This window comes from Plecotus auritus, assembly GCF_963455305.1.
Source record: "Plecotus auritus genome assembly, chromosome: 8".
NCBI classification, from domain to species: domain Eukaryota; kingdom Metazoa; phylum Chordata; class Mammalia; order Chiroptera; family Vespertilionidae; genus Plecotus; species Plecotus auritus.
The window spans coordinates 97,996,412-98,130,559 of NC_137782.1; the positions used below are offsets into that span (position 1 = coordinate 97,996,412).

The 134,148-nt window shown below is 53.1% G+C and overlaps 4 protein-coding genes and 1 long non-coding RNA gene across 26 annotated transcripts; 3 read left to right on the forward strand and 2 right to left on the reverse strand.

Moving 5' to 3' along the window:
- Positions 1 to 3,270: 3,270 nt before the first annotated feature.
- Positions 3,271 to 13,852, reverse strand: YTHDF1 (YTH N6-methyladenosine RNA binding protein F1). 4 transcript variants are annotated; one of them, XM_080685382.1, is made up of 6 exons: positions 13,579 to 13,852; positions 13,325 to 13,349; positions 12,713 to 12,745; positions 12,227 to 12,306; positions 7,210 to 8,730; positions 3,271 to 4,550 (listed from the first exon to the last, which is right to left on the reverse strand). In XM_080685382.1, exons 5-6 carry the CDS (start codon positions 8,710 to 8,712, stop codon positions 4,524 to 4,526), a joined length of 1,530 nt encoding a protein of 509 aa, XP_080541508.1. In that variant the 5' UTR covers positions 8,713 to 8,730; positions 12,227 to 12,306; positions 12,713 to 12,745; positions 13,325 to 13,349; positions 13,579 to 13,852; the 3' UTR covers positions 3,271 to 4,523. The 4 variants fall into 4 exon arrangements, with proteins under 4 accessions (XP_080541508.1, XP_080541506.1, XP_080541507.1 ...); XM_080685380.1 differs by lacking the exon at positions 12,713 to 12,745; XM_080685381.1 differs by having other exon boundaries at positions 12,227 to 12,796.
- Positions 13,853 to 40,487: 26,635 nt separating this feature from the next.
- Positions 40,488 to 64,656, forward strand: ARFGAP1 (ARF GTPase activating protein 1). Of its 16 annotated transcripts, none has more exons than XM_080686830.1 (14): positions 40,488 to 40,636; positions 55,944 to 56,007; positions 56,223 to 56,332; positions 56,518 to 56,689; positions 57,129 to 57,229; positions 57,902 to 57,988; positions 58,255 to 58,351; positions 59,758 to 59,814; positions 60,404 to 60,436; positions 61,325 to 61,354; positions 62,185 to 62,241; positions 62,660 to 62,719; positions 63,238 to 63,317; positions 64,009 to 64,656. In XM_080686830.1, the coding sequence occupies exons 2-14, from the start codon at positions 55,948 to 55,950 to the stop codon at positions 64,349 to 64,351; spliced, it is 1,287 nt and encodes a 428-aa protein (XP_080542956.1). In that variant the 5' UTR covers positions 40,488 to 40,636; positions 55,944 to 55,947; the 3' UTR covers positions 64,352 to 64,656. The 16 variants fall into 16 exon arrangements, 15 of the variants coding, with proteins under 15 accessions (XP_080542956.1, XP_080542970.1, XP_080542963.1 ...); XM_080686844.1 differs by having other exon boundaries at positions 64,123 to 64,656; XM_080686837.1 differs by having other exon boundaries at positions 63,244 to 63,317.
- Positions 64,657 to 66,977: 2,321 nt separating this feature from the next.
- COL20A1 (collagen type XX alpha 1 chain) lies at positions 66,978 to 86,349 on the forward strand (the record flags this gene model as incomplete). Its single annotated transcript, XM_080684932.1, is given in 30 exon segments — positions 66,978 to 67,059; positions 68,916 to 69,026; positions 72,137 to 72,280; positions 72,566 to 72,709; positions 73,854 to 74,008; positions 74,666 to 74,798; positions 75,015 to 75,124; positions 75,128 to 75,157; positions 75,299 to 75,431; positions 75,875 to 76,017; positions 76,196 to 76,325; positions 77,265 to 77,300; positions 78,206 to 78,344; positions 78,644 to 78,782; positions 79,432 to 79,533; positions 80,228 to 80,317; positions 80,692 to 80,778; positions 81,340 to 81,393; positions 82,102 to 82,154; positions 82,156 to 82,186; positions 82,285 to 82,338; positions 82,424 to 82,477; positions 82,756 to 82,809; positions 83,427 to 83,498; positions 84,145 to 84,180; positions 84,290 to 84,356; positions 84,573 to 84,682; positions 84,791 to 84,915; positions 85,285 to 85,386; positions 85,687 to 86,349. Coding segments are annotated over 30 exon segments (2,976 nt in total). The 3' UTR covers positions 85,943 to 86,349.
- A 2,917-nt stretch (positions 86,350 to 89,266) lies between these two features.
- CHRNA4 (cholinergic receptor nicotinic alpha 4 subunit) lies at positions 89,267 to 102,808 on the reverse strand. 4 transcript variants are annotated; one of them, XM_080686847.1, is made up of 7 exons: positions 102,179 to 102,807; positions 100,794 to 100,945; positions 97,940 to 97,984; positions 97,752 to 97,861; positions 95,409 to 95,598; positions 94,224 to 95,171; positions 89,267 to 92,557 (listed from the first exon to the last, which is right to left on the reverse strand). In XM_080686847.1, exons 1-7 carry the CDS (start codon positions 102,255 to 102,257, stop codon positions 92,432 to 92,434), a joined length of 1,650 nt encoding a protein of 549 aa, XP_080542973.1. In that variant the 5' UTR covers positions 102,258 to 102,807; the 3' UTR covers positions 89,267 to 92,431. The 4 variants fall into 4 exon arrangements, with proteins under 4 accessions (XP_080542973.1, XP_080542971.1, XP_080542972.1 ...); XM_080686845.1 differs by having other exon boundaries at positions 94,224 to 95,598; XM_080686846.1 differs by lacking the exon at positions 97,940 to 97,984 and having other exon boundaries at positions 94,224 to 95,598; positions 102,179 to 102,808.
- A 6,649-nt stretch (positions 102,809 to 109,457) lies between these two features.
- Positions 109,458 to 118,131, forward strand: LOC308257365. The gene is made up of 2 exons (XR_013961571.1): positions 109,458 to 109,652; positions 115,660 to 118,131. It is a non-coding gene; the product is annotated as an uncharacterized lncRNA (long non-coding RNA).
- Positions 118,132 to 134,148: the final 16,017 nt, after the last annotated feature.

Sequence of the window (134,148 nt, forward strand, 5' to 3'; positions counted from 1 at the left end):
ACGCTCTATCCACTGAGCCAAACCAGTTAGGGTACTCTTTTTTTAATATATATATATATTTTTTATTGATTTCAGAGAAGAAGGGGGAGATAGAAACATCAACGATGAGAGAGAATCATGGATCGGCTGCCTCCTGCACACCCCCCACGGGATCAAGCCTGCAACCCACCTGGCTGTCCTCTTGTATGACAGCTCTGGAACCTCCTGAGAACCCCAGCCTGGGACCAAGCCCAGGAAGTAGGCCCTGTGAGCTGTTTGCACCCACAGGAATGGCTAGGACACTCCCTGCCCCAGGCTGTGTCCTGCCACGGTCACAATGTGCAAATGGTCAACAGTCTGCAGCAGGTATTGTCTGTGTGGGGTCAGGATGGGCTGCTCCACAAAGCACACACACCAAGCTCAGGTGGAGTCTGAGTACACCAGCCCACAGACCCCTCCATTCAGGCTCATCTGTGAAGACCTGACTGCACCCACCTCCTGCAGGTGCCAGTGCTCACCAGACGAGGGTGCCTCCAAGCCGTTGCAGGATTGTGCACCTGGACAGGACCAGTGGGGACCTGACCACTGCAGGGACAGCAAGAGGCCAGCCCCAAAGGTCATCTTTGTGAGAGTGACAGCAGAGGCAGACCCCCTCCTCCTGGGAGACTGCCCACTGCCCTGACTCCGAGGGAAGGAGGGACACCCAGGCCCACACAAAGTGAGGCCCCTGCATACCTGCATGCTCTTCATTCATTCAACAAATATTTCTGAGTCCCTCATAGGGACAAGCCACAAGTGCCACTGAGGTCAGGGCAAGCCTGCTGCGGGTGAGACCCTGATGGGCAGAGAGGGTAACATAGGTTCCTGCATTCTGCCCAGGAACCCAGCTGGAACTGAGTCTGGGACAGAGCAGCTGCCTCTTGATGACAGCAGGTAGAAGGTACCCTCCTCCCTCAAGCCATTGGGCCTCAGCTCCCTGCGCCTTGATTTCCTCATCTATGGCTGGAGAGTTAAGACATGTTCATTCAGTAAATGTGGGCAGTTATCACAATCTCTACCATCATCATCACCACCACCACCATCACTCTCACTGGATAGGGACCTATTTTCAGTTATTTGAAGCAGAATGGAGGATGCAGACCACTGGAACTGTGGCCATCCAGGGGTCATTCAGAAGACTCATGTGCTCCTAAGAAGGTGACTGCATGCTGAAGGCACAGGAAAGCCAAAGATGAGAGTTTATGAAGTGTGGGGTGCTCAGTAACAGCTAGTTGGGTGTGTGATATCAGGTCCCCAACCCCACATGAGGAAAGCACTCCCAAGCCATAAAGGCCCCTAGCCATCAGTATCCAAGAAGCCCCAGACCCAGCTGACACTTGGGTAGTCTCCAGTCTTACCCCACAATCCTCCAAAATGTCAGGGAGACCAGTCTTGGCACCTCAATCACATCACCCCAACCACTTCACACCAGAGCTGTGCAGAAACTCTAGGGGCAAGCTGTTCTGCTTCCTGTTTAGAAGGCAGTTTCCCTTCATCCAGACCCTCTTCTTGGGTCCTTCCCAGTAAATAAAGATGAACTCTGAGAAGAAACAGTCTACTGGGTGTTCTTTTAGTGCAAAAATTTCACCATGTGACTCTAATCCACAGAATTATTACAGTAAAACTGTGGTACAGGATAGCTGTTCAAATGCCTTTCCTAACATGTTGCTTTTGAAAAAATAATTCAACTCACAAATCGCAAAAGCAACTGCAGGCTGCAGAGAAGGGATTGTGTGGGGTAGGGGGCTCATGCATGGATGGCTAAGGGAGGGCGGGGGGCATAGGAAGGTGCAGGGAGGGGACAGGGGGCATAGGAGGGCTCGTGCAGAGGAGGTACAGGGAGCGCATGCAAGGGGGCAGTGCTGGGAGAGCAGGAGTAAGTCAGGGCACTTGCTGCTATAAATCCAAACTGCTGCTGGCCCCTGGCTTACTGACAGGCACAATGAGGACCAGACGAGAGCCAAAACACAAACGAGTGACCTGCCTCCATCCTATCAGAGTGAAAACTCAATCTTGGATGGCAAGAAACCTGAGGGACAGGATCCTGGCTGAAAAGCCAGCCGCTGAGCCAGTTCCTTCCATGGTTCCGTCACAGGCACAGGGGCCCATGACACACCAGACGGCCTGCGACGATGCTATCTGTGCACCTACCATCAGACCCTGCGAGGAAACTCCTGAGCCAGAGGGACCCGAACGCACTTATGGTAGAACTGGGAGTCCTTGCAGGGCGTGCTTTGGGTGGGACATGGGAAAGGCCGACCCAGTTGCTTTGGAGGGATATGCTACTAGCAGCATCTGGTGCACATGAACATTATGACACCACTCTGACCCTCCGGAGTGCCAGGAATGCAAGCGAGGCAGCTCCAAGGGTTTGGAGGAAGCCTTCAGAGCAGGTGACTTTTAAGGACTCGACACACAGTCAGTAACTGATTCTGTCAGACGGAGGTGTCAGCAAGGCCTGTGCTCCCTGGTCACCAGCCAGTCTCCTCCCATGCCCACCCCGGAAGCCCCCAACACACTGAGGGCCACATCATTGCAACTGCAGCACCCCCAGCACACCACTTCCCAAGTCAGAGACCACGTCACATTCATTGACCAAACACGAAAAACAGCAGGCGTGAGGGGACTGACACTCCAGGTCTAACACTCTTTCCAAAATAAAGCCAGAGAAGCAACTTTGAGCCAAGGCAAAGCTGCATGTCTCCTGGCAGATCAGTCCTCAGGCGGGGGACAGCCTCTCCGAGCTGCATGTCCTGGACATTCCGCATCCCCTTCCACCCAGGACTGTCACTGCCTGGGCAGGGAGGAGGGGTTCTGTGGGATGACGCTGATGCTCTGGCTTTGTCATGCTTGTCAAGGCTGTAACCAAGGGGAAACCTGGTGAACTCGACTGCACACCAAGTTCTGTAGAGGGCACACCTTCTGCGGTTGGACAGGAGGGACCAAGGGGGAGACAACCTTTCAGCAGCTAAGTGCTGGGAGCGGGCAGTGGGCCCAGGCCTCTCTCAGCATAATTCCTGCACTTCTGCTGCTGGTCTCAAAGGCTTCCAGCAAAATGTAGGCAACTATCCATTGAGTTAGAACTGGGAGTTTCAAGTTCCTCTACGTTCAGCAGACTAACAAGGGTGAGGAAGGAGTAGGGGGTCATCAGCTCCGTGACAGACCTGTGGGCTTTAGGGCAGTGGGTGACCCTTAACTGGCTTTGCAGCTAAAAGCCCGTAAAGCGGGTGAAGAATGAGAGGACACCAGACGTGCTAATAAGATTGTTTATTAAGGCTTGTACTTTCCTCAAGGTAACAGTGTCCCATGTTGTCATGACTCCATCCAGGTGCTAACAGTTCAGAGAAAGGGACACATTCTAAACACAAGTCTAAATAATACAGCCTACCTACACTTGAACTCAGAGGGCCATTTGGAGTAAATAGTTTTTAGGAGGATCTGCTCTCTACACGGCAAGTCCTCTAGGGGGCACGTGGAGATGCGTGTGCGAGCGAGCGTGGCGGGCACGAGCACCATTTCCATGCTTCAACTCCAGGTGACAGTGAGTGCAACAGCCCTCGTTCCATAAAACAGGAGCAAAAACTCAGTGTCTAAAGTTTTTTTGTTTTCTTTTTAAAAACCAACTGACAGGAAAAAGAAATGTAGACACGTGGTGAGATTTACAGTGGGCAGCACCATCCATGCCACTGTCTGCCACCAGAGCCGAGCAACTACAAGCTCAGCATTACTGGTATAAAAACGTAAAATGGCATCAGGATTCTCAAGAGAAGGTAAAGAGTTTAGAATGAGTTGCACACACTGAGGGTGCCTGAACCCTGGACCTAACCTCCACACACAGGTCCTGCCGTCACCCCGCCCAACAGTGCTATTCCGGTGCAGGGTTGCAGAGGGTGGGCGGCCCAAGGAAACACAGCCATTACCAAATCTGGAAAACTAAAATTTATCTTTCTCTAGTAAAAAAACAGATGGCAGAGTAGCATCTTAGGTAGCTGATCATAAAATGGCAAACCAGCCCAACCAAGTGACTGCTCACTTGCACTTTGAAGGGAGTATTTAACACATACGCTACATGACAAAACATCTCATGGTTTGATACGTTCACGACAAGGCAACAGGGGTGAGAAATAATCTCAAAGAAAGATGTTAGATGACTTTGAATATGAGAACAAACACATAATTTCAGCCAAAAAAAAAAAAAAAAATTCTTTGGGGTGCATTAGGTGTGTTTTTTTTAAAAGATATTTATATTTTGCATTAGGTCAATCTGATTGATAAGCTGATGAAAACATTCTTCTTTATTAGTGAGTTCTACAATACTATAATACACAGAAAAAATACACGAGTGAAGAGCCACCTGGGCAAAAACAAACGACAGAGAACGCAGAGAGGCAGCACAGGGCCTGCACAGGAAGACGGCTGGGCTGACCCAGGCACAGCACCAAGCACATGTTCTGAAACTCGGCTTTTCAATCCAACATTAGATCATAACACAAACTGGCTTATCCTTATTGTCTGTTCCGATTCTGCCGTTCCTACAAAAAAAAGAGGAAACAAGTTTAACACCTAGGGTGAACATGTGCACAAACTCCCTCAAAACTGAGTCCCAGGCTGCCCCAGGGACTGCAGCCACAGATCTGGACCCGAGCTCCACTGGGACCGGCCACAACAGGCCAGCACTGGATACTCCCCTCCACCAGCAGCTCCAGGCTTCAGGGTCCTGGCTGTGCAGACCAGGCCTGCCAACCACCTGTTCCAGGCAAAGCCCCTCTGGTTGGTGTGCCCTAGGGGGTGTGACAAGCTGTGATTCCCAGGGGAGCCTCCCCGCTCGCTGGGTCCCAGTAGCAGGGTTCCTCACAAGGCTGTGACTATGCTTAGCTCGAGATGTAGGGATGTGCCCAAGGAGGAGCACCTGTCCCCGCACCCCAGTGCAGCCCTGCTTGCCCACTTCATCCTGCCCCATCCAGTAGTTAGGACAAAGCTCCTGAAGGACACCTGATATGGTAGCTGGTCGTGACAGAGTCCCCAACAGACGGGGTTACTTGACACTGAAAGGGTTACGAAACAAGATGAACCCCTTTTGCTAAAAATGAACTGAAGGTGTCTTCAGGTTAACAACACACCTCAATTCTCTCCCCACATCCACCTCATCACCCAGGGCAGGGAGCTTGTTAGAGGCCCTGCGCTACTTTCCAATGAGCAACTGGCCCTGAAAGATGCACCGCTCTAGCACCAGCACCTCCTCCCTGTCCTGACTCGGAACCTGAGCGTCCCTGGTTCTCTTAAGAAGGACCAGCATCCTAAACCACTCCCGGCTTGCCTTGTGCTCTGAAAGCCCTTGGGTTTCTGAGGCTGGCTGGCTGTGATGGGAGGAGCCAGGCCCTGGAGGCTGTCCGCAGCAAAACGGAAAGGCAGGCTCTCCAGGGGACTGACACTCACCCACAGGACCAGGTCTGACACAGCTCATGAGTTAATGCTCCTTAAGGGATCAGTGAGTCTCTAAATTTTAGCTTAGATGGGACAGCACAGCAGTCCTGCCAAACGTCACCTGCAACTTACTGGCAAAAGGTACCTCTGTGCCTAGGTGTCTTGAGAGCCAGGCAGCCTAAGCACAAGTCTGGGTCTGAAGAACCCAAACACCTCTCAGTCTGTCTGTTCTTCAGAGCCCAGTGTCCAACTCCTGATGGCCAGGGAACCCAGAGTGCCCTGCGGGAGGTGCTGGGGAGCAGGCAAGAACTACCCAGTCTAAGGTACAGTGAGCACGAATGTTAACCAGTCAGCCCCCCTTCCCTCCCCCCGTGTAAGTTAAAGTGGCGCTGACACCGTGAGCCTGGTGAGCACCAGGTCTGGGAGGCACCTCCAGAGCATTCCAAGGATGCCCAGGGAAGCAAAAGAAGCCACATTTGTGTTCCAGTGGAATTTCAAAGGCCTGTTGGGCTGGCTGGGGGAAGGGCTCAAAGCTGAGAGCCCAGGTCTGACTGCAGGCTTCCACTTCCCAACACCCAACTCACTGACAGACATCTGAGGGTTTAGCAGCTACACTGCAAGTTGTAAGGGACTAGAACTTTCTAAACACCATCCCTCAGCTCATCCTCACCTTCAGAACCTCGTGAGCTTTAGGGAAATCATCATAGTATTTAAGATGAACTGCACACATAGCAAGAACCAGCTGCAAGCCATCTAAGGCCCTCAAATTGCATAACCAATAAGCTCTGTTCTATCCCTGTGAATTCAGCCATTTTATTTATTTAGTTATTTTATGCTATACCTAAAAGAACTAAAATACAGCATTTCAGTAACTGGAAATAAATGACAAGCCCTTCTATTTTCTGCACAAGAGACAACGAGGAACCAACTTGTTTTCCAAGCGTGCTCACCGAGCTGTCACCTGTAAGTATAAACTTTCACCACCGCGAACAATAGGCCCCGTTTGCTGCCTTTCTGCTAAATGCTTTGGGACATTTGAAGCTCACAGGTGGGTGATGCTTTAACATGGACAACCAAAAAAAGATTGAAAATGCACCGATTACCAACTGACATTTCATGAAAGAAAGGACATTTTAAAAACAAAGACATAGGAGAGAATTTCAGGACTAAGTCTGCCTCAGAATGTTCCACTGCCCTTGTGCTCCCACTTTGGAGCCAGCCTGTGGGCACCTGGCGTGTTCTCTCCAAAGTGGGCTCCACTGCGGCGGGCTCCAGGTGTCTCTGCATAATGGGAAGCTGGACCCTCAGAGACCCAACTCCAGGCCTGCTGGCTTGGGCTGTTCCAACTTGTCTGAACCCAGCCCCCTTCCCCGCCATTCTCTCATCATCCAGAGAGCTGGGTCAACTTTCCAAAACTGCAAGATACTGGGTTTTTGAGAAAAAATAAACAGCAACCTGCAGATCAGTGTCCTTCCCTCAGTGAGTAGGGCCTCGCAGCCCAGCAGCCTCGCTTTGGCCCCACTGCCCAAGAAGAGAGCATCCCTGAGTCAACAAAGACTAGGACACATCTAGAAAGACCATGACTCAGAGAGGAAAAGTGAGTCACCCTCAAGTCCTTCCCAGCAGAACTATGCACTGTGGTCCCAATCACTGTTTCTTAAAAACTGAAAAAGGATCATAAGTTATGTCTGGCCATTGTCCACTCTAACGTCACTAGGCTTTACACCCATGAGGTAAGGGCCCCAGATCCCAACTCACCCAACTCACCTTGCGCACCACCTCCTCTTCCTCCTGGCGCTTCTCATAGTGAGAAAAGTCATCGAAGATGGAAGTGGTGTGCTTGTAGGAGGCGATGATTTTCAGCACTTGCTTTGCTTTTTCTAAGGGCACCTCCTGGGTGTCACGGGAGTTTGTGACCGGCTTGTTGTCATTGTTCTCCAGTCGGATGTGCCGGAGCTGGTTGTTGGGCACGTCCTTGACAAAAATCCACTTCACGTCAAACTTGCCCTTCCACTTGTCCTGAGACCAGACCCCAGCGCTTGTGCCGTAGTCCACGGGCGACTTCATCTCCGCCACCCCACAGAAGTGGCCGCTGCCGTTGACACTAAAGAGCAGGTAGACGGGCCCCTTGCTGCTAACGGAGCGGAAGGCACCATCCAGGCGCTTGTTACCATGCTCGGTGCTGCACCAGATGGAGTACTTAATGGAGCGGTGCACGTCATCCTCCGAGTAGCTCTTTATTATGAACACACGGCCACTCCGCAGGTTCCAGTCAAACTCCTTAGGGTTGTAGCTGTGGGCAGCCTTCAGTTTCTCAAGGACTGGATGGGATTCTGCGCTCGGGGCAGAACTAGGCTGGGTGCTTCCAGGGGAGTGACTATTACCCCCGGTCCCCGAGCTCTGCCCAAACGCTGCATTCCTATTGCGGGGGGCGACCCAGCGGGTTTGGGGCAGCGGCTGAGGGCTCTGATACTGTGGTTGGGCCAAAGGGGGGGGCTGAACTGACAGAGGCTGCACAACCGGTTGAGGCTGGGGGGCAGATTGGGGAGCCGGCACCTGCTGGGGGGCCGGGGCCTTGGGCACAGGCCCCTTGTTATCCCAGGTGCCAATGTCCATGTTATGCTTTATAGGCGGAGGGGGCAGTGCGGCCCCGATGACAGGTCCACCCTTAGCTTTCATTTTTGGCTGTTGCTTTGCCGGCTTGCTGGCGATGGCAGCCCATGAAGTTGGCTTCGAAACCGGCATGTTTACATTTGTCCCACCATTGCCAGAAAGCATGCCAGTCATTGCCACACTGCTGACGACTGAGCCCACTGTCTTGACTGCAGAGGTGGTGACATCACCGATCTTTAGGCCCACCATGCCCTGCTCCAGGCTGTTCATCCCGGGGGCCTTGTTGAGGGTGTCACTGTGAAAGCCCGTCTGCCCGTCCACAATCGTGCCACCCAGGGAGCTTGGTGGGTAGGTGTAGCTGCTCCCATAAGCGGAACTCTGGGCCTGCTGCCCCTGAGACCCACTTGTACCCCAGGCTGAGAAGGCAGGGTTTTCAGGGAAAAAATTAAACCTGTGCTGATAGATGTTGTTCCCCAGGCCCCCAGGCTGTCCGAACACAGCGTCATGCATGAAGTGATGATCGCCATTGCTGAGCTGTCCATAGGTGGTGAGGTACGGGATGGGAGGGTCCCCTCCGGTTGACCACGGCGCCTCATTAAGGGAGTAAGGGAATCCAATGGACGGCGGGTAATAGCTGGACAGGTAGGGATCGGCCATGGAGGGGTAACTGTTACTCTGTGGAAACAACAGGGGATGATGAGTTAGACTATTCTCAGGGCTGGAGGAGACACAGAAAACGCCGACGGTGGGAATGAGACTTCAAAGCACTGGCCACCCCAATAGGACACAGCAGGTTCACTCAATAAGCTATTTGAAATAAGTCATCCTGAGAAGAAAGAAACCTGGAGATGTCAACCCCATGTGAAATTTGAATGGGCTGCAGGTTAGGCTGCCATCCACACCACAGCTTCCAGCCTTGCCCTGTGAGGGAGGTAGTTCCTAAACTTACAGAGAACTGACACTACCCTAAATGCCCCGTACTGCACATAAAGTGGACTACAATCCACCAAATGAAAACGCAGACATGGAGGGCTCATAGCTGACATCCTCCCTGTCCCCTGGGCATGAGCTCCGCACACAGGATGTGACAAGATGTGCTCCAGCCCAAACCCGCCTCAGCTTAGCCTCTGTACAGTCAACAAGCCGTCCCTTGGTCAACTGTACACCTGAGGTGGTGACCTGGAGTCCATTCACCACGGATATGGTGCATAAACCAAAGGAGAACAAATTCTCAGTGCACGACCCCTGTGAGCAGGCATCTTCTTCTAGGAAATAAAACCACCACCACACCTGGCACTTTCCCAGGAGGGACTGCCACTCAGGCCACACCCACTGACAGTGGTCAAGGCAAAACCAGCCTCCTGACATAGAGAAGGAGCCCCAGGCGCTGAACTCAGCAGGGCATCTGGTGACTAAGTCAATATTGTAAACAAATGGACATGCCAAAGAAACAAATTTCAAATAGTCAGTGACTATCCTCGGATCGTTTTCTTTGGGAAAAGAGTAAAACACAACAAAGCTTTAAATCTATTCTAGAATTAAAAGTTTTTCAGCCTGGCCTGCATGGCTCAGTGGCTGAGCATATACCTATGAACCAGGAGGTCACGGTTTGATTACCAGACAGGACACATGCCCTGCCTGGGTTGCCAGCTCGATCCCCAGTGAAGGGGTGCAGGAGGCAGTTGATCAATGATTCTCTCATCATTGATGTTTCTCTCTCTCTCTCTCCCTCTCCCTTCCTCTCTGAAATCAATAAAAATATTTTTTAAAAGTTTTTCATATTTACAAAAATTTAACCACATTAAAAAATAAAACCCTCTCATTCTGAACAACCAGGTAAGTTTAAAGTTGAAATATCTGCTTCCTATATCCTTTTTTCTGAGAAGGAAGGAATTCTGAAATTACTCAAATGCTTTACATGTCTCACATATGCTGAGAAGCATTTACTTTAAAATAAAACAAAAGAAACTTGAATAAATTATGTAAAAGAAAAGCATCAAGGGCAATTTTGTAAACAGTGACCAAGTGAGCTCTGCCCCTCCCTGAGCTCAGGGCTGTGACTTCAGCCTTCAGGTCATATGTGAGCTCATATGGAGGTGGCAGCTTGACAGCCACAGAGTTGCTTCCTGCCTGGAGGAGAAGGTTTGAGCAACTTGACAATGAGGGTTAATTCCTCTGGATCCTGCCAGCTGTGCTCAGGATGACCAGCTTCTGCTACAAGGCCCCACCCAGGCAGGATGACCAGCCTCTGCTACAATGGTCCCACTGCCAAGGCTCCTGACCACAGGCAGGCCTTGAAATGTTCTCCACCCAGTGTCAAGGCTTTACAAGATAAAAGAGCACAGTAGCCTCTGACTGGCTACAGCAAACATTTGGGTTAAAAGAAAAGCACCACAGGGGAAGGTATGCATGTGCATGTGCACAAGGGAAAGTCCTCATAAAACTGCGCCTGCGCAGCTTGTCACGCATCAACACTACCTCAGCTCACCGGGTGCTGCCACAGGGACTGAGCTTACTGTTTCCACCATATCAGCCACACCAATCTCTGTTCCTCCCTCACTAGCACCTGTGGCTGGACACCCAGCAGTTGCTCAGTGAGAATTGGGACGAAGATGCAAAGAACACTTTCCTAACAGGAGTCTGTCTGCCAAAGAAGTGACCAGATACAGGGACAGAGGAGAGGGGCCTGGCTCTGCACTGCCAAGCTCTACCACCTCTGCTCTTTGGTTTCTCCATCTGCAAGACCAAGAGTGCTCCTCTCCCTTGTCCCCGCTCCCCACCATCCACAACAGCTGGTGTTTCTCTAAAAACCAGAGCCTGGATTTACTGGTAAGCAAAGGCTGAGAAGTGCATCTCTTAACAATCAGGACAAAAGGGCCGTTTTCAGGCTGGAGCTCCAACTACGAGGGTCTTTCCACACGGCTTCCCCTGAGCGACAAAGACCTGTGACCCCTCCACTGACACCAGAAACCTAGTCCATTTTAAAACAAATCCTGAAGTAACATGAAAGCTCTGCTTCATAGAAATAAATTTCAAGTGTAGTGAGGCACCTCCTCCTTTTGGTTAAAATTACCACACAATATTTGCATAGTATTTAAATCACCTAAAAAAAAATAAGACAATCAGAAAATAAGCCCATTAACTTCTTGCTTTCACCACTGGAGGAACCGCCAAGGCTCTACTCTGCCACACCTGGTTCTCCCAGAGGCAGGGCAGATTCTCGGGCCCAGCTGCCCATCTGTAGTGCAGTAGGAGGAGGGTGGAGGGTGAGGAGTCCTGAGACACTTTAGAGAAGGGCAGACTGGCTCTAGTTCACCACAGGGAAGAGGCAAAGAGTGCTTTTATTCTAAAGCAAATGAGCACAGAGAGTTTTAAAAGTGGGAGATATTATATTTATATATTAAACCTTAACTCCAACTATCCCAAGTGGCTTTAACCAGGGCACTTTACCCACAGGAAGACACTTGGCTGTCACACTGGTGGTGGTGGTTGAGGCAGTTACTAATGGCATCTCATGGATGAATGCCGAGGAGGCTGCTAAACACCCTACAACACACAACACAAATTTCAGTCCAAAACGTCCACAGTGCCAAGGCCGGGAAACCTGAAAACCCTAAGCACACTGGGCCCTGCATCAGCCCCATCTCTGAGCTCTCTGCACCAGATCACGTCACCGCCGTCACTTCTGTGAAGCACTCAACACTGTCCACTTATAGAAAAGGAAACAGGGCAGGAGGCAAGCCACTTGAGGGAGCAGCAGTCAATAGTGGGGCTGAGATTCTAACCCAAGGAAAGAGTTGGGCCCCAGAGCGGGGCTCCTAGCTACTCTCCTGGACCACACTGTCCATCATCTGAGAATATCAGAGAACTTCTCACACCTCCAACTGGTCCAAGGCAGCATGTTGCTGACCACCAACGCCAAGGCCAACTAGATGTCAGCTCATGCCAGCCCGGCGGGACTGCATTTCCTTAGAGAAATCTAGCTTCAATGCACTCACCCATTTTCAACCCCAAACTCGTACTCACTAGCAGTCTTTCTATTATTTCTAGTACTCTACAGTCTGCTTCTTTGTCATTTAAAGTAATAAATTCAACAATATAGCAGTGAAGGCAGATCACATAACGCAGTCAAAACTAATGTAGAAATACATGCTAAAAAAGATAAACTCACCTGATTTGACTGTCCAGAAAGGTAGGGCTCAAAGTCATTGTCATGAACTGTATCCTTCTGATGCAAAGAACCATTTTGTACTAGAATAGCAGAAACAAATATGTTTGCATTTTTTAAAATTACTTTTAAGTATGGAAATTAAAGGTAGTAAAGTCTATGCACATCAATTTCTGGCAGAAATTGCTTTTATTTAGAAACGGGCATAAATAGCATGGAACTAATATTTATACAACTAATTAGAACTTTCAGTCACTGAGGTTATGCTTTCTGAATGAAGATTTCATCCTTATTTGATAGATGTGGACAAAACAGACGTGCAGACAAAATAGTGCAAGCACCCTAGAGCCATGTTTTAATAAAGATGAAGTGGTCTAAGACTTAAGTCAAGCCCAACGGCCTGCACAGAGGCGAGAGGACCAGGCCCTGGTTAGCATAGTTGCAGCTGGGAAACAGACTGTAACTGAAAGATGTTTCTCAGCTTATTACCTGGCTCTCTTCGTATTTCCCACAGTCACACGGCTCAACCAGAAAAGGAAAGAAAATGTAAATAAAGTGCTGGGCCTTTTCCAACTGAAAACACAATGAACCATATTTGGTTACACCTGAGTCACACACACACACACACACACACACACACACACACTGGTTAAAAACAGTCTTCCAAGTAAACATGAAGTGTCACTTACAGGGTTCTCACAGTTAATTCTGGTCTGATGTTCCAGACCAGACCATCACGAGAGGAGCAGGGACTTAGGAGACAAGGACTGTAAGTGCCCGGCGTGGAGCCCTTTGCCCAGTGTCAGCCCCTTACACATGGGCCAAGCTCAGTCATCCACCCCTCGGCCTCCTTCCGGCCCACCCCCATCCAAAACACCCTGCGGTTCCTCTCACCACCCATGAAAAGTCCCCGTTTCCAACCTGTCAAATCTCCCCCAATACCACAACCTAAATAAAGTTTTATCTCCCTGAAGCTGAGGAAGTTCCCGCCTCTCGATGCGACTTCCTAGCCCACTCTTCTCCCACATGGTTCTCACTCCGCGACTTCCTGCTCCCTCCAGCACTCCGGCGCCTGCCCAGGAGCCCCCCAACTCCGCTTACCTTTATTGTCTTGTCCTTTGCTTCTCTGCACCGCCGCAGGCCGGGACGTACCAGTGGACAAAACCCGAAGGAAAGGGAAACAAAAGTTATTTACCAGAACCGCTCGCGGGCGGCGGCGCGCTCCGCAGCGAAAGGAATCGGCGGTCACACGCGACTCTGCCAGGGGTCCCGACCCTAGACCCCGTTCCCGCGACCCCAGACCCTGCCCCCGAGACCCAAGCCCCCAACTCCGCGACCCCGGCCCGGCCCGCTACCTGGGGATCCACGCTGGTGGCCGACATGCTTCATGAACAGCCGGCGCGGCGCGGGGCGGGAGCGCCCGCCGCCTCGGCCTCCCGCGAGGCCGGGCCTGTCACCCGCACTCTCGCGGCCCCGGGCCCGCCGCCCCCTCCCCGGGCGCCGGCCGGGCGGCCGCGGCGGCGGCTAATGGGCGCGCGGGCCGCTCGCGGGACACGACGCAGCGCAGTAAGCAGGGACGGAACACAGACGCGGAGCCGATTCCAATGGCGGCGTCGGTGGCAGCGACGGCGACGGCGCGGACGAGGCTGCGCGACGTCAGTGCGCGCGAGGCAGGCCGGGACGCCGACGAGCCGCCACGCGCCGCGCCTGCGCATCGCAGCTCGGCGGGAGGGATCTTGTGCCTGGGTCCTAGCCTCGCGCTGCATCGGCAGGGCCTGGGGCGGGGCGACGCCAGGAAGTCACTTGGCCAGCGGTGGGGTAGTGCTGTTCCTCAGAGGCTCGTGCTGGTGCTCGTCGCGGCCCCGATGGCACCCCGGTCTTATCCCGGAGATGTGAAGAGTGCGGCCACCGACTTAAAGCCGCTTCCACAAGCTGGAGTCCAGTCTACCCTGCAACTCGCTCCAAAGGCTCCACCAACCTGCCTCAGAGACATGCCCAGGGTGTGAGCTTTGAGTTCTCGGGCTTTATTCCTGGGTTTCCTGAGGTTTGTTGGTGGCCTCGCCTTCCGGGGCAGCTGTCTCCCAGAAGTCCGGGGCTCCCGCGTCCCTGAGGTCGCTGCTTTCCGGGCTCCCCAGTTGATAGCCAGTTTGCATGTTAGGTTCTTGACCTGGAATTTGGCTCCAGGGGAGGATCCTTCCTGCCTCTTTCAGCTAATGGTGGCCCCAGGCGTCTTTGGTGTTTCTCTGCTCTGTCTCCTTGGTCACATGGCCTTTTTCCTTTACAGTAGGTCCTCGGGTTATGTAGGAGATCTGTTCCTATGGCGCGACATAACGCGATTTTCGATTTTTGCTGTAAGTCGGAACCCACCTGCATAAGCACCTACATCACTAAGATGGAGCACATACACAGTAATCAAGTGACACAGTAAAAAAAATTGAAAAGAAAGATAACAATTCCTGACCTTTACTTGTGGTAAATAAATAATAAAAAACATAAAGCACATATGTACATCCGTCGAAATGACAGAATTTTTTTTTTTTTTTGTATAAATAATGTAAATGGGAGATGGCGACGTAACCACAAAATGACGTACGTCGAGTCCAGTGTAACTCGAGGACTGCCTGTATTGGGTTTAGGGACCACCCTAATCCAATGTGACCTCTTTTTAACATCATTCTATCTGCAAAGACCCTAATTTCAAATAATGTCCTATTCACAGGTACACAATTTTGGGGACACTATTTAGCCCAGGACAAGGATCACAGGTGATGTCAAATGGAAAATTTGGAGAGCATCCAGGGGCTGAGCTGGGTTCCACCCACAATGTGGTAGGAGTGGCCCCTGAAAACCAGAGGGCTGAGGAGGCCTGGTCATGCAGGCTGCTGGTTAGGGATGTAGGCAGGATCTGATAGTTAGCCTTCAGGCCACCAGAGCAGGGGGCAGGGTGGGTCCCAGCCAGCAGCAAACCTATGGGTCACAAAGCAACTTGAATGCATGGACTGTGCATGGGCCCCATGAAAGGGATGGGAAAACCTGCCCCAGTCTTACCCTCCCAGGCCAGCTCCTCCAGGACTAGGAGGACTGGGCCCTGCAGGCTCGGAACAGAGCAGCTCTTGGCACAGAGAGGGTGTGTGGAGGCCTCAAGTGACCCTGACCAACTTAGGCTTTGGAAGACCACAGGAACCTGAGGGGAAGGGGTGACCCAGCCCAGAGTCTGTGCTGTGCTTGGACCAACAGCCTCTCACCACTACCTGGGACACTACTTCTGCCCTCTCCACCTGACCCCTGTTCATCATTTGGACTCAGGGGGAGCTGAGTCCATGCAGGTATGTAGCACATGGGTCTCCAGCTGTGCATGTCAAACAGAGAGAGCCCACCCCATCCTAGGCCTGCCACCCTCAGACAGGCACCCCTCCTCGCCATATCGCTGCTGTACCCAGCTGGAACGGGATTTTACTAAACATTGCCAGGATGAAAGGTTTGATTTTCTATTTATCTCAAGAAGTACAGGGGAGAAACCAAGATGGCGGCATAGGTAAACACCTAAACTGCTGCCTCGCACAACAATTTCAAAACTACAACTAAAAGACAGAACGGACACCATCCAGAACCACAGGAAAGCTGGCTGAGTGAAAATTCTGCAACTAGAAGGAAAGAGAAAAGCTCACAGAAAATTGGAGGTACGGTAAAGGGTCTTTGTGCACGCAGAGAGGAAGGGCGGCTGAGAGCCTGGCTGACTTTCTCTGGCGGAAGGGGGAAGGAAGCCCCCGACCGCACTGAACCCCAGTTCTGACTGCACTGAACCCCAGTTCCGGGCAAGCCCCTGGGGACCCACGCTCTTATGGGGGGAGTCTGGACTCTCGGGCGGAGACTCGGGAGCTGGGGAAGGCGGAGGACTGAAAGCGCGCGGGTGCCAGTGCGCACAAAGGCTGCGGAGGTTGCCACAGGCTTTCCCTAGTGGAAGGGAGTCGAGGGCTCCTGACTGCACTGGGCCCCAGTTCTGACTGCACTGAACCCCGGTTCCAGGCGAGCCCCTGAGGACCCACGCTCTTGTGGGGGGAGTCTGGACTCTCGGGTGGAGACTCGGGAGCCGGGAAGGCAGAGGTCTGAAGGCGCGCACCTGCGCGCAAGGGCAAGGCTGACAGGAAGCCAAGACTGAGGCTCCACCCCATCCAAGCTGAGCACAGAGGCTATTGCAATTTGGCAAGTCTAATCCTATAAGGCTGTCTCCAGCACCGAACTTCTCCCAGCATAGACACAGCTAATCCTTACAGCCAACTGGCCTGGAGGTCAATTCTTCCCAGTGATACCAACAACAATAAAGACTTAATTACAACAAGGCTGTACACACAGTCCACAAAGGGGTACACCAAGAGTGTCCACCTCAGGTTAACTGGGGAGGCAGACCCACTGGGCCATATTGGAAACCTAGCACACAAATCTACCTTACCAACTCAGGGAAGCAGTGAAAATGCGGCGTCAAAGAATCAGATCACAAATGAAAGAAATGGGGGAAAACAAACGACTGGATATAGAATTCAAAACCACGGTTATAAGGCTTTTTAAGAATATCCTAGAAAAGGCCGATAAATATAATGAGACCCTCGAAGATATGAAAAAGGACCAACTGGAAATTAAACATACACTGACTGAAATAAAAAATATTATACAGAGACCCCAAAACAGACAAGAGGAACACAAAAATCAAGTCAAAGAATTGAAATACAAAGAAGCAAAAAACACTCAACCGAAAAAGCAAAAAGCAAAAAAAAAAAAAATCCAAAACGTTGAAGATAGTGTAAGAAGCCTCTGGGACAACTTCAAGCGTACCAACATCAGAATTATGGGGGTGCCAGAAGAAGAGAGAGAGCAAGATACTGAAAACCTATTGGAAGAAATAATGACTGAAAACTTCCCCCACCTGGTGAAAGAAATAGACTTACAAGTCCAGGAAGCGCACAGAACCCCAAACAAAAGGAATCCAAAGAGGACCACACCAAGACACATCATAATTAAAATGCCAAGAGCAAAAGACAAAGAGAGAATATTAAAAGCAGCAAGAGAAAAACAGTTAGTTACCTACAAGGAGCACCCATACGACTGTCAGCTGACTTTTCAACAGAAACTATGCAGGCCAGACGGGAGTGGCAAGAAATTTTCAATGTGATGAATAGCAAGAACCTACAACCAAGATTACTCTACCCAGCAAAGCTATCATTCAGAATTGAAGGGCAGATAAAGAGCTTCACAGATAAGAAAAAGCTGAAGGAGTTCATCGCCACCAAACCAGTATTATATGAAATGCTGAAAGGTATTCTTAAAGAAGAGGAAGAAGAAAAAAGTAAAGATAAAAATTATGAACAACAAATACATATCTATCAACAAGTGAACCTAAAAATCAAGTGAATTAAAAATCTGAGGAACAGAATAATCTGGTGAATATAATAGAATCAGGGCCATAGAAAGGGAGTGGACTGATAATTCTCAGGGGGAAAGGGGTATGGGGGGTTCATGAAGAGACAAAAATCATACACCTATGGATGAGGACAGTGGGGGGGAGGTATGGGCAGAAGGTGGGGTGGGAACTGGGTGGAGGGGAGCTATGGGGGGAAAAGGAGAAATAATTGTAATAATCTGAATATTTATTTAAAAAATAAAATAAATAAAATAAAAGAAAAGAAAAGAAGTACAGGTACTTGGTTAAAAACCTCACCTTTGCCCTGGCTGGTGTGGACAAAAAAAGGGCCACATGCCAACCTCACTAGCTCAGGGAAGACCTGTGTAGCAGTTTTGCAAACTCAAAGACCTAAAGTAACCACAAAGCATGGTCTGAAATTAAACTTTAACTAAAAGCAGTCATGGTGGGTAGTCATGTCCCAGGCCAGTATCTTCACTGACAAAGGCCAATCGTTACCTTAACTGAGCCTATTGTCTTTTTGCATCTATGATAACATATCATTGGAGTGTCAAAGTAATTTCCCTTTTTTAGGACCCCTCAAAGCACAGGGATCACTCAGCAGAGACCATAAATCCCCTCATTGTTATTGTGTTAATTGTTGACTGTTAACTATCCTGCACCCACCTAAGTAAAAGAAGTATATGTCTATCATTTTACTTTTCATCCAATCCCAGAGGTTTCCCTGCTTTGCTTTCTCCCACCCCCACCCCCTAATCTATCACCAACGGATTTCTTTTCTCCTCCTTTAATTTTAATGTATAAAACAAGGTAGAAAACTGCCATTCTCCAGAGCATTATCCCAATATGTTGAGATTCTGCTTTCTGGCAATTGTCGACAGTTTGGCTCAGATAAACTCACAAAAACTCTTTACAGGTTTGAGTGCTTTTATGTTAACACCAGTGTGCCTCAGTGGTTGAGTGTCGACCCATGAACCAAGAGGTCACCATTTGATTCCCGGTCAGGGCACATGCCCAGGGTTGTGGGCTCGATCCCCAAAAGGAGCATGTAGGAGGCAGCCAATCAGTGATTCTCTCATAAATGTTTCTTTCTCTCCCTCTCCCTTCTTCTCTCTAAAATCAATTTTTTAAAAATTAAAAAAAAAATCAACACCCCACCTTTGAACTCAAAGGTACAAGGTGGGTGGCAGAAGGCACTACCCCCATCCATAGTCCCACTACTGAGGGAGCTAGGGTTCTCCGTACCCTCTGCCCCAACTGCACGTGTAAGCACGGAGTGTTCCCCATTCCATTGTCTGGCCAGCATGTGGTTCTAAGTCTCACTGAATGCCTACTGCCCACTCCCCATATCCCTCCCATGGTCAATCCCAGGCTATTCAGGTTCCAGCCTCACTGTAGTGAGTGTCCTGGGCCTGAGGAATGTGTATACCTGTGCAAGGACACTTGGTGGGAGGTTCCTGCAGGTGGGGCCACTGGGTCAAAGAGCACTCACATTGGCCACCAATGATAGATCTGGCAGATCACCACCAACAGAGGCTGGGCCCATGAGCCAGCAGGGAGACAGACCTTCATCTGAGCAGGGGTGGGGGGTGTCTCTGCGTTCAGGTGACCACCTGGCTGGAGCAAATCCCCCCTAGGTGTTGGACACAGCTCAGCCAACAGCTGGCCTCTGGGAGCCTGCAAATGAAAATACCCATCTACCCAATAGTGATGAAGATGCCCATTCAGCACTCGTTACTCCTGGTCACCTCGGCTAAACTCTGGCTCATGCCTAATCCAGAAGCCCCTCCCTGTGCATTCTGAGGAGCTGCTTGGTCCCCAACAAATCCTCATGTTCTCAGGGCTCCCACCAGAGAAACCCTGCCTTGCTTTTATGAGTCACAGCACTTTATAGCTGTGAAACTTCCTCTCTTTAAATATCTGATTGGGACAACTGAAATACACAACAACCATCATTCAGACCACCTGCAATCTGAATGGATATTCTACAACTAGAGAAGTAAAGAAGAAAGCACATCAAGACAGGTAGGAGGGGTAGAGGCGCAGAACAGGCTGGTCCGACATCCACATGTGGCCGGTTTTTTTTTAATCTTTATTGTTGAAAGTATTACAAATGTTCCCTTACCCCGCCCATTGACCCCTTCTAGCCCACCCCTGGCCTTCACCACCCTGTTGTCTGTGTCCATGGGTTATGCATATAAGCATACAAGTTCTTTGGCAGATCACTTCCCACTCACCTGTCTTCCCTCTGAGAATCCAGTCTGTTCTATGCTTCTATGTCTTTGGATCTATTTTGTTCATCAGTTTATTTTGTTCATTAGATTCCACATATGAGTGACATCATGTGATTCTTGTCTTTCTCTGACCCGCTTATTTCACTTAGCATAATACTCTCCAGGTCCCTCCATGCTGTCTCAAAGGGTAAGAGATCCTTCATATACATATCCTATATAATAAAAGCCTAATATGCTAAGTGTCTGGTTGGCCAGTCAGCCGTTCAACTAATCAAAGTGTAAAATGCTAATGTTATGCTAAGACCATTCAACCACTTGCTATGACATGCACTGACCACCAGGGGGCAGACAGTTGACTGGTTGACCAGTTGCTATTATGTGCACTGACCACCAGGGGGCAGGCGCTCTGACTGGTAGGTTAGCTGGCTGCTGGGGTCCAGACTATCGGGACTGAACGAGACAGGCCAGACATGCCCTGGAGCCCTCCCGTGTCCCTCCCCGGCTCCGATTGTGCACTGGTGGGGTCCCTCAGCCTAGCCTGCGCCCTCTCACATTTGGCCTGACTGCGGAACGACCAGTCACTATGACATGCACTGACCACCAGGGGGCAGATGCTCAATGCAGGAGCTCAGCCAGAAGCTGGGCTCACAGCTAGCAAGTGCAGTGGCAGTGGCAGGAGCCTCTCCTGCCTCTGTGGCAGTCAGACATCCCCCAAGGGCTCCCAGACTGCGATAGGGCGCAGGACCCCAAGTGCACGCATTTTGTGCACTGGACCTCTAGTACATATATATTATTATACTAGAGGCCTGGTGCATGAAATTCATGCACAGGTGTGTGTGTGTGTGTGTGTGTGTGTGTGTCCCTCAGACCAACCTGCAACCTCTTCAATCTGGGACCCCTCAAGGGATGTCCGACTGCCCATTTAGGCCCGATCCCAGTCGGACATCCCTCTCACAATCCAGGACTGCTGGCTCCCAACCACTCGCTTGCCTGCTTGCCTGATTGCCCCTAACCACTTCTGCCTGCCAGCCTGATCACCCCCTAACCCCTCCCCTGCTGGCCTGGTTGCCCCCAACTGCCCTCCCCTTCAGTCCTGGTCCCTCTCACCTGCCCTCCCCTTCTGGCCTGATCACCCACAACTGCCCTCCCCTGCTGGCCATCTTGTGGCGGCCATCTTGTGTGTTGGAGTGATGGTCAATTTGCATATTGCCTCTTTATTATGTAGGATATACATATTATTGATTTCCAGGAGGAAGGGAAAGGGAGAGAGGGATAGAAACGTTAATGATGAGAGAGAATCATTGATAATCTGCCTCCTGCATGCCCCATACTGGGGATTGAGCCTACAACATGGGCATTGCCCTCACTGGAAATTGAACTGTGACTCCTGTTTCATAGGTCCACGCTCAATAACTGAGCCATGCTGGCTGGCAAGATCCTTCTTTTATTTATTTATATATATATATATATATATATATATATATATATATATATATATATGTATGTATATATATATATATATATATATATATATATATATATATATGTTTTATTAAGGTATTATATGTGTACATATCTTACCATTGCCCACCCCCCACCCCACTCCTATACATGCCCTCACCCCCCAATGTTTTGCATCCGTTGGTTATTCTTATATGCATGCATACAAGTCCTTCAGTTGATCTCTTATTTCCCCCACCTCTCCCTAACCTTCCTGCTGTAATTTGACAGTCTGTTTGATGCTTTACTGCCTCTGTATCTATCTTTTTGTTCATCAGTTTTTAATGTTTTTTATTATCCACAAATGAGTGAGATCATGTGGTATTTTTCTTTCATTGACTGGCTTATTTCACTTAGCATAATGTTCTCTAATTCCATCCAGGTTCCCACAAATGGTAATAATTCCGTCTTTTTTATGGCAGCATAGTATTCCATTGTATAGATGTACCATAGTTTTCTGATCCAGTCATCTGCTGACGGGCACCTAGGCTGTTTCCAAATCTTAGCTATTGTAAATTGTGCTGTTATGAACATAGGGGTGCATATATCCTTTCTGATTGGTGTTTCTAGTTTCTTAGGATATATTCCTAGGAGTGGGATTACTGGGTCAAATGGGAGTTCAATTTTCAGTTTTTTGAGGAAACTCCATACTGTTCTCCACAGTGGCTGCACCAGTCTGCATTCCCACCAGCAGTGCACGAGGGTTCCTTTTTTTTTTTCCACATCTTCGCCAACACTTGTCGTCTGTTGATTTGTTGATGATAGCCATTCTGATAGGTGTGAGATGGTATCGCATTGTTGTTTTGATTTGCATCTCTCGGATAATTAGTGACTTTGAGCATGTTTTCGTGTGTCTCTTGGCCTTCCTTCTGTCTTCTTTTGAAAAGATTCTATTTAGGTCCATTGCCCAATTTTTTTTATTGGATCATTTATCTTCCTTTTATTAAGTTGTATAAGCTGCCTGTAGATGTGGGAGATTAAACCTTTATCAGTGATAACATTTGCAAATATGTTCTCCCATACAGTGGGGTTTCTTGTTGTTTTGTTGATGGTTTCTTTTGCTGTGCAAAAGCTTTTTATTTTGATGTAGTCCCATTTGTTTATTTTCTCTTTGGCTTCCATTGCCCAAGGGGCAGTATCAGTGAAGAAGTTCTTTTTTTTTTTTTTTTTAATATATTTTATTGATTTTTTACAGAGAGGAAGGGAGAGGGATAGAGAGCCAGAAACATCGATGAGAGAGAAACATCGATCAGCTGCCTCCTGCACACCCCTCACCGGGGATGTGCCTGCAACCAAGGTACATGCCCTTGACCGGAATCGAACCTGGGACCCCTCAGTCTGCAGGCTGACGCTCTATCCACTGAGCCAAACCGGTTAGGGCAGTGAAGAAGTTCTTTCAGCATATGTCTGAGATTTTGCTGCCTGTGGATTCCTCTAGTATTTTTATGGTTTCCCGTCTTATGTTTAAGTCCTGTATCCATTTTGAGTTTATTTTTGTGTATGGTGTAAGTTGGTGATCTAGTTTCATCTTTTTGCATGTATCTGTCCAATTTTCCCAACACCATTTATTAAAGAGACTGTCTTGACTCCATTGTATGTTCATGCCTCCTTTGTCAAATATTAATTGTGCATAGTGGTTTGGGTCGATATCTGGATTCTCTATTCTATTCCATTGGTCTATATGTCTGTTCTTGTGCCAGTACCAGGCTGTTTTGAGAACAGTGGCTTTGTAATACAGCTTGAAACCTGGTATTGAGATCCCTCCTACTTTATTCTTCTTCCTCAGGATTGCTGTGGCTATTCGGGGTCTTATTTTATTCCAGATGAATTTTTGGAGAGTTCTTTCTAGGTCTGTGAAATATGCCGTTGGTATTTTAATGGGGAGTGCATTGAATCTATAGATTGCTTTGGGTAGTATGGACATTTTAATGATGTTGATTCTACCAATCCATGAACATGGTATGTTCTTCCATCTGTTTACGTCTTCCTCTATCTCTTTTTTCAGTGTCCTGTAGTTTTCCGCGTATAGATCTTTTACCTCTTTGGTTAAGTTTATTCCTAGATATCCTAATTTTTTTGGTGCGACGGTAAATGGGATTGCTTTTTTAGTCTCTCTTTCTGTACGTTCACTATTGGTATATAGAAATGCCATAGATTTCTTGGCATTAGTTATGTATCCTGCTACATTGCTGAATTCATTTATTAAGTCTGTTAGTTTTTTGATGGAGTCTTTCGGGTTTTTTATGTACAATATCATGTCATCTGCAAATAAGGACAGCTTTACTTCTTCTTTTCCAATTTGGATGCCTTTTATTTCTTCTTCTTGTCTAATTGCAATGGCTAATACTTCCAGTACTACGTCGAACAGGAGTGGTGAGAGTGGGCATCCCTGTCTTGTTCCTGTTCTTAGGGGAAATGGTTTTAGTTTTTGCCCATTGAGTATGATGTTAGCTGTGGGTTTATCATATATAGCTTTTATTATGTTGAGGTATGATCCTTCTATTCCCACCTTGTTGAGAGTTTTTATCAAGAAAGGGTGTTGGATTTTGTCAAATGCTTTTTCTGCATCAATTGATATGACTATGTAATTTTTATCTCTCAATTTGTTTAAGTGATGTATCACGTTAATTGATTTGCAGATATTGTACCATCCTTGCATTCCTGGGATAAATCCTACTTGGTCATGGTGTATGATCTTTCTGATGTACTGCTGGGTCCGATTTGCTAGAATTTTGTTGAGGATTTTGGCATCTACGTTCATGAGGGATATTGGCCTGTAATTCTCTTTCATTGTGTTGTCTTTATCTGGTTTTGGTATTAGGGTGATGCTGGCTTCATAGAAGGAGCTTGGAAGTGTTCCTTCCTCTTGAATTTTTTGGAATAGTCTGAGGAGGATAGGTTTTAGTTCTTCCTTGAATGTTTGGTAAAACTCTCCTGTGAAGCCGTCTGGCCCCGGACTTTTGTTTGCCGGAAGCTTTTTGATAACTGCTTCAATTTCTTCCATAGTTACTGGCATATTGAGCTGTTTAGATTCTTCCTGATTGAGTTTTGGAAGGTTATATTTTTCTAGGAATATGTCCATTTCCTCCAGGTTGTCCAGTTTGTTGGAATAGAGTTGTTCGTAGTATTTTTTAACAATCCTTTGTATTTCGGTGGGGTCTGTTGTTATTTCACCTCTTTCATTTCTGATTTTGTTTATTTGGGTCCTCTCTCTTTGCTTCTTGGTGAGCCTGGCTAGAGGTTCATCAGTCTTGTTTATCCTTTCAAAGAACCAGCTCTTGGTTTTGTTGATCTTTTGAATTGTCTCTTTGGTCCCTATGTCGTTTATCTCTGCCCTGATCTTTATTATTTCCTTCCTTCTGCTTACACTGGGCTTTTCTTGTTGCTCTCTTTCTAACTCTTTGAGTTGTAGGATTAGGTAATTTATTACCATTGTTTCTTGTTTTTTGCAGTAGGCTTGTAGAGCTATGAACTTCCCTCTCAAGACTGCTTTCGCTGTGTCCCATAGATTTTGGATTGTGTTTTCATTGTCATTTGTTGCCATGATGTTTCTTATTTCTTCCTTGATCTCTCTGGTAACCCAGTCATTGTTTAATAGCATGCTGTTTAGTCTCCATGTGTTTGATTTCTTTGGGTTGTTTTTATTGTAGTTGATTTCCAGTTTTATGCCACTGTGGTCTGAGAAGATGCTTGATATGATTTCTATCTTCTTGAATTTGAAAAGACTTTGCCTATGTCCCAACATATGGTCTATCTTTGAAAATGACCCATGTGCACTTGAGAAGAATGTATATTCTGTGGCTTTGGGGTGAAATGTTCTGAAGATGTCAATTAATTCCATCTGGTCTAGTGAGTCATTTAGGATTGATGTTTCTTTGCTGATTTTTTGTTTAGAGGATTTGTCCAATGGTGATAGTGGGGTATTAGAGTCTCCTACTATGATTGTATTGCTGTCAATCTCTCCCTTGATATCCTCCAGGAGATTTTTTATGTATTTGGGTGCTCCTGTATTGGGTGCGTTTATGTTTACCAGAGTTATTTCTTCTTGTTGGGTTGCTCCCTTTAGTATTATGAAGTGGCCTTCCTTATCTCTTGTTATGTCCTTCACTTTGAGATCTAATTTGTCCAGATATAAGTATTGCTACCCCAGCTTTTTTTTCATTTCTATTCGCCTGGAAGACCTTTTTCCATCCCTTCACCCTCAGTCCGTGTGCGTCTTTTTTTCTGATGTGGGTTTCTTGTAGACAGCAGATATATGGGTCTTGTTTTCTTATCTAATCCGTTACCCTATGTCTTTTGATTGGGGCATTTAATCCATTTACATTTAAAGTTATTATTGATAGGTACTTATTTGTCGCCATTTTTATTCTTTACCCCTGTGTTCCTTCTTCGCTTCCTATTTCTTTTTTTTACAGCAGACCCTTTAGCATTTCTTGCATTGCTGGTTTTGTGGTAATAAATTCCCTTAGTCCTTTTTTGTCTGTGAAGCTCCTGATTTCACCTTCAATTTTGATTGATAGCCTTGCTGGGTACAGTATTCTTGGATTCAGACCCTTCCTTTGCATGACTTTGTATATTTCATTCCATTCCCTTCTGGCCTGATGAGTTTCTGTTGAGAAATCAGTTGCTAGTCTGATGGGGGTTCCTTTGTATGTAACTTTCTGTCTCTCTCTTGCCGCTTTTAAGATTCTTATTTTGTCATTGGTGTTTGCCAATTTAATTATAATGTGCCTTGGCGTCGGTCTTTTGGGGTTCATTTTGCTTGGGACTCTGTGAACTTCTTGGATTTGTGTTGGTTTTTTCTTCCCTATATCAGGGAAGTTTTCTGTCATTATTTCTTCAAACAGGTTTTCTATTCCTTGCTCAGTTTCCTGTCCTTCTGGAACCCCTATTATGCGGATGTTGTTTTGTTTCATGTTGTCCCAAAGTTCCCTTAGGCTCTCCTGCTTTTTAATTTTTTTTCCCAGAAGCTGCTCTACTTGAGTATTTTTTCCCATCTTTTCTTCTAGCTCACTGATGTGGTCCTCTGCTTCTTCTAGTCTACTCTTGATGCTTTCTATTGAGTTCTTTACAGCAGCGATGTCATTTTTCATTTCTTCTTAGTTCTTCTTCATTTCCTCTTGGTTCTTACTCATATTGTTGAATTTTTCTTCTATTCTTTTCAGCCAACTTATGACCATTTCTCTGAATTCTTTCTCTGGAAGGTTACTTGCCTCCATTTCGTTTACTTCCTTTTCTGGTGATGCCTGCTTTTCTTTCATATGCAGGCTGTTTCTTTGTCTCCCCATGGTCTCTCTTCTTTGGATGTCTGGTTATGTAGTTCTCTCTCTCCTGCGTTGATTTAAAGGCACAAAATACAACACAACCAGGTACAACACACAAGGCACTGAACAGAAATGTATTCATGATATTAATAACCTCCAATAAAGGTGACCACCAGAGAAAGGCAAATTAGGGGATAGGAGAGAAAGAAGAAGAGGAAAAAGAAAGAAAGAAAAAAAAGGAGTGTCAAAATGAAATTGGGAAATGGAAAAAAGAAGTAAGAGAGACAAGAAAGAGACTAAGAGAGAAAGGGGAACACACTATATATATGGGGAGAAAACTCCAATAGAACAACCACTAATCCCAGCAAATGCCAGCAACAAGTACCTGGGGATTAATACAAACTACAATCTCAACTAATATCAAGTGAGTCAAGGGAAAACAGAAGCAAAAAACAAACAAAAACAAAGCAAACAAAACAAACAAACAAACAAAAAATAATAAGTAAAACAATCTCACAAAAAAGCATAAAAATTCGATATAATCAACATTCAAGCAAACAACAACAAAAAGACAGAGAGAAAGACAATTTTTAGATAGTTAAGACAGCGAAGAGAGAGGTGTGTATGAACTTGGAGCAGGGGATTGTCGATTAGATATATAAGTAGGGTGAAATTTTATCAGGGGGTAAACAGAAAGAATAGGGAAAATCTAAAGCAGGAAAGGGGTAAGATAAACAGGACACCAAAAGGAGAAAGGTTAGGAAGAGAGTGATGGCATAAAGGTAGAGTTGAGATAGAGTAAAACGATGTTAAAAGAAAGATGAAACTAGAATGTAGAACACTAATCCCAAAGTAAAATAAAGAGAAAATAAAATGATACTTTAAAAAAAAAGGTAAAATAGTAGTAGTAATGATACTGATTGAAAATAAAAATGTAATAATTAAAAAGGTAAAATCAAGTGAGGAAAAAAGAAAAAAAATAGTTTCTTGAGTAAAAGATGCAAAAAATGAAAATAAAATAATAAATATAAAAAATAAAAATAATAAAATGTGCAGTAGTGAAGGTCATTCACTTCCTCTATTGTTCTGTTTGGCTCGCCTGTTTCTCAGTCCAGACAGTATTGCAGTTCCCTGCGTTCCACTGCTCCTCAGTGTTGTAAGCCAGTCCTGATTTTTAAGCAGGCGGTGTGTCTTAATTTCTCGTATTCCTTTATTTTTGATTACACAAGAGTTAATTTGTGATTCAGCCCCTGGGTGGCAGTGTTTCTGGATTGACTTCCAGGTCTATATATGGCCTCTCTGGGCAGTGTTAGAGCCTTCTTTCTCTGTGGCACTCACTACCAGTTTGTGGAAGTGGGCTGCCTCAGAGCTGGCTCTCCGATGGTCACTCCTTGCTCTGATCCTCAGGTTCCAGAAAAACACTTTCCCCTGCAGTCTCCCAGGGTGTCCCCAACTGGGTGATCCTATGTATTCGGCTTAGTAATCAGAAGCAAGGATTTGAAGAGGAAAAATCCAAAGTGTGCGAACAATGGGTCTGCGCGCAAGTCTAAGCAGCCGGCAGACCTTTGAAATTCTTAGGCTGTCCCTGCACATCAGATCAAAATGGGTTGCTTTTTAGAGATCCCTTCTGTTAGCAGCTCTGAGGACCCCCTTCCACATTCACGGATCCCGCCATCCCCAACAGCCATGAATTTTTCTAGGCACAGACTTCCCTGGTCCTCCAGCTCCCACAAAACGTGCGTTCCTCTCTCCCGCAGGGACCAGAGACCTCACCTTATCCCAGGTGAAATCTGACCTTTCCGTGGTGGAGTGTAGAGCTCCTCCGAATCCGTGTGTTTGCGCCAATTGGGGACCGGTATTCTGGGGCTCGCAGCTGTTCCGTGGGTGCCGCAGTTGTGGATTTTCAGGCTTCCGATAAGCTCCACTTTCCCTTTCAAGATGGCGCGGACTCCGCATCCGAGCCTGTAGCTCCGGGAGGGGACCCAGCAGCAGTGGGGGCTGCCTGGTCAGGGGAACCCGTCTAGCAGTCCCCCACCTTCTCCTGGAGTTTAGCTGTCCCTTAACTTGCCAACAAACACTCCTCATGCGACCTCAGCTGTTCTTTCTTTCTGCTCCGGGACAAGGCTTGGAACACGTCTGTCTATTCTGCCGCCATTTTTTTCTCCAAGATCCTTCTTTTTTTACTGCTGCATAGTATTCCATGGTATAACTGTACCACAGCTTTCTTATCCACTCATCTACTCATGGGCACTTGGGCTGTTTCTAGATCTTAACTATTGTAAATTGTGCTGCTATGAACATAGGGGTGCATACATTCTTTCTGATTAGTGTTTCAGGCTTCTTAGGATATATTCCTAGAAGTGGGATCACTGGGTCAAATGGCAGATCCATATTTAATATTTTGAGGAGACTCCATACTGTTTTCCATAATGGCTGCACCAGTCTGCATTCCCACCAGCAGTGTGCTAGGGTTCCCTTTTGTTCACATCCTCTCCAGCTCTTGCCATTTGTTGATTTGTTGGTGGTAGCCATTCTGACAGGTGTGAGATGACACCTCATTGTCATTTTAATTTGCATCTCTCTGATGATCAGTGACTTTGAGCATTTTTTCATATGCCTCTTGGCTTTTTATATATCCACTTTGAAGAAGTGTCTATTTAGATCTTTTACCCATTTTTAATTGGATTGTTTGTCTTCCTTTTGTTAAATTGTATGAGTTCCTTATATATTTTGGAAATTAACCCTTTATCAGATGTATCATCCTATAATACATAATAAAAACCTAGGTGACGTTGCGTGACGTCGTTATAAGATGGCCGCCACAAGATGGCTGCCACAAGATTGCCATCACAAGATGGCCGCCACAAGATAGCCAGAAGGGGAGGGCAGTTGTGGGCAATCAGGCCAGCAGGGGAGGGCAGTTGGGGTTGACATCAGGCCTGCAGGGGAGGGCAGTTGGGGGGCGATCAGGCCGGCAGGCAAGCGGTTAGGAGCCAGCAGTCCCAGATTGTGACCCCTGTGGGGTCCCAGATTGGAGAGGGTGCAGGCTGGGCTGAGGGACATTCCCCGCCCCACCATGCATGAATTTCGTGCACTAGGCCTCTAGTTGCCAAATATGTTCTCCCATACAGTGGGCTCCCTTTTCATCTTGTTGATGGTTTCTTTTGCTGTGCAGAAGTTTTTTTATTTTGATATAATCCCATTTGTTTATTTTCTCCTTAGTTTCCTTTAACCTAGGAGACTTATCTGTAAACATATTGCTACAAGAGATGTCTGAGATTTTGCTGCCTATGATTTCTTCTAGGATTTTTATGGTTTCATGACTTACATTTAGATCTTTTATCCATCTTTTTTTTTTTATATTTTATTGATTTTTTACAGAGAGGAAGAGAGAGGGATAGAGAGCCAGAAACATCGATGAGAGAGAAACATCGATCAGCTGCCTCCTGCACACCTCCCACTGGGGATGTGCCCGCAACCAAGGTACGTGCCCCTGACCGGAATCGAACCTGGGACCCTTCAGTCCGCAGGCCGACGTTCTATCCACTGAGCCAAACCGGTTTCGGCTCTTTTATCCATCTTGAGTTTATTATTGTGTGTGGTATAAGTTGGTGGTCTAGTTTTATTTTTTTGCATGTATCAGACCAATTTTCCCAACACCATTTATTGAAGAGACTGGCTTAACTCCATTGTATACTCTTGCCTCCTTTGTCAAATATCAATTGAGCATAATGGCTTGGGTCAATTTCTGGGTTCACTATACTGTTCCATTGATCTATATGCCTGTTCCTGTGCCAGTACCAGGCTGTTTTGATTACGGTGGCTTTGTAGTATAATTTGAAATCTGGTATTGTGATTCCTCCAACTTTGTTCTTCTTTCTCAAGATTGTTGCAGCTATTCAGAATCTTTTTTGATTCCATATAAATTTTTGGAGTATTTGTTCTATATCTGTGAAATTTGCTGTTGATATTTTAATAGGGATTGCATTGAATCTGTAGATTGCTTTGGGTAGTGTGGACATTTTAAAGATATTAATTCTACCAATCCATGAACACAGTATATCCTTCCATTTGTTTATATCTTCTTCTATCTCTTTTTTCAACGTCTGTAGTTTTCTGAGTACAGGTCTTTTGCCTCCTTGGTTAAGTTTATTCCTAAGCATTTTAACTTTTTGTTGCAATGGTAAATGGGATTGCTTGTTTAGTTTCTCTTTCTGAGAATTCATTATTGGTGTATAAAAAAGCCATCAACTTCTGGGTGTTGATTTTGTATCCTGCTACATTGCCAAATTCATTTATTAATTCTAGTAGTGTTTTGATAGAGTCTTTAGGGTTTTCTATATACAATATCATGTCACCTGTGAATAATGAGAGTTTTACTTCCTCCTTTCCAATTTGGATGCCTTTTATTTCTTCTTCTTGTCTGATTGCTGTGGTTAAGACTTCCAGTACTATGTTGAATAAGAGTGGTAAAAGCGGACATCCCTGTCTTGTTCCTGTTCTAAGGGGAAATGCTTTTAGTTTTTGCCCATTGAGTATGATGTTCACTTTAGATTTGTCATATATGGCCTTTATCTTGTTGAGATATGCTCCCTCTATTCCCACTTCGCTGAAAGTTTTTATCAAAAATGGGCATTGGATTTTGTAGAATAATTTTTCTGCATCTATTAATATGATCATGTGATTTTTACCCTTTAATTTATGTGATCTATCACATTATTGATTTGCCAATATTGTACCATCCTTGCATCCCTCAAAATAATCCCACTTGATCATGGTGTATGATCTCTTTAATATATTGCTGGATGTGATTTTCTAATATTTTGTAGAGGATTTTAGCATCTATGTTCATCATGGATATTGGCCTGTAATTCTCTTTCTTTGTAGTGTCTTTATCTAGTTTTGGAATTAGGATAATGCTGGCCTCATAAAAAGAGTTTGGAAGTGTTCCTTCCTCTTGCATTTTCTGAAATAGTTTGAGGAGTAGAGTTGTTAGTTCTTCTTTGAATGTTTGGTAAAACTCCCCTGTGAAGCCATCTGGACCCGGGCTTTTGTTTGCTGGGAGATTTTCAATTACTGCTTCTATTTCATCAGTTGTTATTGGCCTATTTTTTTGTTCTTCCTGATTCAGTTTTGGGAGATTGTATTTTTCTAGAAATTTTTCTATTTCATCCACATTGTCCAGTTTTTTTGACATATAGTTGTTCATGGTATTTCGTTACAATCCTTTTATTTCTGAGGTATCAGTGGTTACTTCTTTGCTTTAGTTTCTGATTTTATTTATTTGGTTTCTCTCTCTTATTTCTTGATGAGTCTGGCTAATGAAACCAGAAGTTCGAATCCATGCACTGATCCTCTAGTTGTTTAATAACAGGCTATCTAGCCTCCATGTGTTTGAATGTTTTTGGGTGTTTTTACTGTATTTTATTTCTAATTTAATTTCACTGTGATCTGAGAAGATGCTTGATATGATTTCAATCTTCTTGAATTTATAGAGACTTGTTTTGTGTCCCAACATGTGGTCTATCTTTGTGACTGATCCATGTGCACTTGAGAAGAATGTATATTCTGCAGCTTTGGCATGAAATGTTCTATAAATGTCAATTAAATCAATCTGATCCAGTGTGTCCTTTAGAGTCACTGTTTCCTTGTTAAGTTTTTGTCTGGAAGATCTATCTAGTGAAGTCAGCGGGATGTTAAAGTTCCCTACTATGGCTGTATTGTTGTCAAACTCTCCCTTAAATTCCTCTAGAAGTCTTTATATGTACTTAGGTGCTCCTATATTGGGTGCATATGTTTTACCAGGGTTATATCCTCTTGTTGGATCGACCCTTTGGTATTATGTAGTGACCTTTGTTGTCTCTTGTGATGGCCTTCATTTTGAAGTCTATTTTGTCAGATATGAATGTTACTACTCAGCTTTTTTTACTTTTACATTTGCATGGAAAATTGTTTTCCATCCCTTCACTCTCATCCTGTGTGTGTCTTTTGTTCTGAGGTGGTTCTCTTGTAGACAGTATATAGTTGGGTCATGTTTTCATATCAATTCAGCTACCCTACACCTTTTGAGTGGGCATTTAATTCATTTACATTTAAGGTTATTATTGACTAGAGGCCCAGTGCACAAAATTGTGTGGGTAGGGTCTCTAGGCCTAGCCTGCAATCAGGGCCATCTTCTGCCCATTAGCCAGTCCCCAGGCAGCAGCAGCAGGGCAGCAGTGGCAACGGCGGCGGAACCTGCGTGAGCTGCCCTGAGTGGGCAGTGGAGTTGAAGTCACTGGCACCTGCTTTCCTGCTGGCCTGAGTCCCTGAGCAGGCAGGGATGAGCTGGGGATCCCAACAGGCTGACAACCAGTCTGGTCCTCCCACCACCCACCCTGATTCCCCTGTTCACCATCGCTGATCTATCAGAGCCTGCAGGCAGGGGGGAGGGACCAAGAGGTCAGCTGTTCCGCCCACTCGCCAGTCCCCAGTCCTGCCCTGCCACCACCCACCCACTTTCCTGTGGTTCCCTGTTCGCCTGCGGGTGGGCATGGGGGTGGGGTGGGGGAGGAGAGGGACTGAGAGGTGATCAATGCACCTCACGGCGACTGGTCGAGCAGTCATTCCGGTTGTTATGCTTATGGTCCCTGGCCTTTTATTATACAGGATAGGTGCTTATTTATTGCCATTTTAAATTCTGTATTTCTCTCTCTATTTCTTCTTCTCCTTACAGCATTCCCTTTAGCATTTCTTGTAATGCTGGCTTGGTGGTGATGTACCCCTTTAGCCTTTTATTGTCTGGGAAGCTCTTTATCTGGCCATCTATTTTGAATGATAGCCTTGCTGGATATAGTAATCTTGGTTTCAGATCCTTGCTGTCCATTACCTTAAGTACTTCATGCAATTGCCTTCTGGCCTGTAGAGTTTCTGTAGATAGACAGAGAAATCAAGTGTCAGCCTTATGGGAACTCCTTTGTAGGTAACAGTTTGTTTTTCTCTTGCTGCTTTTAAGATTCTCTCTTCATCTTTAATTTTTGGCATTTTTAAAAATATATATTTTTTATTGATTTTTTTACAGAAAAGAAGGGAGAGTGATAGAGAGTTGGAAACATCGATGAGAGAGAAACATCGATCAGCTGCCTCCTGCACACTCCCAACTGAGGATGTGCCCGCAACCAAGGTACATGCCCTTGACTGGAATTTAACCTGGGACCCTTGAGTCTGCAGGCCGACGCTCTATCCACTGAGCCAAACTGGCTAGGGCAATTTTTGGCATTTTAATTATGATGTGTCTGGGTGTGGGCCTGTTTGGGTTCTTCTTGCTTAGTGTTCTCTGTGCCTCCTGGACTTGTGTGACTTTTTCCTTTACCAAGTTAGGGAAGTTTTCTTCAAACATGCTCTTTATTCCTTTCTCCCTTTCTGACTCTTCTGGCACACTTTCTATTTGAATGTTGTTACATTTCACATTGTCCATCAGCTTCCTTAAGCTGTCCTCCTGTTTTTTTGTTTTGTTTTTTTTTCTTTTTGGTTTTCTGATTGAGTGATTTTTTTTCAACCCTGTCTTCTAATTCACTGGTTTGATCCTCAGCTTCCCCTACTCTGCTGTGTATTCCTTCCAATGTGTTCTTTATTTATGCCATGCCATTCTTTATTTCTGTTTTTATAGTTACTACATATTTTCTCATGCTGTTGAGCACCTTTACCATCATTACTATGATCTCTGTACCAGATAAATTTCTTATCTTTATTTCATTTATCTCTTCTTCTGGAGAATTCTGTTGTCCTTTCATTTGGGGGCTGTTTCTTTGCCTCGTCTTTTTGGCTGCCTGATTAGGTTTATGACTATGTATTAGGTAGATCTGCTATGCCTCTCAATCTCTAGTGCAGGACAGTGTCAAAAGCTGTTTCTGACTAGTTAGATCAGACAAAGATTCAAAGCCTCCAGAGACTGCCTCTATCTACAGACTGATAGCATTTTGTCTTGAACTGCCATCAGGCAATTATCCACAGGTATGGGAAGAGTTTTTTTCAACAGCGTGGGGCAATTGCTTCTGCCTGGAGGCTAATTGTTATTCTCAATCTCTTAATGGGCCTCAGCAACTTAGCTCAGTGGGGTAAGGGGTTTTCCAATAAGGTGGGTCAACTGTCTTTCCCCAGGCAAGGTCACCTGTATAGCAAATATCTGCACGAGAAAGATGACCTACGCAGTGTGTGGGAATGACTCAACACAGGAAATTGGGGTGTCTGCCTTCCAGGCTCTAACCTCAGAAACCCTGATCCTGGCTTCTGCTGACACAGCTCCAGGCCACTCTGCCTTACCTATGCTGGAACACAAGGCGAATGGCTTAACAGGCAATTTTGTGTGTTGGACCTTTAAGAGGGTACCTGATTTTCCAGCTGTCTCCCTGATAGACAGTAACTCTGCTACTTTTCACAGCCAGATGTTATGTGGGTACACTTCTCAGTTCTGGTGCTCTCTGCTGATTGGCCCAACAGCTCTCAGTGGCAACCCCCCACAACTGAGATATCTCTCCAGAACCTCAGTTGCTGTCTGTCAGAGCCCGGCAGCCCTTTCGGGGCCTCTCCCCACCCCCCGCACCAGTCTCTATGAGGTCTCCACTTTCTGTCCTCGGTTATCAGGGTTCTCTCCAGCAAGTCTTACATTAATTATTCAGGAAGTTTTCTGTATTTTAGTTGCAATTCCAGTTTGGTCCTGTGAGCATGCCTGTGCAGCATCCACTTACTCTGCCGCCATTTTTAATCTCTCTCTTGGCAATATTCTGGAGCTGCTGAATCAAGCCTCACCTCAAAGCCAGCTTATCATTGGGCTTTTCATCACATGAATCAATGACTTTCTTTTAAGCGATTTAGGGTTGGATTTTCTGTCCCTAGCAACTAGTCTGGAAAGATTCCTGACTAAGATAGCCATGAGAGGGGCTAAGGCAGGGGTGGATATTGTGTGGCCCATGAAATCATTTGGTCTGGCCCTGCCAAGGCATTAGGGGTGAGTTCATTAAATGTTTGACCTAATATAGTGGGCTAATTTTTAAGTTGATAATTTTTCATGGCTCATGAATGATGTTGGACATATCCAAATGGCCCTGGGCAGAAACAAGGTTCCCACCCTTGGGCTATGGCCCTGGGTGTGTGGATCCTTAACTGTCATAGCCCCAGGATCTGAGCCGTCAGGCTGGCAATCTGAGAAGCTTGGCCCCGTCTCAATATATTATTAGCCTTGACTCCTTGGCCTGTGTGACTGAATGTCCTCCAGCACAGCTGCTAGCTCCTGGGTGTTCTGGGATAGAATGATAGCTCAGATTGTCAGGGACAGTTGCATTTCTGTGGGATGTGTGGGCTCTCAAATTAACAGGGCCATGTGTTCCGACCTTCCTTCTATTTCCTTTTGTCCTGGTCCCTAATTCTTCCTGTGCATCAGGCAGAGCAGCAGGAGGTCACATGCTGAGTCCCAGCAGCCCGCAGGTCAGAGGCCAGGAGTGGGGCACCGGGCTGGGCAGACCTGAATCAACCCCATGCTCTTCTCTCCAGATGCAGAAAGAAGCTGCTTCAGGAAGGACCTGGTGGTGGAAGGTGATTAGTGGAAGACAATGGGCAGAGGGCAAACCAGGGGCCTCAGGAGGGCCACACACTGTCCTGTGCATGTGTGTGTGGCCTGCCACCATCAAGGACATGAAAACTACTACAGCAATGACGAGCAACTTGGTAATTCCCAGCCAGGGAGAGGCCATAGGAATAGCTGTATGCACTCAGGGCATTTGGTACACTAAGGTTTTGGGAGCAATTTAATCGAATCGATCAGAATTTACCCAGTATTCTCATTTCTAGATGTCTACGTCCTGACATACTCATGTGAGTGCAGAGAGACCATTGTACACAATTGTTGCGAAGCAAAATAATGGTAATAGTGACAACAGAGCCCTGTTCTGCCACAGAGGCCAGTTAGAGAAACTGTAACATGTAAGTTCCATTGTAAAGACTGATGGGGAAGAAGTGCCTGCCTCGCATGGTGCCGAGTGATGGGGAAAGTGTGGAACCATCTGTGTGTTGTTTTGGGAGAACCAGTATGGGCAGGTCCAGCCCTGTGTAGTCCCAACTATTTCTTTGGGCTCTGCCACCCCTGCCAGAGCCAACTGGCCAGGTTGTGGGGCCCATGGAGCCACTCACAACCAGTGCCCAAGCCCACAGCCATTTTTTTTTTTTTTGATATTTGCATGTGTTTAGGACAAAACTGCTGTGGTTCTAACTCTGAGACTGGTGCTGGGTTTCCCGATCAGAGAACATGACGCGTCCCTCCCCCTCCCCTTCCCATGTCCTAGCTCCACATGCCCTCCTCCTGCTCTTAGGACTGTGCAAAAGCTGGGTGCAAACCTCAGCTCCGCTACTTATGACCCTTTGACCTTGGGCAAATTACTTCATTGCTGTGGGCCGCGGTCTCTTCACATGAACAGTGGTTTCATCTCAGAGTGTGCAGGGTTGTTGTGCGGATTAAATGAGATCGCCTTTATTGAGCCCAAGGCCTGACTTATGGCAGGTGCTCAGGAGTGTGGGCCCCTGGCCTGAAAGGGGAATGGATACCTCTTTTCACGGATGGGGAAACTGAGTCCAGGAAAAAGTAGAGATTTTCACCAGTCCCATAGCGACTTTGCAGATCTCAGCTGCCACCTGGCTTGTGGGGGCTTCCTCCCTGCTCGCTTTGTGTGGCCCCCTGGTGTCAGGAGCCCCCCAGCTCTGCACAGCCAGTGACCCTGAGGCTTTCCTTTCCCCTCCCTTGAATTTCCTTCAATTTAATTCACATCGAGAACTTTCAGAGCCCAGGGGAGGAAATCACAAAGATGATCACATTACTATAAGGAAAATTAATGAATTGCTGGCAGTTCTAAGACAAAAACACATTATCTACATATTTTAGATGGAGTAGTAAAATGCTTCCAGTTTGCAGCTGCACGCTGTTGCACTGCTCTCACTTTATTGCCAGACTCTGCCTTTGTCAGGGCGTGTCACATCCTCTGTGACACAGTCATCGTATATCAGAGGGTCACAGAGAGAGGCAGAGGCTGGAGGTGACAGGCTTGCTCTGTCCTTGGAAGGGGCCACCCTTCTGGCTCTGGGGACGTGGGCCTCGCTCTGGGGGTGAATGTGGCCCCAGACCTCCCATAATCCCGGCGTGGAGTGCAAGGTTAACTTTTGCTTTATGATCAGAAAACGGAAAATTCAGCCTCCACTGGTTGTTTGGTCTTGTCAGTGTCAAATGCCGGCTATAGCTGTGCTCTTTCCAGGAACACCTTCCCTTTTTCTCTCTTTCTCTTCCATGTCTCACCCTTCACAGTCTGCCTCCTCCAGGAAGCCCACTGTAATTGACCCAGCACTCACCTTTGACTCTCTCAACTCATGGAGCCTACACAGGCCCAACTACCGGATCTGAAATCTATAGTCTCATATTCCCACCTGTACAGACCCCTTTGGTGCCTCGCCCACACCACCTCAGCTCTCGTCATTTCTGTGAATACCAGTGGCTTCTTACTGCAGGAACTGGTGACTCTTCCCTGAAAGTGGCTCCCACGGAAGGAGGGTGGCTCATGCTCAGCTGGGATAGGGCAGGCTGGGAATGCCCAGGAGTCAAGACAAGCACTTAGGGCATCACTAAACCAACAGTGCAGGCAAAGGCAAATTAAACTGCAATGAGATGCCACTTTGTACACTAGGGTGGCTTCAATAAAAAGACCAACAACATTGAGTGCTGACAAATATGTGAAGCAACTGGAACTCTCCAGACTTTTGGGGGAAGTATAAGACGGTGGAAGACTATCAATTTCTTATAAGGTTCAACATATCCCTACCCCATCGCCCAGCAACTTTACTCCTAAGTAATTAAACAAGAGAAATAAAACATATGCCCACAAAAAGACTTGTGCATGAGCTTCAGGGCAGCTTTATTCATTATCACCAAACTTAGAAACGACTCCAGTATCCATTATGTAAATGGATAAACAAAGTGGTATGTTCACTTAATGGAATACTATCCTATATAATAAAAGGGTAATATGCAAATTGACCCTAAAGGTGGAACGGCCAGTCGCTATGGCATGCACTGACCACCAGGGGGCAGACGCTCAAGGCAGGAGCTTCCCCCTGGTGGTCAGTGCACTTCCACAGGGGGAGTTCTGCTCAGCCACAAGCCGGGCTGAGGGCTGCTAGTGCAGTGGCAGTGGTGGGAGCCTCTCCTGCCTCTGTGGCAGCACTAAGATGCCCATCTGCAACTTAGGCCCGCTCCCCACAGGGAGCGGGCCTAAGCTGTCAGTTGGACATCCCCTGAGGGCTCCTGGTATGCCAGAAGGATGTCTGACTGCCAGCTTAGGCTCCATACCCTGGGGAGTGGGCCTAAGCCGGCAGGTGGACATCCCCTAAGGGGTCCTGGACTGTGAGAGGGCGCAGGCCAGGCTGAGGGACCCACCCTGCCGAGTGCATGAATTTTCATGCACTGGGCCTCTAGTTCACCAGTAAAAAGGAATGAAGGGCCCTGTTTCATGTTTCAACATAGATGAGCCTTGAATACATGATGCTCAGCAAAAGAGCCACACACAAAAGGTCACTTATTGTATGATTTCATTTATATTAAGTTCTCAAACAGACAAAACTAAGGTCTGAGAACTGAGAACGGTGGTTGCCTCTGGTGGAGGTTACAGTGGGGTATGCATTTGTCAAAACTTACTGAACATTTTATTTATTTTTATTTTTTTAAAATCTTTTTTAAAAACTGTGTTTTTATTGATTTTAGAGCAAGAGGAAGGGAGAAAGAAAAACAAACAAACATTGATGTGAGAAACATGGATGATGCTCCAACCGAGCCACACCAGCCAGAGCTGAACTGTACAATTTATTGAATATAAATTGTGCCTCAGTAACAATGTTTACATTGATCACTCCAAAAGTTACATAGATGAGTGAAAATATGTGGAATGCACAGGAAAGCATAATGTCAAAGCGAAACAAATCACTTGCAATTATCTCCCCCCTCCCCGGAAATCATCATTGTGAACAGTTTCCTTTCCACAGTCACATGCTCACATACTTGGGATCCTACTGTTCACACTGCTTTGTAGCTGGCTCACAACGTCTGTGTCAGGAGATGTGCCTGCTTTGTCTCTCCCTCCCTTCCTGTCTCTGTCTCTCTCCAGTTACTCCACACCCCCTCCCACCCTCTCCACCTCCCCCTACAGCAATGGGCTCGGCCAACTGGAGGCAAAATCAGATCAGAGGGCGAGAGGTCAGAGAGGCTAGGTATTTATTCTTCGAGCTTCTCCTGCTGGTCACTTTGTGCTGGCAATGAGGTGACAGCGGTCCTAAAGACTCCTTCCAGAGTGCGGGAACCTCTACGTCCCCCTTTCCTTGGAGCCTACTGACGTCACCGGCCAGGCTTCCTGCACAATTCCTGTGGCTCCCCTAAACCCGTCCACGCCTTTCTAATTAATCCTTTTATAAATAAACCGTCCTCAGATCACCCTAATTTGAGCAGGCTATCCGTTTCTTGTTCAGATCCTGATCATGCGCGCGAACGCATTTCCGTGTCCACGTTACAGATGGCAGGCGGACCCAAGCCCTGGCGGACCCGCAGGACCAAGGCCGCTGGCCCAGCCCCGCCCTGCCTGGCGCAGCGGCATCGGGGGTCTACCGGGCGGAACAGGGAGCTGCGGAGCGGCGCGAAGAGGACCGGGAGTGCGGTCCCAGAGCTGTCAGCGCGGGTCTCCAGTTCACTTCCGCGACGCGTCCCCAAGGCGACGGTAGCTGGGAGGTGCTTCCGGCCCGCGGGCGGAGGCGGAAGTCCCGTCCCTGCCAGCAGCCCCGGGTTTCCCGTGATGCTTTGCGAGGAGCAACGTAGCCGGAAGCTGGTGGCGGCGGGGTAGGCTACTGGTGAGAGTCCTCGGTGCAGCTCGCCGCCCGACCCCGACCCGGACCCCGCCGACCCCCGCCTGATCCCGGTGCTCAGGATCGAGCCCGCCTGGTAAGCGCGCGTCCCGAGCCGCTAGCGCCCGCCCACCGGCCCGGCTCCACGACGCTCCCGGCCCGCCATCCTCTCTTCTCCAGCTGCCCCCAGGCCCCTACCCCTGCGGCCATGGGCCCGCCCTTCATTCCCACCCTGAACCCTGCCGGCCCGGCCCCTGCTCCCTCCCTCGGAACCAGGACCTGGCCTGGACATAACCTCCATTCCTGCGGAGCCTCCCAGGGGGTGTCGGGAGGCCTGGCTAGTCTGAACGGTGGCCTGAGCACTTTCGTTTCCTTCTCTTGCCCTTTGTCCCAATTATGCCCCAATTAATTACCTGGACTTAGTGGGACAAACGCAGGTGACCAGGAGTCAGCAATAACAGCCTATCCCCTGGTACTTCAATGTCTAGACAGCTGAGCCGAACCGGAACACACGACACACAAGACAGAATTAGTATGCAATCACGCAGGGTTTATTTACCTATTCTTAGTGGGTCCTAGGCTCCAGCAAAGGCACCCGGCGATGCACGATGCACGCTGAAGGACAGATGACGAAAACAGAGACAGGCAGGCGGCCGCAGTTGGCTCAGGCTCACACTGCAGAGCAATCAGGGGCTTGTTTCTCGGAGCGACGTGGAGTCCTTCTCTTATCGGGCAGGAGACCTCAACTGAAGACGGTGTCAGGGTTATATAGACCGTGGTAAACTTGTGTCCTTATCAGTGTGGGCCAGACGGTGTGCCTTATGCTGGGAGCAGGGCGTTTACACTTTAAGGCAGGGGTCCTCAAACTTTTAAACAGGGGGCCAGTTCACTGTCCCTCAGACCGTTGGAGGGCCGGACTATAGTTAAAAAAAACAAACCATGAACAAATTCCTATGCGCACTGCGGGCCCGGGACAAGTTGGCTGCTAAGCAGGACAGGCAGCGGCACCCAGCGGGCCGGATAAACGTTCTCGGGGGGCTGCATGTGGCCCGAGGGCCGTAGTTTGAGGACGCCTGCAAGGGCTCAGAGCTTTTACATCAAGATAGTGGGGTGTTCATTAATTTTGGAAGTTACAGAGTATTGGGGGCTTCCATACAGCAAACATTTCATACAATAATTATTTCATATATTAGAGGGGTTACATTATTATAACATTCCACCCGGTGGTCTCCGAGGAACATATATGGAGGGGGATCCGAGGGTGCCAAAATTAATTTAGTTTATTCTTTCTGCAGCATAAGAGTCTAATGAGGGAGAGAGGTAGATAATGGCTAAGAGAAATAAAATGGTTTTAGCTGTTTGCCAAGCAGAGGTAAGGGCGTTCCATCCTTTTTGGATGTAATAGATGGGGTTAAAAAGATTCCAGTGGGGAGTACAAGGTACAGTCCTCCAGAGAGAAACAACGGTGGTCCCGAAGTCACAGTATTTATCGAGGTCGGCCAGGTCTGCAGCTGTGTTGAGAGTCATGCTGTTGGGTATCAGGAGCAGGTGGTCGATGGCTTTTGATGTTGCTCCAAGTTTCTTGATGGTGTCATCAGAGTGTTTCTGGAGTTCTTTTAACTTAGAAATGGTGTTATTAATGGAAACGGGGGCGGTGTAATGCTTCGGGGAGATAGAAAATTGGATAGGTACAGAGGAATGAAAATATAGGGAAGTTCTTTCAACAAAGGAGGAATATTGGGTGTCATTAAGATATGTAATATTCATAGTGTGAGAAAGAAGGGTGCAGTTATTAGAAGAATCAAGAGGAAGGTCAGAATTAGAAGTGTGGTCATAATATGTAATATTCACAAAGCAGGTAAGGAAATAAAAATGGCCTAAGTTATATATAAGGGGTTCTGGGGTATAGAGTTGCATGGGTACCAAGAAGAGGGATAGTTGAAGTGGGTTAGCAGCAATGTAGATATTAGGTGTAAATTCAACAAGAGAGTTTCGGGGGAAGAAGTAAGGTTCAGCATAAAGTAGGTCGGAGTCGGGTTTAGCCCAGGTACTGTCAGGTAAAAGTGTAGGGAGATTTAGGGTAGAGTATCCAACTAGGTGTTCGCCACCTATTGTAGAAAGAATAGTGAGTTGGCAAGAGAATAAATCGCAGCCAACAGGTTTAGAGAAATCAACCATAGCAGTTGAATCACTCCAAGTTGGGTTGAAGCCATGTTCCATAAGCATAAGGCTATGAATGTCTTTAAGAGCATTAGTAAGGAAGTTTTGGGTTTGTTGGCAGGAGTAGTTGGAAGTCTGAGAACCTGGTGTTGAGATCCTGAAGGTCTACATGAAGCTGGCGGATGTTGTCGTCCATGGTTTGTACTGTGGCTGAGAGTAGTTTTAGTTGTTGTTGTGTTTGGATTGCTAATTCATAGGCTGAATTGAAATTTCTAGATATAAGGTGAAAGACTTCATTATATCTAGAGTTTTGAAGTTTGGTGTATATTTGTAGGTCTAAAGATATTTCCGCAATTTTGACTGTGTTAGCTATAGAGACCGTGAGAGAAAGGGCTGCAATAGCGAGTCCAAATTGAAGCGAGTGTCTGCGGTTTGTTTGTCCAATAGATGGCAGTGATGGAAGGTTAACTTGGAGTTTATTTCTTACGGGTTCACATTGGGGAATGATACTAGTTACTAGAAAATCTTGTTTTGTATATATAATAGTTGTAGAGTGGATTATAGGTCTGTAAATAATTCTGATTGGGTTGCTTGTTTGGGTTATAATTGGTGGTGGTGGGGATGTAGAAGGTTGAGGATTGGTGATGCCATAAGAGAATACTGGTTGATAGTGGTACGTTCTAAGGCATATTGTGCTGTTATAACATCCTCTATGAATAAAGCAAGGTTGAAGAGGGTTTTTTGTAAAGCAGTCAGCAAAAGAGAGTTGTGTGTAGTAAAAATCCATGATGGGTAATATAGTGTGGTTTGTAATGGGTGAGTAAGAGTGTAGGTATAATTTGTTCCATGCGCCATCCATATAGTGGAGCATGTATTGTTGGTATCCCTGTGATAGGGTTCCTGAAAGTCTGCGTGTGTTTGTTGGATTAATGTTTGTTCCAAAATTGTAGAACCATGCAATAGGTTTCAGACCATATGAGATGTTATATGTAAGGTTTACAAGGTGGTCCTGAATATTTAAACATGAATGGTGTCTCAGGTCAGGGTTAGAGATGATATTAGGTCTGATTACTGTTTTAGAGTATTGGTAAATGTATGTGGTGGAGCTACTGGGTGAGTCGGCGGTGTCTAGGATATTGCCAGTGGTGAATTTGAAAGGAATAGAAAAGTTAGTGATGGGGAATGGGCCATAAGAATATGGATTGGTGCAAAGAGAACTGAATGAAGAAGCATAGGTTTGATATGTCTGGAGTAGGTAGGGTAGTTTGAATCCCGTGAATTGGGGGTTAGAGACACAGCCACCTGTAAGGTTATACAGGGGCGTAGATCTGCTAAGGAGGAAGACTGGAAATTTGTAGTTTCCTCTTGACCATGAAACGTTTGCCCATGTGTAAGGGTCTCCATCAAGGGTATAGTAGAGAGTGTTTCTAAGGGTATTGTAGATATTGTTGTGTGTTATATTAGGAAGTTTCACGATGGGGAGTCTAGGGTATGTGTCATGAAAGTTGGAAGATAGGGGTATGTTAGTGAGATTTGCAAGAATGCATGCTCTGTGTCTGGTTGTAGTGTTACAGAGATGAGATCCATTAAAGAAGTAGACAGGTTTGTCTTTAAGTGATGTGTGTGTACTGGATGTGACTCCCGGGAAATGTGGTGTTGTGAGGTTTGTTTTCCAAAATCCCAAAAATTCGGGTTGGGATATTTTCCATTTAATAGATTCATATTGTTTGACAGTGTGTGCCTGGAGAAGCCATAAGACTTGAGGAGGGATTTTTTTCCGTGGCATTGAAGCAATTGAGAACAGTAAGAAGTTCAACGTATGCTCCAAGAATTAAAGTCATCTTTTATTTTCTGTTTAAATAAATTTTCTATGTTGGACTGGGTGCCATTCGGGATAAATGCAATGAAGCATATGCGAGCTATTTTACCAAATTTAGGGTTGTTATTAATTTGAAGTAAATGATTATTGAAATTTTCAAATACAGGTGGTGTAATGAGATCTGTAAGAACTTGTGGAATATGTCTGTATGGCCAGAAATTTTGGTCTGAGGTTAAAAATTCCTGAGGGGTTATAGCATCCTCCAGTGGTGTTGTGAGAGGTGATGCAAGTGTTGGTGATTCCTGAGGCATGATACATGAGTTAATGCAGAAGTTGCCAAAAATTGGAAAGTTGGGAAAGCCTGTGAGATAGTATTGATAATATGTAATACCATTTTCTGTGACTACATGAGTCATGTTAAAATGTTTTGTCCTATTGAATCCTAGTGGAAGAATTGGGTTGTTAGTAGGTGGTGAAAAGAATGGATGTCTGTTGAGTATTGGCGTTACTGTGGATGTGGGGGAAGCATTTGAGGAGTCATCTGAGGAGTCATCCTCATCCTCATAGTTGTTTTTATCCTTGGACTCATAAGAGTCATAATCCTCAAAATCTGTTCCTTCCTCGCCCGTGTACCGGAAATGCATTAATCTTTCCACAAAGGGAATGACATTGAGATTTGCTCTTTGTATACATGTCAGGTTTTCATGAGTAACAAAGGGATCTATGCTTTGAATGGGTTGAGAGTAAGAGGATTTGTTAGTGATTTCAAATGTAGTTGATGGTTCATAATGTTGTGTGTCTATGATTGATACAGATCTAGTGGTGAGTGCATCTTGAAACCATTGAAGTAGTATGCAGTTTTTTAGTTGGGTGTGGTAGTGAGCTCTAAGGGTCGTTTGCTCAGAATTAATTTAGTGCAAGGGTTTGGCAAGTGTGTGCAGAAAGGTATGCAGGGCAGAGTTTATAGGTGCTATGATAGTGGATAGAGGTATTAAAATCAAAGTGTCCTATAGAGTATGAGAATAAAGAATTACTGTTTGTGACTATGTGTACATGTGGGTACACATAATGTTTTCCCGATTTTTTCAGGATAGGTATGTGGGTAGGATGTGTAAGAAAGATAAATGAAGGGATTGTCATTGTGGTAGTAGAGGGAGCAGTGGTAGGGTTAGAGGTAGAAGTAGTAATCATAGAAGTCTGAGCATTGGAGGTATCAATAGAAGTGGCTGCATTAGCAGAGGCAGCAGTAATAAGGGAGAGTATAAAGGCTAGAGGTAGCAGAGAAAATCTAGTTCCATGTCTCCCTGTTCTAGCTCCTGAATGATGTCCTGTACTAACAGAGCGTGGTGGATTTCTTCTTAATTGATACTGTGTATGCATTCCCATGCTGGTGGCACAAGGGGAAAGGGTGGGGATTGATAGTTATTGGAGTGTAAAAAGCAACGAAGGGGGTTGCTAATGAGAGTAGTTTGGATAGGATGTGGGTCTCTATTAGGAGAGTAGATGGCTACCTCCACCAGGAGAGTATAATGCTGTAAGAGGTGGTGGTAATCAATAGCAATTTGCCCTGGGAGATATTCAGCAAATGCTTGAATGTCATCCAGCAGGTTATGGAGACTTTGTCTCACGGGGCCTGTGAGGCTGGTCTGTAGGTTTACTGGATATTCAGAATAAGAGTCGGGTGGGGGTATCCAGGAGTACCAAGGATCATTACATATCTGGGGGGGAAGTCTTATGAGATAATTGTCAAGAGCAATACTAGGGTAAAGAGGAATTGTTGGGGATGGGGCTGGTTCCAAAGGAGGGTTAATTGGAAGTGGGGTGGAGGGAGGAGTAGGGTAAATGGGGGTTTAGTTTGGTATGGGTTGTGGGGGTACTGGGCCTGCTGAGATTTCTTCTAGAAATGCATTTAGTTGTAGTTCCCAGGTTTCCAGTGTCTGATCACTGAAAAAGAGAGGGGTATTATTTGTTTAGGATGCAGAGGGTATGATTATAAAAAGTGGAGCAGGGGTTTTTTAAGGCTTCTAGGGTCGCGTGGACGGTAGTGGTGGGCTTGGTGGTGTTGGTATTGTTACACGAGCGATATGGACACCACGTCCAATGGAGTGTCAGTGGGGTTGCTAGGAGTGCTATAAGGAGGAGGAGTCCAAAGAGGGAGATGCAGATGATCCTTAAGCACATTGTTAAGGAGTCATTTGAGGGTCAAAACTAGAACTAGTGTGCTGAGGATTGAGAAGGGAGTGAGAAGGGAGTGAGAGGAGGTATGGATCAATATAGAAGTTTTTGAGTGAGCAGTTGGATCATGCCAGAGGGGTAGAGTTTTGTATTTTGGTTTGTTGTAGGTGTCCTAGACTGTTTACAGTCCAGAAGAGTGATGATCTAGAGTGGGCGATTATTTCCTGTGGGGATAAGGAGCCGTCCTTAGTGGATTTAGTCAAGATTTTATAGGGTAATTTTTTCGTGATATTGGGGGGTGGTTCATGATCCGCAATGGATGTGTGGCTGGAGTAATTCTTCTATTGGGGGAAGTCTATTTACCCTAGGTCTGGAGTTTAGTTGTAGACATGCTTTGTCTAGTAATTCTTATAGTGTCTTGAATGACCTGTCCATGAGTAGTGTTTGTATTTTGTGTTTGAGGAGGCCATTGTGTCTTTCTATTTGTCCAGCCACTTGTGGATTATAAGGCAGGTGGAAGTTCCAATAATGTCTAAGTCTTGTGCTTGTTGTTGGACTGATGATGCTGTGAAGTGTGTGCCTTGGTCTGATTCAGTGATTTGTGGTGGACCATAGAATGAGAACCATGTTGAGAGTACTTGCATAGTGTTTTTTGCATCTGGATGTCTTGAGGCATAAGCATAAAGTATTCCAGTTGCTGTGTCAACAATAGTGCATGCATATTTGTCTGCAAAGGGTACATGAAGTGGTCCAATAAAATCAATTTGTAAGACTTGATTAGGCACAAATGCTTTAGTCAGTCTGGGTGGTGTAACAGATTTAAATGTGTGAGTGCCTTTGCATTGTTCACAGAAATTGATTGCTTGTTTAATGAGTTTGATGGGTGCCTTCAGGTTTCTTTTAAGGAACCAATGGGCATGTGAGGAGTGTCCTAAATGTCCTAATGTTGTATGTATCTGTTGTATAAATTGTGGTGTAAAGGTAAGTTCTGGGTTGGTGAGGATAATTTGTATTTGCCTCCTTCCTTTTTTAATATAAGTTTTGGAAGAGGGGTGATGGACCAGTCATTATTTTCATTTCTTACTAATTTCAGATTAATTGCTAATGATTTTGAATTGTCCGTGATGGTGATGTTATCCCTTGGTGTAATTCCTTTTGCTAATGTATCTGCTATTGTGTTGTGCAGTGTTGTGGGTGTTTTGTCTGTAGCATGAGCGTTGACATGTGTAATGTATATTTTAATTTGTTTGGAGAGATCGTGGAGTTTTATCCGATAGTCTTGTGACCATAAAGGTTTGCCATTAATTAATCAGCCTGATTGTTGCCATTTGCCTGACCATTCAGTGATTCCTTTACAAACTGCCCATGAGTCGGAAAAGATGTAAATTTTGGACTTCTGATTGTCAACTGAGTCCTTAATGGCTAAATATGTAGCTATAAGTTCAGCATGTTGAACAGATTTGGACTTCCCGCTCGCCGTTAGCACCCTGGATGTCGCTGGGTTGAAGGCTGCTGCTCTCCATTCATTCTGGTCACCGGTTACGGAGGCTGATCTGTCTGTAAACCAGGCATTTTTAAGCTTAGGGCTATATTGTGGCCCTTTCACACCGATTGGATCGGGTGGTTGGACAAACTTGTTGGCACAGGTAGGTGGTTCTACCTCAGTTTGTTGACCTCCTCGGTGAGGAGGGCTGGTTCACCGGAGCCAGAGGTTTCTCGTGTGTTAATGTACCACTTCCACGCAAGAACCTTTTTGTCAATTTGGGAACCTCCCAATTCTTCAGCTGACATTTTGAGCCATGCCTTAAGGGGCAATGTGCTGTGCACGGTTATTGGGTTAAGTCCAGTCAGTGGCTCTACATGCAACAGTGCCACATATAGTGTCCAGATTCGTTTCTCAAAATGAGAGAATTTGTGGTAAGAGTAAGGGAATCTCTGAGTCCAGAATCCTACAGGGATTAGCTTTTTGTCTTCTGTTCCTCTTTTGTATAGTCCCCAGCTGCCATGTTCTGCCATGAAACTAATGTCTAGTACTATTTTGTCTCCTGGTTTGATACTTTGTAGCGATTGAAAGTGGTGTATGTAGTCCTTTAATTGTTTAAATGCTTGTTCCTGTTCTTGGGTCCATATGAAATCTACTGCCTTCCTGGTGACTTTGTATATGGGTTTTGCAATGTCTGCTAGGTATGGTATGTGTTGTCTCCAGTACATGAAAAGTCCCATTAATTGTTGTGCTTCTTTTTTGTTGGTTGGGCTTTTTAAGTTTAGTAATTTGTCTATTACTTTGTTTGGTATGTTTCTACCTTCAGAGCTCCAATGGATGCCTAAAAATGTTGTTTTGGTGTCTGGGGGCTGGATTTTGTCAGGATTAATTGTCCAGCCTAGTGATCTTAGGTGTGTTACTAGTGACTCTAGATCAGATTGTAGAATCTCTTTGTCATTGTTATAGAGTAGAATGTCATCTATGTATTGTATGATTGTGGATTTGTATTTTGTGGGGTCAATGTTGTTAGCAAGTAGGTTGTGTGCAATTGTGGGAGAGTTTTTGTATCCTTGTGGGAGTCTTTTGAATTGGTATTGTTTGCCTTGCCATGTAAATGTGGTAAAGGGTCTGGATTTTTCAGCTATGGGTATTGCAAAGAACATGTCTGAGAGATCAATTGCTGCCATAAATCTAGGGTTGTCTCTCTGGATAATATTGATTACTTCTTGCGTATCAGGCAGACAGCCATCTATTTTGGTGAGGCCTTATTCAGGTTGCGATAGTCAATTGTGATCCTGTAGGTGCCGTTAGGCTTTTTTACAGGCCAGATGGGGCTATTATAAATGTGTGATCTGCCTGGTTCTATTATATCTTCTTCCAGAAGTATTTTAAGTGCTTTGGTTACATCCTCATGTCCTCCTTTTAGAGGGTATTGAGGTGTGAATGAATTTGTATTTGGTTCTGGTAATGTTAATGGAGGTATTTGTAGTGCAGTGAGGATAGTTTTGATTTTATGTAGCCTGGGTGTGTGGGAAATGTGACAAAATAATGTTGGTAGGATGTCCATACCTAATATGTTTTGAACCTGAGGTGAGACTAGGAATGTGATTGGGATTTGTTTGCCCTTGTATAGTATTTTTCCTCATGTTGGGGGCTGGGGTCACATTTCCTGTGACTCCTTCAATATGTACTGTAGGTCCTTTCTTTGGTTCTGCATTTAAATGTTTTGTAAGCGGTGGGTTTCTTTTAGCAGGGAGACCTGCGAGCCAGTATCTATTAAAAAGATTTTATATTGTAATGGCCCACTTCCCAGGGAGATTTGGAGGGATATGTATGGTCTGTTGTCATTTATTGTGTTGAATGATGTGTCTATAGCTAATGGGGGGTTACTGAATATAGGCACTTTAGGTGGGATTTCTTCAGGGTCTGTAGTGTAGAAGTAATGTTCTGGCATTGGTGTCTGGTATGGCCCCCCCTATTGCCGAACTTGCTGTGGTCGGTGGGGACCTCTCCAGTTTCCCTGATTCTGTTTGAAGGGGTTTTGACTGTTTTGAAATGGGTTGTTGTCTCGAATCTCTGTCCTGAAGGGGTTTCTTTGATTTTGTGGTTGGGTTGGTGGGTTTCTGTTGAATGGGTTGTTATTACCTCTAAAAGGGTTATTTCTAAATGGGTTATTATTATTATTATTTCTGAATTGATTATTGTCCTTGAAGAACGGATTGTTCCTCCTCCAATAATAAGCTTGTCCTTGTCTGTATTGGTCATTCTGCCTGTTTTGATTGGTTTGGGGTGTTTTTAAGGGCTTTAGAGGTCCTCTGTACTGCTGCATGGGAAATGAATAGTTCTTTGATTCCTTTGCCATGAAGGCGAATTTCTTTTCTGCTAATAGGTCTCGGTGCAGTTAGATTTTCCTTTTAATATCCTCTGCAGTGTTGGACCCTGCGATAAGGTTTTGAAGCTGCATTTTGTAGCCATCTGGAGCATTTCTTATTAGTACGTTGACTATCCCTTCTACATCTGAATTTTCCCATGGTGAGCTCAAACCTGGCTTATAGAGGCTAGTTAGGATCACCAGTTTCCTTAATTGGGTCTGTAATTGTGTAAGAGATTCCCAGTGTTCTGAAAACTGTCCTAAAGACAGGTCCACTGATGGAAATGCTCTTCTCCATGCATCTCCTATCCAGCTCCATAATGATCTTACTGTATTTGAGTGTTGTTCTGCAGTTTCCTTTAGCGCTGTTTTTAATTTGGCTAATTCAATTGCATCTATCACTGCTCTGAGTTCATCTGCACTTAACATAGATGTGTGGCCTCCAAGTTCATATATTTTTACAAGCCACTCTACGTCCGTTAATTCTCCTTTAATCAATAGTTTTCTGAGTTCTGCTAGTTTCTGCCTTGAAAATGAGGTGAATTCTACCGTTTCCTCAGTCCCTTCATTTTCTGATTTTATTACCTTCTTTTTTACTACTACTGGCTTGCTAGAGTATTTTGCAACTACCTTCTGTGCTAGTGATCTTCCCTTGTCAGTGTCCTCCTGCAGGTGATGGATTGTCTGTAGTAATATTCCTACTACCTCCTGTGGTGATGCTCTTTCTATTATTGGAATCAGATTGTTAGGATCTACTATGTTTTGTTTGAGGCCTGGGGCTGTCTGGATTTTATAATTGGCCCTCAGGGCGTCCTCTACCGGCCTCCATTTGCTTTCTGATGGTATGTTAGGCTCCGTAGGGTCATTTCTTTTGAAAAGCTTGTTAAAGAAGTTTTTAACTTTTTTAACTGCATGGTGTTGAGTGAGACAGAGTCTTGGTCTGTACCTACCAAACGGACAGAATCCTTGTGTATGCGGTGTGTTCCTATTGCAGTATGTGGTTTCTAAATGGAGAGTTGTTAGTTTTTGTTGTTGTTGTTGTTTTTTGTTTTAGAAAATTAGAGTTTTAGCTAGCTTCTTCAAAATTTTGTTCATAAGTTCGGCTCTGCTATAAATTTATTCTTCAAAAAGTTTCATTTTCCTTTACTTTTAGTTTCCCTTAATTTAATTCCTGGAATTTGAAGGGGAGTTTTGATTTTGGACCGAACCTAGGCGACCCGGTTATGCTCCGGTGTCGAGTCTCCGGATTGGGAATAGGTCGGTTGGTTTAATCTGCCAACTCAGCACTGCTTGGACAGAAAGACTGCTAGCACCCTCCAGCATTCGCCTTCAGGAGTCAGCCTCTCCTGGGTATGCCCTCACGGTAGACGACCACTGACCCGTGTCCTCAGAGACTAGTTCGCTTTTGGTTGGTGCCAGATTAATCCCCTTTACACTCAGTGGTCATTTCCTTAATACTCCGACCGAAACCTGAGAGTTTTTGCCAATTTTAAATACTTAACCCGCCTGCGCTGCGGAGAAATTTGTTTTGGAATCCTGCCGGCTACGCCAATTGTCCTAATTATGCCCCAATTAATTGATTATCTGTCTAGATTTAGTGGGACAAACGCAGGTGACCAGGAGTCAGCAATAACGGCCTATCCCCTGGTACTTCAGTGTCTAGACAGCTGAGCCGAACCGGAACACACGACACACAAGACAGAATTAGTGTGCAATCACGCAGGGTTTATTTACCTATCCCTAGTGGGTCCTAGGCTCCAGCAAAGGCCACCCGGCGATGTGCACTGAAGGACAGACGACGAAAACAGAGACAGGCAGGCGGCCGCAGTTGGTTCAGGCTCACACAGCAGAGCAATCAGGGGCTTGTTTCTCGGAGCGACATGGAGTCCTCCTCTTATCGGGCAGGAGACCTCAACTGAAGACGGTGTCAGGGTTATATAGACCGTGGTAAACAACTTGTGTCCTTATCAGTGTGGGCCAGACGGTGTGCCTTATGCTGGGAGCAGGGCGTTTACACTTTAAGGGCTCAGAGCTTTTACATCAAGATAGTGGGGTGTTCATTAATTTTGGAAGTTACAGAGTATTGGGGGTTGCCATACAGCAAACATTTCATACAATAATTATTTCATACATTAGAGGGGTTACATTATTATAACACCCTTTGCGATGGGTGATCGTCTGGGGGCGGGGACCAGGAGAGGACTTTAATTCCCCCCCGGTTTACGTGGATTTATGGAGAACTATGCTCCTTGTCTGTCTGACCTGGTAACCTCATTGTAAACCACCAACTTTGAGAAATAATTGTGTTCGTTTGGTGCAGGCCTGATATTTCTGCTGTGCTGCTTATGATGGTGCCGAATGGGTGCGAGAACCGGCTCTTGGGTTGGTTTTGGCGTCTCTTTCCGAGAAATAGGCCTATTAGAATGAGAAAGGGCTGTTCTTAGATGGAGCCGCTTTGGGTGCTTTCTACCTGTCACCTGTGTAACAGCCCTCACAGATATGAGGGCCAAGCAGTGTCCTTTAGTCATCCCTGGGGATCTCAGATGTTGAGAAAGTCTCCTAACATAAGACCAAACGTTCTGCAGTCTGATAAATGGCCTAATGAACTAGGAAACCGGGTCCTCACTGAGTTCAGCTTACATTCAGTTGCAGAAGGAGTTCCATTGGACCATCCCGGTTTCAAGTGTTAAAATGGGAGTTCTTGGATCATCTTTCAAGATAAATAATAGTTAATTTTTTTAAAGATGTTATTCATTTCAGAAGGAGGAAGGGAGCGGGAGATAGAAACATCAGTGATGAGAATCACTAATGGTTGTCTCCTGCACACCCTCTACTGGGGATTGAGCCTGCAGCCCAGACATGTACCCTGACCAGAATCTAACTGGGACCTCCTGGTTAATAGGAAGATGCTCAACCACTGAGCCACACCAGCCAGGCCATAGTTAAGGTTTTAAAAGGGATGAGGTGTTTATGCTAAACAGCATTTCAGGTTGGCCCATGTGATTCAGTGGTTAGAGCGTTGGTTTGCACACCCAAGGGTTGTGGGTTTGATTCCTGCTCAAGAGCATGTACCTGGGTTGCAGGTTCAATCCTCGGCCCTAGTCCGGGTGGATGTGGGAGGCAACCAATCAATTTGTCTCTCTCACATCGATGTTTCTCTCTTTCCCTCTCCCTTCCTCCCTTCCACTGCCTCTAAAAATCAATGGGGAAAATCTCCAGTGAGGATTAACAAAAAAACAACAATACCTTAGCATTTCAGAGAAATCAGGATTCTCACATCCCAAACCGGTTGCCAATGGGGGGTTCCTTTTAAATCGAAGCTAAGTAATTTACTTTTCACATATTTTTCCTTTAGTGGTTGTGCAAATGTTCACTCCACTTTATTTGACACAGTGAGAATTCAGAGCAGGCTCCCCCCACTTCTGACTTCTGTTGCCCATGTTCTGTTGACCAGACTTGAGTTGTGTGGGGACCTGTGTCGGCAGGTGTGCGGGTCAGCTCTGCACACCACCCCACACAGGGCTCTCCTGTGGTTGCCGTGAGACGAGGGTCTGCAGAGGGCTTTGTAAATTCAAACCCACCAGCATATCTCTCCAAGAGTGTCTTAGCCCGTTTCTGCCTTTCACACTGTGGTGAAACATTCTACTAGAAGGATTCGGTCTGGGGGCCGGTCCTGGGCAGGACTGTGCTTTGGTGTGTTTGCCCTCAAGATCTGCTCATTTCTAGGGACTATCACACGCAGCACAGAGAACTCCAGGGCAGAATGGAGTTTCGGGTGAATTCTGGTTTGTTTTCATCAATTACAGAAAACAGATCTCTATTTCTTTTAACTTTATCTGGCCTAGAAGTGGACTCTAAGGAACATCAGAGTCCTGGACTTCCAGGCTTCGGTTTGGTTGTGTGAGACTCCGGGTTCCCCTCACTGAGTAGCTTAAGGTTAAAGATGAAATTTGGACGGAGATTCTTCTGGTCTTGCTTTTACCTGCACCTCCACATGAACCTCCACAACGCTGTTCACCAGAGAGCTGGGCTGAGCAGTCACATGCCTCTAGCAGTGAGGGGCAGAGAGGTGGAGGTGTGAAAGCGTACAGCCGCAGAACAGGTGTGCGGCATGGCTAGTCACACTGCTCCCACTGACAGCCTTCAGGTGTTCTCTAATGGGTGTGTGTTGCCATGTGAGTCAGAGGGGCAGCTCACAGGTTCCACTCACAGTCGAGAGAAGGCCATCTTCAGAGAGGCCACACACTCAGTGGGGGGCTGGTGGCGGTGGAGATGACCTGAAATCCAGGTCCGACCCCAGGTGGTGGACACAGAACCTGTGGGGATCACTAATGTCCAAAACTGTGCATGGCCCCCACCTCATGCCTCCAGCTTGAATCTTTTTATCATTTTGATTTTCCTGCTCATGAAATCAATGGGCTACCAGTGGAGGTTGAACTTTGCCAAAGCTAGGAGGTCTACAAAGAAACAAATGGCTGGCCCTGGCCAGTGTAGCTCAGTTGGTTGGGCATCATCCTGTGCACCAGAAGGCTGCCTGCACAATTCCCCGTCTGGGTGCATGCCTGGGTTGCAGGCTCGATCCCGGCAATGGGTATGTAGGAAGCAGCCAATAGATGTATCACTCTCACATCTATGTTTCTCCCTGTCCCTTCTTCTCTCTCTAAAAAATCAATTTTAAAAAACTTAAAAAAAGAAAAAGGGTGGGGTGAGATGGGGGGGCCAGTGGGGGGATAGAAGGGGGGTTTCTGTAATACCTTTCAACAATAAAGATTAAAAGAATAAAGAAAAGAAATGGCTTTCTAGTCAAGGTGTGTGGCTGTTGTTCCCCAGGAGTGTCATTGTGAGGTGTGGTGACTGGTCTGCCCTACTGTGGCCATGCTGTCACCTTGATCCCTCATGATGGCCCCACAGAGAACCTACCTAAAGACCCTTCTGCGAACCAGCCTTCTCACATCAGTCAGGGCCACCGTTCTGCGGCCCCACAGGCTGGGAGCCTCCCTGCACCACGTGGGGCTATTGGGGAGAGAACTTGGGTTCCCTGTCTCTGAAGGCTGTCAGCCCAGTCTGGTATGTCAGTCTTTAGTGAGCAATTCAGGACTCCATATAAATTACCCAGTGGTGGTACCTGGTGGTTAAGCAGAGTGCAAGCCCGTATTGTTTCTGATCATTGCATTGCCTTGGCCGGGCAGTCTAGCTGTTCCTGGTCTCTCTTAGAGTGGAGACAGCTCTGTAAGTTACTCCATCTGTCTGCAGGAGCAAAGGTCTCACCCTGTCGCTTCTGAGAGGCTTAGTGGAATTTCTCTGAAGCTCTGTTTTATAATGTTTTGCACTGACAGTGGATTTTTTGTAAAGTGACCTATTTGTAAGTTTTAAAAGTTTGTTTTTCTTCTTCACAGCATCATGGCCAGCCCAAGGACCAGGAAGGCTCTTAAGGAAGTCAGGGTGCAGGATGGAAACAACGTGAGCCTCTGTGTTTCTTTGATGCTTTGGTTCAGGGCTCCTGAACCCCCTGGGAGTGGCTTGCAGCCTCAGAGCTTGCCCTCCCTGTCTCTGTCGGCTTCCCAGTCAGCCTCTCCTCTGCTCCCTCTTGGGGCCACCCATTGGGTCTCTGGGGTCTCTGGGCTCTGGGGTTGCCCTGAGCCACCTGGGCGAGTCGCACATGACCCTCTCCACAGGTGTGTTTTGAGTGTGGTGCGTTCAACCCTCAGTGGGTGAGTGTGACCTACGGTATCTGGATCTGCCTGGAGTGCTCGGGGAAGCACCGCGGGCTCGGAGTGCACCTCAGGTCAGTGCCCTGCCCCCGCTGCCGCTCGGCTCCCCTAGGGCCCAGCACCTCACTCAGTAGCTCCGCGGGCCCTCGGAGGCCCGTGACTGGCGCTTCTGTCACAGGAAGCACACGTGTCTAATCCACAGTTTGGGGGGCTCTTCAATGCCAAGCACTTGATAACTAGTTCGATCCTCGGCCTGTAGCTTCGTGCGCTCTGTCACTATGGATAAGTGGAAGGACATTGAGCTCGAGAAGATGAAAGCTGGTGGGAATGCTAAGTTCAAACAGTTCCTGGCGTCTCAAGAGGACTATGACCCCTGCTGGTCCCTGCAGGACAAGTACAACAGCAAAGCGGCCGCCCTCTTCAGGGACAAGGTGAGGCCATGAGTGGTGCCCAGGCTGCTCCCATTTGGACTTTAGTGACTCCAGTACATGTACAGAAGGGCATGTATCCCTGTCTGGTCCACATCCCCCCCCCCCCCCCGACCCGGGGAGGCAGGTGGCGTGGGGTTAGCAGGGGTAAAGGAGGGGCCTTCCTTGCCACCCCTGGGAAACTGGCATCCACACACCTCTGTCCATCTTGGTGAAGATACTCCTGAGGACAGTGGAGCCTGTGGGGGACAGAGGTGACCAAGAACTCCCCCACACCACTGCAGAGGGAGGCTGGTCTCAGTGTTCACATAGGCAGAGATCCTTGCCCATGGCCACCGAGCTTGGGAGGACGGCCTGGGGGGCACAGTAGAGTTCACTGGAGCCAGCACCACCCACAGTGGCCCTCACAGGACTGTACTCTAAGCCCCTGTTCCCTCGGCAGGTGGCAGCTCTGGCCGAAGGCAGAGAATGGTCTTTGGAGTCATCGCCTGCGCAGAACTGGACCCCGCCGCAGTCCAAGACGCTGCCATCCACTGCCTACCGGTAGCCGCTCCTCTGGCCGCTGCTCTCAGCTGTTCCTGACCTTAGCTCAGGGTCCTTGTGCTGTCCTGGTAAAAGCTACAGTGTACACTCTTCCCAGAGGCAGTGGGGAAACCACCTCTCAGGTTGTAAAGAAATATAAGCTTTTGTTGTCAAACAGGGAAGATGTGTCTGAAAGAAAACCTGCCCTCTCTACACTCCTCAGGCACCAGCCCAGTGCAGATCCTTCTAGAATGTGCCCATGACATGCATGCAGTTCTGTAGGACATATGTCTCCTGTCCTTTGTGAGGGTCGTCCACCCCCGCAGACTGCAGGCACACTGTGGGCAAGCTGGCCTCATGGTGCTCATCTTGCATCTCAGACATCAGAGGCTGGTGTTCGGTGTGACTGGTCTCAGAAGGCTCCCCACTCACCCCGGGGGTGCCAGGGTCCTCCCCACCTGCTGCCCCTATCGTTAAGTCGTCCATAAGGCTGCACTGTCTCCCCTGCTTCTTGTCGGCTTCATGAGCTAACTTCCAGATAGAGCTGGAGTCCAACTCGGCCTCCCTGCGCTGTTCTTAGAGGAGCCCAGGAGAGACCAGGTGGTCCTGACAGTACCTCCCAGAGGCCCGTGTGGTTGCCAGCAGGCATCTGCTGCCCTCTGGTGGCCGCACCAACTGTAGGCTCCATTTCAGGTCCTCTGGCCAGCCACAGAGCTCGACAGCCTCCTCGGACAAGGCCTTTGAGGACTGGCTGAATGAGGACCTCAGCTCCTACCAAGGGTGAGGCCCAGGGCGCTGGGAGCTGGAGGTCTGGTCGCTCAGAAGAGGACTGCCAGCCTGCTCGGAATGGGGTCTAATACTTAGGGGGAGAACACGCTTCTGTGTGGGCTCTGCCTGGCCGTCCCGGGTTGTCCTGGAGCCATCACCTTGCAGTGTTGGATGGCTCCTGCCGCCCTGTGTGGTGGCGTGGCCTTGCCGTGTGGGGCTCCTCAGCTGGATGCAGCAAGAGGGGCTTCAGTGGGCGGTGGCTGCTGTTTCCCTGTCAGGGCCCCGGAGAGTCGCTACGTGGGGTTTGGGAACACGGTGCCACCTCCGAAGAAGGAGGACGACTTCCTCAACAGTGCCATGTCGTCCCTGTACTCGGTGAGCAGCGCGCCCTGTGTGAGTGTGCCCGGCGGGAGGAGGGGAGGGGGCGCTGCGGGCCTCCCAGAGCTGAGGCCGCCTGCCCAGGCAGCCTGTGCTGGTCCCTACCTCTCCTTCACCATGTCGTGTGTATGTCATTCAGATCTCAGAAGTTCTCACTCATTTATACTTTGGCAGCAAACATACATTTCAAGTTAACAAGGTGCATTTCCTCCAAAGAACGAACGTTCTATGTGGATCTGGCGGGCCGTCTCTCTCCTGGGCAAGTGCTGGCACTGCCCGGCCCAGCCCATGTTGGTCCTCATGCTGCTCTGCTGGCCAGTCTAGTAAAGATGAGGTTTGGTGGCAGAGTCTCTAAGTGCCCGGCTCTGGCGCCTCTGGGGATGGCACTCAGCCATGCATGGTCCCTGCCTGCCTAGGCTGCTTCCGGTCAAACTATTGTATTCCAAAGAAATAGTCACTGGTTTTTAAAAAATTGGTGTTGCTCCATCAAAGCATCGATGTGATAGGAATATAGGAATACTTGCATATACCTGAGGGCCCATGCTGGGAGGAGAGGGCTCTGTTGCTGGTGGGACAGGGTCTTAGAAGGGCCAAGCGAAGGAAGCACAGGGGACATGGGCGGGGCGACCACAAGGCCGCCGGTGCCGTGTGTGTACAGAAGCTGGAGGGAGCTCTCGGAAGCTGTCCCTTCCCGGCTGTTTCTTCAGGGTCCTGACTCAGGCGTGGCAGGAGGCTCACTCTGCCACTTGACACCCTCTGGCCCTGTGCACACATACTCCAGAAAGGAATGAGCTTCTCAGTAAGTGATTTAAAACCATCTGTCGCCAGGCTCAGCTGGTCTCGGGGCAGGAAGCAGGTCTGTGGTGACAGCCTACTGGGTAGGAGTTTTTTTGGAGAAAGGTACCAGCCCTCCAGAATGTTGTGTTTTGTGTCTTCGTTGTCCCGGCACCCGCAGGTGTTTGTCTCATTATCTGATGAGTACGCCTCCTGCGCACAAGCCCTCTGCGTTTCGTCGGGAGCGAAAGGCTGTGGCGGATTTAAGTCAAATGTTTATAGTCCTAAATAGTTTGTTGGTTTTGGAGGCTTAGGAGGAAACCTGAGTCAAAAGAGAAGAGGTTGTAGTGCCCCACTCGCCCCAGGACTGGTCTGTCTGCAATGGGCACTGGGCTCGCCCCTCAAAGAGCAGGTGGGGGCATCAAGAGCCGTAGGAGGAGCTTAAGGCAGGGGCTTGGGTGGGGCCCGTGGGGCCACCTTGTGGTCCAGGCCCGGCTCTTCCGTCATTAACATCACTCTGATGGGGCCCCAAAGTGACCAGAGATGGTCAGGCCTCCTTTGGAAGTAGATGGTGCGGTGCGACCTGGGCAGCTGTGTGTTGCCTTGACGTGGCCTCTGCTTCCCTCCAGGGCTGGAGCAGCCTCACCACCGGAGCCAGCAGGTTCGCCTCAGCAGCTAAAGAGGGCGTAAGTGCCATCCCAGCGTCACGGACCAACCCGCACAGTCTGGCTGGCCTGCAGGGGAGGAGTCATAGTGAATGGGCATGGGGAGGCCCTGAGAGGAGCCTGGCATTGAGGGGCTCCAGCCCCTTAGGGCCCACGTTGCCCTCCCCACCCCCACTGGCACCACCACTTGGCCATGTGGTCCAGCTGGCTCTCTCAGGAGGAGGGCTGTGGCCTGGGAGGTCCGAGCACCTTTCAGCAGAATGTGTGTGGCCAGGCTTTTCTTCCTCTCCTGTTAGAATAGTGATTGGGGAACTGGGCATCGAGCAGGGGTGGCGCCGGCTGGACTGTGGAAAAGCACATGAAGGTGGGATTGGGGTGGCACCAATGGGGGCCCCACGTCCCAGAGAACAAGTAGGACAGTTGGCCCAGTGACTGCCCCCAACCCCCTCCAGCCTCCCTCCAGTGGGGGCTGGTGTGCTGGGCCCTTGGAACCACTGCAGGGGGAGCACTGGTGCTGTGGCATCGGCAGGCCTGGAACAGCGCCTGTGAGCCCAGCAGAAATGTGTGGCATCATTCAGGACAGTGTCAGAGCCTTCTGTTTCCTTTCCAGGCTACAAGGTTTGGATCCCAGGCAACTCAGAAGGTAACAGGAAGGCTGCACCCTGAGTTCTGTTACACTCCCTAGTCCATCGGGGTCTGGCACGCCCGGGTGTGCCCTCGGGCCCCGCGCTCCGGGAGGGGGCAGTGCTGTGTGCGGCCTGGGCACTGACTGGCCTGTGTGTGTGGATGTCTCCTGAGCTCAGGTCCGCGCGCGCGCGCTACTTCAGGTGCCCGTGGGTTTGGCAGGCAGGGTAAGAGGCTGCACCTGCTTAGGGCCTGTGGGGCTGAAAACTCACCCTGTCCATTGCAGCCTGGGTGCTGGGCAGCCGCGAGGCCACCGGCAGAGCCCCCTTATCAAGAAGGAGCAGGCGGCAGGCGGCAGGCGGCTCCACTGGGCGGGAGGAGGCTCCGTCACAGGCTAGGCTGTGTCTGCGAGCCAGCCTCCTTGGGCCCTGGGGCTGGCTTCTGTCCCATGTCCCTGGTCAGTGCCTTCTCTTCCTGTAGGCAGGGTCTCAGCTGCAGCCTTTTCTTTTTCAAATCCTGGTTAGTGGTCCCTGCAGTCCCCAGGAGGTGCCAGGGCTCTGGGCTGGCTTGTCCTCCCAGGGCTGGGGGTCAGGACTCAAGAGGCAGCGGCCACAGGGCTGCCCTAGGCCCCGAGTGAGGGAGGGGTGGCTTCTCCTCTGCCGCTGGGGGCCCCTGTTATGCTTTTCTCTGAGCCCCTACTTTTAGCCCCTAGCACATGGTTCTGGATGGTGGTCAATGGGAATGGAAAGCAGGGTTTAGCGACAGTAAAGGGGGCTCCAATGTCACTCTGGGGCCCCGTCAGGGTGATGTAGTGACGTGACTTGAGGTGCTTTTGGAGGTGCCCATACTGCTCTACTGCCTTGCTCTCTCCTCTCTCCCCACTCGATCCCTGTGCTGCTGGGTAAAGTTCTGGGGTTCCAGGCAGCAGCCGGAGCTGGTAAGGCCCCGCGTCCGCGTGTCGCCCTCAGCATGCCCTCATCTCTGCTGGGCCTGTGCTGGGTTCTGCTCTCGCCTGCTGTGGCCTGTCCTGTGTCTGTGCTTATGTGTGCTCACGCTCCGAGCTTCTCACTGGCCTGATGGGCTTCTGTTTGGCCCATGCAAGCTGCTTGGGGACCCGCACTTCCTTTGTGACCCAGAATGCAGTGGGCACTGATGGCCTGGGATCCACTGGAGCTACTTGGCAGGACTTGCATGGAGTAATTGCCTTGAACCAGGCCCTCCCCAGGTGTCTTATCCCAGGAGTGAGGTCCTGACACCCATCCTAAGGCCTTGCTCATGGCCCCTGTCATCCCACTCCTGCCCCCACTTCATCATCTTTCAGCTCTGTCCCTCCCCCTAGCCAGCTCCTGATGCTCGCTCTCCATGCTGCAGCAGGGCTCATGCTGGGCTGCTGAGGTTGCGCCCCTACACCCTTGGGAGCATGTGAGGTGACCTGCTGCTGGCTGGGCTGCCTTTACCAGACAGGATCCACTGGGCTCTGAGGGGAGACCCTGGGGGTGAAGGCTGGGCAGGGCGGACCCCAGGGCTTGTGCCGTCCCTGGGCCCCTTCCCGTAAGACTGCATAGAGGGGGCAGTGGGTCCGGCCTCTGTGTGCTTAGGGTGCTCGAGGCCACTTCGGCACAGCTGCTGTGAGTCCCATGTGCCAGTGGGCTGCTCACTGTCTCTGCCCGCAAAATGGGCGGCTGCTGTCCTGACCCTCATCCTGGGGTGAACATGGTGTCCAGGAGCTCCCCGACTTCCCTCTCATGGCGTCTGTCCTTCATGCAGGCATCAGAGCTGGGCCACAGTCTGAACGAGAATGTCCTCAAACCTGCGCAGGAGAAGGTAACACCCCACTCCGCATGCCATGCTCCTCCTGTGTCCCATGGGCCTTGTCCCCAGGGCAGCTGGTGCAGTGGACAGGCTATGTTCCTCGTGTCCCCCGAGTCCCTGTGTACTCTCCATGTTCTCCCCATGCACTTCCTGTGTTTCCCTGTGTGCTCCCCATGCCTCTCCTTGTGTCCCCAGGTTCAGAGGGGCCCCCTCCCAAGGGGCTGGTAGCACAGAGGAGGCTCAGACTGTGCAGGAGAAGCTTTCAGTGGGCTGGGGTTCAGGGGCCCCTGTCCTCAGGAGGTGGTGGGAGATGCTGCAGTGTTAGCCCGGTGTGGGGTTGGGGTCATCTGCTGTCCTTTGTTAGGAATGGTGCTGGGCTTCTACCTCCCCCCACCCCCCGCCCCGTTAACGACACTGTTGGCCTATGCAGGTGAAGGAGGGAAAGATTTTTGATGATGTGTCCAGTGGGGTGTCTCAGCTGGCGTCCAAGGTAGGGTGCCCGTCCACATGCGGGCACAGCTGGAGCCGGTCTCCACATTCTGAGCGCTGGTACAGGCGCCATAGGGCCGGGCACTCATGCCCAGGTCACTTTCTACAGCCGGGGCCCTGGCCGCTGCTGCCTGTAAGCTGGCTCTGTGCCGGCTAGAGGAATGTGGAGACAGCTTCTTGGGTGGCACAGGTTCTAACCTGTCGCTTCTTTTCCTTCTATCCTCTTGCTGCGCTGACCGTCCCCTGGTGAGTGTGGACCCTCTGGGCATGCTGGGGACGCCTGTCTCCACCTCACCGTGGGGGTGGAGTGTGCGTGTGGGTGCAGCCCTGACTCCTATGCCTGCAGCGAGTTTACCTTGCTCCTGAAGGCCCAGCCCTCACTGTCCCCCAGCGGCCGGCCTGCTGGCAGACCCCGTTGGGGCGAATAGTGGTGACAGCGGGGACGGCTGTGTGGCTGCGTTTCGGGGTAGAAGGCCATTCGTGGGCTCCATGTCTGACCTGTGTCCCATCCCCTGCCAGGTCCAGGGAGTTGGCAGCAAGGGGTGGCGGGACGTTACCACCTTTTTTTCTGGGAGAGCAGAGGAGGACCCCTCAGACAGGTATGCCAGGTCCCCTGTCCTGACATGGCCCCTTCCCTGGGGCTTTTCCTCCAGGGTCTCGGAGGCAGTCGGCACCCCCATGGTCCAGGGTGCTGAGGGGCCCAGTGCAGGAGGCCCAGAGGTTCAGCGGCTGGTTGGTGCCCCTCACCCCTTGCTCTCACGTTCTCCCCTTGACCTTCAGGAACAGCTGCTGCCCAGGGCTGGGGGGAGTCTTACCCCATCCCTGGGGGGCGGGCAGGAGGCCTTTCTGCTAGAGGCCAGTGTGCTACCCTTCTCTTTCTCTGACCCTTGGGAGGACCCTGAGGAGCTGGTGGGGAGATGGCCATGCAGGGCCTGGTGGGCAGTGCCAGTCCACCCTGATGGGATGCGTCTCCCAGGTCCCGGGCAGGAAGCCACTGCTTTCCTGCCCATGTGCTGTGGTGTTCCCATTGGTATACTGGGGTGGGTGGGGCAGCCTTCGGTCTGAGCAGTCGTCTGGACAGTGTGGGGGCCTCCGCACTCTGCGTTTTCATTCCCGATCCCTCAAGGCACCCTCTCAGCTCCGGCGGGAGGCCTGTCTGTCCCTCCAGCCAGCGCCGAGCTGGAGCCGCACTGAGCCCGGGCTTCCCTTGGGGTCCCCGTTCTCAGAGGAGGTGCCAAGGGAAGGACAGGCGCTTGAGAAATAGCTGTTCAGAGCCTCCCTCTTTCCAAGGCCCCTGGAGGACCAGAGCTACCAGAACAGCGGAGGGGATAACTCCCAGAACAGCACCCTCACCCAGAGCTTCTGGGAGACCTTTGGGAGCACTGACCCCGCCATGGCCCACAGGTCCCCGAGCAGCGACAGCTGGACGTGTGCCGACGCCTCGGCTGAGAAGCGGAGCTCAGACAGCTGGGACGTGTGGGGCTCGGGCTCCACATCCAACCATAAGAACAGTGACAACAGTGATGGCGGGGAGGCCTGGGGGGGTGGTGGGGAGGGCTGGCCCAAGATCACCAGGAAAGCAGCCCCGAAGGCTGCTCAGGTGGACGAGGGCTGGGACAACCACAACTGGTAGGCGTGCTGTGCCCGGCCCCGACTGCTGGCAGCCACTGTGTCTGCACTTTGCCCTCTTCCAGCACCTTCTATTTGAGCAGAAACCCGGCCGCAGCATGGAGACAGGGCCTTGGGCGGGACTCTGGGACTCTGAGCACGGGGGCTCGCTCTCCATGGCTGCAGGGGTTAGAGGCCGGCTGCTGTCCTGCTCCGGCCTCCCCATCTCCCCCTTCTGCATTCCGGGTGCCATGGAGGGCAGGAGGTTGCTGCTGTGGGAGGCCGCCACATGCACTAATAAAACCCTCCGAGGGCTGCGTGGTGTTATGAGTGCTGCTCCGTGTCTAACTTCCTGTCTGGGCTCGCTGCAGTTCTCTCTTTTTGAAGAAAATGCCCAAAGTTTTAGAGACAAATACCAAAAGCAGCACCAGCGCTCCTGTTGCTGTCTGTCCCCCATACAAGGGGCTCTGCCCCAACCCCCACCCCTGAGCCCTGTCAGCGCTTGAACTCAGTCTGGCCCTCTGAACCGTGGTGGCCCCACCCAGGACAACCTAGACAACTCAGAAATGGCAATTAGAGTGCGGTCAGGGAGGAAGGCAGGCCAGTGCCCCGAGCCCGGGTCCATCCCCCACCAGGCCAGGAGCAGAATGGGGCCTCGCCTGGGCGACCAGTAACCATTTTGCCTGATGGCCAGGCCTTCCTAGCAGCTGGGAGCGGGCAGGAGTGGGCGTGTCTGGCCCATGCCCCCACTGGCCCTGTGGCATTTGGCGGCACTTGTCTCCTTGCACTGTTGACTGGGTCTCCCCTCCACCTGGAGCTCCTGTCTTTGAGCTGCTGCAGGCTGGCTTGTCCCGAGGTTGGGCACTAATGCGATGCCCATCTGACCCCCGTTTGTCTGCGACAACCTTGCCTGTGCCGTGAGACTTCTGTGTCCTGGGACCATGGGCAAGGCAGGGGTCTGGGGAGGGCCAGCCCTGCCCTTAGCTGTGATCACCCCCATGTGCCCCAGCCTCCAGTGAATCTCACTTCCTCTAACCTGAGGGCCTGTGCTTTCTGTGCCTGCCTCCCCCCAAAATACCTCTGCCTGCAAAAGGTGAGCCCAGAGGGGCCTGAGAGCACCCAGAGGTCAGGCCTGCCCATCTCTACCTGGGCAGAGGCGGGATGAGGGCGGGGGTGGGTACTCAATCTAGGCACTGATTCCTGGGACCAAGTCTGCCCAGCTGTGGGACCATTGGGGTAGGCTGGGAGGGCACGGAGGGGCCAAGCATGGCTGAGGCCGCAGACTGCTAGAGATGCGGCCTGTGCAGAGGACTCCCCGGGAGGGTGGGTGTGGGCCTGGGCACTGGGACCACAGCACAGACCCAGGGGCTTGGGTTTGGGGTCCTGACTCGGAGTGATGCTGGAGGACTGGGGAGGGTGTTGGCTGGTGTGCGTTTGGGGTCCAGGTGCTGCTCCAGGCTGCCAGAGGACCCCAATGCCCATCCCTCACATCTTGGTGTCCAGGGCCATCTGGGGTGGCCTTTGTTCCTGAGCCCCTCTTTGGGGCAGACCATGTGGAGTGAGGGATAAAGGTGTTGGGTCAGTGCTGTGCCCCACACTCTGTGGGGTCCCCGCCACACCATGAGATGGGGTCCTTTACCCTGGGATCTCTGCCCCACTTAGAGAAAGGTCCTGGGCAGCATATGGGAAGGGTGGAGAGCAAGGGGCGGGAGGAGGCTGAGGATGGGGCGGGGCAGTGACGGTGGAGGAAGGGCCTTCATAAGCCCTGGCCTCGCTGTGGCTGCAACAGGACCTGAGTGGACAGAGCAGGTTGGTGGCTGGGCTGGGTGAGTGAGGAGCGTCCCAGCGGGTCCTCCCGGGGCTTTGGTTGAGGGTGACCTCGACCTTTCAGAAAAGCTGGGAGGAGCTGAACTCCAGAGGTGGGTTGAGGGCTCTGCCCCTGGAAGGGGTCCAACTGAGTCAGGCCAGGTTTCTGGGGAGAGAAGGATCTGTTTTAGATTGTGGGTCAGGAGGGCCCAGGCGCCCAGAGCACCCACATAGCCCCTGGTCCCTTCACAGCCTGAAGAGCCCAAGAGCTCGGCCACCCCTGCCCTGGGTGAGGCTGGGCGAGGGTGGCCAAGGGCCCGATTGTCCCCTCTGCACTGTCAGCAGAGGCTCAGAGGCATCTTGGAAGGGAGGGGTGCCCCCAGAGGGCTCCCCCATGACTTTAACCCCACCTCCCTAGGCCTCCCCTCCCCACCGAGAGGCCTGCTCTCCCCAGAGGTTCTATTTGGGTCCTATCCCCAGCTGCCTGTTACTCCCTAGGCCCCTCGGCCCTGACAGCGCCATCCCAGTCTGAGTGAGTGCAGCTGCGGGTCAGGGGCCAGCTGGCCGCGGGGAAGTCCTGAGAACGGCATGGGGGCCCAGCTGTGGCTGAACCAGTGTCGGGTGGGGTGGCTGGCAGAGGGGCAGCTGACCTCTCGCTCAGGAAGCTCCTGTGGGACCTGCAGATGCGCCCGCAGTGGGTGGGGCGAGTGGCTGAGGGTGCAGTGTCCAGGGGCATCTGGATTGGGCGCAGTCCCCGCTGTGGCTGGAGAAGCTCTGGCTTTGCCATCAGGAGGGGACAGATGGACAGAAGGCTGAGCGGCCTCTCCTTCCCCAGGCTGAGCACCATGGGCGCCCAGGTGCACTCCCACCTAGGGGTCTGCCTCTGGCTGTGGCTGGGTGTCATCCTGGGACTTGGCCCAGAACAAGGTAAGGACAAGGGGTGAGGTCTTTCTGGGAACTGAGCCCCCGCCTGCCCTGGGCCCCCAGGGGTGGCTGTCCCTGGTGGAATTTGTGCTCGATGAGTAGACAGGACAAGACAGCCCAAGGGGTCATCTGTGCTCCTCTGCCAAGTCTAGGCTCCAGCTGGCTGCTTGATCTTTTACCTTGCCTTGGGGAGGCTTCTGTTTTTTGGTTCATTTTTTAAAAACAGGTATTAATACTCTGCAGTTAATTCTCTCATATTAATGTTCTGTTATTAATTATTCCATGAACACTTTTTTTCAAACAGTACAACCCTGCAGTAAAGGTGACCCCTACAGCACGGGGTGCTGCTTTTAGCCCCTCCATGCTTGTTTTAGGCACATGGGGAGTTACATTCACAGCAGCCTCTCCCTCAGCCCTTCACGTGGCCTGTGCTCTGTGTCGCGCCTTCAATCTGACCACATCTTATAGGAAATTTATTACATTTCCCTTTGTGAGTAAACATCCATTGCAGGGTTGTTTGTGACACCCCAAAATGGTCACACCTTGACTGAGTTTGTCCCAGGAAAGCTGGGTTAGTGGGCGCTGGGATGACCTCTGCATCCGGGGACTGAGGCTCTGGTCTGACAGGAGCTGGCTTGGCCAGCGTGCAGTCCCTGGGGAGTGAGGGCAGGGGCCCCTCCCACTGTCCAAGCTCACCCCGTGGATCACGGCGAGGGCTAATGCTGTCTGTTAGGGCTGCTCTGCTCGGGGTGCGGCATAGCCAGGCCAGTGGGGAGCCGACCTGCTTTCTTGTTCATGTGGCAGGACTCCTGTTGGTTTTGCGCCAGGTTGGTGACTGCCCCTGGGTGGGTCCCTCAGTCTGGGTGGCTTCTTCGACAGGACCATGCCAAAATGGGGTCGAGTCACTAAGTGACCCCGTGACAACTGAGTTCAGGACTCCTGTGCTGGGCAGCCCCTCACCAGGTCCCTGCAGGATTCTGGCAGATGCTGGGGTGCGCAGCCCTTCCCTGAGGATGGCCCTGTGGAGGGAGGCGCTGTCTGCACAGCATCCTGCGTAGACCCCCTACATCGGGACCCAAGACGTAGCGTGGGGTGCCTCCCCTAGCATGTCAGAGGCACAGGGATACACACAGGCTCTTCATGAGCCAGAGCTGGGCCCCTGCTCACAAGTGGCTTTTCAAAGCTCCAGACATTCCTGTCTTTCAGCCTGGAGTTGCAGGGAGCAGCGCCCCCCCACTGGAGGCAGGCTCAGCTGCTCCTGCTCTGAAGCGTCATTGTGTCTGCGCGGATGCCCCCAGCCCCTGCCCTCCTCCCTGCGCACCCAGCTCTCAGGGCCAGAAGAAGCCCATCTCTGTCTGCATTTTCCAAAAATAGCTGCTCCCACCGTGGAGCTTCTGGAAGCTTGCCTGGGAGGTCAGGATATGCCCGGGCTCAGGCCACCACTGCTCCCCATCCTCCAAGATGCACCCTTATGGCACCCTCACATTTCAGGGCACCCCACCCCATGGGCTGTGAACCTAGCTGTAACCTCAGCAACTGGGGGTCTGCAGTAACCACACAGCTGCCTCTCCCACTGCCCACTCCCACCCAGACGTGGTGGGGAAATCCAGGGAGGCGTAGCTGCCTAGTTGGCTCAGTGCTTGTTGTTGCCCGCGGGGCAGTATGGCATCTCCCGGACGCTAGCCCGGCCTCATTCAGCCCGGGAAGGGGGACACCCCTCAGAGAGCCAGTGGCTTCATTTTCTCAAGGTCCCCGCAGTGGGGCCAAGGCCTCCTCACACCAGACAGGTCCCTGGCCCCCCATAGCTGTTGGGGTGACTCCTGGGGGTCAGTCCTGACCACTCTGTCCTGTCTCCCCAGCAAACGGCCACCTGCAGCTAGCTGTGCTGCCTGAGGACCAGCTGCAGATAAAGTGGACGGAGTCGGAGGGGGGTGGCCTTGGCTACCTGGTGCAGGTGAAGCCCGTGGCAGGTATGGCCCTGCACCTCCCCGCTCGCTGAGGATAGCCGGCGGCTGTGTGCGGCTCTGCGTCTCAGGATCCACGCGGCTGTGTGATTCTGCCCTCCTTGCTGGGGCAGGGCGTGTAGCGGGAGAATCTTACGTTTCCCACGTGACCCCATGCCCGGCACCTGCAGAAGGCGCCCAGCCACTGGCTTTTGAAGAAACAATGGGTCCCTGCTCAGCTAGAGCCCTTCAGGATTCTGCATGTCAGTGGCTGCGAGGGCCTCCAGGGGCAGGAGGGAGGCCAAGGGATTCTGGAAGGCGGCACAGGCCGGCCACAGAGCTCCGCAGACATGGCTGAAGGAATGCCCATGGACAAGGGTATCATCGCAGGGACGGGCAGGAAGTGATGCGGGCCTGAGCTTGCCCCTGGGGGAAAGGGGCCGCCCTAGCCCCGCAGTCCCACCTGTCCTCTGATCCCAGGAATAACCCCTTGACTTGGGTGTAGTTTTCTAATATTTTCATGAAGTCAAATTCATCTACTTCATTTTTCAAATCTTTTATACCTTTCCCAGTTTTAGTGAGAAGTAATGGATGTACATGAGCATAGCAGTGCGGCCTACATGTGGTTGGTTTACATGTGCTGTGCAAGGACACAGTAGCTGCCTCTCACGGTGATCCTCTCTCCAAGATACAGCAAAGTGATAAGCATTTTTCCTTGTGATGAGAACTGAGGATTTACTCTCTGAACATCTTCCCTGTGTATCCTAGACCAGCATCAGCCATAGTCAGTTTGGTACATTACATCCCTCAACTGACTTATGCCTGGGAGTCTGTACCTTTGACCTTCCTCCAGTCCCCTCCTGAGCCCTCCACCTCTGGCAACCGCAGTCCCATCTCCTCTATGAGTTCTAATTCTGCATATAAGTGAGATTGTACAATATTTGTCTTAGACCTATTTTTCTTAGCATAATGCTTCCACGGTCCATCCATGTTCGTAAAATGGTAAGAGTTCCTCATTTCTTTGGCTGAGTAATATCCCACTGTGTGTCTATCACACTTCCATAGCCATTTGCCTGTGGTTGTGAACAGTGTGAATAACGTCAGATGTGTGAGCAGCACTCACGGAACATGGTGCTGTACCCGCTGGAGACAGTGATTTAGTTTCCTTCGCATGAATACTCAGAAGTGGGATTGATGGGCCTAAAGGCAGTTCCATTTTATTTTATTTTATTTTATTTTATAAATCAGCTTGTCCTGTAGATTCTGTTTATTTTTATTTTTGCTAATCCCCACCCGAGGATATTTTCCCATTGATTTTTAGAGAGAGAGTAAGGGAGGGGGAGAGACAGAGGAGAGAGAGAAACATCCATGTGAGAGAGATACATCGATTGGTTGCCTCCTGAACGCGCCCTGACCAGGCTTGGGGATCAAGCTTGTAACCGAGTTACAAGCCCTTGACCGGAATCAAACCTGGGAGGGATCCTTCAGTCCATGGGCTGACACTGTATCCACTGAACCAAACCGGCTAGGGCAAAAGACAGTTCCATTTTAAGTGTTAGTTTGTTTTAAAATATGTTTTTATTGACTTTTTAGAGAGAGAGGAAGGGAGAGGGAAAGAGAGATGGAAACATTGATGAGAAACATCATCCATGGCCCCCTCATGCCCCTACTGGGGATCGAGTCTGCAACCTGGGCGTGTGCCCTGACCAGGAATCAAACCGTGACCTCCTGGTTCATAGGTCAACGCTCACCCATGGAGCCATACCGGCCAGGCCGTTTTTAATTTTTTTATGAACTTCCATACTGTTTTCCACAGTCTGCATTCCCACCAGCAGTGCACAAGGGTTCCCTTTTCTCCATATCCTCGCCAGCACTGGTTGTTTGTTGATTTGTTGATGGTAGCCATCCTGACAGGTGATACCTCATTGTGGTTTTAATTTGCATCTCTCTGATGATCAGTGATGTTGAGCATCTTTTCATGTACCTGTATGTACTCTTTGGAAAAATGTTTATTCAGGTTTTTGTCCATTTTTATATTGGATGACTTGGGTTTTTTGCTATTGATTTGTATGAGTTCTTTATATATTTTGGACACTAGCCCCTTATCAGATATATGATTTGCAATATTTTTCCTGTTCAGCAGGTTGTTTTTACATCTGTTGATTATTTCTTTTATATCTTTACTGATTTTTAGTCCACTCATCCATAACCCCCAGCTGTGGTTGTAGATGCGTCTCTCTGCTTGCCTCACAACAGTTGCTTTGTATGTTGAGGCTGTTATTAGGGGGCACCATTTAAATCATGTCTTCCTGGCAGACTGCCCTTCACTGGGGAGGCTCCTCGTGCTCTCTGGTGGTGTTCTCACTGAGGTGCTACCTTTTGTGCCACGTGTTGGTCCAGGGAGATCTTTTATTCACTTATTTTAGGTGCATCTTCCAAGGAGCGTAGAGCTGGTGTTGCTTTTGTACAGTGAGACAGACTTGGCTTTTTAGTTGAAATGTTTTTCCCATTTCCATTACATTGAATGACCTGCAGATTTGGGTTTAAATCTTCATCTTCCTACTTTTTCTGTTACACTCGTTCCATCTTTTTCCTGTCCTTTATTCCCACTCTTCACAGCCCTGTCAGGTTTCGTAGCTCAGCAGGAGGGGTGCCTGCTGAGCTGAGGCCTGGCGCTGCCTGGCGTGCAGCCTGAGCTGGTGTGGAGCCGCAGGCAAAGGCAGTGCTTGCTGAGCTGATGTGTGAATGCTGCTCGCGTGGGATCTGTGTCATGCTCTCTCTGGGAAAGGTGCTCAGCTTCTGAAAGAGTGTGCGGGGCACATGGGAGTGGACTTTGTTCTCAGGTCCAAGGCTCAGTGAAGTCTGCATCTAGCACATAGCAGGTGGGGCATGGGTCGGGTTGGAAGAAAGAATGATAGGCCTCCAGGACAGGGTGAGTGTGAGAAGAGCTGATACTAACACACCAGGAGCCCAGAGTCCCCAAGGCCGGGTGTGGTGTGGGCGCCCAAGCAGGGCAGTGTGTGTGCAGAATGAGGAGGAGCCTGGACACACACATAAACACACATGGGATACCCATGTGGGCACACACATATACACGCACTTCGCTGGTTCAACAACTCTTCCCAACCCCATCCCAGGGGACGTGGAGCAGGAGGTGATGCTGACCACCAAGACCCCAAAGGCCACAGTGGGGGGCCTGAGCCCCTCCAAGGGGTACACCTTGCAGATCTTTGAGTTCACGGGCTCAGGGAACATCCTGCTGGCTCAGAGGGAGTTTGTGAGTAAGCCCACCGGCCCTCCCATGCGGGTTCCCGTCTCTGGGGGTCAGTGTGTGGCAAGGAGGCTGCAGCCGAGCCCTGGCAATGCTTCTGGGCTGGCAGCCTAGGCCTGCGTTTGAGCTCCGCTCCCCATGAGGCCACCCAGGAGCCTCAATTATAACTCCTGACCCCCGCCTGTCTCCCATGGGGCTCGGTCCCATGGAGCCTGGGATATGCCCTTGCAGGCCCACAGCCCCCCGAGGCCTCTGCTCCTTGGTAGGGTCCTAACAGCCCCTTGCATCTCTGCAGTCGAGGATTTGAGGAGTCACTCTGTGAGCAGGAGCAGCTGGAGGCCCCTGGGGGCAGCTCTGGAGCCCACACCTTCCCACATGGGGAGCCCAGACCCTGACCCCCGAGTCATCTTGGCCCCAAGCCAAGACCCGCCCACTCTGGGTGGGTCCAGGTGGGGTGAGGGTAAGTTGCTGGGGGGAGGGGAATCCAGCATCTCATGTTTTCTCTGCACGTGGCCAGAACTTTCTTCCTGATATTTGACCTCACGCTCTCTAGCCACTCTCTGGGGCTCACTCAAACCCACAGGGCAGGTCATTTGCTGTGGTGTCCTCAGGGCCCCAGTGCCTGGTCCCATCCTCCCGACCCCCCAGGTATCCCCCAGCCTGAGTGTGGCAGGTGAGAAGTGACAGCTGTGACCTTCCCCAAGATTTCCTGGCAAGGATCAACACTCGCCCAGAGGCCCTGGGGGAACGGCCTCCCGCTCAGCTCAGCCCAGAAAGGCCCAGCCGCCCCAGGATGTCCGCGAGAAACAGAAGCCAGGTAAAGCAGCCAGGGCACCGCTTCCGTGGCTTGCAGGGGCAGGTATGCCATTTTCTGTACAAGGTCTTGCACACAACTGTGCCTCTCTCATCAGATGGTTTCACTGCACCTGCCTTCTCAGGAGCCTCCACATGGCGTCTGGCCCTGACTCTGGGCTCAGCCTGGAGGTGCTGTCACTCTGCAAAACTCAGGGAGCCCCAGACCCCAGACAGGGGTCACAAGGCTTTGTCTCCAGAGCTCCTGGGTCCTCAGGACAAGCCCTCAGGCCAGAGGTGAGGCCTCAGCCCAGCGCAGGCTAATGGAGCTGTCCTTGGTATTGACCACACCCACTCCAGTCAGTCCACCTTGGAAGCCTCTGCCCATTGGGCCTGGGTGTCAGCCTGTGTGTGTGTGTGTTTGCGCGTGCGTGTGGCGGAGGGCTGATCTTGAATAGTAGCCCTCACATAGGCAAGCACACAGTGGCCAGCCCTGCCAAGGCTTTTGGAGGGCAGAGCTCCTGGGGTTTCATTAGCCTTCTCTGACGGGCTTGGAGGAGCTGACCCCATGGCCCAGGGTCCACACACGGTATCCCGAGTCTGGTGAGATCCAAACACCTCTGGAGTTCCTGTCCCCCAAGACTCAGCCAGAGGCCGAAACCCTGTGGCCCCAGCCCCTCCACTAAACCCAGAGAAGGAGATCCTGAGTGGCTGGAGCCCAGCTCAGAGCAGCTTGGCGTCCTGCAGTCCCGGTGGGCTTTGCCTACACCTCTCCTTCCTTGCCCACCCAGCTGGCCTCCAGTTCCATTGCATGCCCCCCATACCTGCTGACATGATCTTCCTAGTGGACAGGTCTTGGAGTATTGGCCACAGTCACTTCCAGCAGGTCAAAGACTTCCTGGCCAGCATCATTGAGCCCTTTGAAATTGGGCCGTATAAAGTCCAAGTACGTTGAGTTTTGGCCCCATGCCCTGAGGCCCCACCCTGGTAGTCCTCACAGTCTCTCCCTAGATCCCAGTGCAGGCGTGAAGTGAGCCAGGGGCTGGAGGAGAGCTTTTTGCTGACTGGTGTGGCCTGCAGCACCAGGCCAGGTGGGGTCCCCAGCTGGACTGATGGGACAGCTGGCTCCTAGGGGGACATTCTGGCAAATCCTGTGTGGAAAGCAAGGGCTTTGCAAGCATGTGCCCTCCCTAGTGACCCCGGGCAGCCAGGCTGTGTGCGTCCTGCCTAGCCCAGCACTCCAGCTGCCCCCCCTGTATTCACAGAGCACTGACACCGTCCCCGCCCTTGGGAGCCCCAACCTGGCAGGGGTTGGGGGGACATGTGTGAAGCAAAGAATGATCGTGAATGACAGCCTTGATGAGGCTTGGGGCATGGGGTGCTGTAAGGGGTGAAAATTCAGCTCTTGTGCTGTTTGGGGGGCAGGGAAGCCACAGAAGTTTCTGCCATCGTGTGGGAGAACTGCACTCCTCTTCCCCACGCTGGGCGAGGTCATGGGCTTCCTGGGCAGAGGCCTGGGCCTGGGTTTCCATCTAGGCAAGGGCTGCCCACTCGCAGCTTGAAGGGTCAGCTCCAGGCCCTGCCCCTATGGCCCCACACCTAGCAGATGGAGGCTCCTGGCAATGCCACCTCAGTCACTCTGGGCCCCCTCTCCTCCTCCACCACCTACACCATTTGTGTCACCCACCTCTACCTTGGGGGCAGCTCCTCCACCATGACCGGCCGCCAGACCACACGTGAGTCCTCTGGAGCCGCCGGTGCGCCGTCAGGGCCCAGTCCGAGGAGGGTGGGAATGTGGGCACAGCCCCCACATGGAGAAGGGGGTCCCCTCGGCCCCCAAGTGTGACTCATGCTAGCAAAACCTCCTTAACAGGCAATGAGGGCCCTTCTGATGAGTCACCCGAGGGGAGTGCAGGCCCTGCCATCCAGCCTGTCTCCCTATCCTCTTCCAGGGAAAGTCCCCAGCCCGAGCCAGCTATCCGTAACAGAGCTCCCTGGGGGTGAGGCCCGGCTGGCATGGGCAGCTGCAGCGGCATCCAGTGTGCTGGTCTACCAGATCAAGTAGACACCTCTGGGGGATGGGAAGGCCCATGAGGTATGTGGGAGAGAAGACCCCTGCCCACCCCCAGCTCCTGGGTTCCCACCCAGTGTGGCATCTCGGGACCTGCCTGCCCAGCCCAGCCAGGCCCGTGGGAGGCCACCACTCGCAGGCAGACACCTGCCCTCCTCTCCATAGATCTCCGTCCCAGGGAGCCTGCACACGGCCGTCCTGCCCGGCCTGGGGGAGCACTTGGAGCACGAGATCACCATCCTGGACTACTACAGGGACGGGGCCCACAGCGACCCCGTGTCCTTCCACTACAGCCCCTGTAGGTGACCCCTCAGCTACAGGGGGCAGTGCAGCCCCAGGGACCCCAGACTGCCTCAACCCCACCATCCCAGGGCCCCACACTCTCAGGATCACCCACAGGCAGTCTCCCAAGGCCCTGGCCTTCTAGGCAGGTGTTCCAGGGTGGCTGAGGGTCCAAGTCACCTGGTGGGCACAGTGCTCACGGTGGTCTCAGAGCTGACCTGTGGCCTTGTCTGCCCAAGGTTGCAGGGCAGCGGGGTGTGGTGCTGGTGTGGGGGGCGTGGTGGGGCAATGGAGGTCATTGCGGGGGGGAGGGTCGTGGGGTGTTGGGGAGGTGAAGGGGAGGGGCTATGGGGTAGTAGGGAGGCGTGGGTGGGGGTGTGGCAGGGCGTGCCACAGAGCGTGCTGGAGCATGTTGCTGCCTTTTGGCCCAGCCCTTGCTGACCTCCCACTGGCCTTCAGTCAGCCGGAGCCCACCCTCCAACCTGACCCTGACTTCTGAGTCACCAAACAGCCTACTTGTCAGCTGGATGCCCCGTTCTGGCCACGTCCTCCACTACCGGCTCACGTACACGCTGGTCTCGGGCTCTGGACCAGAGAAATCAGTGAGTCTTGGTGGAGCCGGGAGCCATTGCCCCTCGTGGATCTGGGGCCTGGTGGCAGGGGGAGGTGTGGCCACCTGCCTGTCCCGTGTTTCCATGGTGAGACACAGACAAAGGAGCTGAGGTGCCTAAGTGAGCAGAGGCGCTCGGTGGTGGGTGGCTCAGGGGCTGTGCCCCCCAGGCCTCTGTTCCAGGACCCAGGAGCCATGTGATGCTCCCTGACCTGCTGGCAGCCACCAAGTACAGGGTCCTGGTCTCAGCAGTGTATGGAGCAGGGGAGAGTATGGCAGTGACTGCTATAGGCCGAACGGGTGAGTGGGCATGCAACCCCGGACCCCAGGCAGCCCCCAACGCCCAGAACTGTGGGGCCACTCCACGGGGGCCCTCCCGCAGGCGGTGGGCTCTGTCGCTGCCAGCACGCGGCCCGCGCTACCGCAGAGCAGAAGGGAATCAGGTTTTTGCGTGAAGACTTCTCCACTGTAGAGCAAAGCTCCCGCTGGTTGGCCAGGCCCCTCATCCGCAAGGCCCAAAGCTGGGGATCGTGTCCTTGCCCTGTATCTGTCCCGAGGTCAGGGCAGCCTTCCAGCCCACAGGGCTGCTCTCAGACAGGCAGGTGGGAGGGCGCACAGGCCATGGCAGATGTTCAGGAGAGGCGCCCAGCACCTGGACGCGGTGCCAGTGTTCCTGGGCCCTGCCCCTGCAGGCCAGGCCCACGCGAGGGACCACCGTGCTGTCTGTGCTGGTGCTGTGGACAGGCCCAGACGCTGGGAGCCAAAGGCCCTCAGGCGCCAGCCAGCCTGGTCACCTCAGCTTCCCTCTGTGTCCTCCATGGCTCCTCCAGTTTTGGCTTGAATGCCTCTAGGGTCGGGGCCTCACTGCTCCGTGGACAGCTGCTGCACTCAGCGCCCTTCACGCCCCCAGAACGCTCCGAGCGCCTGGCGGTGGACCATGCCTGTGCTGGCCTGGACGGTGTGCACCCCAGTGGGCGTGTCCGCACACCCAGGCATCTCCCTGGCCCTGTCACTTGGGACACATGGGGGTGGCCGATGCCCTGTCGGTGGGAGCACCATGGGGAGTGCTGCCTTCCGGGGGGTGGAAGTACCCCTGTCCTTCCCCTCCCTGAGGCGCAGGGACAACAGGCCCATGGACCTGCGAGAGGGGAGGCAGCAGTTGGGATCCAGGCCGCAGGGCAGGCCCACTGCCCAGGGGCCCCTCCCCGCTGACCCTGACTCCCTGTCGCCTCTCAGCAGCCTGCCCAGCCCTCCACCCAGATGGCTCCCTTGCAGGTGGGTCCTGTCCTGAGACAGGCGCTCTCGCTCCCCACCCTCACCTGTCCCCCCTCCTCTTGGGTCCCCTAGGAAAGGGCCTGGGGACAGTGGAGGGCATCAGGCAGGCAGGCCCACACTTTTACAGAGGGTATCTCAAGGTTCACAGTCGAGGTTACTGAGGTTTGTGCAAGGTCACTGTCCAAGGTCATAGCTAGGACCCGGTGGGCAGAGGCCAAGCGGGAGCCCTGGGCCCTGTGCAGTTCCCCCCTGAGCTGCTGCTGACCAAGCTGTGGGCGGGGAGAGGAGCTGCCCAGTCACCAGGAGAGGCGCCCAGCACCTGGACGCGGCAGGCAGGCCCACAGTGAGACCCTTCCACAGCTGACACGTGGCTGCCAGCTGTGGCCAGGCTGCTCTGCCGAGTGGGGTGGTGGAGTGGTGTCAGCAGGGTACAGGGAGGGGAGCCCATCCTTTCCTGATGGCTGAGTCTCTCTGGGGTCTCCCGAGAGTGAGCAATGAGGCTGCGCCGCTCAGACCCCGAAGCAGGGCAGGCCTACCTGTGGCCGGAAATGGGGCCAGGTGGGCTGGTCACTCCTGTTTGCTCCCGCCCGGGCTCTGAGGACCCAGTCAGGTGAGTGTCACCCTCACTTGGTGCGCTCAGCACTGAAGGAGTGGCAGGTGTTCCGTGTGGCTAAGTCCAGTGGGTAGTGAGACCCTGCCGGGCACCCGTGACTGTGGGCCGGGTCAGACAGCGCCCTGGGGAGGCCGAGACAGCAGCAGGAGAAAGGTGGGCGCACCCCATCTTGGTGCTGAGCTCTTGGCCTTGGGTGTCCTCTCTGGCTCCTCTGCCCTGCACCTGACACCTGCTTTTCTTTCTCTTTGCCTCCCACCTGCCTGTCCCTGGGTCTCCCCACCATGGCCCCCAGGCTTTGACCTCATGGTGGCCTTCGGGCTTGTGGAGAGGGAGTACGCCTCCATTCGCGGTGTGGCCATGGAGCCCTCTGCGTTTGGCTCAACCAAGACCTTCACACTCTTCAGGGATGCTCAGCAGACACGCCGAGCCAGGTGGGCGACCAGGTGGTGGGTGTGATCTGGGTGTGGGGCACAGCTCCGTGACACTGGCTGGGATGGAGTGCCTTCGGTCCTGGGCAGGGCAGAGGGCTGTGCCTCGCCCTTGGAGCACCTCTGGTTGAATCTCCCAACAGCCCCAGGAGGGAGTTCTGTCCCTTACACCCTGTTACACATGAGGAAACTGAATCAGGAGAGATCTTGGTCCCATGGGTCTGGGCCCTGGGGAATAGCTGTGGCCCCTCCAGACCCCAACCCTCTCAGGCCTGTGGTGCCCCCAACCTGTGCCCCCACAGCGAGATCCACCTGGCCGCCCTCTTGCCTGAGCACACAGTCCTCCTGCACCTCCTCCCCGACACACCCCGCGAGGCCTTTACGCTGTGGCAGATGACAGCTGAGGACTTCCAACCTGCCCTCAGGGTCCTGCTGGACGGTTAGTCAAGAGGGCAGGCGCGCCGAAACCGGTTTGGCTCAGTGGATAGAGCGTCGGCCTGGGGACTGAAGGGTCCCGGGTTCAATTCCGGTCAAGGGCATGTACCTTGGTTGTACCAGTAAGGGGTGTGCAGGAGGCAGCTGATCGATGTTTCTCTCTCATCGATGTTTCTAGCTCTCTATCCCTCTCCCTTCCTCTCTGTAAAATATCAATAAAATATATTAAAAAAAAAAAAAAAAAAAAAAAAAAAGGGCGGGCGGGGGACCCAGGCTGTCCTTAGAAGCTTCACTGGCTGATGACCCTGAGCAAGATCCTCCAGACCCGTGGTCGGCAAACTGCGGCTCGCGAGCCACATGCAGCTCTTTGGCACCTTGAGTGTGGCTCTTCCACAAAATACCACGGCCTGGGCGAGTCTATTTTAAAGAAGTGGTGTTAGAAGAAGTTTAAGTTTAAAAAATTTGGCTCTCAAAAGAAATTTCAATCGTTGTACTGTTGATATTTGGCTCTGTTGACTAATGAGTTTGCTGACCACTGTTCCAGACCATTAGGAGGCAGGGCTGCTTTCCACATTGGCCATGGGGCCCGCCATCCCCCCTGTGTGGGTGGGGTGGGGGTCTCACGCGCTCCTTGCCCTGCCCCGTAACAGGCAGAAAGTCCCTGACCTACTTCAGCCACGACCCCAGGGCGGCCTTGCAGGAGGTGACCTTTGACCTGCCCGAAGTGAGGAGGATATTCTTCTGGAGCTTCCACAAGGTCCTGGAAGGTTCCAGATAGACCAAAGCCTGTGCCTCTCCCGCCTAAGAACCTCCAATGCCTCCCAAGTTCTGGAGCAGACTCCCCTGGGCTGTGCAGGATGTGCCCCCACCACAACAGCAGCATCCATGGCCACGCTGGAGCTCTCCTTGCTGGGGAGCCCCCTCGGCCCATCCAAGCCTCTGCCCCTGCGGTCCCCTCCACCCCCAACATCCTGTGGGGCCCCTTCCTTAATTTGAGTTGAAGAGCATCCCAGCCCTTTTCTCTGCTCCTGCAAGTCCTAGAAGGGCCCGAGTGGGTGCATTTCATCCATTTCACAGAGGGGAAACTGAGGCCCAGCAATGGGGTGGGGTCCCAGAGACTTGGGGTGGGGCCCCCAGTGATGGGCACTTATCCTCCCACCTGGCCAGGGCTGTGGAGAACCTCTATGGTGTCTCGCAGGTGCACGTGGCCGTGGGACACTCTACGTGGACTGTAGGAAGGTGGCCGAGAGGCCCACTGGGGAGGCGGGCAGCCCTCCTGCCACCGGCTTCATCATGCTGGGGAGGCTGGCCAAGGCCTGGGGCCCCTGGAGCAGCTCGGCTGCGTTGAGCCTTGGCTTCGTCCTGCCTGGCCACTCAGGGGCCAGCAGATCCCCCAGCCCCTCCTCCCCTGAGCCACATCTGGCCAACCGAACTCCTGCCCTGATTTGTAGCTCCAGCTCCAGATGCTGCAGATCGTGTGCAGTGACACCTGGGCAGAGGAGGACAGGTGCTGTGAGCTCCCTGCGTTGACAGGTGGGCAAGTGCCACAGAGTCTGGGGTAGGCAGGCTGTTCAGGTCATCATGGTGCTGGGAGAGATCTGGGCAGGCTTCCTAAAGGAGGTGGCTTCTGGGGAGCATCTTGGAGGCCCTGGGGACAAAGCAGGCTAGAGATGGCCAGGAAGGTCCCAGCTGCAGGATGGTTGAAACCCAGCCCTCAGGACCACTCCCCTTTTCTGTGACTCCCCTGTGTACCCTGCCGGCTTGGCCATGCTGGGGCCTGCGTGGCAGTGAGGCATGTGCTGGGCAGCTTGGGGTCAGCCCCTAGGATCAGGTCCCCACCCCTCACCTCCAGCCTCCCAGGTGTCAGACAAGAGCTGGGAGAGGGTCTATTTAACGAGGGTCTCCTTTCTTCCAGAAGGATGGAGAGACCTGCCCTGCCTTCCCTCCCGCCTGTACCTGCTCCTCGCAGACACCTGGGTCCCTGGGCCCCCAAGGGCCTCCAGTGAGTCCAGCAGCCCCTCCCTGGCAATCTCTGCTGCCATTGGCAGATGGGGTGGCTCCTCCCACGCCCCTCAGCTGGGAGCCTGGATCAAGCAGCCTTCCCCAGGCCTGCCGCACCCTGGGGTGCACTGTACACAGCTCCCTGCTGCCTGTCACTCCCAACCCATGGGACCCCTCCTGGCAAGCCCGTTCCTTCCCCTGGCCCCTCTTCCCAGCCAACCTCCCCTCCTCTGGTGTGGGACATAGCATGTCCCATCTTCCCTGATTGGGGTGAAGTCCCAGGACCATCCGACCTGCAGCAGGGTCATGACCCCCACTTGGGGCAGGTCCAGCCCCTCTGCCCCCCTGAGGGAGGCTCCAGGGCCAGCTGCAGTGGGAAGGCAGGTCTGTGAGCACTGGCTCTGTGCTCTTGGTGCAGCCCTCCCCAGAGAGGCCGCCTACCCTGAGGCTGCACAGTGGCCAGCAGCATGGAGGCCTGCACCGGGAAGCCCCTTTCCTTTACCCGAGGGCGGGACTGGAACCCAGGGCCATGCTGGGCTCAGCCCTGCCTATGCCCCTGCAGGGCCTCCCTGGCAGGAATGGAGCCTCAGGACAGCAGGGCTTCCCAGGGCCCAGGGTAAGTCGCAGGGAGTCCTGGGGGGGGCCTGGATCCTACCTTCCGGGGGAGGACCCCCAACACATTCACAAGAGCACAGGAGGGAGCCCACGTGGTCCGACACCAGCCAGAGAGGCTCCACCTAGGAGCGAGGTGCCTCCCCAGGAGGGCTACCTCCCTACCGTGCCACACGCCATGGGCCTGTCATCCAGGGTCTTGGTGGTCAGTGTGACAGGGAAGGTGGTCCACACTGCATTCGGCTTGGGAGCGACAGTTTATGGAAATGGCGTGTCCCTGGGGTCACTGATTTTCACGCTCACACTCAAAGAAAGTTGTTTTTTTTCTTTATGGAGTTTGGTGCATTGATATGCTTAATTCACCAAAAAATGATTTAAAAGCATTTTCCCATGCAGTCTCAGTTTAAATAGTGTTGGTGTCGTCTGCCCCTTAGAGGTTTGGGTTTATGTTGTAGTGAAGTGACCTGGTGTTTGGGGTTTCTTTGCTCCCCATCTCTGGGACCTGGAGAAGTGGCCCAGGCCCAGTTCCTGGCTGTGGAGTGGGGTTGAGCAGGAACCCCGCCAGGGGTGACCCTGGGTTGAAGACCTCTGGTCTGGATACCACAGGCCGGCTAGAGGCAGGGGTGCTGCAGACACAGGACCAGGGGAGGGGCTGCAGGAGCTGCCCGGTGCCTTCTCAGCGCCTCCCCTCCCCCCTCACCTGTGTCTCCAGGGAGAGCCCGGGCCACCTGGACAGACCGGACCCAAAGGTCCTGGAGGTCACAGAGACCCAGGGCCGAACTGTCCAGGGACCTGTGGTAGGTGTTGCCTCCCTACCCTCCTCCACTGCCCCATCCCCACTACCCCCAGGCCCCTCAGTCTTTGCCCTGGGGCACAGTCTATATTTTCCCTCCAGGGTCCACCAGGGGTCAAAGGAGAGAAGGGGAACCATGGACTCCCGGGCCTGCAGGTAGTGGGTGGGAGGGTCTTGGGGACAGGGCCTGCTCTGGCTCAGACTTGGCCGCAGCCTTGCCAGCACCTTTGTTCTCTTCCAGGGTTACCCCGGCCACCAGGGCGACCCCAGGGAGGCTGGCCTCCAGGGTCCAAAGGTGAGAGAGAAGCCCGCTGGGGAGGGTCTTGAGATGGAGGCTGTGGGGTGGGGTTTCCCCTCTCTCTCACCCACTCCCATCCATCCTGCCCCCACCCATGGCCTGGCCAGGGGGAGGGGAACGTCAGCCCATGCAGGGTGGGCTCAGGCCCTGAACTTGGCCAGCTCACTGCTCTCAAAGCGAGGCACAAGCATGCACCCCTTCTCAGGTGTAGGCTGCCGTGGGAGGAATGTGTGGGGTCCGAGCCCCCCTCCAACCCGCCCTTCCTTTGCCATCAGGGCATGAAAGGCCTGGAGGGCACCGCTGGCCTGCCCGGACCCCCTGGACCTAGGGTAGGCACCACCTCCCCCGTGAGCCCAATACTGCCCATTCCTACCCATACCCCCTGGTTCTTTTGGGCTGAACTGAGTGTGGTCACCCCCACGAGGTGACCTGGGAGTTCTCACTCTGCTGGCCAGCCCTTCCTGGGCCCTGCCGGGCATGCAGTGTCCTGTGCCCTGGAGGACTGTGGGAGAGGGGCTTTCTCACCCCACTGGGCAGCCCCAGTCACGCCTGCATCCCAATTCCACATTGCAGGGAGATGCCAGGGCTCCCGGTGGGCCTGGCTGGAGATGCGGCCCCAGCGCCTTCTCCCTGCCTACTGGAGGGTTGGGGACCCTCCTCACTCAGAACCACCTTCCCTCCCGAGCTGGCCATTCCTGGGTTCCATGCTGAGCTCAGTGCCTGGGAGCTGCTCTGATCAGGGGTCCTGGGCTGCGTGCCCAAGCTGTCCATCTGAGGTGGACATGAGGCACAGCCTGCAGGAACAACAGGCCTGTGGAGCTGGGGACAAACCACGGGGTCTGGTCTGGGTCCAGGTCTGTGGGGACCCGAATGACCAGGCCAGGGCTAGAGGGAGGAGGGGCCAGACTCGCTGGGGTCTGCAGTCTGGACCTCTGCATCTCGACAGGGCTACCCAGGCATGGCGGGAGCCAGAGGGACCAGTGGGGAGCGAGGACCCCCAGGGACTATGGGGCCCATTGTAAGTCCTCTCCACACCTGGACAGCCCAACAGTGTGTGTGTGTGTGTGTGTGTGTGTGTGTGTGTGTGTGTGTGTGTGTGGGCGGGGGGGCGGGGGGAGACAAATGTGTGCAAACTCAGTGTCGCTGATGCTCAGGGGCTTCCTGCACCCACACCTGTGTGAAGTGAGTCCTGTGCAGGCAGGGATGCTAGGGCTGGTCTGCAGCAAGGAAAGTGGGGTAACCCTGCCAGGCCCAAGACAGGCAGGAGGGGGGCAGGTGATGGGCCTGTGGGCTCCAGGGGGCGGGGAGGGATGGGGTTCCTGGGAGCCAGGAAGATGGAGGCAGGGAAGGCAGGCGAGCCGGGGACAGGGATGTGCTGTGTGCAGGCCTGGCTGGCTCAGGCCAAGAGGGCTGTTCTCCTTGGGGTGGGGTCCCAGCTGTGGGCACTGAACCCATCTGAGAAGCAGGTCTTTTGCCCACTGGGGATTTATGCCTCTGATCCTCCAAGGAGCAGAAATTGTGCCCACCCTGTGGGGGCTTGAATGCCTGGTCTCCCTCCCCACAGACCGAGCCAAGGGGTCAGGGCTGCAGGGGTCAGGAGGGTGAGGGAGAGGCCAGTCCGGGCTCCTCCCTGCTTACTTCTCTCTCCTTTTCCTCTGACTCAGGATCTGCCTGGGCCCAAGGGGGAGCGAGGAGAGAAGGTAAGTGTGCCAGTGTTGGGGGCCCAGGCACTTCCTGTGCATGGGGACAACAGCGCCACCCTGCCCTGGCCGGCAGCCTGGTCACTGCTGTGGCCCATCTTCCTCATAGGGCGAGCCACAGTCCTTGGCCGCCATCTACCAGCTTGTGAGCCAGGCCTGCGAGTCCACCATCCAGAGTGAGGACCTTCAGTGCCCCCACGCCGTCCCTGCCCCCACGCCAGACAGAGTCCCGCACCCAATCTCAGCAGCCAGCCTTGCTTGGCCACTCTTTTGGACAGGCACCAGGGAGCCCTGGGGAGGCAGGGGGGACTTCCCCACCTCCACAACCCCCTGCTCATTCCCCCACCCCCTGCAGCGCATGTGCTGAAGTTTGATTCCTTCTTCCACAAGAGTACCAGGCCCCCTATGCCCATCTTGGAGGCCCCTGCGCCCCTGGTCACACCCAATGAGGCCCGGCTCCCTGGAGAAGGGGGAAATGGTGGCTTCCACCCTGAAGACAGAGGTACTGGCTCCCCCTCCCCGCAGTGTCCTGGGGCTGGCTCGGTGGGGAGACACAGGACTTGCCTGGCTTCCTGGAGTCCTCAAAGTGGCCCCTCCCCTATTCTCCCAGGAAGTTCGAGCTCAGGGCCACCGCTGCCCTTCCATCCCCTCTCCTTCTCTCCTGCACCTGCCACCTCCTCCCGTCCGGCTGGGGTTGCGGAGCCTGATGACTCCGGTACTGAGGTGGATGGAGAGGTTGGTTGAGGGACTGAGGGGATGGAGGAGCTCGGGGCCTCCATGGGGAGAATGAGGAGGGTTGGGGGGAGGGGGGAGACAGCACTGCACTGTGGGTGGGGGAGTGGGAGGGGAGAGGAGGGGGTTCTGCCCACCAGGGCCCAGACCAGGCTGGCAGGCGCTCTCATGAAGACCCCACACCACACCTCCCCCACCTCACCCTAAACCTCAGCCTCTGAGCCCACAATCCGGGCCTGTTGGGACTCAGGGACCCCCGCCCCAAGCTTTCAACCTTGCCAGGCACTCACCTTCCTCTGGGTCAGAATAGGGTCCAGAGAACGGCAGTGTTGGCAACTGCTGCCCTCAGTCTCAGCCGCCCCTCCTTCTCAGGTGCACCCGCAGCCCTAGCTCAGGTGGGCAGCCCTCAGCCACAGGGGAGCAAGATTCCAGGATCCTTGGGAGGAGCAGGGGAGCCCGGCCTGGGGAGAGGAGGTACCGGAGGTGTGCGGGGGGGCTTTGGGGGAGCCTGCCCAGTTGGGAGCCCAGTGGGAGCCCAGGGAGGCCGCCTCAGGGCGGGGCCGGTGTGCACCAGGGAGGACACCTGGGCCAGGCAGGTGCAGTGGGGGCCCGGGGAGCACTGGCCGAGGAGCAGGGTCCTGCAGAGGGCTCCCCTTGTTTCTGCCCTGCTCACGGCCCAGATGGGCTCACCGGACAGTGGGACTGGGCGGGCTGACTGGGGTCAGCTGTCCCTTGCGGCCCCAGACCTGCAGGTCTCCTCTCCCCTCGTGCCAGGCCGTTCTCCCTGTCGCCTGGAGTGACCACCTCTTCTCTGGAGTCTCAGAGGAGCCGGAGTGTGGGAGGAGCTGGAGGCGGGCACATGGCAGCGAGGTGGCACCTCTCCACTGTACCGTTCCCTCCACCACATAAACCTCATTATGGGGAGGCGTGTGCGTCTGTCAATGGAGTCAGACTCCCACCTTCAACCCCACGGTTTCCCTGTTGCCTTGGGGCTCCCCCTCCTTCCCTCGAGGCAGGCAGCCCCACCTGAGCCTCAGAGCTCAGTGCTGCCGGGCCAGGGCCCTCAGTCTAAGCCACACGCTGGGTCACTGGGCAGGGGGGACTTTAAGAACAGTGCCCAGCCCACCCTCAGAGGCCCATGGGCTCAGCCCGGAGTCTGCGTTCAGGGGGTCTCAGCACCGCCCCCAGCAGCCTCCCACCCACACCTACTCACCTGGAACTCTCATCAGCTGTGTGCCCCTCTGGCCGATTCCACACCAAGTAGTTTTCTAAACACCAGGCAGATTTTGGGATGGGGGTTCCTTCATGTACAGTGGCCAAGGGCTTCCATGGAGACAGTGGAGCAGAGCAGGACCCCAGTGGGGCGTGAGGTGGTAGGAGGCTCCAGCAGGGGCACAGCCCCGAGAGGCCGGAGGCTGGGCCAGCCAGGCGGGACCCGGCGTGGCAGGAGGGCTGAGCCCAGGGCCAGGAGCGGGTCAGCAGGGAGCTCCTCCAGGGCTCGGGGAGTCTGGGTTCTTCCGAGGAGCACTAGGAGCCACAGGGCTCCTGAGCGGGAACTGCTGTGACCGCCTGAGAGCCAGCTTGGGGACTTCACCTGCTGTCCACTGAGATGGAGCTGGCTGGGTTGTGGGGAGGCAGATTTGGGGCTGGCTGCTGGCTAAGCCACTGGTTGGGGGGGGACAGCCCCGGGCTTTAGAGTGGTTCCCGGTGCCTCCAGTAGCCACGTGGTGAAGAGCAGGTTGGTGGGTTGGTGAGTCTGGTGTTCACGGGGGCAGAAGCGTGAGCTCCACCATCTGGGAGGCGAGTGGAAGCCAAAGGGTTGGCTTCCCTGGGGGTGAAGGCAGCCTGGCTCGTCCTAGGACTGAGTCCCAGGCTCATCTCCGAGGCCGGAAGGTGTGGGTGAAGAGACCACCATGCTCCAGAGAGAGCGAGGCCAGAAGACCCTGGGCCAGTGGGGTGTTTAGTCAAGGAGCCAGCACCTTTATTTTTATTTAATCACCTGAGGATATTCTGTCCATTGCTTTTCAGAGAGAATAGAAGGGAGGGAAGAAGGGGGGAGGGGGGAGAGAGAGAGAGACCAGTTGGTTCCCTCTATCACGCCCTGGACTGGGGTTAGGGGTCGAACCTGCAATCCAGGTACATGCCCTTGACCAGGAATCTAACCCGAGACCCTTTGGTGCTGGGACTGATGCTCTAACCACTGGGGAACACCGGCCAGGGCTGGGATGCCTCTTGGTCACCTCGGGAATGAGCTACTATCCTAGGAACGAGGCTGGAGTGGGTGTAGGACCTCTGCTGCGCCCCATGCACAGGACCCCACCTTCTGGGGCCAAGTGGAGCGCGGCCCAGGCTGGAGAAAACATGAGCCTGCGCTGCCTCTCGACCCCTTGACCTGAGCCGTGGCTGCTGCACAGGGGTCCACGTGAAGCCATCACAGCACAAATTTGCACATGCACACACACACTCCCATACACACCTGCCACTGCTAACATGCACACGTGTGCACACGCTCTCACACGCCTCCTCATGCGCAGTGCTCCTGGTAAGGTCTGGGAGAGGAGAAGGTGTAACACTTGTGAGCACAGCGGAGCAGGAGAGAAGGACGGTTCTCCACGGCCCGTAACTAAACACTGCGGTGTCTGCACGGAGGGAGGGTGGGCATCAATGGCATGAAAACACCGGGAAAAGGCAACGGGAAATGTGGTGCAGAAAACAAATCGGGAGAACAACCAGCTGGGTGGGCCGAGTGACCACGGACACAGCCGGAAACGGAGCTGTCAGTCAGGTAGGGCCGCCTGGAGGCGGAGGACGGAGTACAACCCAGGCCGGCTGCATGTGGCTCCCTGGGCAGGGAGGCCAGCAAGTGTGGTGGGAATGCTGAAAAGTGTTTTTTTTTTAAGATTTGAGAATTAGAGGAAGTTTATGATCTCGGATCAAAAGGCTCAGAGTGCCAAACGGGGTTGATTTTTTAAATGTAGATTCATTCACACAAAACATAAGACAGAGGAAAGACTTTAAACGCCCACAGAATGAGAGCCACTGGACGGCAGAGGGGAGAGGTGTTGAAGGAAAAGCACTCAGATATTATCCCATAAAACCCTCACTGAGTGATGAGGCCCCGAGTCCAAGGAGCGGCACGAGGTGCATTCCGCAGGAAGGACAGACGGAATCACACTTGACCCAACACACAGGAAGCGCAGGGCTGCTCTGAAGAGCCTAGCCCTCCGCACACCATCACCCACAGCAGCCTAGAATTCTAGATTGTTCCTGGGCCACAGCACCCTGAGCGGCAGGGCGCTAGTTCTATTGGGGGGCTTGGAGGGTGTTCTATCAACTCCTGCAGCTCTGGAGAAGCAGAGGCACCGGCCGCAGGTCCGGAGCAGCCTATGCTTCCGAGGGAGGGCCTGCGGGCCAGGCAGTGCACAGGTTCTGGCACATCTGAGGGGGGGTGCGGGGGGGGGGAGCTCTCCAATGCGTCAGAAGCCAGGACACACTTTCTGCTCCCCTGGGCCAGAGGAACCAACACGTGAGATAATAGGAAGCAGGAGATCAGGGGCCACGTTGCCAGGCATCTTTCTGGGGAAGGACAGTGTTTTCAACAAATGGTTCGAAACTGCTAGAGGTTCGAACCAGAAACATTGATACCCTGCCCTTGTCTACACCAGGCACAAAACTTAATTAGAAAACACAGTAGCCCTGGCTAGCATGCTCAGTGGTTAGAGCATCCACCCGCAAGGGTCTCAGGTTCGATTCCAGGTCAAGGGCACGCACCGGGATTGCAGGTTTGATCCCTGGTTCCAGTCGGGGTGCATGCGGAAGGCAACCAATCGATGTGTCTCTCTCACATCATTGCTCTCTCTTCTCCCTCCCTTCCACCTTCTCTCTAAAAAAAAAAAAAAAAAAAATCAATGGGGTGAGGATTAACAAATAAAAACATGGTCACCCTAAAGACGTGAAAAGTGTAAATGTTCCAGATGATAGAAGGCAGGGTAGGGGCGCATCCCAAGCCCAGGTTAGGCAAGGATCTCTCACACAGGACCCATAAAGCAACAACCATAGAAAGAAAGAATAAGACATTGCCCCTCATCAGAATTAAAAGCTTTTCTTGGAGAGACACAGTTGGTGAAAAATATCTTCACGCATAGGGAAGAGTCTCCCACGGGTGGGACAGACACAGGCCTTGGGTCTAGAGCACACAGGTGACTTACACCCTCTAAAAGCCACATGATAGAAAAGCCAACTTCCAGCCGATACTAACTGGCAGACGCTTCTGGGGGGAGCGAGTGTCCACTTGGGAAGACTCGGCACCCTGTGACCCAGTGACCCCACACAGGTGTGTACCTGGGAGTGCTCTGGGTCCCATCATGACTTATCTCTTTTTTTCCTTCCATTGATTTTAGAGAGAGTGGAAGGAGGGAGGGAGAGGGAGAAAGATAGACATGGATGTGAGAGAAATGCATTAACTGGTTGCCTCCCACATGCACCCTGACTGGAGCCGGGGATTGAACCTGCAACCGAGGTACATGTCCTTGACCAGAATCAAACCCGCTAACCTTGGGTGCGCGGGCCAACACTCTAACAACTTAGCTACACGGGCCAGGGCCATCATGACTTACAAAGGTGACTGAGGGATGTCTTGAAGGGGCCAATGCCGTTGAGAAGAGAATCCATTAATTTCCGGAGAGAAGGGGTATGTCACACTGTGTGGGGGAGCACGGACCTTGGTCGGAGGCAGTGGGGGTGAGGGGAGGGCCAGGCAGCGCAGTTACGCAGCTCAGGAGTGACTAGCTAGGACAATTGCAGCGGGCCTCTGGGCCCTGGGCCATCCCTCCTTGTCTGGCCCCTGCGATCTAGGATGGGAAATACTGGCCTGGTGTGTGAGTGAGATGAGGGGGAGAGGGAGCAGGGCCCTGGATGGGGCAGCTGTCCACCACTCCTGGCTCCGTAAGGCCCCCAAGATGTCAGAATATCACAAAAACATGGTTGATGCAGAGACATGAGGAAATCCACGAAGACGTCACAGCCGCGTGAGTGGTGACAGCGGAGACCTGGAGACCAAGTTCATTAAGGGGGCGAAAAATAGCCGTGTTCCGTTTATTCAGGTGAAGAACTCTGCTCACAGTTGAAACATGACTGTCCGAGGACGAGACAGGACCAGGTGAGTCTCAACACACTAGGAGGGAGGCAGCAAGGAAGACCCTACCCCAAGTTCAGGAGCAGAAACCGGCTGATGGAGAAGCCCAGGTTGGGGGGCAGGAGGAGACTGCCTGAGGGGCAGGGGGAGGGTGGCGTCCTGCATGTGGAATGGTGCCCTAGGTCTTTGGTGTCAAATTTTAGTAAAACTCGGGGGTTAGATCATGCATTTTCCCTATGTAAATCTACATGAAAGAAACCACATGCTGGAGGCAGACGGAGGCTGGGCTAGTTTGCTGTGGTGGGACTATGACCACTTGGTTATTTGTGCATTTCCTGACACTTTTTTTCCAGTTCCAGAAGCTTTGTATGAGGTCTCCCTGGCGACCCAGAAAAGCATATCTTCAGTGGGCCCAGCGCCAGGGCAGAGTGCTGGGCCTGCATATCTGGCGGCCGAATCTGCTTATGGGGCCTGGTGTCCCTGCCGCTCAGTCTCACTTGTCCTGGGTGAACTGCCCCAGTGTCATAGGACTGATGCCCGACGCCCCCAGGAAGCAGGTGCAGAGCAGAGCTGGGCAGCAGGTCCCACATGGCCCAGGGGCTGGGAGGAGAGAACACTGGGATTTAGACACTGGGGTCTGCATCCCTCTTGGGCATGAGGAGTCCTGGGTTAACTGCCCCAGTGTCATAGGACTGATGCCCGACACCCCCAGGAAGCAGGTGCAGAGCAGAGCTGGGCAGCAGGTCCCACATGGCCCAGGGGCTGGGAGGAGAGAACACTGGGATTTAGACACTGGGGTCTGCATCCCTCTTGGGCATGAGGAGCCCTGGGCCCAAGTCATGTCCCTGTCTCAGTGCCTGATGAGGGGTGCAGCCCCTCCAGCTCCTGCACAGCACTGCTGCCTGGCTGCGACCAGGGAATCTGACCTCTGCCACAACGAGGCCCACTCAGCTCCAAACTTCACTGAATTGTTCACTCACTTCTCCCAAGTCCCTGGTGACCCAGGCACTGGCCAGGCGGGACACCGGCTGCCCTGCCCAGGGCTGTCCTGCAGAAGGGACTTTGACACATGGACAGCAGGAACAGCTTTCTCCTCCTGCCTCCACCCCAGGGAGGGGACACGGTGTCCTTGCCACCTCCATTTGGAGACAGGATTCCAAATCATCACAGCACCCAGAATCATGGTGCCAGGGTCAGGGAGACACAGGGTAGCACCCAGCACTCTGCCCTGGGGTGATACTAGGCCCCCAGGACTGTCCCTCTGGGGCATCCCCTACACCTCTGGCCAGAGGGCCCCTACATTGTGGGTGAGAGAAGCCCTTTAGCTGAGCTGGCGCCCCACAGAGGAGTCCAAGGGCAGGAGGCCTGTGGAGGTTCCCCTTGGCCTCCTCAGGGCCCCACCCCAGCACCACGCTCTGAGGGCCCTGGAGTTGGCCCTGGGCAAGCTGTCCTCACAAATTCCCAGTGCCCATGGGAACCGATGACCCCTGCAGAGAGATTGCCCAGGAGCCCCCAGGACCCTTGGAAGGCAAACATCTGAACTCCCTAAGCCCAAAGGTCCCTCCTTCATGGGGTCCTGCCCCCCAATCTCCTCCAAGCAAGACCAGGTCTAATAGCTCCACTTCCCAAGGACCCCTGGGCACAAAACTTAGGTTTTCACGAATTCATCAAAACAAATCAAAAGAACCCTAGCCGGTTTGGCTCAGTGGATAGAGCACCCGCCTTCTAGAACCCTGCAGACTAAAGGGTCCCAGGTTCAATTCCGTTTAAGGGCACATGCCTGGGTTGCAGGCTTGATCCCCAACGGGGGTGTTCAGGAGGCAGCCAGTTAGTTAATGGTTCTCTCTCATCATTGATGTTTCTATCTCTCCTTCTACCTTCCTCTCTGAAATCAATAAAAATACATTTTAAAAATAAAATAAAACCCCTGCTTAGGCCCACCTGGCAAGTGAGACTCACATGGTTGTGATTGGCCTCTGTGGGGTCAAAGAGAGCAGGCCCAAGGACCAAGGGTAGGCGTGGTGTCCCCACACTCGGGGGTGGACAGGCAGGGGCCTCGGGATCCCACAGCGAGGAGGCACAGGGGCTGAGAGGGCCAAGGGCGTGGCCCAGGACGTGGGGACAGCTGGGTCCTGTGAGGAGAGCACGGCCATGCGCTGGGTGCACTTCAGTGCGGCTCAGGCAGCGACGCCACCTTCAGTGAGAACAAGCCTTTTCCGGCTGGCTGCCTCCTGGGCAGGTCCCAGCCGCCTGAGCCACAAGGCTTCTCCGGGAGGCAGCAGACAGAAGGTGGGGGACAATCTGGCAGGTGCGTGGCCCCGTACAGTGCAGAGTGCCTCAGGGAGCAGGGATAGACCACAGAGGCTGCATGGCCCGCAGGGGCCCCTAGATCATGCCGGCCAGCCAAGGCGGCAGGAAGAGGCCGGCAGTCCCCAGCAGGCAGACGATGACGAACACCCAGAGGAAGATGCGGTCGATGACCATGGCCACGTACTTCCAGTCCTCCTTCACCTGCAACGCAGACATGCATCTCACAGGCAGCAAGAACCCTCTAGAACCCGGCGCTTTGCGTGACAGGTTCGGTTTCCATCCTTGCCCCTGAGGCCACCAGGGCTGCGGGCGCACCTGCTGGGGTGCCGAGTGGGGAGGGTGCAGAGAAGCCACATGTCCGCTGAAGTGGCCAACATCACGGCTGCCATGGGAGACGGGTCTGGTGCTGTGCCTGGCAGGGTGCCTGAGCCCAGAGGCCGGGGCGTGGCGGGGGGGTCTATAGAGGAACACCAGGGTCCAGGCTGCTTCACAATGGAATTTGCTCCAGATTTGCTAAAGCTGAGGGGGTGCCATGGAGGCCATCCTGTGCATCCCCATTTTTCAAATGGACCAACTGAGCCCAGAAAGAGCTACTTGCACCCCCTGGCCGCAGGACAAGGGCCAGGAGCACCCTGAGTGACAAGGCCTGACCTCTAACAGGAGCCTCCAGGGGCCCAGTGTCTGAGTGACAGCTAAGTCCTGACTGCCCTCCCCGCCTGGGCGGGTGCTCAGGAGTCAGCTGCCCAGGGGGCGCGAGGCCCCTCAGGGATAATGGAGTCTCTCAGCTCTGTCCCTTAAGCCCGAGGGGTGGGGCACAGCCCAGGTGCTGTGAGCAGGAGGAGGAGGGAGGGGCCAGGGCTCAGGGGGAATCCCGAATGCTGAGGCCAGCAGGTGGCCATGGACGCAAGCACGCAAGCATGCCGAGCGCATCACCTGCATGAGGAGCCGATGAGGAAGGAGGCGGTATTGTCGTGTCTACAGATGGGGACACTGAGGCACAGAGTGACTATGGAGAGGGAGCAGACCCCAGCCCCACCTGGCCGCTGTGAGGTCCTGGCTCCTAACCCATCTCTGGCCTTTGCCTTACAGCAGGTCCTGGGTGGGCAGCCTGCTGGCGCCTGAGGGACTGGGAAGGAAGCAGCATCGGGGCACTAGTGGGTGAGACAGGCCAGGTGAGGGCAGGGCTCAGCGCCCATTGTGGAGCGCCGAGGAAAAACGGATTCTTCATTGCCATTTTCTGCTCCGATTTTTAAAAATAATCAGGTGTCCTGGCGGTTTTAAACCAAACCTAAACAGAGCTGTTTGTTCACAGGAAACCTGAGTGCACAGGGTCACTTATAAATAAAAAGGCCGCCCAGGACCCTGCTGTGGTGGAGGCACGCTGTTCCCTGCCTTTTGCCCCGCTGTGTGCCCCATCCTGAGGATGAAAGGCCAGCATAGACTAAAGCCACCACGGCGTGCAGGTCGCTCAGGCAACTAGTGAAGTCATGTCATTTCCCCAGAGCCAGTGACGCAGGGAGCCAGGCCGCAGGGAGCGCACTGCGGACGGACATGGAGCAGCTGGCCAGCCACAGATGGGGCTAGTGGCCCCTCCCGTCGGCACCTCGGTTCTGAAGCCTAGAGGAGTGTCCCCTGGATCTGCTCCACAAGCTACTCTAGGCCGCCTGCCCTAGCTCCACCCCAGGGACCTGGCCATCTGGGGGCTCAGGGAAGAGGGAGCAGGCCAGGGTAGGGGCTTGCCCAAAGCTGGCAGCCTGGGTCTGGGTCCAGTTTCTCGATTTTGTCACCAGTCACTCCCTCCTTCAGAGTGTCTGCGCGTCCCACAAGGGCCTGGGGCACCTCCCGATACACCAGGGCAGGGGCTTACCGAGAAGTCAGTGTCTTCCGCCTTCAGGTGGTCTGCGATGTGCTGGACACCCTCAGCAGCCCGTGTCAGGGCGGGCAGCAGGGGCAGGCGGTGGGGCGGTGCTTTGGTGCTGAGGGCTCTGAACGCTGTGTTGGAGGACCCCGTGGACGGCTCCTTGCACTTACATTTGCAGGGAGAGGCCTGGTCTGTGGGTGGAAGCTCAGCCCAGGAAGCCTTCAACGAGGGAGGGGAGCTGGCCATGTGGCCGCTGGCCTGGGAGGCAGCCTCGTCTTGAGGAACGCAGTACTGGATGCTTCGAGACCGGCACCGGATGCTGCCTTCGGGTACTTTGTTGGGGCTGGACATGGGCTGGGTGCTCAGAGACTGGGCTTTGGCGAGCCCCGGGTCCCAGGTACTGGTGGTTGGGCGGCAGGGGCTGGGCGACGGGCAGGGGCTGGCTTTCTTGGCCTCTGCTGGCTGCAGAGTGGGCACCTGGTCTGAGGGCGACGAGCAGGCTGGCTGGGGCTTGCCTGGCGCATCCAGGGGAGCACAGAAGGACGGGGTGGGCGAGGGGCCCTGGCTCTGGACTTTGCTCATGAAGTTGGGCTCCTCCTCAGGCTCCAGCCAGAAGCGAGGGGCACTGGCCATCCTGTGCATGGACTCGATGAGCTGCCGGCAGTTGCCCTTGACCACGGGCGGCCGCTCCATGAAGAGCAGCCGCGGCACGATGTCCAGGAAGACGCGGCGCACCCAGGCGGGCATGGAGTGGGTGCGCGGGGAGCGGTGGTGCACGTTGAGCACAAAGACAGTGACGATGATGGAGAGCGTTACGAAGATCATGGTGAAGAGCAGGTACTCACCGATGAGCGGGATGACCAGGGAGGTGGAGGGGATGATCTCGGTGATGAGCAGCAGGAACACGGTGAGCGACAGCAGCACGGAGATGCACAGCGTGACCTTCTCGCCGCACTGGGAGGGCAGGTAGAAGACCAGCACCGTGAGGCAGGAGAGGAGCAGGCAGGGGATGAGGAGGTTGACAGTGTAGAAGAGTGGCAGGCGCCGGATGACAAAGGCATAGGTGATGTCGGGGTACACCTCGGCGCAGCACTCGTACTTCCTGGTGTTGTAAGTGCCCACGGCATCCATGATGACCCACTCGCCACTCTCCCAGAAGCCCAGCCGGTCCACGTGGCTGTGCATGCTCACCAGGTCGACCTTGGCCTTGTCGTAGGTCCAGGACCCGAACTTCATGGTGCAGTTCTGCTGGTCAAAGGGGAAGGAGGTGACGTCGATGCTGCAGGAGCTCTTGTAGATGGCGGGCGGCGTCCACTGCACCCGCCCGTCATGGAACAGGTGGGCCTTCGTCAGGTGGGTGACAGTGAAGTCCCCATCCGCGCTGGGCAGAAAGAGAGGGGTGAGACCCAGGAACAGGTGGCCCTGACGCCTGGCCCCCAGGGCGCCTGCCACGCACACACCTGGTCTTGAGTCTAGGCCCCGGGCCGGTGTAACCTGGGTATGCCACTCTCTCAGCCTCAGTTTCTCGTGAGTCTAGGCCTGGGCTGTCCACTCTGACCTGGTATGGCCCACACACAGGAGGAGGCAGCAGCCATTCCACAAGCCCCTCGGGCAGACCTGCCACCTTCGGCTCTGAAATGCTCACGGGAAATCTCTCCTCGGTCCCATGAAACCCGCACTCACCGTGCAGCCCGCCTCATGCTGGTCTCAGCGGCAGGTGAGCCCAGCCCTGCAAGGTCCCGCTCTGCATGTGGGGCCTGCACCTCGCAGGGCAGCAGGAGCAAGGCTGTGACCCCCACAGTCAGGCTGGGACCCACCCCGCTGGCTCCTCTGTGCCTGGCAGAGATGAGCACGGCCAGCAGTTTCTGGTCCCTCCCACCCCTGCAGCCCACAGGGTGTGGCATTGGGATTGGCCGTCCAGCCCGAAGCCCTTCTATGTGGGGCTTGCTGTGTGGGGCTGTGGTTGGTCCAGGTTCCTGCTCCGGGCCCTGAGATGCCCCAGGACTGTGACACCCTCTGCCCAAAAGGGACCCTGTAGAAAAGCCTCGGGTAGACAGCACAGCCTCACTGCATGACTTCCAAACCAGGGCACACCAAAGCCATCAGAAAAGCGGGTCCTGCCCTTGCCCTTCCCCTCACCTATCAGCTCAGCCTGGACACGCAGCAGTGCTCAGGTGCACATGTCTGGCCAGCAGCCACCGCTGCCCCTGGAAATAGGCCTCTTCAGTGGCTGTGGCCCGGCCAGCATCAGCCACCAGCTCCTTACCCTCCCTCCCTCCAGGCCATGTCCAGAGTCTGGGCGCTGACCACAGCCCCACAGAGAAGCTGGCGTCCACCCACTACCTCCCACAGGTCCTGGCAGGGAGGAGAGGGTGGAGGGTTTGGGTGGCAGCCCCGACTCTCCTGGGCTGCAGCCTGGGGGGCGTGCACAGGTCCCAGAGCACATGGGAGGTTTCTAGCTCTCCCGGGAACATGACGCTCCCCTGGGTCCCAGAATGCTGAGCTGATGTGTATTCTCTGGATCAAAGGTCCTGGAGCAGGGGTGGGGGGTTGTCTTGGGGAGTTGAACATGGACCCCAGGTGGCTGGGTGGCTGGAGGACTCAGGGTCATGGTTCAGACCAGTGGCTTGTGGAGAGCAGAGAGCTTGCCTGCCCACTCCCCTCCCCGACCCCACTAATGAATCCCAAAACCATCTCCCAGCTGCCTCACATGCCATCACTGCAATCAATTACGTTGGAAGAGGAGCCTAATCGTTCTTAATCAAAGAGCAACCCTTTGTAGGTCAGGCCCAGCGCCCCCAGGCAGGAGGGGCTGTATGCAGGGCTGTGGGGAGGCAGGGGCTGCATTCAGATGGGGGGATGGGGGGCGGGAGGGGCGTGGACAGGAGGGGGAGGGCGGGGGAGCTAAGTGCTTGTCTTAGAGCCTGGCCACAGGCGTGGATCCAGCAATGACACAGCAGAGGCCAGGGACTTGGGAGGATGGCAGGCTGCCCAGGGACAGGGACCCTGGTGAGGGTCCCGGGAGAGGACAAGTCTGAGCCCAGTGCCTGCCACGGCTGTGCCTGGAAACCCTGGCTCCAGCACAGAACACCATCCACTCATCAGATTTTGCTGGGCTGTTCATGTGGGAGTGTGAGGAGCGGGCCTGGGGCCTGCAGTGAGGTCTGCGGAGATGAAAGGGGGGACCAGGCCCAAGAGCTGGACCGGGCAGGCCCTTGAGAGGAGCCTGCACATCTAGACTTCTGGAACGAAGAGCAGAGCGTGGGACAGGAGATAGGTTCTGAACATGACTCCAGATTGCATGGGAGCAGCTCTGGGGCCTGCAGTCATGGGGGCAGTGCCAGCCCCTTTGCCCTGCTCCTGGGGAGAGAGACCAAGGTGGAGCCAGGACGTGGCCACCCCAGGTGCCCATGCCACACCCAGCCCCCCCGCTCTCCTAGCTGCTTTAGGTGAGATCCAGACATGCCGCCTCTGGCTCGCCCAGTCTCAGTGGAGCTGCCACCCTGCCCACAGGGACCCCAGCCCTCAGCTCACTTGTTGTAGAGCACGATGTCTGGCCGCCAGATGAGCTCCGAGGGGATGCGGATGGAAGTCACGTTCTCGTAGTCCCTGGGGTCCCAGCGCAGCTTATAGTCCTGCCACTCCTGCACGGGCAGGAGAACGCACAGCTGAGAGGGATGGGCAGGGATGGGGGCAGTGGCTGCGGCGCCCCCCCAACTCACCTGCTTCACCCACACATTCGTTGTCATCATCTGGTTCTTCTCGTCCTAGGACAGAAACGAGGGAAGAAGTGGGGGGCCCTCAGCAACGGGCCCATGGCTCCCTGGCCCTGCGTGCTCTCCCCACAGGTCAGGCCGGGGCTGAGCACAGGGCCAGTGAGCACCTCCTCTCAGGAAGAGCCAAGCCCAGGAGGGGAGGCCCAGAGGCACTGGATAGGGATATGTAGACAAGGGCCCCCAAACCTTTCCAGAAGGAAAGTTAGGACAAGGGTTGGCCAACTGTATAGGCAGCTGGGGCTGGCCCTCCCCCAGCTGTGGGTGGTTGTGGGGAAGGGGGCAACCCAGCTGTGTGTGGGTGTGTGGGGAAGAGGGGTACCCCAGCTGTGGGTGGGTGTGTGGAGAAGGGGGCACCCCAGCTATGTGTGAGTGTGGGGGGAAGGGGGCACCCCAGCTGTGGGTGGGTGTGGGGGGAAGGAGGGGCACTCCAGCTGTGGGTGGGTGTGTGGAGAAGGGGGCACCCCAGCTGTGTGTGAGTGTGGGGGGAAAGGGGACACCCCAGCTGTGTGTGGGTGTGTAGGAAAGGGGGCACCCCAGCTGTGGGTGGGTGTGGGGGGAAGGAGGGGCACCCCAGCTGTGTGTGTGGGGGAAGGGGGCACCCTAGCTGTGTGTGAGTGTAGGGGGAAGGGGGCACCCCAGCTGTGTGTGAGTGGAAGGGGGCACCCCAGTTGTGGGTGGATGTGTGGGGAAGGGGGCACCCCAGCTGTGTGTGGGTGTGGGGAAGGGGGCACCCCAGCTGTGTGTGGGTGTGTAGGGAACGGGGCACCCCAGCTGTGGATGTTGTGTGTGGGGAACGGGGGCACCCCAGACGACATGCATTGCTCTGTCACAGCTGGGCAGCCCCTCTGCTTATGGGCCCCAGGTGAGCAGGCACCTGCCCCCTCCTGCTGCCTCCAAATGCACCTTGATGTGCACCGGCCCCACTCACTACCCAGTCTCTGATCAGGGCGGCCTTGTGTCCCAAAGGCACAGGCCTAGGCGCTGCTCCCTCTCACTCCTCCAGGGGACAAGCCCCCAGTCAGCCGGTTTGGGGAGAAGAGACCATGCCCCAGGCATTGCCCTTGGTCCTGCTCTCCTGCAGGTCCACCTGGGACAGGCCACTCAGCTGACCCAGTGGGACACCCCCCAAAAAAGGATGCTGAGGAGTATGTGTGACCTAAGCAGAGCCAGGAACCAATGGCTGCCAATCCTGCCCTCCCCTCCAGGTGGATGGCCTGCTCCTGCTAGGCCCCATACCTGACCCCCAGGCTCCAGGACCTTCTAGGTGACAGCCTGCCTCCCTCCCAGCTGCCTGCCCAGCCCATGCATGCAGCGTCAGCCCAGGGCCTGGAAAGCACCGGTGCCCTGGGCTCCTCTGTAGGCGTGAGCTCACACACGTGAGCACTGCGGCCAACACAGATGGGCAGCAAATGCATGAGCCCCAGCGGGGAGGGGCAGAGTAGGCCCTTCCACCCACCACGTGGCCCTGGGCCTCTGCAAAGACAGCTCATCAGCACCTGCGCAGGTGCAGGTGCGTCCTCAGTCAGCCCTAGAGCCACAGCAGAGCCTGGGAGCTGGCCCCACCCTGCCTGGTGCTGCTGCGGGCCTGGAGTCTCGGAGCTAGTGTGCTCCCTCCCTCTGGCCTTGGACTATCCTGGACAAAATGAGGAGATGGGCGGTGTGGGGAGTGAGGAGCCCCAAGGAGCTGGCAGAAGGCCAGGCCGTGGTGCAGCCGGAACCTTGAGTGGCAGCCAGCGGCCACCTCCACCAGCCACCACTTTGAACTGTTTGCAAACCTTAGCAGGTTTAAGAGCCCTAGACTTCTTGAGTTGCCTCTGGCTGTGCCCCGGCCAGGAGCACTCTGCAGGGACCATGAGAGGCTGGTGAGGGCAGAAGGATGGTGAGGGCAGAAGCCTAACATGGCTGAGGACAGGGCATGCTGACAGGGTCTCCCTGCTAACGGGGCCCCTGCTGGCCCTTTCTGCCCCAGGGGGGATGGGCAGAGTAGGCCACAGCCTCTCCCACCTGCCAAATATTGCCCAAGTTGGCAATGCCGTGCTCATCCTATTACACAGGGGGAAAGATAGGTACGCAGCCTGGCACCGGGGCTCCCACACCCCTCACTAAGCCAACTCAAAGTTACAGTCCTGGCAGGGGCAGGGATGGGCATCTGGGAATATCTGTAGCTCCCTGTAGCTGGACAAACCAGGCTCCCAGAGGCCCCTCCTTGCCAGACCGGACAGAGCCCACACATCAAAGCCCTCAGGACCCCAACCCAGGCAGTGTGCCCATCACCCAGTCAGATCACACCCGCAGGATGGAACCCTAAGCCCAGCCCCTCCAGAGCAGTAGCCATTCGAAGGCTGGATCCTCCTAGTAACCCCTGTGGCCCCTAACCAGGAAGATAAACACCCCTCAGACCTATCCAAGACTTCCCCAAAGTCCGCATTCCAGACCTGTAGGTAATGGGGGGCTCCTGAACCAGCTTGAGGACAGGTACTGCCCCATCAGGTGCACAATTCACACAAAAGCCCCACAACTTGACCTGGCACCTGCCCCACCCCACAGAGGCATCTTCTGCTTTGGCCTCTGAGGCTGGCAGCTGGCCCACTGCTGACCACCTGGCACTTTGTTTCCCCATATGGGGCAGAGAGGACTGGGCCTGGGGCAGGTGTGCACAGAACCGGCCTCTCCTCCAGACCCCACCACAAAAGTGTACTTGCTGGGCTCAGGCAGGGGGCCACGCAGGCTCCTCAGCCCGGGGCCACCTCCAGGACCATGTGTGACAGCCAAGGCCCAGCGCTCCCACCCTTGTACCTACCACATCAATGAGCTGTGCGATGGACAGGCCAAAGTGGACAAGGACCACATCTGAGATGTTGGCCACGGGCCGGGACCACTTGTTGTAGCCAGAGAAGAGTTTCTTCAGCAGCCGTTCCTCTGCATGAACCCGAGTCTCCAGGTGGCCGCTCACTGAGGACAGGCAGGCGAGTGGCACAGAAGCAGGGTCAAGTGGCCCCCCAGGCTGCCCCTCCAGCCTCATGCCAGGCTGTGTTCAGCCGCCCTGCTTTCTTCCATCTCTTCTGGCACATGCCTCTCACCTCAGGACCTTTGCACCAGCTGCCCTTCTCCCCACTTCCAGCCCCCTCGGTCCTTTCTAGCACGGGCACCTCACCACAGAAGTGTTCAGCTGTCCCCGCAAGCACTGATTTGGATGACTCCCTTTCGGGGACTGTATCTCCAGCCACCAGCAGAGTCCTGAGAACCTTGCCTCAAAGCACAAGGTGGGGAGTGAAGGGCAGGCCCAGGCAGGAGACAGAAGGAGAGTGAGGGTCCAGCCACCTAGAGCCTATGCTCAGCGGCTGCCAGCAAGCCCAAGGCTAGCCCAGGAGTTACCATCTCCTAAGGGACATGTGAGAGCTGACCCTGACAACCAGCCCAGCACCCTGTGCTCTGCCCTCCAAGAAGATGAGTGAGCCCCCACTGGGGAGGTTCACTGATTTACGACAACACAGTCTGTGGTCTCATGGCCTCCCTGCCTCCCTGGCACCTGCATCACCAGAGGGGCTGGGAGACCCTGCCCCTGCTTCTCTCAACTCCCCCTGCTCACTTGAGTCATCTACAGGCTGTACACCCCTGGGGTCGGTCCTGGAACCAGACCCTGCCCTCCCAGCCCACAGCCTGGACCTTGCCCCCTGATGCCTTTGACCAGGAAGGTGCAGCCACTCCTCAGTGGGGAGGCCAGAGGTTCAAGTTCCTCAACCCCACTGAAATGCAAGGTGATTGCTCAGGGGAGTGGGGGAGGTGGCTAGAACTCCCCCGCAGAGGCCACCCTTCTGACCCCCCAAACCAGTAGCAGGCGTGGGGGCAGGGTCTGCAGGTTAATTTGGCCAGATGGGTGCAGGGGAGGGGTGGTGAGATGGGGCCCCTTCTCGCCACCCAAGTTGGAGCTTCTGGGTCCATATGCTCAAATAGCAGCCCCTACCCCACCCAAACCCCTCTCCCCAAATTCGGGCAGGTTAACTCCGTTCTTGCCTTGCTCAGCCGGCGCCGCAGGACAGCCTCTGCGCCTCGGGGTCGGGGAGCCACCGCGGCTCCCCCGTTGCGCACACCCGCCGCTGGGGAGCCCCTCTTCCTCTGGCTCCGGAAATCCTGAGCCGCCCTGAATGGGGCGAAAGCGGACCCCTCCAGCTCCCCGAAACTTACCGGGCAGGAGGCCGGCCCCCAGCAGCAGCAACAATGGCAACGGCGGCGGCGGCGGCGCCCCGGGGCCCCCGAGCTCCATGGCGCACCGAGAGGGCTCTAGGCACGGGCGTCTCCGCACTCTGCCGCGCCCCTGCTCGGTGGCCCGCGTGCGCCCAACTTCATGCCTTCACGCCGCGCGGGGTGCTCGGTTCCCCCGGCCTGGGTGGCTGTTTCTTCCGCGGGGCCGGATGCAAGGGGTTGTGGGCCCAGCGGAGCGCCCCGCCCCCTGCCCGCCTCCAGCCTGAGGGAGGGAGGGGGAGAAGGGGACAAGGGGGAAAGAAGGCGGTGGAGGAGGAGAAGGAGGAGGGGGAGGGGGATGAGGTGGCGAGGGGGAGGCGGGGGACCAGGGACAGGGGGAGGAGGGGGAGGAGAGGGAGAGAGGGAAGGAGGCTGTTGGAGGCGGGGCAAGGACGGGAGGGGAGGATGCGGTGCCTGGCCAACGCGGGGGTAAAGTTTCCCTCGTCCTCCCGGGGCAGGGGACGTGCCCGAGCCACGGGTGGGGGCAGTAGTCACTGCGTGCGACCCGGGAATCCTGGCGCCGGTCGGATTCCCAGACCACGAAGCACTGGCCGCCACCCCAGTCCCAGCTCTGCCGCCTGAAGGGCAGCCGCGCGTCCAGCGGGCGCCCTGCACGCGTCTGGTTAACTCCATCCCCTCCGCCTGGCTTTGCGTTTGAAAATTACACGTCCCTCGTCACCTGCCCAGCGAGGCGTCCGGAAAAGAACCCACCCCTCTCTGCCTGTCCCTGGGAGCCCGGGATCGTGGGCGGGGCACCTGGGTCCGCGGCCGCGCTTCCGGGGAGGGTGGGAGCCCAGCATCCCTGCCCCCGCGAAGCGCGGCCTGCAGTCTACAGGTTCGGGCTGGCGGCCCGGCCCCACTCCGCGCCCCTGCTAGCCCGTGTACTGTGAGGTGTGAGGACAGCCCCCACCGCACTCGCTGTGGGCAATGGCCGCGGGCTGCCGGGAGGGATTGGGGCCCAGGTGCCGGGAGAACAGAACCGCGTGCCGCTGACTGTCTTAAACTCTAGGGGCCGGACTCGATGCTCCGCCCTCGGAGAGGTCCAGGCGGCCCCGCCAGAGTAGCAGGTGCCAGAGGAGGGCGGGCAGAGGCCGTTTTGTGCCAGAGGCGAGGGCGCGCCCAGAAATGCGAGTCTCCCCCCCCCCCCGTTTCCCCATTCCCGCGCCCGGCTCTGCGAGGAATCAAGCTCCCCAAACGGAAACTTGGGTCCTGGAGTGGGGGCAGAGAAAGGGGCTGGCGAGCCTCTTCGCTCCTCCAGGCGGGCGCCCCACCCCCGAAAAGGCAGAATGTCAGAGGCCCTCCTGGGTCTCCCCGCCCAGGCCCAGGTGCTCTGTGAACCGCAGGCTTCTGGCCACAGCCCCGCCCTCTCCCCATCGCCCTCAGCTGTCTGTCTGTCGCTCTGGGCCGGTACAACAGTTCCACATGCTGGGCCTGAGTGCGCAGACTCAGCAGGATGGCCGCTCACTGCCTATAGGCTTCCAGATGCTGGCCGGCCCTTGAGACCCACAGACCCATTGGGGTCCTACCACACTCCTAGCAAGCAGGCTCTTTGCTAATCCCTGCAAATGGGCGAGGAAATGACGCACAAAGAGGATAAGCCACGTGCCCCAGGGCACAGTCAGTAGTGGGATTCCAACCCAGGCCACCTGTCTTCAGGGTCTGCACCCTGGCCTCCGTCTAGCCACGGGCACACCGTGTCCCAGGGCTGGCCCAGGCCCCTGATGAAACCATGTCCTGGTGGCACCCATGGCCTATCCTTCCTGGAGCCCAAGGAGCCTGCCCTGGGGAAGCCTCAGGTCACCCACCCCACCCCACAGACCCTGAGCCTGGTCTGGTTTCTGTCCTGTTTTCAAAGGCAGGCCAAAGTCCCCCCACGGAGGGCCCTCACACCCTCCTCCTCCTCAGCCACCCGAGCCCCACAGGCAGGGCCAGACCTGGATTCCTCTGGCATCTCTTTGCCCTGTCATGAGCCAGCTCTGTGCCAGGAACTGGAATGTTCTCCAAGCTGCTTAGAGAGTTGGACTGAACCAGGAGCTGGTGAACAGGCCCTGAGTGGGTGCTAGGGAGAGGAGGAGGGCCCTGGACCACTCCCACTCCCTCGTGGAAGGCAAACACCAGGGTTAGACCAGCCGGAGCCCCACTCCCAGGGAGGGTGGCAAGTGCTTGTGACTCCTGAGTGGGAGCGCGTGCACAGCCCCTTCGTTTTTCTGTCTGTCTTGATGAGAAGTCCCCTACTCTACACTGTCCCGGAACAAGCTGAAGGGACAGTGCCGGATGTGACAGTTTGCAGAGCCGATTTCTCAATCTTTTATTAGTGGAAGAGCCAACCGCGCTCCAGCGCTGTCAGAATGCCTGTGACACAGAGGCCATCACCCGCTGGCAGTCCTGGAAGGCGACGCACAAGTGGGGCTTGTCCCATCATCCTGTGGCACACACTTCCGAGGTGAGGATGCTCCCTTGTGCCTCTGTGTTTCGGCTTATCCTACAGGGCCTGTAAACGTCGGTGCTCCCATGAGTGTTAGGCTGGAGTCAGGGAAGAGACAGCTGCATGATGAGCTGGGCCAAGCTATGGAGGAAGGGGCACACAGGAACGCAGCTCCAGGGAACATGGACAGTTACTCGGCCAGGTGCCTGGGAGTTTGCAAGTTCCAGGTTCTGGCCCCTCACCTTCAGAGACTATTCAGCCTGGACTATGTTCTCCAAACCTGTCATTTATGACAACTATTTTCAGGCACCTCTGATGCAGAGAGCCTCAGACTTAGCGCTGATTTGGCCCAAGGACTCAGCAGAGTCAGGATGGGCCCACCCCTGGCCTGGTGGGTGCTGGGATTGGCCTGGGCTGGAGTCTGCACAGGGAGGGCCTGCAGCAGCTGCAGGCGGCCAGCACTGAGCTGTTTCCCTTCGCTTTGGCTCAAGCAGTTGAGATGGTGGCTCTCCTGGCCATTCCCACAGGTGAGTTCAGCCAGAGGGCATGTCGAGGCCAGCGGGCCCACTGCTCCTGGTGCCAGCAGACACAGGACTGCCTGCGTGTGCACTCACACACTTCTGTCCAACCTCATGTGGATTTGCTGATGCAGCTCGATTAATTGGCCTAGCTCATCAATTTGCACGGCCCTCTCTCCCCACCTGCGCTCCTGGAAATCACTGGTTTGGGGAACCTCGCAATCATCGAAGCCTCTGAATTAGTCTTACTCCAGACCTCAAGGCCCCTCCCCCTGGCTGCTCCTGAAACCGTTTCCCAGGACAGGAAACGCTGGCTCACAGACAAATGAGACCAACTCTAGAGCGTGGGCACCTCCACCCCCCAGCTTCCGGCCTTTGTGGCAGGATGTGTCCTCGAAAGGTGATCATGGGAGTGGGGCTAGGGAGCTAGCACCTCCAAGACCCCTCCCCACATGCACCCCCAGCCAATGCTGGCCCCTCTGGAGTGGTAAGTGTCTCTGCAGGAAGGACTCCCCCCCTGCTGCTGCCCTCTCCACCCTTTCCCTGTCCCAAGGACATTTCCATGGTAACAGCTCTTGACATAAACAGGGATTTGAATTAAAGGTGGGAGCTTTGGCTGGGCGCCCGTTCCAAGCCACACAGAGTGTGTGGGGGAAGCGTGTGGGGACCACGGGAGGCGGCCTGGGAGGGAGCAGAGAGGCCAGCAGCACCAGGACCAGTGGGGCTTCTGTAATGTCCTTTCACCTTTCACCCAGGCCTCAGCTACAGGGCAGGCAGGTCCTTCCCGCCCCACCCAAACCTTCGGCCCACTGATGGCACTGCCATTGAGGTTCCTCCATTTCTTCCCTGGGTCAGCCACAACCCTTTAAAACCCAAATACCCCTGAGGGGGGGACACAGGCAAAGCGTGGGGCTCCCTCATAACTGAGCTTTCCAGATGTGTTTTCTCTAGCCCCCTCACTTCTGCTCCATTACCACCTTTTCTCTGCCTTCCTAGGACTCTTCACCCCCAGACATCATACTGCATGTCTCCCAGGGACCTCTCCCCGACCCCCAGAAATGTGAGTTCATGAGGGTTTTGCACAGAGTGCCTGGCTCTTAGCAGTGGCTGTGCACATGTGCTTAATGAGAGAATGTGTGTGTGTGTGGTGGGGTGGAGGGATGGCTGGATGATTGGTGGGTAGATGGATGAATAGAGGCCTGTCAAGTGGGCACCAGGGAGGCCAAGCTCACGGGCCCTCACACATCAACCCCACCCTCCCAGGACCCTGTGCACTCAGGCTGAGAGAATCCAGGTGTTTGGGTTGCCCGGCACTTGCAGCCAGGTGATAGATACACCAGGAGGGAGAAATGATGGCTACCGTGGGTCAGGCAGGAGCGAGGGCGCTGGAAATTGGGGGGTCAGAGCCATCATGCTCACCACCCTGACTTTCCTGTCACCTGTCAGGAATGGACCAGGAGTGAACTCAGTGGCTCTCACCTCACTGGCCTGGCGAGGCCACCCTGCCCTCCCTCCGGTCGGGGTCATCGACCAGGCTGCCCCTGAAGCAATCCCCTCAAGCAGTCCTGCCTGTGGGACCCTCCCCAGCACAGAGGGGACCCGGCCCAGCACAGCCCTAGGCTTGGCCTGGTTGCATTCTCTCCCGACTGTTAGGAGGCCCTGGCCTGGCCTTGGGGTCTGATCCCAGGGCAGGAGCCCTTGTCCAGCACATGCTCTTGGTGAGACCTTGAGGGAAGGGTGCTGTGTCCAGCCCCCAGGCCACCCTGACCACTCGGAGAAACAAGTATCCTCCTGGGCAGAAGCCTCCACCTGCCACCACACCCCTCGGGCCCGGAGGCCTCCCTGCCCTCAGCACCACGGACAGCGCCCCACTCAGCCGGCTATCCTGCCGCCAGAGGGAGAGAGGCCAGCTCTGCACCATCTTGGCCCCTTTCTGGCAGCACAAGGTCTGAAAGCCAAGTGCCGCAGAAATGTGAGCATCGGACCATGTCTCCCCAGGGGCAGTGCCTCTTCCCTCAGACCGCACTCTTTTCCGCACACCCATTATACAGATGCTGTGCCTGTCTCCTGGAGGCTCCAACCCCGGCCCCTCTGCCACAGGATCTCAGGCCAGGCTCAGCCTCCCACCCGTAAACTGAGCAGCTGCCCCCCACCTGGGCTTGGCGAGCAGGGAGGTCCTCACCAGGCGAGGGCACAGCAGACTCAGAAAGCTCCTCCTACTGCTGACACCAGGCGGGGTGTCGGCTGGCTTCCCGGGAACAATGGCCTTGAGGTGGCGCTCAGGCCAGGTGAACCCTCCCTGCAGCACCTTCAGGACCAGTTTCCAGGGGCCTGAGTTCCCACAAACATGGGCTGGAGACGGTGACGGTGGGGTGCCCGGCCACACAATGACGGCCGGCTGTGGAGGTCTGCCTGCCACACAGAGGCTGGGCAGAAGGTCCCGGAGGCTGCGTGGTTCTGGGTCTGAGCTGCTGAGGCCAGTGGAGGAGGTGGGAGAGGAAGCCCCTAGACCCTCATACCAAGCCAGTGCCCAGAGGCCATTTCCTGGGCAAGTTTGCCCAGGGAAGGAGTGTTCCCAACAAGGGGCCTGGAGCCTGACCTGCCCCTCATTTCCACTCCCATCTCCACACCCAGCTCTCCTGCCTGGGGTCAGGGGAGATCCTGCAGGGAAGGCAGGTCCCCGATAGCCACAGCCTGCTGACTCCAGGGGCATGGACACCATCCCGTCTCCAGGCCTAGGAGCTAATTCCAGAGGCAGAGCCCCCCTGTGCCAGGTGACCAGATCTTCAAATCAGCACATTTGGGGCAGGCAGGGCTCTCGTACTCCAGTCTTCTGATCAGCACTGATTGGGCACCCGAGCTCCCTAGGCTGCGGCTCAGGAACCATCAGCATACGGGGTGCTGCCTGCTGAGGGGTCCTCGGGTTCGCAGGGCTACCCTGCATGGATGCACTCTGGCCGGGCTCTGGTGCTGGCATGCTGCGGGGCTGGTGGGACGAAGCTACACTTGGCATTGCTGGGAGCCCAGGTGCCCTAAGGGTCTGGGGTCAGTCGGAGCTTGGCAGAGGTGCCGCATCAGCCAGGGGCCAGAGAGCCCAGGGAGCAGCAAGGCAAGTGGTCGTGATGCACCCACCCCAGGTCCTTGGCCCACGGTGGGTCCTGGGCCATCTGGTCTCCTTGTCCCTGCTGCTCCTCTGTCCCAGGCTCACGGGGGCAGTGAGGTCCAGCAGGGCCCTCTTGGCCGTGGTCCCTTGTGTGGGGGAACTCTGGGCATTCAGCCTCCCCACGGGGATCCAGGAGTCAGGACCAGTGTGGTGCCTGTGGACCTAACTGACAAGGTCTGTGTCCCTTTCCCTTTCAAATCAGCACATTTGAAAGGGAAAGGGACACAGACCTTGTCAGTTAGGTCCTACTGATTAGCGTATTGAGTGGGACCCCGCCGGACACGCCCCCTGAACTAAGTGTTACTTGTGTAGAGTGAGTCCCGCCAGGAGGGGCAGCTGTGCTCCCTGCCTGTGGGGGCAGTGTGGCCCCCTGTTCTATCGCCAGCATGTTCTACGTGGATGGTCAAAAGCACCTGGGCGGGTTATCATTTTGTTACTTTCATTCTGATGAAGCGAGGCCATAGGCCCAGGAGAGAGCCCTACGCCACTGCACCACAGCTCCTGTCCCTGCAGGGACCTGACCTCCTGCCGTCCCACTCACCATGCTCCCAGCTGAGCCCAGAGCTTCCTCCCATAAACCCAGCTCTGCTCCCTTTTGACAAAGACACATCTGCAATAGCTCTTCATGCTCCAAAGCCAGGAGACAGGAGCCAGCAGCCAGCACTAGGGACCTACTGCTGGGATAGCAAGGGAGCAGGCTCACGGCTCTCAGGCGCCTTCCAGATTCTGCCATTAAGCCACCAAATTTCCCGCTGTGAGAATAAACAAGTCAGCTTTTCTGTCAAAGAACAGTTTAGACAGCCGCCATGTTGGACTGCATGACTTGGCAGCCACCATGTTGGCCCCATGACCTGCAGCTCCCCTGGGGGCCGCCATCTTGAAATGGCAAAGGCCAACCCCTCCCTTTGAATTAGCCAATCGTGAAAGACTGTGTGCCTGAGCTCCAATCAAGAGCGAGGGACAGGTCACATGCATCAGAATTAAAAAGCTGAGCAGACCACCTGCTCGGTGTGCGTGTGCTTCCAGACCATGTGCTGCACACCCCCCTGCAAGAGTAAAGATATTTGTCCTGCTACCAGGACCCCTGAATTGGGGGGATCACCTTATTTCTTACAGTTTGCAGGCATGTCTGGGATCCCGTTTGTCATCACAAAGGGAAATTGGACCCCTCTCCTGAGGAGGTGCACCCTGCTACAAAGTTGCGGCGGCCTTGGTGAGGAGGGACAGCCATCACCCTGGGCCAACTATGTGCTCGGTATCGAGAGTCAGCCAGCAACCCAGGAAGGGCCCAAGCAAGACCGCGACAATCAGGTAACCTCATGCATGAGCCAAAGCAGGAAATGGACTGAGTACTACTTTGGTGATTGGGTGTCCTCAGAGGTCGGGCATATGTGATTGGGATGTGTCTTGGACATAAAGCGAGTGCCGAGTTCTGATGTGCGGTTCTGTTCTCCAGCAAGGGAAGCGGCTAGAGAGGGACAAAGCAGATCTCAGAGAGTACGAGAAACCTCCAACATGGGGGGTTGAGTACATAGTCACTGGGGACCTGTCGAGGATGGGAAATAGAAATTCTAGGCATAGGGAATACATTCCCCTCAATAGTCCATTGGGAGAATGCTGAGGTTCTGGGGAGGCAAGTTCCCGAACCAGGGACAGAAGACATTGCTTTGCTTTAGTGGTTCTTAATGCAGGGCATTCTGTGGTGTAAACTTTTAGTGTGTTGTGCATGCCTGTATAAGAGTGTTCCTGTTGAAGTTTATTGTCTCTTTGTTATTTGTTTAATTTGTTTAGGAGGTGAAGCCCAGTTATGTGTGGTGAGGCTGAACACGTGACAGAGATTGCAGGAACGTCCCAGCAGCTGCCAAAAATTCTTAATTTTGGGGACACTTCCTGCTCTCCCTCTCAGGGTGTCAGCCACCAGAAACTCTTAGCTAGTGAGATTTCTGTTTGTATGTCTGTAATATAATTTTGGCTTTCTATCTTTTAGGGACTTTAGTTTAATCTTCCTTGGTTTATGAATATAGGGACAAAGGTTATAGGGCAGGGGTGGGCAAATTTTTTGACTCGAGGGCCACAATGGGTTCTTAAACTGGACCGGAGGGCCAGAACAAAAGCATGGATGGAGTGTTTGTGTGAACTAATATACATTCAAAGTAAAGGAGCGGAGGGGAGAGCAAGAGAACCCTCTGCTCTTCCAGCTCCGCGGCCGAATAGAACAGCCTAAGGGCCGGATCCGGCCCGCGGGCCGTAGTTTGCCCACGGCTGTTATAGGGGGAAGTAGGGATTACAGGCATGGGGAAGTAAGCTATACAGGCTGGGTTGGGCAACAAGGTTAATGCTTCCATGATAATGTGCAGTTCTTGAATAACAATGGACCACGTTCCAAGGTTGACTCCCAGCCAGGTTGATATGTCCTTTCTTTGAACAGAAAGAGCAATCATGGTTAACAGCATAATTAATATTTCCCATAACCATAACTAGTCCCCGATGTTCTATTTTTCCCCCCATAACACTGGGAGGAACAGATCTGTAGAAGTACCCTCTAGCAATGAAGGGGGGGGGGGCACTCCTGTTTTATAAAGGAAAATAAATAAAATAGTACTTTCACATTAAAGCCACTGAAGGCTGGTGAGTTATCCCTGTTACAAAATTGATCAAAAAATGCTTTGGTTAATAATTGGCTTTAGGGAGAAACCAAGATGGTGGCATAGGTTAACACCTAACTGCTGCCTCGCACAACAATTTCAAAACTACAACTAAAAGATAAAACGTCTATCACCCAGAACCACGGGAAAGGTGGCTGAGTGGAAGTTCTACAACTAGAAGGAAATAGAAAAGAGCATTGAGATGTGCACAAGCGCTGAAAAGCTGGGTACTGAGGAGTGCGAATCGGGCTGGCGGTGGGCGACTGGGTGCACCGCTTTTTTCAACCCAAAGGGAGACAGCTCCCGATTACTCCGAACTCCAGTTTCTGGGGAGACGCTGGGGACCCAAACTCCTACAGGGAGAAGCTGGACTGTCTGCCATCGGGTCAGAAAGTGAGGGTGACTTTCTTGCAGAGGTGCACCCAGCAATCATTGTTCACTGAGCTGGGGCGCGGAACGCGGGGACTTGGGAACGCGGAGATGCAGAGACGGCTGACTGGCAGCCATCACTGTTTGCCACGCCCTAGCCTAGTGACTCCCTGAGACCCCGCCCCGCACAATCTACAAACCCATCCAAGCTCCACACAGTGGCTTTTGCATATAAATGGCCTGCCCTATTGTAGCTTAACTTAACAAACTGCAGCTCTGGTCAGACAGCTCCAAAACCTCCAAACCCCAAGCAAAGAGGAGAAAACTGTAGTTCTCTCTGGGTGGCCTCAGACAGTAGCTGACCTGCACCCCATTGGAGATCCAGAAGCTAGTGTATCTAGTGGTCAGTGTGAGATGACACCGGATTTCAACTACTCACATCCATAAGTGACACATTCAAGAGGCAGACTCAGTGAGCACCAAAGCCCCACTGAAGCAAGTCCTGCCCCATAAGCGTGTCTCCAGCACAGCAGTTCTTCCATTATAGACACAACGGGTCCTCACAGCCAATTGGCCTGGAGGTCAATTCCTCCCAGTGACACCAACAACAATCAAGACTTAACTACAACAAGGCTGTACACACAGTCCACAAAGGGGTGCACCAAAGAGTGTCCACCTCAGGTAACTGGGAGGCTGACCCACTGGGCCATATAGGACACCTAGCACACAAAGCCACCCTACCAACTCAGGAGAGCAGCGAAATGCGGAGACAAAGAAACAGACCACAAACGAAAGAAATGGAGGAAAGCAAACAACTGGATATAGAGTTCAAAACCACGGTTATAAGGTATTTCAAGAATTTCCTAGAAAAGGCCAATAAATTTAATGAGACCCTCGAGGATATGAAAAAGGACCAACTAGAAATTAAACATACACTGACTGAAATAAAAAATATTATACAGAGACCCAACGGCAGACTAGAGGAATGCAAGAATGAAGTCAAAGATTTGAAATACAAAGAAGCAAAAAACACTCAACTGGGAAAGCAAAAAGAAAAAAGAATCCAAAACTTTGAAGATAGCGTAAGAAGCCTCTGGGACAACTTCAAGCATACCAACATCAGAATTATGGGGGTGCCAGAAGAAGAAAGAGAGCAAGATACTGAAAACCTATTTGAAGAAATAATGACTGAAAACTTCCCCCACCTGGTGAAAGAAATAGACTTACAAGTCCAGGAAGCGCACAGAACCCCAAACAAAAGGAATCCAAAGAGGACCACACCAAGACACATCATAATTAAAATGCCAAGGGCAAAAGACAAAGAGAGAATATTAAAAGCAGCAAGAAAAAAACAGTTAATTACCTACAAGGGAGCACCCATACGACTGTCAGCTGATTTCTCAACAGAAACTATGCAGGCCAGATGGGAGTGGCAAGAAATATTCAAAGTGATGAACAGCAAGAACCTACAACCAAGATTACTCTACCCAGCAAAGTTATCACTCAGAATTGAAGGTCAGATAAAGAGCTTCACAGATATGAAAAAGCTAAAGGAGTTCATCACCACCAAACCAGTATTATATGAAATGCTGAAAGGTATTCTTTAAGAAGAGGAAGAAGAAGAAAAAAGTAAAGATAAAAATTATGAACAACAAATACATATCTATCAACAAGTGAATCTAAAAATCAAGTGAATTAAAAATCTGAGGAACAGAATAAACTGGTGAATATAATAGAATCAGGGGCATAGAATGGGAGTGGATTGATAATTCTCAGGGGGAAAAGGGTGTGGGGGGTATGAGAAGAGACTGGACAAAAATCATACACCTATGGATGAGGACAGTGATGGGGAGGTAAGGGCAGAGGGTGGGGTGGGAACAGGGTGGAGGGGAGCTGTGGGGGGGTAAAAAGGAGAAACAATTGTAATAATGTGAATAATAAAGATTTATTAAATTTAAAAAAATAAAATAATTGGCTTTAAAATCTCAAAGTTGTTAAGATATAAGTAGATGTAACTAAAATGAAGAATTCATGATAAAGCTTTTCAGTAATAATTATAAAAATGTTAATAATGAAAGTCCAGTCACTCAAGAGGAGACTGATCGTGCTCTCTGTTGGAGGAAGGAGCCAGTCCTCCTTCTCCCTGTAAAGGCAGAGAAGCCTAAAAGAAAACAAGGGCAGACAGAGAAATGAGATTCCTTGCCTTGCCTTCCCCGCCCTATGCAACCAGAGGTGGCGGGGGGGACAATCCAAGGGAACATCCAAGATGGCAATTTATAATCCCAGCCTCCCGCCTTGGGAGAAGAGCTATCCTGATAAGGCTCCAACCGGCCCTGAGGCCTCTGCACCACCAGAAACCAGCTTTTCTAGGCTGCAAAAGGAATTGGAGCAGTAAAAAAAAAAAGGGGGGGGGGGGTGGTTAAAACCTCTGCTAGAAGACCCACGTGGCTTAGCTAACCAGCTAGACCCATTTTGGGGCCCACAAGTGTATACATAGACCGAGTTAATGTCTATCTATGGAATACTATTCTCAGGAAAAGAAGGGGGAGTGATTTGAAGGTCAGCTATGGCTATCTGGGCAAGGGAGCACCTGGCTGGCCCTGGTGTGCTTCCAGCAGATGTAAAATTTCCAAATCCGGGAGCCCCAGTGAGACGTTACCAAAAGGACCCATAGGGGATACATGAGAGATCTCTCAGGGAACTAATAATTAAAGGGATTAGGGGAGCAGTTCCCCAGTCTCAGAACCTAAATAAAGCCTTCAATATTCAGCAGGGCAAAGAAGAAGGGCCTTCTGAATTGTACCAAAGACTAAAAGATCAAATGAGAAAGTACTCTGGGCCAGACCCTAAGGACCTGTTGGGCCAAGGAATATTAAAATTACATTTTGTCACCAATAGTTGGCCAGATATCTCAAGAAAACTGTAAAAGTTAGAGAACTGGGAGGATAGAAGTGTTGAAGAGCTGTTAAAAGAGGCTCAGAAGAACATAGATCTTCTGTACAGAAGAGCTAACATAATGTTCACAAGTGTAGAACAAGTGGTCCAGTGAAAGGCTGGCCCTGAGGGCCAGAAACAGAGACCACAACACTATGGACATCCCAAAAGAGGGGGAGCATATGGGTCACACACACACACACACACACACACACACACACACACACACACACACACACAGAAGGAAGGTACCCCTCACTGAGCCTTTAGACCCCAAGGCTAGCATTCTCACACCCTTCCCAAAGAACAGTTTCTTTACTTAACAGTCCTGATATTATCAGAAGCTGAACTCATTATCACACAAACCTTAGAATGTTATCACTAAGGGAAAATGTGGCAGTTTTCAATCCAAGCAGCTAAGGCCTGGGAACTGCAATCCTAGAGGAGGCTGCAGGGCCTGCTTCCTCCCCTCTGCCTTTTCTACAGCCTCATATGCCTAATTGGTGACTTAAAAGCTTTGGAAGCTTTTGCTAGGTTAAATAAAAAAAATTTTTTAATACCTAGGTATTTTGAAGTAACAGGATACTGAAACATTAATTAATCTGAGTTTGCCTCCTATGGAGAATCTAGAGGATAGATTTGAATCTATTAATTGAATAAAAATGTGAATGTATTACTAATCTGTGAAATGCTAAGTACTTAATTTGCCACCTAAAATTTAAGGTTTCTAAGAGTTAAAAATTCTAGCTAATGGGAAAGAAATTATATGATTTTGGTAACAGAAGCCATGAAATGTGGAGATGCATTATTGAAATAATTAGAAAATTAAGTTGTTCTAAAGCTAAATGAATAAAAGATTTGTGAAAATTATAGAAGGATTGTGAAGAGAAATCTTAAAGGGACATTATAGGTAGGTGAATCTAAAGTAGGCTAATACAGAATTGGTTTAGACCTTTTCCAGGCAAAAAGTTTTCTGTTAAAAGGTTTTTCCTGTATTTGCCTAGGAAGCAAAAGTTCTATAAATTATTGAAATAATTATATATTGTGATATTTTAATCAGGTACATAATTACTTTAAAAAAGTGATCTTAATTGTGGGAACTGAAGTTTTACTAGCTTATGCTTGTGTTTAATACCCTCTTGTCACTCTGAATGCTATATAATCTTTTGGTAGAATGGGTTTGACAACCTTCCTAGGGTTTAAATTTTAAGAAAAGTTTTTTATGTTGTTGTTTTTTTACCTACAGTTGGCTGTAGGTATTCCAATAGGCCCTGGAATGCCTCAAGCTCTTCCTACAATGGAAACTAGGGACCAATTTCTTAAGAACTGTGTACTGGGTATCTCTTTTACTTTAATCTCTCTCAGTTTAGAAGGCCTCCTGACCCAAGGCCCTCTTGAGTTTCCAGTTCATCGCCATCAACCAGAAGACTACGTTTGTTCTAATCAAGACTTGGAAGGGAAGCAAGTTGGAACCCTCCTGGGAAGGACCTTACCTGTCTTGCTTACCACAGAACTGCTGTTCGGACTGCAGAGTGAGGTTGGACCCATCAGACATGGGTTAAGGGCGGACACACCTCAACTTGAACAGCCATACCAGGACATGTCCCCTTGAAATTGATGCTAAAAATTGTGAGCTGTCTTAATAACCATCATGTACTGGGCTCTATTTGCTTTAGGGATCTGGCAAATTGCAGGGGCTTACAATGTGGGCTGGGAAAAGGTGTACAATCCGGATCATGCTTACCCAGTTAAGTTACAGATAACTTGAATGACTTGGATATTTCATCCTTTAGGTCAAAAGATTGGCTAGGACTAGATTTAGGAGTAGATGTCACAGGACAAGATCCCCTAGGCCATTGCCACCACCATGCAAATAGAAGGAGGATATAAGGGAACGAATGCCTGGGTGAAATGGATTAAATATTCTGTATGCCCCCTGAATAAAAGCGACTGCTACGCTTGCATGGCAGGAAGGCTAGAGGCCCAAGTGGTCCCATTCCCATTCGGATGGACCTCAGACAGTACCGGGATGGAATGTGTGCTTGCCTTGTACCAGGAGGAAACCGCCTGGGGAAACGCTTCCTGTAAGACTCTTGCCCTGTTGTTCCCATCCAACAGAGGTAAAGAGCTAGGACAACAATCCGACCCATCCTCCGACGTAAACTATACCTCCTGCCTCTCAAGCGGGGGGGGAACAGGGCTCAGAGTTTATGAGAAATGTATCCGGATGTGTAAATGGCCGAGTATCCTCAGAAGTCCATCATGCTGCACTGTCGGTACCCCGTGCTGGTGTCTGGTGGTGTCATGGGGGACCCTGACTTGTGGCCTTGCCCAGCGAATGGAGTGGACCTTGCGCTCTGATACAATTGGCTATCCCTTTCACGTTGGCACATTGTAACCTTTTTCAATGGACAGACAGACTAGGAAGAGGAGAGAGAGTTGGCGGGGGGCCCCTTTGGTCCCCATATACACACAGATCCCATTGGGGTTCCAGGAGGAGTGCCAAGGAGTTTAAGGCTAGAACTCAGATTGTCACAGGATTTGAGTCTGTCCTGTGCTGGTGGACACTGTGAACAAGAATGTGGTGGATTAGTTATATTTACTAGAACCAGCAAAGGCTTGTTAACTAGGCTCGAGACGCAGCTAAAGGGATAGTGAGCTGCTAGATGCCAGCAGCAGGATGGCCTGGGAGCACAGGTTGGCCTTAGATACGGTTCTGGCAGAAGAAGGAGGAAGATGTGTAATGTTGAGGCCATTGCTGCACATTCGTCTCTGACAACACAGCACACGGACCGTCACTGAGCATAAGGCACTGGCAGCTTCAGGGATGTGTGAGCTGGAGCCTGGGACCGAGGCTCCTTCTCCAATTCACTGGAGCGATGGTTGGAAAGTGGAAGGAGCGATGGTGTCTGTAAGGTTTAATCAGAGATGTAGGACTGAATCTGACCGAAACCAATAAGTTGACCAAGACAAGCAGGTTAAAAGCGAAAAATCGCGTTTATTGAAAGCTCTCGGGTGAGGTCCCGCGGTCCGAGAGCACAGGCCGGGGGAGTCACACCCGCCTGTGCCTGGCAGAGTTCCTTTATGCTGCTGTTGAACCAATCAGGTTTATTTGAGGTAGTTTATTTGAGGTAGTTTATTTGAGGTAGCTTGTGGTGGGTGATTTATGAAGCTGGAAGCTGGTACAGCTACACTCTGGCCATCCTTGAGAAGTCTCGGGCAGTTATTTATTGTCCAGCAGGGCGCCAGCACGGCTGTGGCTTGTCCAGTTTAGTGGGTGTGGGATCGGGAAAGTTCCTGCTTTCCCAGCCCAAGACCTTACAGTGTCCACCTCACCCCTTTGGTTAGAAGCTACAGTGATGGAATGTCATGTCATCCCATGTATGGGGTGTCTTACCCAAAGGTTAATTGGAACCACGTTGACCAAACAGCAAAGTAGTCTCCTCCTGGACACTGCAGAGCAGGAAAGTCGGGGGTGTCAGCCGAGTTTGAAGAAAAGAGTTTAAGTAAAGAAAAGGGGGGAATTGTTAGAAGAAACAAGTCATCTTTTCTGTCAAAGAACAGTTTAGACAGCCGCCATGTTGGACTGCGTAACTTGGCAGCTGCCATGTTGGCCACATGGCTTGTAGCTCCCTGGGGGCCGCCATCTTGAAATGGCAAAGGCCCACCCCTCCCTTTGAATTAGCCAATCGTGAAAGACTGTGCACCTGAGCTCCAATCAAGAGTGAGGGACAGGTCACGTGCGTTAGGATTATAAATCCTGAGTGGACCACCTGCTAGGTGTGTGTGTGCTTCCAGACCATGTGCGCGCCCTCCTGCAGGAGTAAAGATATTCGCTTGCTGCCTGGCTCCCGAGTGTGTTTTGTGTTCTCCCAGGACCCCTGACTTGGGGGGCTCGCCTTATTTCTTACACTGTGCAGGCTCCAATCCCTCAGACTCAGCTCCCTGCCCCCATCTTTCTCTTCCTTCCTGCCCTGGGGCCCTGGCAGGTGGGCAGGTCTGAACCTCCCTCTTTGCTCTGGGTCCAGCAGTACCTGTTTGGCTGTCCAGGTGCAGGGACCCATTTGATTCATTGTCTCTCTCCAAAGTGCCTGACGTGTCCCTGGCCTGCTCTCAGGGTGGCTCTGGGCCTTGTCCCAGTGCTGGGTGAAGATAGTTACCCTGACGTCCGCTTGCAGAGTTAAATGCATTTTCTAAGCTTTGGAAACACGGATTGGGCTGTGGCATGTGTCCTTCTTTGGCTCAGCCCCACCGCAGACAGTGCTCCACTGTTGAGGGCCAGGCTGCTGCTCAGCATGGATAGCATGCAGGCCGCCCCCCCCCCCCCACTCTCCCGCCGGTGACCTGTGTCCTTGTGTGTCCTGTGCTGGCCCGAATAGGGGCTATTCCTGCACTTCCAAATGGGGTCTGGAGTCTGGCTATCCCCAGGGGGATGGGGCACAGGACACACGCAGACAGGAGGGTGAGTAAATGGGAGTGTGGCTCCCTGGCATCCGGATGCTCCACACTTTGCCGAGGTACCATGGAAGCATTTGCAGGTTTGGAAGCGCCTTCCTGGAGGTCCGGCTGTCACTCACAGCAGCTCTGAGCCCTTGAAACCGGACACCAGAGGTCCAGGCTGCCTGTCACTACTTGAGCCAATTAAGGAGGGGACAGGGTTAAATCATTTATGAGCATTTATTCCAATACTTCCGGCAGCATGGGAGAGCAGCAGGTCAGCCATGAAAATCTGCTCTGCACCCCACCCCCATTAGCCAGCTGCTTATATGGGGTACAAGTGAAACCAAAATGTGGATGTTGAGTCCGAGTTCATTGGCTCTCAAAATTGAAGAATGAAGTCGAGGACAAAAATGGTTAGCGGATCAGAAGTTTATTGAGAGCATCCAAGTGGATTAAAGTCTATTAGTTCGTGTGTGGAGGCCCACATGGCCATAGCCACGTGGGCGCAGGGATGTATGTGCTCCCCAACCTGAACTTACCGCATGCAGGGGAGATGGGAGAGAAGGAAGAGCGCCTGCTTTTTTGTATATATGCTTGTTAGTTCCTGATTGGTCCTTTCAAAGAATTTTGCCTTAATAACATCCTTGTAATTGGTTATATGCCTCACTGTCTAGGGATTGTTTATCTGCAAGCTGCCTGTCTTAGCAACAGCCATACCCGTCCAGTTGGGGTGCCTTAGTTACTCTGCCTAGTTGGGTTCCCGGTTTCACTTCCTCCTCCCATGGTCCTACCTACCTAACTTTCTTCTGTCTCCTCACAAGGACAAAGATTACATGGGTGTAGGAGACAGGCCTCTGGGATCCATCTTCAGCATAGTCACCTTTTAGAAAAGAAACAGCGGTGGCCAATGGGTTACTGAATCTCCCCAGGGCAGACAGGATATAGGGAGGGGTGGGGGAAGGTATGAGAACAAAGAACTATGCACGGCCAGCAGCACATTTCCCAGGAAGATCCGCCTAGACAAAGAGAGGTGGAGACAACTAGAAAAGGCCTCAGCCCATTTTTTAAAATAGCCCAATAGGAGACAATAGGACATAGATCTAGGCTACATACGGGAAAGACTGCTAACCCCACAGTACTAAGTCAATGAGGAACCGGAGGAGGCACTCTCACGCCATAGGGTTAAATTGCCTGTTATCACTGCTCTATGCATACTGTCTGCCCACAGACACCCGCTTTCGAAAACTGAGAACGGAGAACATATTAAAGGTCTCTCTTTGGCCATGCTTCATGTCTCCAAGACTGTTGTTTGAATTTGGACAGGTGAGAATTTCTCACAATAGGAAAGTGGGCCAAAGGAGTAAGAATGGGTATAATGGTTCCAGTTACAGGCAACGTGGGCGTAAGCTGGGGATTTGCAAAGGGCGGGGGCATCCTGGGCTCCATCGTTTCCTTTCCGCAACAGGGCTGTCAATCTTTCCATGATAACAGGCAGCTCGCGGGTGGGGAGGATGGGCAGCATTTCCAGGTGAGCTCCCAGGTCCTGCATACAACTTCCTGGCAGGTAACAATGTGCTTTCTTTAATCAGTACAAAACAACCTCGGTTATTAATGTAAGAAAACATTCCAACCTGTAAAGAATCTTTGTGAGTTTATTTGAGCCAAACTGTCAACAATTGCCAGGAAGCAGAATCTCAATGACTTGGGATAATGCTCAGGAGAAGGGCACTTTTCCACCTTGTTTTACACCTTACAATCAAAGGAGGAGACGTACTAGTAAGTGGGTTACATGAACTCCATTGGTGGTGGATGAGGAAGGCGGGAAAAAGCAAAGTGGGAAACCTCTGGGAATGGATAAAAAGTAAAATGATAGACACTTGCTTCTTTTACACAGGTGGGTACAGGATAGTTAAGTCAACAATTAACACGATAATGATAACAACGAGGGAATCTGTGGTCTCTGCCCTGGCACCCTGGCATATTGGTTGTGCCCTGAGGGGTCCGGAAGAAGGGAAGTTACAGGTTACCCTGACAGTCCACAGGCATGTTATCTTAGATGCAAAAAGACAATAGACTCAGTAAAGGTCGAAAATTCATCTTTGTCAGGGAAGATACTGGCCTAGGACATGACTGCCCACTATAAACTGCTTTTTAATTGAAGGTTTTAATTTCAGACCATCCTTGTGGTTACTTTAGGTCTCTTGAGTTTGCAAGGCCACCACACAGGCCTCCCCTAAGTTAGTCAGGTTAGCATGTGGCCCCTTTTCGTTCACATGGTTAACAGAGCATGATTAATATTTCTTATAATTATTTCTTATAACTAATAGCTAGTCCCCAATATTATATTTCTGCCCCTTGTGGACAGCCTTGCAAACTCAGAGTCCTAAAGTAAACACAAAGGATGGTCTGAAATTAAAACTTTTCCATTAAAAAGCAGTTTATAGTGGGTAGTCATGTCCTAGGTCAATATCTTCCCTGGCAAAGATCATCTTTGATCTTAACAGAGCCTATTGTCTTTTTGCATTTAGATAATGTCCCTTTGAAATGTCAGGGTAGCTTGTAACTTCCCTTTTCCTGGACCTCTCGGGCTACAACAAATGGCATCACAGCCATAGACCACAGATTCCCTCGTTGTTACTATGATCCTGTTAATTGCTGACTGTTAACTATCCTGCACCCGCCTGTGTAAAAGAAGCATGTGTCCATCATTTTACTTTTTATCCAATCCCAGAGGTTTCTGGCTTTGCTTTCTCCCGCCTTCCTGATCCATCACCAATGGATTTCATGTCCCCCACTTATGTTTCCTCTGATTACAATGGATAAAACAAAGTGAAAAACTGCTATTCTCTGGAGCATTGTCTCAATGGGTTGAGATTCTGCTTCCTGGCAATTGTTGACAGTTTGGCTCAAATAAACTCACAAAATTTCTTCACAGGTTTGAATGTTTCTTATGTTAACACCCCTAACACTATGAAATCCCATCAGTCCCATGTCCTGGTGCTTGGCCAGCCCCATGGAGACTGAAACAGGACAGGTTCATGGTCCCTGGGCTCCAGAGCTCAAATCAGGGTGTTAGTGAGGGTGGAGGGCTGGATACCTGCAATGATGTGCAAACCCATCCCAGGCCCTGCCCTTCACCTGGTGAGAAGTGGCCAGCTCCAGGACAGGCCCGCATCACCTGGTCATCACTGACCACATCCAGACGGCCTGCTGCGAGGCGCGGGTGGGGGCTGAGGGTGAGGGCAGTGAGAAATGTCAGCGCCGATAGCCTTTGCTAGGGGCAGAAAGAGAATATTGGAATATTAACCATGCTCTATTAACCGTAGTGTCAGGTTCTGTTCTGATTAGAAAGCACATCCTAACCTGGCTGGGAGCTGCATGTCCTGGGACATGGGAGCTCACACTGGAAAGCGGCCATCCTCCTGTCCTGACAACTGCCTGTCATGGAAAGATTTACAACATTGTGGCTGAGACAGTCTAGTCCCGGAAGTGCCCGCCCTCTGCGACCCCCCAGCCCACATTGCCTGTAACCATTATACCTTGCCTACTTCCCCAGGCCTGTAATTCCTAGTTCCCCACGTAATCTTTATCCTTCGACCCAATATTAACAGCTGGCTTATGGGGCAGAGCAGATGTTTGTGGCTGACCTGCTGCTCTCCCACGCTGCCAGCAGAACTGGAATAAACACTCATATAGGATTCAACTCTGCCTCTGCTGAATTGGCTCAGGTAGTGGCAGGCAGCCGGACCCCTGGGTTGTCCTGTTACACCTGGCTGGGTTTAAAGTGTGCGCATTAGGGAACAGTTCAGAGCCAGTGGGCTCCCCGTGGCCTCATGGAAGGGCTCAGCTTTGGTTTACAAGGTTTACAGGAGGGCACGGAGTTGGTTTTTTGTAACTGGACAATCAAGGGGTCTCAGCCAGGTGAGGATGTGCTTTCTGTAATCAGAACAGACCCATCATGGTTAAAAGAGCATGATTAATATTTCTTATAATTATAGCTGGTCCCCAATATTCTATTTCTGCCCCAAACATTTTTATAGTGAAAACCCTGTGCAAAGATGTCATCTTGGTGCCCCCGGAGGAGGCCAGCTCGCTCAGGCCTGACCCCAATCTTCTCCCAGAATTAAGTGGCTCAAAGGTTTCCCATCAGCGCTCAGCTCCCTGCTGAGTTCCAGGCCAATGTAGCTGCATGGGGACGGGGCGCTTGGTAGCATGGAGGCCTTTCTTCAATGTCGTGGGTAATTGCACAGGCCCAGAGCTCAAGTAGAAAGAGGCCCTTTGCAGCAAAACCCCTCCGATGAGCCCCCAGGGTACCAGACCTGAGGTCAGACCTGCCTGAGGGGCCCACAGATGAGGGCCAGGGTCGTAGCAGGACCTCAGGGGGATGGGGGCTGTGCCATTGGACTGCAGGGAAAGGGGCCCTTGAAGCCAAAGTCCCAGCCTCATGTCAGGGTGGGACTCTGTGGGAAGTGGGGGCCTCCCCTTCTTCTGCTTCCAGCACCCTCTCACCCAAATCAGACTCCTGCCTAATGAGCCCCTCCAAGGCACTGGGGCGGATGAGGGTGCTCCTATTAGGGGCCCCACACTTCACCTTCCTGGCTAATTAGCTGCAATGCTCCCCTTGCCTACAGTGAGCTTGAAACTGGACAACCAATGGGCTGCTGTCACTACTTAAGCCAACTCAGCAGAGATGGGGTTGAATCCCTATGAGCATCTATTCCAATCCTGCTGCGGCTGGGAGAGCAGCGGGTCAGCCACAGACATCTGCTCTGCCCCCTCCACCCCCCCCCCCCCAAGCCAGCTGCGCAGATGCGGCACAAGGACAAAGGTCACCTGGGGAAGTAGGCAAAAGGAGTAAGATGGGTTAAAGGTTACAGATCACAGGCAATGCAGGCGGCGGGGCGGGGCGGGGGGCGGGGGCGGGCGATATGCAAAGGGCTGGAGCCTCCTGTGTCCGCAACAGGGCTGTCCATCTTCCCAGGATAACAGGCAGCTCCCGGATGGGGAGGCTGGGCCGAATTTCCAAGTTAGCTCCCAGGTACCGTGTACAACCCCCAGCCAGGTTAGAATGTGTTTTCTTTACTCAGAACAAAACCATCACAGTTAACAGAGCATGACTGATGTTTCTTATAATTATAGCTGGTCCCAATATTCTTTCTGTCCCTAACAAGCTCCTCCTGTCTCCTCCCAAGCTGGGATGCCAGCAGCCGAGCTGAGCAAGCGGAACGTGTGGGTCCTTCGTCTACCGGCTCTGATGCTGATGCCGCAGGCCCTCCACTCACCAGGGGCTTCTGCGGCTTGTGAGAAAGACTGTTAACTCAGAGACCAGCGATTGTAATGGGATTTCTATGCTCCTGGTCTTCCTTGCTGGATGCAGCCTCTAGGGAGGTTGGGGGAGGGCGGAGCATGCATGGGGAGAACATCCCAGGGCAGGGCCATGCCCATCCCCCCTTCCCTTTGACTCTCCTCTCCAACCCCCTCATCCCCACAGCCTACACCCATCATCCAGAGCTGAATCCTCAGCAACACATGACCAGGACATAAGGAGACGACCTTGGGTGACCTTGCCGGCTCAGGCCTTCTGAGACAGACCATGGGTCTGGCTCCTTGTGGGTGGGCCCTTTCCACTCACGCTGATTGAGTCAAAAGGTGGTGATTCAGCCCTGGCCGATTGGCTCAGTGAATAGAGTGTCTGCCTGCAGACTAAAGGGTCCCAGGTTCGATTCTGATCAAGGGCACATGCCTGGGTTGCGGGCTCGATCCCCAGTGGGGAGTGTGCAGGAGGCAGCTGATCAATGATTCTCATCATTGATGTTTCTACGTATTTTTCCCTCTCCCTTCCTCTCTGAAATCAATAAAAATATATACTACTTTTAAAAAAAGGTGGTGATTCAGGCAGAGAAGGAAGAAAATGGGGAGGTCCGAGGCAGCACGTCCAGTGAGCACCCAGAAGGACAAACATCCGGCCACCACTGGCAGCCGTTAAGTGAGCCGCGCACGGAGCAGCCTCAAGGGCCCTGGAGTTGGACACAGGATCTGGGACCCTGAGTGGCTCAAGGCAAATGGCAAAAGGGCATTTCCAGGAAAGGGAAAGGCAGAGGAAGCTGGGGTGTCCCTGCAAGGCCCTAGCTACCTGAGAACAAAGGGACCCCTCCCTGCCTCTCCCTCAGACCAGGTACCAGGGTGCCTGCCTCTCCAAAGAGGGGCCACAAGCACACAGCCCCTACACCTGGTGCTGCAGCCGGCTCCACCCTCACCCGCCTGCAACCTGGCAAGGGGACACCAGGCTGCTTCCGGGGAGGGGCTCTCTGTGATGTGCAGGGCTGAGGCCGTGTGGTCGCCCACGTCTCCCTATTCCAATCACAGCTATATTGGTGCCCAGCACCCCCGCAGGACAGCCACCTGCTCCCCAGCACTTGCCAAGGGCCAGGTTGGGGCCAGGCACTTCGGGACACAGTTTGGAGCTGTAGCCAGGAAAGAGCCCTCCCCAGTGATCTTCTGTTTGGGAAGAACTGGGGAGGGACTTCGATTAGGGGACCTTGAGTGCAGATAGAGCAGGGGACTCATGTGCCCACTGGAGGGACCCTGGCACTTGGCCTGGCTGACAGTCTGGGACGCCCACACTCGGCCTGGTGTCTGCCTGGAGCGTCACAGGAGTGCGTGGTGGGGAGCATGTGCTTATAGACGGGAGGAATTGGCAATCATGGGCCGTCTGTACACACCCACACCAGGGAGACAACCCCATGAGTCCCGCTGTTGGTTCTGCTGAGAGGTTTCTAACGAAACAGTCTGGCACCTGTGTGGACCCAGGGCCTCCTCTGCAGTATCCCAGCAGCTTTGTCATCATCCAGAGGACACGTCCCCAGCTCCCACCTCTTCCCCGCTCTGCTCTGCTCAGAAACCCATTCATCTTTCAACACCTCAGTGGAGACCTTCTGGAGCCCATCCCCAGCCCACAGCCTGCACATTTCCATAGCAACCTGAATGTGCCTCTGCTGGTCACATCTCTTCTGGCTGTGAGCTCTTTGTATTTTGGTTGTTTTTTAAAAAAACATTTTTATTGATTTCAGAGAAGAAGGGAGAGGGAGAGAGAAATAGAAACATCACTGGTGAGAGAAGAATCATTGATCGGCTGCCTCCTGCACCACCCACACTGGGGATCGAGCCTACAACTCAAGCATGTGCCCTGACCGGGCATCGAACCGTGACCTCCCGGATCATAGATCCATGCTCTACCATTGATCCATGCCAGCTGGGCTGGCTGTGAGCTCTTTGAAGGCTCTGGCCCTGGCCGGGATTGCTGTGAGATTGGGAGCAGAGGGGACACTAGCTCAGCTCCCAAGGGGGCAGACGAGTGAGCAGGGGTGCTGTGTCCACAGCCTCATTTATTCTGGAGCACATCTTGAAGACAGGGAAACTGAGGCCCAGAAGAGAACCTTGACGGGGCTGACTAGCAGACCCTGAGCAACGGATGAATGATTACTCTGATGCAGGTTCACTGTGAAAGAGAAGGCTAAGGGACTGCCTGGCTAAAGGAACCAGACAGCCTCGATCGCCTGCCTCTTCAGGCTTTTTTTTTTTTTTATATTTTTAAAATATATTTTATTGATATTTCACAGAGAGGAAGGGAGAGGGATAGAGAGTTAGAAACATCGATGAGAGAGAAACATCGATCAGCTGCCTCCTGCACACCTCCCACTGGGGATGTGCCCACAACCAAGGTACATGCCCTTGACCGGAATCGAACCCGGGACCCTTCAGTCCGCAGGCCAACGCTCTATCCACTGAGCCACACCGGTTACGGCGCCTCTTCAGGCTTTTATTGTGTGCCCTTTAAGCAAGGACACCCAAAGACTAAGCATAAAGATTCCAGTAAACACCTGAGGGTCTGCACGTGCACAGACTTGTTTGGAAAGGTCAAGGAACAATTAGGGGCAGCCGCCTTCGGCCAAACTCCCCTAAGTCAGAATTCCGGTAAACAGGGTGGGCCACCTTTAGCCCACTCCTTTTTTCAGAATTTTCTGCTTACAAACTTTCCAACCAAGTCTCCTGTGCTCCCCCACAGAACCTTTCCATTCAGCTCTGGTGAGAGGGAGTCATGCAGATGCATCACAAGCTTACCCCCTTCTAGGAGCGGATAGAATATAGAACTCTCCAAGGAGAAGAGTGTCATTGGGGGAGTCCCGGGAGAGGGTGGTGGTCTGCCAGTCTCCTTCCCTCATTCCCACCAGACGCCCCTTTCCTCTGGGTCATGGGCAGGCCCATATCTGTTCTCCTGCTGCCCCCACCTGGGGGACACTGACCACCTGGGAGTGGTGGTGGCTTCTCAGTGGGGCTCAGTGGCAGCACCACTGTCCTGGTGGGTGCTCCCCTTTCACAGGAAGGTGTTCGCATGCTAGCACCCACCTTGGAAATGTCAGGGTGTTGTAGAGGCTGAGCTGAGCACTGAGCAAATGCTGGCAAAGGGTCAGCCCGGGCCTGGGGTGTGGCTGGTGACTGGGGCCTGGAGGTGACAGGATCCTGACTCATCCATTTGAGCTTGAACATGGGTTTGCCAGCACCCCATGTATTTGCAGCTGTCGAGGTCTGTGTCCTTGTCTTGGGGAGCATGTGTTGGACAGAAGTGGGGGGACACTGGAAAGAAAGATAAACACAGGAGAGAGGGGGAACCCTCCGGGCACTGGGGCTCTCCCTGGTCCAGACTCAGGCCCCGCTGGCAGGGGGCAGGCAGCTTGGCTCACCATGCCCTGGCCTGGCCAGTCTTGGGGTGGTATTGGGCAGAGGGGGCTCAGTGAGACTAAGAAAACCCAATTTGACCCCTTCCACCCCGCCCGCCAGAAGGTGATTCCCATGAGGGGCTCCAGTACCCCAGACACCCCTGCAATCTGAGCCCTGGCTTCTGCCTTATGTGGACAACCGGGCTTGTGGACCTGTAGCTGGACCACTACCATCCCTGCGTGGGGCTTTACCCAGGACGGCTCTCCCACAGGGCAGCCCATCTGTCCTGCCCTTACAAGTCAGGGGCCTGTAGTCGAAGGCACCCCTCTTTCCAGGCCACAGCTGCTCAAGACAGACAGCAGGTGCCCTCCCTCCTGGCCCCTAGTGGCCGGTGACAGGCAGGACTTCGAGCTGTGGTGTCCAACCATCCAACCGCTGATGTGCCTGTGGTTTCAGCATCATTGGCTTATCAGTGCCGGGAGGCTGTCTGGCAAACAGAGGCCTCTCTAGGCCTCGTTTTTGAAAAGGCACATACTAGTAAAGGCACGTAAAATATTGACTGGTCCTTGCTCGCTGCCTGAAGAAAGGGACTCACCCTCACCTTCTCAGCAGCAGGCCTGCGGCCCTGGGAGGTCATGGCCACCGGCCCTGGGAGCTTTGTCTTTAGGTGCCCAGCCTGGCGGGGCCCAGCCTTGGTGCCTGGGATCCCCCACTCAGGTTTCACTGCCTGATCTACCTTGATATTCTTATTGTTTTATTTCCTTAGTGGTGAACTGATTGGAGATTGGCTCCATGTTTTAAATCACTAAACAATGCGCGGTGTCTGTACCATTTCCGTAGAGTTATATAGAGAATTGGATCAAGGAGACTCTCTCACTGCTGCCCACCCCATCCTGCTCCCCGTGTCCCCCCATCAGTCGGCACTGGGAGACACCAAAACTCCTGAGGCACCACTGCTCCTGGCAAGTGAACCCACCTGCACCCCAATAGTCTGCTGTGGCCAGAACACAGATGGGGGCTGTCAGGGTGCAGAGAGCAGGGCAGGGGTCTGCAGCCACCTGGTTCCCGCTGCCACGTGGCCATGGGTGAGTGGCTTCCCCACTGAGCCTCTGGAAGGGGTTCCACTGGGCAGCAGTGCTGTCGGACCTCGGCCTCCCTGTGTCCGCAAGCCCTGACCAGCCTCCCTCCATCCTGGGGCTGGGAAGCCGGCTCCCCCAGGACAGCCTTAGCTGCCCACACGGCTCAGGGCCAACATGTCCTCCTGGACACAAGTACAGACCACAGCTGAGGGCGCAGAAGCAGAGAGCAACAGCTAGCAGAAACCAGGGCCTCACCTGGCCACGGCCTTTCCCTGGGGGTGGGGAAGGGCGGTGCCTCAGCTCTGAGGACTGCTAGTACATTGAACCCTCTGGTGGCTCTCAGCCTGTTCACGGGACCACGCTCTCACTGTGAGTTCCCTGACTCAGCGGCCAAGGAGATCCGAGTCTAAGGGCCCCTATCCCAGCACTTGGACCACCCCACCTCTGCCTATCCTGTGGGGTGCACCATCAGGAAGCCCCTGGGAAGACCAAGCACACCCCAGAACTCACAGGAGCTGAGTACCAGGAGCCGCCAAGGGATAGGGGCTGTCTCCAGGCATCTTGCTGGCCCATATTGACTGGTGTGGACCAAGGGGCCACCTGCTAACCTAACTCAGGGGAGGCCTGCATGGCTGCCTTACAACTCATAGACCTACAGTCACCACAAGGATGATCTGAAATAAAGCCTTTCAACTAAAAGCAGTATAGTGGGCAGTCATGTCCTAGGCCAGTATCTTCCCTGACAAAGATGAATTTTCGACCTTTACTGAGTCTATTGTCTTTTTGCATCTAAGATAACATGCCTGCGGACTGTCAGGGTAACCTGTAACTTCCCTTCTTCCGGACCCCTCAGGGCACAACCAATATGCCAGGGTGCCAGGGCAGAGACCACAGATTCCCTCGTTGTTATCATTATCGTGTTAATTGTTGACTTAACTATCCTGTACCCACCTGTGTAAAAGAAGCAAGTGTCTATCATTTTACTTTTTATCCATTCCCAGAGGTTTCCCACTTTGCTTTTTCCCGCCTTCCTCATCCACCACCAATGGAGTTCATGTAACCACTATGTCTTCACCTTTGATGGTAATTTATAAAAATAGGTAAAACCAACCTTTCTCCGGAGCGTTGTCTGAATCCATTGAGGTTCTGCTTCCTGGCAATTGTTGACAGTTGGCTGAAATAAACTCACAAGATTCTTTACAGGTTGTACAGTAACACTGGGAAGCCAGGCCCAGCACCCCTCCTCTCCCGGGACAAGGACCCTGCCTGGTGTTTGTCCTCCATTAACCACTTGGCCTGTGCTCACAGCCAGCTCCCCGCCCCCACACACCAGGTGAGCCCAAGCCCCAACCTCCACACCCATCACAAGCCTGGGGAGGGACCAGGCTGGGCTGAGTCTCCTCCCGTCACGCCTCCCACAGGTCCTCTCAGCTCCCACTTCAGGCTGCATTTGTCTACAGACGAGGGGATCCTTTCACACCTGTAGCCATCTGTGTCAGCTAGTGCCCCGCAGCTCCAGGAGGCAGAGGACAGAGTGGCACACAGTAGTCACCGATGCTTCTCTGCCTGACTGGGCACCGAGTATATACATACCCTGTGCCGGATGACTGGGCACCGAGTGTATACACGTCCTGTGTCAGCACTGAGATTGAAAGAAGAGCCAGCCCCTGACCCCTGGGAGGTGACAGGGGAGTGAGGCACTAAAATAATGGGGCACTGGCCCCAGGGCGAGGGTCCATTGGGTAGGATGGTGCCCACACCAGGTCTGCCCCAGGCAGTGAGGGCTCACTTCGGAGCAGCCAGGAGGTCTTGGAGTCCACATGAGCACAGGGAGCAAGTCAACACACTGATTCCAATGCAAATGTCAAGCCCGCCTGCGCTGAAAACTCAGCAACTCTGAATGGCACTGAGGGACTCAGCTCCTTCTGCTCCAGCTGGAGAGAGTGGGGGTGGGGAGAGGGCTTAGCCGTCTCCAGCTCCCGGGCTGCAGCTGTGGGAGGAGGTGGCGGCTGTAGTGGGGCCTCCGCAGGGCACACACTGGCTTCTGGACTGTCTGTGAAGCCGAGCACAGGAGGGACGTAGCTTCAGGACTCTGGTCTCTGGCAGGAGAGCCACAGGGAGGGAGCGGCCTGTCCAGACCCGGAGATGAAATGTAACAGGGAGGAAATATCTGACCCTGAGTTGCCAAACTGAGACCTGCATTTTACTGTCCGGGGCCGAGTCAGGCCCCAAGGAAAGGCTGAAGGTATTGGTGGACCGCAAGCTGCCGGGATACAGTTTGGCTGTGTTACAACCGCTCTCTTGTCTGGAATGTGGGAGGGGATAGGGCCATTGGCCTCCACCGGGTGAGGGCCCTGGGGTCCTGTGCCCAGTTGTGGGCTGCATGCAAAGAGGAGTCTGGGTGACTGGGCTGCCAGCACGCAGCCATAGTAGGTGTGACACAGGCCATCTGAGGGCAGTGGACAGGCTAGGGCAAACCAAGGCTGAGTGACCATCCGTCATGGGGCTTCAGGACTGCCCACGCACTGGGTCAGAGAAGAGCTAAGTGATATCTGAGGGAGGGTGACAGAGACTGCAGCCACGGCAGCAAAGAGCTGTCCCTCAGCCCCCCAGAACCCTGCTGTCTCTAGTCCAGCAGGCTCTGAGGGCTCAAGGGTGTGGCCATGCCTTCTCCTGGCTTCTCACAGTGGGAGCATACAGCAGGTGCTCCATAGATGCACTTGGCCACATGGTCTCTGGCTCTGCTGAGCGGGACTCCTGGTCCCAGGTCTCTCTCTGTTCACTGGCCGATTATAGATCAAGACAGGTCCCATCCCAGCTCCCTCCTGGCCGGAGGGTCAGCTGGGACGATCCTCGGCTCCACACTGCCCACTGGGCTCTCTCCTGCCCAGCCGCCACCGCTCAAGGCTGTCCTTGCAGACTAGCAGGCAGTTTCCGTGGGAAGTGCCAGAGGACCCACGTGCCAGGGTCTCCAGTTACCTCTTCTGCATTGGCAGAAGTAAACGCCAGCTTCTTAAGCTAAACATTTTACTTTTACATGGAAAGAAATCACCTTTCTGCATCTTATAAAAGTAGGTGATGGCTGCAACCAGGTAAGGGTTCCTGAGGACCCATTGGCATCCAGATTCTGGGACTTTGTTGATGTCCACCCCCAGCAAGTCTTCTAAGACAGCCCAGGCCAGGGACAAGCCGGGGGGTGAAGGACAGAGCCCTGGCTGGAGGCTGGGAGAAGGCCCACTGGAGCAGAGGGCAAAGGGGAGCCTGGCGAGAGGATGTAGCCAAGGTTTGCAAGCAATCCCCACGCTCCTGCATCCTTCATGCCCTTACTGCCTGTCAGGGACGGCTGCGCTGCAGTACCAGGTCAGGGGAGATTTGGGCACAAGCTTCCAGAAAGGGAGACCATGCAACAGAGGCATTGCTCTGGGCAGCTTCAGCCTTGGAGGTAGGGGACAGGCCGGGGCCCCCGTATCTGTTCCAGTCTCTGGTCCCCAAAACATATCAACTTCGGTTTGGCACCAGCCAGCCTCCTGCCCACAGTCTCCCTGCGTTTCTACTTTTTGAGGGGATCCCAGCACTGGCCCTCACTATTCCCAGCCCACTGTGGACCCCAGAGAGTCCAGGCTCCAGGCTTGCCTTCGGGCTCCCCAGAAATGCTGATCCAGGGTGGATGGGGCTTTACCTGGAAAAAAGCTGCCCAGCATGTTGGCTAGGCCGGCCGGAGACCCCAGAGCTGGCATGCCACAGGCCTCCTCGAGGCCCCTCTACCTGTGAGCTCCTTCATGGGCTGATAGCTCCAGCGCCCACCCACGTGCACACAAACATGCACACAGTAGCTGTGGGCCTGACAACCACGCAGAGGGGAGCTTTCCTGGCAGGAGCTCACAGAGGTTTCCTGGGGGTTTTATTTTATTTGGGGGCTGCAGGCCTGAGAGTCTTGGGGGTGCATGTGAGCCCCAGGTCACAGAGCAGAAAGAGGAGCGGGACGACGGGCACTGGGCGAGTCTGTGGGCACCAGGAGCCAGACCAGGCAGGTCTGGACCTGGAGCAGCACCTCCCACTGACCTGAGGCCTGAGGGACCCCTCCAGTCCCCTGCCAGCAGGAGCCCCCTTCCCCAGGACAGGGGCCCTCCTCTGACCCCTTCCAAGCTCAGTGGAGTCCAGGGCCAGGCCTGAGGGACATCAGTCCAGAAAAAAACCTTAGATTCGGGATTCGGGACTCAGGCAGCCTTTCCAAGTGGGCCTCGCTGAACAAAAGGGTGGGTGTGGTGGGTCACTCGGAGCTCGGGCCGGCTCCTTAGGCAGCCTCCTCTGGGTGCGAGAGGGGTGCCCACCTGGGGTGGGGGTCTGAAGGAGCCTGGCACATGTGGGGTCTGTATTCGCCTTCCCCCGACCAGAGCTGGTCCTCCTCCCTGCCCAGAGCTCCTGCCTACACTGTGTCCTGTCACACCACTGACCACAGTCCCCTCTGAGCCCTGCAGGCAGCCGCACACACCCTGGGTCCCCTGTGCCCGCTCAGCCTTGGACACAGAGGTGCCTGCAATCTGCCCCTTGTGATGGAACCCGGTGGGACGTGGGTGACAGCAAGCAGGGCAGGGTGTCTGTGGGGGCACCTGTGCCTGTGTGGGAGCCTCACCAGCGCTGGGCAATGTGCCATCACCACCTCCCTGCCCTCTGGGGCACTTGTCCAGAGGATGGGGGAGGGGCCTCAGTGGTAGGCAGGCCCCAGTGGTGGGCAACAGGCCCCCTCTCCGTGCCCCTCGGCCAGCACCTGTGGGAGGGACAGCTCGGCTCCCAGAGCTCTGCAGTGGCCCCTCATCTGAGCCCAGAGCCACGGGGCCCTCAGTTCCCCTGCCCTGTCCACGGCACCCCACCCCACAGCTGAGGACACAGTTCTGGATGCCACCTGCCCACCATCAAGCTCCTGGCTGCCTCAGCCCTCGCAGCTCTGCATCTCCACGGCAGAGCTGCACCACCCCTGGGATCGGACAAGGTGCCCATGGGACCCAGGTGTGCCTGGCTCCTCTGGTTCTGGGTGGAGGTGGGATGATACACAGATAGTTCCAGAAACCAAGCAGCTGTGTCGAGGGGACCCCAGAGGGCAGCTCAGTCAGGGCCCAGCTAGGCATGTGCTCCAGCCACATCCCCAGGAAGGCTCTGGGGCCACATCCTGCCCCTCTCTTACCTCAAACAGGGGGCACCCAAGCTCTCTGTGCCATGGTTTCTTCCCCTGCATAGTGGGGTGACTGGTGATACCCCTCATGGGATTGGGGTGACGTGCACAGAGCAGAGAATGAGGTGCAGGCCCAAGTGGGCATGTGGCTGCAGGGGCCGGGCACGGAGAGGGCAGCGAAATCTCTGGGCGTTGTTGGGGAGCAGCGGGGACCACAGGACTGCACAGACCCTCAAACACCTGCCCTACCCCCCTGCTCTGCTTATTCTGTCATCTCGCTGCCAGTGTCACCCAGGGCCTGTTGGTCTTGCTGGTAGCAGAGCCTAGGCCGGGCTGGGTCCCCAGGAGCATGTCCCCTGCTTTCTTAGAGACAAACCCCTGCATTAGTCAAGCATGGGCACCCAGTATAAGACTCCATTTCCCAATCATTCCTACAGAATGTGACTGGGGTC

Bases quoted from the DNA above. Each gene is read 5' to 3' on its own strand.
- YTHDF1 (XM_080685380.1), bottom strand. From the start codon at position 13,605: ATGTCGGCCACCAGCGTGGATCCCCAG. The intron at 12,307-13,324 runs GTAAGCGGAGTT...CTGCTATTCTAG, and splicing joins CAAAGGACAAGACAATAAAG to TACAAAATGGTTCTTTGCAT. The intron at 4,551-7,209 runs GTGAGTTGGGTG...TTTTTTTTGTAG, and splicing joins AAGAGGAGGTGGTGCGCAAG to GAACGGCAGAATCGGAACAG.
- ARFGAP1 (XM_080686830.1), top strand. From the start codon at position 55,948: ATGGCCAGCCCAAGGACCAGGAAGGCTCTTAAGGAAGTCAGGGTGCAG. The intron at 57,989-58,254 runs GTGAGGCCCAGG...TTTCCCTGTCAG, and splicing joins GACCTCAGCTCCTACCAAGG to GGCCCCGGAGAGTCGCTACG. The intron at 62,242-62,659 runs GTAACACCCCAC...TGGCCTATGCAG, and splicing joins TCAAACCTGCGCAGGAGAAG to GTGAAGGAGGGAAAGATTTT.
- CHRNA4 (XM_080686845.1), bottom strand. From the start codon at position 102,257: ATGGAGCTCGGGGGCCCCGGGGCGCCGCCGCCGCCGCCGTTGCCATTG. The intron at 97,862-97,939 runs GTGAGTTGGGGG...CTGCCCGTGCAG, and splicing joins CGAATGTGTGGGTGAAGCAG to GAGTGGCAGGACTATAAGCT. The intron at 92,558-94,223 runs GTAAGCCCCTGC...TCTGCGTTGCAG, and splicing joins CGGAAGACACTGACTTCTCG to GTGAAGGAGGACTGGAAGTA.